Here is a 144179-nt window from a genome sequence, read left to right as displayed (position 1 = left end):
ATATTTGAATTTCATTTTCTCGGTCATATTTATCTCCCTATTTTGCTTTTCCAGAGACTCATTTAAATCATTATCTGTCACTATTTTTATTAGACCCTCGAAAACAACTAAAGGACTTTTCGTTTTTGGTTCTTCCATTTTGAAATTAGTTTCCCTCCCTATTCCCAATTCCTTTCTATCATCTTCTTAACAACAGTATATCTGAAGTTCGTCGTTTCTCAGTTTTCTTGCAGTCACAACACGAATACGTTTAATAACCATATTACAACAGAGATGAAGAACATTTAAGAGAAGGTAATATATTAGTCTAGGCATCTACAGGGCTTATGTCCTGTCAATGGCTGGTTTAAGTGGCCACTTTACACACTGTGTAACATTCACCATTCTGCCCACATTTGAACATCTATATTTCTTCAATTCATTCATCTGTTGATGTTTGTGAAGTTAAAGAGCTGAAACCTTTATTTATGCGGGTGAGATTCATCCGATTGAATTATTATATACCATATTATCTTTTACAGAATATTTAATTTTTTCTTTCTTATGTTATAAAAAAATATTATAACTGTCCATTATTTATTATAGGAGCTAAAATTTTATTAACATTTTCTTGTATACCCACGAACAGGCCATGCCTTTGTGAGATTTTTTTGTTTACTATTTTTCTATTAATATGTATTTCATTGATATGTAATTATGCTTTATTTTTATAATACTCTGTTTTATTTAATTTAATTTTAATTTTTTAATTTTTAAAATTTTATTTTTGCACCACAACAGGCTAGGAGGCCCAATTACAGTGGTGAATTACATCACAGAACACCCAGGCTTGAGAAAATTCACATTATTTTTTTGTGTTCTCACCGGGAATCGAACCCGGAACCTTCCGTATGTGAGTCAAGCGTCTTGACCACTACACCACGGAGGCCGCCAATTATTATTATGTTTATTGTAAAAAACAAAAATAAAAAAATAAAATTAAAATTAAAATTCACCTACATACTAAGCAACGCCTAAAAATGTTATTTTTTCCATTTCTATACTTGTAAAGCGGCCACTTAAACCAGCCACTGAGAGGTCATAAGTCCTATAGATGCCTAGACTTTTATATTACCTTCTCTTAAATGTTATTTATCTCTTTTGTAATATGTTAATAAAAACAGCTCCCCTGGGAGTTGAATCCAGTTCTTGTCAACAAAAATTTGGACAAACTCAAAACATTGTTGACGAGTAAGTTTGCTTCTTACGTTGACTTTTCGCTTTGGAATTCACTCTAATTCATCTCCTTTTTTATCTTATCTCACAACTATAGAATGAAAATTATTTTCTTGAAGTTTCTCGCTGCCATACTGGCGTATTTATGTTAAATTGTTGTCCGAGATAGCGGTTAATGTACTCCTATTTTGTTCCTCACTTCTCTCTTTAATTAAACGTAAATTTGTATCGATCTCTTTCGAAGCTTTTATTACATGGTTGTTTGATTGCTTTTTTTTTGAGACCTCTTATTTTTGTATAGTATAAAACCCACTGAAGCAATTGTTTTGTTTTACAGAGAATTTCATTTTTTTTTTTTTTGCTTTGACAGTAACTATTTCCTCAACCTTCACAGGAGTGTTTGGACCAGGTGTGTCGGCATATCATACCTGTATAGGTCAGGGGCGAATCGTCAAAGTAAGCGATTATGCACAGCTTACCATTATATTTGACTTTAAATAATAATAAATTATAGTAACCATGTTTATGGGAAAAAAAAAAGTAATAATTATTTATTAAAAATCACCGTTTATATCTTTCTAAAAAAAAACATCTATGAAGCGCGCCCAGCCCATTCTTACTGAACGATGAAACTAGCCGATTACCTCAGTTTATTCTTCCATACAAAAAAGTACACTGTATTTTTCGTCTTTAACCCAAGTCGGCTTTTTTCGTACTAAAAAAAACTTGCAGATTACAAATATTTTTAGAAGATTCTCTATTCGGAAACTAGTATTTCGAACATTTTTTCTGAAGGACTATTTTTCTTTGATGGGATAACGTTGACATATTATGTATCACATAGGACAGGTGGCGTTCGCAGTGGCCGTTTTAGGCATTATTCATTTAAAAAGAAATCGGTCAGTGCAGAGATAATGTAGAACTATTACTAGTTCAGATCTGCCACTTAGTACTACGGCGCCGTAACAACTAATTGACGTTTAGGTATAATAACACATTCCTATTGGTCAAATTTTGTATTTGCGCTATTTCACGTTGGCGCTTATATCCATCGAAAAAAAAATCCGCGGGAAATTCAAAACTTTCCCTAAAAGTTTTTACAGCTCATAGCTTGATCATGAGTAATAGTTAAAAATCAGAAGTATTCACTTTTTTTCCAAATTGTTACTTTTACCACGGATTTTTAATTATTACTACTGATCAAACTACAAGTTTATATTATGAAGGAATTAAAGCTTCTCTATCATTAATGATTCTGCATTTCGAAAATAATGAGTTTTGGGAATTGATTGCCAACCCATAAAATTTAATAAAAAATCTTAGTTTCCTTTTTTGTGATTTAAAAGTGAATTCACCACATTTAACAACAAACTTTTATAAAGCAAACTTGCCCTAACACTGATCATTAATGGTAAAGAGGCTTTGAAGACAGAGGAGATGAAAAAAAAGACACTTTATATGGAACATGATTTTTTTAATAATTTAGTTTACGTTGTTAACTTTGATTCAGTGTTAAGTTGGATAAAAAAACGCCAACATGGAACACATAATTAAACATGACAATTTTTATTTTAAGTTCTGGAAAGAAAAACATGCCAATTGAACGCTTCAATACATATATGGATATATTTAAGTTGATATAATACAGATTTATGCAACAAAAAAAGATAACATTGGAATACAATACTTTCTGAAGAGCTAAACTTATTTGAATTCTATATATATATATACTTATATAACATGTTTATAGTTTTAATGTATATATTTTAGTCTTTATTCAGAATAAAACATTACATTTAAATTAAATTTGATACAACTTTAAAACGCATAAAAGAAAAATAATGTGTCGTGGTTCAGATTAGGGCTTCCAACCCTGCAGCTGATTTTCAATCTAGGTTTTTGCAGAATGAAAAAAATTCAATCCAGTGAAATCCTCGTATTAGCGGGATCCTGCATGTTTAAATGCATAGCTTAAAGTTCCATTTACAGGAGTACAATATAAAAGATATGAAAATATTGTCTAATAAACAGCATCAACCACAAAAGACAATATTCTGGGACAATACAATAATTCCACTTGGATCCTGGGAAAGAACAGTGTTGTATTGTTCACTTGTAAACGGTTGTTATATTTTGTATTTAGTGTATTGTATTATCGAGACATAATCGCAAAAATTGTAACCAATAAAAACAATATTTTTAAGGAGAACACTAGACTTATTCCTATCAATGAACAAGGAATACACTTTGAGAATCAATCTCTGGACTATTTATTTTATTGATACCATAATGATATCTTGTTAAAAGATATATGACTGTTGACAGATGTGGATAAAAATCCATATCAACCAATACCGTGGGATCTTGCTCCAAGTGGGATCAGAAAATCACTAGGGATCCTAGTATAACGGAATGTGCACATACTCCCAGTTCAGAATACATCAACTTTATATAATACAAAAAATTTCAAAATAATTAGCCCCTTTTCACATCAAAATTTCTTTCTGGAAGTTATGATTACAGAAAAATTTAAAAATGCTAGAATAGCTCTTATCTCAGAATATAATTGCAACAGCTTAATGCTACTTATTAAAATAATACCTACTTATTGCACATTAAAAGCAAAAATGTCATATTTTGTGTACTGAACAAATAAAGTGAAGTCCATATTTAAAAGAAATACTGTATGTTAGCTAAAAAAAGACATAACATATTTAATTTGCAATAATGATGTGAACAATAAAGGTCCATATTTAAAAGAAATACTGTATTTTAGCTATACAAATACATAACATATTCATTTTGCAACAATAAATAAATAAATAGGTCAATAAGAATTGTTTATTTAAAAATATGTGATAAAAACCATCTGTATTTATATGCAAGAGTAAATAAATAACAGTTACTTAAATACAAATTAATGATTTTAAAATACAAATTAATGATTAATATTTTTTGCTTTTTACAACAGCCAATTTTTGTAAAACATTTAGATTATAATCAAGTAAAATTACTTCTAAAATTACTTACATTCTAAATAGAATCATATTTTCCTGACAATATTTTATTTATTTCCTGTGTCTAATTGAATAGTTGTAATTTAAAAATCAGCTTTACAAATTTTACTTTTATTACATTTATAACCACTCAAAATTTAAATTTTCCTCTATTATATACTGCAAGTTTTTATGGATATTTGATTGAATAAGATTATTTGGATTATTTAAATACCCATTAATAATTTCAATCCACCTTGTAAATAAATTCAGAAGGCTATTATATGCTAATTTTAAATAATAACCAGTTCTCTCTCTCAACAATACATATTTGTGATGAATTGAAGCTTCTGACTGAGTAAGGGATTGTTTGCAGGCCTCACAAATATTGTCACTTAACAATCTACGACAAATCCAACCAGCAGAATATCCATGGGCTCCAACTTTACTTCTCTCCTGTTGAGAGCGTAAAATAGATACATCATGCACAGTAATGCTATTGCATTCTGCTATTAACAAACTAGATAATGACATCCTAGATTCATTATTGAGCTCAGGTTCTGAAAGTAATGTGGGACCATCACGAGAGAAACTTAAAAACTCTTTCAGGTTTAGTATCATGCGCCCTCTATCGTCTTCACAGTTAAGTGTCGGAGAGTGTGACGACAAAAAATTACTAATAAGTGCAGACTTAAAAGTGTTGACAAAGTCTCTGCATGTTGGATTCACATTCTTTCCATTGTACATTCTTATTGTACCAAAAAAGTTTTCCAATGGATCTTGGTTGAGACGTCGCAGAACTAGTTTTTTATTACCAGCCTGATGCAAGTCTGCCCAGAGCCCTTGAAAACCTTTGATGGTCAAAATATAGTTTTTTAGAGATGGTACAATCGTCTCTCTTCCTGAATTCAAATTTCATTTTCTTCAATTTGTTAATAGCATCAATCCAAAATGCATGGTGTGTAGACTGCGGTGTAGCAATGTATCTCATTTTACCCTTGGAAAAGTTGGTAGCACCATTTGTACTGTCGGAGAGTTTGTCGAAGAATAAGACGACATCACTGGTGGCTAACAAACTTAATTTTTTGGGTGATGACTCTGAAATAGAAAAAAACAAGTATTTATTAAAGACTAAATATTTTTAATTCATATTTTGATCTCATCCGGCACATTTAGATACATACCAAATTCTGCAGCAAAACGAAGAGCAGCAACCGTCCTTTCATTCAACACTCAGTTGCTTACTTTCATTTTTCGGATTTTATCAGGTATAATGTGTGCATCGTGTATTGATTTCAATAACCTCACATCTCCAATCCTTGCGTCCCGTTCATACACAAAAATTAAATCATTACAACTTGAAATTTTAGCCTCAGTTGATGTATTTTTATTTAGAAAATTATTTTTTAACCCCTTTATCAAATGGGGGAGGTCATAAATTATAAAAACCTTATGACTACATATTTCAAAAAATGTTTCATCTGCAAACAAATTTCAATAAAACATTAAACATAATATAAAACTGAAGTAGTATTATTTAAAATATTTGTAAAGAAAATCTGAATGTAATTTTGCATTTATAAACTAAGGAAATAAAAATAATTCTATCTACCGTTTTAGAAATTAATTTGTAGAATTAATTTTAAATAAAAAACACTTTGTATTTATACACCACATACGAGTTTAATATTAGTTAGTACACAAGTCTTGGGTATTCAGAATTCATCACCCATCATTAGGTGTAAATACAAACCTTTGCAAGTTTATGTTAACATTTGATGATGGGTAATTTTGAATACCAGAACCTTGTTTTCTAACTAATATTAATTTCATGATTGACGTATAAATGCAAAGTTTTTTATTAATAAAATATTAAAAATAATTATTACCATAATCTTTCCCATTAATCAAATACATTCTTCGTGTTTCTTCTCTTAAATATTTAAGTGCTCCAACATTCGTTGCACCTTGGTCACATATACTGGCCTTAATAATAAAACCAGTGTCTGAAACAGCAGCGTACACTTCCCGAATACATTTAACTGAATGGCAGGAGTTGTCCCTTCACAGAAATAGTAAGCAATATCATAAAAAATCTCCCTTATCATAAAAACCAAGGCATGGTCCGCAAATCTGAAATAAGAAAAAAATATATATTCTCAAAATTATGACATTACAAATGGAACTAAATAATTTGTTTGCAATACTAAATTTTTTTTTAAAAACAAACCTGGCTTTTTCTCAATTCCAAAATCGAGAAGCCTTTGGAGTCCTTCATTTTTCACACCAAAAGATAGTTATGGTGACAGCGAAATTATTAAATATTAATTAATATTTTTTTAAAATGCTCTTGTGTTTGCATTTATTCCTGTTCGGAAACTCAATCCTCCAAGAAGTCTATATAAGGTTCGTCTTGAAGGCGATGCAAAAATTTTCTGCACGAGTATGTAACCCTTGGGAGAGTTTTTCAACAAAGCAAGGGACAAAATTAGCGCAGTTTTGTGGTATATTATTTTTTTATTTTTGCTTCCTTGGCTATATGTTCTTCAGTAAATAAAGCCGGTGCTGCTTCAGGAAGTAGCCTACAGTTTCCCTCAATGAACTTTGCCTGAAAATGTCTTTGACATACGCGAAATGCATAGCGAATTCTACTATGTGATGTGTCTAATTTTGGCAAAGCGATATAGTTTGACGATGTCCCCGGATACATGGCAAGAAAGCATACAACACTTTTTTGACATTGTTATAATTATCACAGGCGAGAAAAATAGAAGAGAAAAGGTGAGAAGACACACGCACGACGTAGATTTAAGGTTAACACACGTTTTAAATTTAAACCATTTTTCACACGCGCTTTTTGCTTTTAATAGAAGAGAAAAGGTGAGAAGACTGACACAAACCGAAAAAATAACGAAAACAGGACACGCACGCCGTAGATTTAAGATTAACACAGGTTTTAAATTTAAACCGTTTTTCACACATGCGCCATTTGCTTTTTCTAACTGTGTGACGTCATGATGCGACATCAGCGCTCGTACGTAGCAAGTGCGTAGCGCTTACTCGAAATAGCGATGCGATACTACCAATTCCATTACTACCAACACAAGGGGGGTAAAACTCCATGACTACCAACACAAGGGGGGTAAAACACTTCGCAATAGGGACTGTCACCCCAGTGGGTCAGTGCTCAAGTCTTGACAGTACTGTCAATGACAGATCATAATGAAAATATCTGCGGAATGTCATTGTGGTATTTGTTAATAAACTTTTGTGCAAGTATTGTATTAAAATAGTGTAGAATAAAGCTACGTTTATCACGTGGTTAATAATAATTGTTGTTTGAGTTGATTTTCACAGAATTACAGTCATTTATAATTACATTACTTACATGTTATGTAAGTACTTATATGTAGTACAAATTAATGAACATTTTTAATAGATTACCTATAAAATAAATCACCCACAGCGCCACTGGTATATGTATATTTGCAGGAGAAGAATCTCTTGAATGTGGGTTTGATTTAGTACCATACCTGTTGGCTACAATTTGCTTCTTTATTTATTTATTTACTTTTACATAAACGGCATAAATTGCCTTTAACATATTGAACATAAATATGAAAAAAAAAACGTACACATAAAAAAAATATAAAATTGCTTGACTATCCAGTAACCCAGCTACGTGTACACGTAGCTGGGTTACTCTTTTACCCTCATATGTTGATAAAATTATCTTTCGATTGATATATCACACAATCACACAATCACACACGTTCACAATAAATAATTTTTTTTAAACTGAACATAACACACACGTAGACGTATTTTAACAGTTCGCTTAAGTGCACTGTCAAAATACTATAAAAATAATATAAAACATTCGAATCGAATCGAAATTCTGAAACATTCGAATTGTAAATCCTTTTAGCCGTTTTTTCGCCGTCCATTCGCTCTACATGTCCAAACCAGCGCAGCATTCCTTTCTTGATTTTGACGATAATGCTTCAGCCTTTCGTAATGCACAGATCTCGACGTGTGCACCCATCACACATACATCATACACCACACGTTCGTCTGAAAGATTTCATTTCGACAGCATTAGCATTCAGCCTACTTTCATCATTGTTTTTTCCAATTCCATACTTCGCTCCCATATATAAGGGTCATCACCAGAACTCCACTGTGAACTGCTAGTTTTGCCTCCTGCGACAAACATTTGATTGCCAAGGTAAACTTAAGTGCACCGTTCAGACAGTTCCCGGCACTCACCCTCTTTTCAATATCTTTCTCAGTCTTTCCATCGCTGGTAAACATACTTCTCAGATACAAAAACTCTTATATATATTTATATTTATAGTTGGATAATTTATATAGCGCCATTTTTGTGAAAATCACCTCAAGGGCGCTGATTCTACCTGATTCAGTATATCTCCGTTCACAGTGTATACATCTAAACTGTTAAAAAAAACAGTAGCATTCGAAAAATTAAAATATTTTTTTAAATAAAAAATTCATTAGTCAATATCAAAAACAAATAAAATACCTTTTAAGTTAATAATTGGATAAAAAACTTTGTTTTGGGGGCTGTATTTGTATTTGGATACTACATTTGCTTCTCAATAACGAATTTTTAAGAAACCTCAAATATTGTTTCCGAAGGCGGGTCAGAATGTTAAATCGGTTTTATAAGATGGATTTTTTTTATGTTTCAAGTTGAAACCATCAAAAACAATTTACATCGATCTTTCCCGGAATCAAACCTGGAACCTCGGGCATGTTGGATATACATACACCATACACACTAACCAGTACACTACGAGGCGAACTTGTCTTAATTTTCTTGTTCAGGATTTTTACCTGAGAGTAGCCATCAAGTAAAAAATGTTTGTCCAGGATTCTAATCCTATTTAACACTCAGAATTGCAGTATGTGTGTTAAACAAAACCAGAAATACATGTTCCTCTTTATTTTCTTTTTGAGGATTTTCATTAGTTTATTACATATACAGGATTCATATTAATCGAAAACACTCGTCCAGGATTCGCGTTGTTTCAGAGACCGAACTATACTCCTCGTCGTCTCAGATTCAGACAGTAAAAAAACTAATATTTTATTTTATGAAATAACAATATTCTTGAAATTCGCTTAAGCAAACTTCAAGCTGGCAGAATGGTCCGCATTATAGTCGCCTCCCACTTCACAAAAATCCTCGAGATATATGACAATAAGTAATAATTCACGGAAGAAATGATAGATGACCCTCGACTTAAAATCCACATGGAGTCAAGGTGACCCCGAGCAGCCGAGAGCATCACTCATTACCATAATAACATTATTTATCTCCCCACAAAATTTTACAGCCAATATGCTAATTCTCGCCCGCCATATAATGCGCCTATCTGAAGCCACTTTATTCTCCGTTTTATTAACGTTAATTGTCCATTTTTGAGGTTAATCTTCTGGTTGTCAATAACAAAAACATAATAACACACCATTTAATAAAAATGTACGTAGACGCAGGTAATAATTATTAAAATACATTATTTACTTTCAGGGCTCGAAGGATATGTATATCACTGATATATTATATACGAGTATCATGACATGTTTCATGTTATTATTGGCTGATATACCCTGTAGCTTTATCACAAATAACTATCGACGTGCTTATAAGCGACGTGATAAAAATTTCGCACCATGGTTGTTTATCGTATTCGCGATCACAAAGGAACACCTAATATTAAATGTTAAAATATTTACATTTAGCGACGTAAAATCCTGCTGCGCAATCACATATTTGAATTTCACAGGTGTAAATATGGAAAATGTTCCAAAACTGCTATTTTTATTTATTTATTTACCATGCTATTTATTGCATTTCGCCGGCACGCTGCGATTGACAAGCCAAATGTCAAGAAAAGCAGTCGCCATAGTAATTGTAATTTATTTTTCACTTTTTAGTATTAGATACTCCTTACTATTTTGCAAATGCAATTATTTTTTATAGTAAACGCCGATTTTTTGCCAGTGAACTGTATTTATTTACGAGGAAAACAAAAAACAAACCGACACGAGCATCGACTTAGAGATTGCACACGCGTTGACTTATAACCGCGATAACTTAAGCATGTTCATTGTTGTTCATTGTGATCCCTCAAATGCTTAGCATGTTTTTAAGCACGTCAATAATTATTTGTGATTGCGCCGCTGGTGTAAAACAGTGACAATGTATTTTTCCGAACGTTGGTATAATTAAAAACACACAATTACATAAACATTTAGTGTCGACTCTTTGTCTATAACGACAACAAGTTGTAAAGCAGAAATGGCACATTAGCCATTAAACTGAATGATTGCAAATGATGGCATTAATGTAAACTTGGCGGAGGTAATATTGCTGTTGACGGTGCACGACCTTAACTCCAAGGTCCTCGCCTCAACTCCTTACTGGATGTTTACTTTTATACGCTAATTATATCGAACTAGAATCCAATGCACCAGAAGCGGTTTGAGTCAAGTCGCAGTTGAAGTCATTGTCCATTGTAAAGAATAAATAATATAATACAACGAAATTTTGGCTCAGTCGAAACCTGCGGTCGGGATGTGTCAGAATACGTTCGGCTGCACTCGGGTTGAAAATCAGCACAATGAGGAATTCTTTTTTAGTGCTATGATTTTTTAAGATTTGTATTTCTGAAATAACTCCGCGTGTGACGTCAGAGGTTCTTCTCTGTCAGTTCTCCGATTGGTTCGTTTACGGTAAGCACACAGGATATCCTTCACAGCTCTCATATCATTGGTTGGTTCATATGAACCAGTGACGTCGTTCAAAGTAGTACGTTTTTATTTAAATATTTTTTATAATTTTTTCGTACATTTTCTAGAAATTTTGCAGCACAATTAAATGCTGTTATTTTATCGCGCGCAAGAAAACATTTTTGATTGATTTGGTGTTTATTTATATTTAAACTTAAAATATTAGAAATCAAACACTGATTTGAGTCTACTGAACACTTTATTTTATTTTTACTAATATAAAAACAAAAATTTCGTGACAATTGTTTCGCCTTGTTAGGGCATTTTCAAACGAATGCGAAGAATTTTTGAGATTAAAAAAAATACGACTTCATCATTTTAAAAAATAAGAAAGATGTATCGTCCTGTATCCTATGTCGACTAGTGTGACATCACAGCCACACAAGAGTTAATAAGTGAAAGTTCCTATAGCGTACATTAAAGAACTGTTACATGTAAAACAGAACAAAGAACTAAAGAGCGCTAAAAATTAACAAATTTATGCCTTTTTTTTTTCTTCGTTTATTTTATTTAATACTTATTTGAATGAGCTCGTAAGAACAATAAAAACGTCTAATTTTGGACGTTTTAAAGTAACTTCTAACTTATTTAAATATGTTTCAGTTTCGGTCGAAACTAGAACAGAAGCCGAAATCCGTTTTCTGTTCCGGTTTCGGCTGTAAATCTTATCTCGGTCGGTCATTTGGTCCAGTAGGCGCAAAACAAAAACATAAATATTAAACAAAATATGAAGTTTATATTTGAAGCACTAACTTCGTGGTTATTTATTATAATAAAATAAATAAAACAACTTTGTTTTTAACCACTAATTTATTTATTTTTTCCACCGACCGGTTTCAAAGAAAACAAGCTTCTTCGTCAAGGTTTACATAACTGATGAATTGATTCCTATTTTATTTTTATCATATTTACTAAATACTACACGTGGACCCAATATATCGGGTCTTTTTTTACTTACAAGGGTGGTAATTTGATTTCAATATTTTCGAAGCTAGACAGGAGAGGACTAAAAGAAATATTGTTTTTTTGGTTATTATTTTTTTCATTTTCAACGTGAAGTACTTTTAATCTTATTGGGTCCACGTGTAGTATTTGGTGAACATGATACAACACGGACTATCTCTTCGTTCTAGTAACAAGAGAACCCTTTTAATACCCTGTCATCGCTCTAATTTTCTTGCCTCCTTTTTAACAGTAGTAGCCGCTCGATTGTGGAATAATCTACCCACTAATCTTAGAGACGCCCCTTCTTTATTTACATTTAAGTCAAGATTTAAATGTCACTATCTATAAATTTAAATTGTTCCTTTATCCTTCTTCTTTCCTTCCCATCCCCTCTCCTCTCTTCATATTATAGTGTTATTTTTATATTTATTTTTGTTAATCTTTGCTTTTAATTTTTGTATAAAATTGTAAGATTCAATATGCCCATGTATTTATAATTTTCTTAAACTGAACGGTATGGGTAGGTTGGAAGAAATTGCCTTAAGGCAATATGCCCGCCCTTATATGTATATTTATTGTATATGTATATAAAGTGTCAAATAAATATATATATAAAAAAAAAATAGGAATTAATTCATTAATTACGTAACGTAAACCTTGACGAAGAAGCTTGTTTGCTTTGAAGCCGGTCGGTGGAAAAAAAAATTAGTGGTTTAAAAAAGTTGTTTTATTTATTTTATAAAACATAATGTTTTGAGGTGGTTCTGATTCAACTCTGCTAATGCAGTAATTTAATGAATGGGAATAACAGTAAAATGATCTTATTGTTCGAAGAAAAACCTTGGCGAGTAAGGAAGTTTGTATTTCAAATTGGAATGAATTATTCTAATTGCAAATTATAGAATAAAAACAACCACACAAATGAAGTAAACTCTAGATTACAATTTTAATTATGCTTTTTAGATACCATTGCGATATTTTTATAGATTCCAAACTGCTGCGAATGTATTTATTTATTTGACGGACTTATGCGGTCCATTCTAAAAACGGTAAATACAATTTCTTATAATAAATACAGGCACTAATAAAATAAAATTCAATTAAATTAAATTAAGCTAGGACAAAAAAAATAAAATTACTACCTCAAGACAAGATCCGGTCTATCTTCGTGATGTTTTAAATCTATTAAGACTTACACCAAAAAAGTCCAGATCTTGTCTCGAGTTTACAATACGACACAATCGGGACATTGGTGCATGCAAGCCATGGTTTGAGTTCCTCCGAGGTATGCTCGGTTATAACAGTTTAAAGACCAGAAGGAATGCGTATTTAACTCCGCACTTCTTTCGATTGTTGCGCGGTATTATTTACAACCCTGAAATTATGCGGAGCATTAGCTTTTATGTTCCGGATACTTACCTTCTACCAATATACAGGACCAACCTACTAATGGTTATGCCTGTCGGAATGGCTATCTCTATGTTGAACAATATTACTTTGGACATTGACATTTTTCACGTCTCTGGGGGAGTTTTTCGTTGCAAGATTCTCTTACTTTTTTAACATATTATTCTCAAGATATTATGTATACTTATGTGTTATACCTAATTTTACCCTATTATTTTAACTATTTCTATATGTATGAATTGAGATATTTCATTTTGTAATGTACATATACATAAATAAATAAATAAATAAAATTGAAGTAATAAGATAACGCAGCAAACTCCGGTGACAACTGTCGTCAAGCGGAGGCGATACGGTTAGCCAGGCCATACTTTGAACATGCCTCCCGAGAGCCTAAATCTAATTTACAGGGCATTAATAATATTATTTGTGAATTTGCTTCTTACACATGAAATGTGACTCCACCGTATTTCCTTTTAATCCCAGCAGTATTTTGACACGGCATAATTGAATTTAAAGAATAGCCAAAACGTGAAACTACTATTTTACGAGAAGTTTAGTCGGCTTCAGTTTGATGCGCGTACGCGGTTTTTGGGCCTCGATTATGATGGGAAGATAAAATTTATCTTCAATTTTTTCTACAAAGTAAAACTAAGTTTTCTGTATGAAAAATGGAATATGTTTACAATTTTTTTTTCTAAACATGTTCAATTACTGGTTACCGACGAAAATTTTTTGAATTTTCATACAAACTTACACACCTTCGTACATAAATATCGATATTAGTTTATACCGTCCAGATAAATACCGATGAAGATAGCCGTTCATAATCGCGGCCCAGGACTATTAAAATTATATGGTTTGTAAACATATTGAAGGGGGAAAAATCAGGAAATTAAACCTCAGTAGAATCATAAATCAACTTTTGAATTCCTTTGTTAATTTTAATAATTAATTACAACATATTAAGTAAATATCACATCCAATTAACATCCTTGTGTTCAAAATGTTGAATAATTTAATGGCAGATATAAATGTTATCGGAAGTATGTTGTTGAATGATTATCTTAGTTTTTTATATAAATTTTCGTATTTTTATTGGACCTCCCGCTGATGGTAATTACAGACTTAAGATTAATTATTCAAAAAAACTTTTAACGAAACAATAAATCTATTAGTAAGGTGTTATGAATGTAGTAATAATTATTTTTATACTTGATAGTAGGTACCTACCTGCCTGCTACTCATGGTAAACTCTGTTGGTAGGTGGTACATATTTTAGAATAGATAAGTAGGTTAATAATTAACCTACGATATTCGAAATTGTATTTATATTAAAACAACCCTATTTTGTTTATTTAAACTAAACTAAAAATACATATTTAAACTAAAGGCGCCTTCAAGTTTTCAAAATAACAGGTTGTATCAAAACCAGTCGACTTTATTAAAGTTATTAGATATTTAATAAGAATTTCATGTTTCACCAATGGTGTAAAATCAATAGATTAGAACTAAATAGTAAAAAATGCAAAATAATGTCCATTTCATAGAACAAAACAACCGATTTGCTTCGAGTACCTAATAGAAAACTCCAAAATTGATGTAGTGTTAGTCCACCAGAGATTTTGGAGTTTTTCTGGACTATAAACTGACATAGAACAAGCATATACATACATAGAACGTTATATAGTAAATAAATCACTGAAATTACTTGGCTTCGTTAACAGAATATCCTCTGATTTTACTAATGTCCGCTCTATCAAAACTTTTTATTGCTCGACTGCTCGCCCTTTTCTAGAATATGCCTCCGTGGTCTGGTCTCCATTCTATATGAATCGCATAAATCTCATTGAATCAGTCCAACATCACTTTCTTCGAAAAGTAGCCTAGATGCTTGAACTAGAGAGAGGTAACTATTCATATGCTGATACTAGTATAGTCAATGTTAAATATTTCTAGTTTACATAAACGAACTAATACAAATATATACATATATTATTTTTTTATTGATTTCAATGAAATTATAATTTAGTTTTTTTTTCAATACTACTATATTTTACTATTATTGTATTGATTTTAATGATACTATTATTTTGTATATTTGATAATGTATGAATCTAAATTTGTATAATTTATATTTAAATATTTTTATCTAAATATCTTTTTTACATTGTATTCTTTGGAATTTAATTATGCCTTGTTTTTCTGGACTATTATTATATTGCATGTCACATGTCATTATAATAAAATCAAATTAATTTTAGTATGTATTTTTACTATTAATTATTATGGCTTGACACGGGCATAGCCTAAAAATCTTTATAAGTTCATTAATATTTAAACAAGTGTAATTTTGAATGAATAAATAAATATCGTTTCAGAATTCTACTTCAAAAACTAAAGTTTCTATTTTTTATCTTTGCCCTTCATAAATTGATTTGAATTGCGTATAAAAAAAGAGGCAGGTAATGGCTTAAACATTACTTATAAATTGTTCTTAAAATAACGATTGAGTGGTCATGTTTGTTTCTTGTATTTTATTTTTATTCTGACAACGTGTTATTATTTTAAACACAACAATAATACCTACATAACTACTAATAATAAGCACGTTTCATTACTGAGCTATTTTCCACACATGACTCATATTTTACAATAAGTTTACTTGTGTTGTAGTTGATAATCAGCACTTTATTTACATAAATTGTAGCCATAAACAATAAAAAACCTCTTCAAACCAAACGTAAAAATATGTTTATAAAAGATAATCATAATCATTCTTTTAACTAGTGTAAAAACGTGATTTTTAAAACTATTTTCTGTATTTTTAGAAGAAAATTTAGCAATTTTTTAAAGTGGGTACTTATTATTTTTTATGTAAACGTTAGCCTTTTTTATAGCTTGTTAACGGTACGATTTTTCTTGAATGTTAATGGGGTCATTTCACAAAGCGAAAAACTTTCACAAACAAACTTATATCTACTAGCTTCGTATACCCATGTATATAATATGTCATATTTTATTTTTACCAAACATATTAAACAACTTTACTGTTCTTTTATCGTGAGTAGCATGTTGTAGGTATAGAAATTTGGTTTGGACAGAAGCGACTTTTCTCTCCTCCGTCGTAATACGCACATGTTTTAAAAATACTTAATATTTATTGAAATTATGACAGAAGAATTTTTTTCAATAATTTATTTCATTGTTTTTGCAATGCACGAAGGTTCTTTGTTTCAAGTCCCGATTAGCTAATAATTAATTTAATTAATTAATGAATTAATTACTTTGTCGCTGCTTTTGCGCGTTATTGTTAAAAGTAAAATTGCAAATAGGTCCATACACAAATATCGTTTTATGCTTGTCACTACGTGAGTCTTGTCCAAAACTTCTTGGGAACATCATATTAAATTTTGTAAAGTATTTTTCCAAAATAAATATTATAAATAAAACTAAAATCGAGAAGGTTTACTTATTTGGAGTTTCTGTTCTGTGGGTACGTTTTTTTCTCGTATAGAAAAACAGATTAGTAATTATAATAATATAAAAAATAAAATACAAAAATCGAGTGAAACGGGTTTTAAAAGGTAAAAACAATCAAACGATTCTCCGTGTTTTGCGTGGGTGTCTAATGTTTTGTAAACATATAAATTTTTGTAAGATATTCAATGATAAGTCACCGTGGCAAATTGAGATAAAAAACGATAAAATTACTGGTTCCTTCATTCTCCATAATCTTTACTTCCTCATTCTGCCATTCTCTACATCGCGTACCTACTGCTAAACGAAAACTGCTAACCTCTATAAATTCTCAAACGTCCTATTTGCATTCCGCCATTTTAGAAATCGGAATATTTATCGGAAACTTGGTGATTAGAAAAACGTTTTTGCAATAAAAATTTGTTTACAGCATACATTATGGGTGAATAAATCTCGACGGTCCTTAATTGATTTTCCAGGAAATAATTGGTGGAGAACATTTACACAGGGTTAATGAGTATTCAGATATATTTTTATAATATTAATTGCACTCTTTTTGTATTTTTATTTTAGAAGCGCATCGATTTAATTTTATAGCGGGTGTAGAAAAGCTACGTTTTTACTAAATGTGTTTCATTTAAGAGATTTATTTTTATTATAAGTGTACATAAATAGGTATTAAACAATGTAGATATTAAATTTTCTTTAAATTAAACAAAATAATAATATTACGCCTACCGATTTCGAAAACAAAAGTGTTCCTTTATACTATACAACGTTATATACATATACTATACATATTATACTATAGAAAGTGCAACGTAAATGTGTAAAATCGTTAATATTTAGAATTGGATCAAATTCTTTCATAATTAACTATTATGATCGTCTAGAGTACTTTCATATCTTCTGTTTAGAATTTAGAAGGATTATGGCTGGTTTGATATTCTTGCACAAATTAATATGCGTATGACAATGCTGTCTTTGCTGTGAGAAATTATAAAACCAACATTGGATTATTTTCCCATCTGCCAAGGATCCTCAGAACCATGAACAAAATCTCATTAAACCGTACTGTCGATGTGTTCCAACTGCAAAGGCAAGCATTCAAGAAGCAAGCGGTGTCGTCACTCCTGACTCGCGATGATACACTTGTCATGTCCGCCTAGATTATGCCATAATTATACCTTTGTAAATTTATATAGAGTTTAAAATTGTTTAGATTAAGTGTTATTATATAAAATACTAACAACAGACGTTGCTCTGCCGACCGTTGCCAAAAGACTTTTCATTGATAAGTAATAAGATAAGAAATAAAATAAAAACAATAATAAAATTTAACCAACAATGTCATACATATGAAACAAGGGATTTAAACCGATTTCCTTCGAGTATCTAATAGAAAACTCCAAAATTGATGTAGTTAAGCCCATCAGAGATTTAGGAGTTGTTTTGGACTATAAACTAACATTCAACGAGCATATAGATAAAACAGTAAATAAATCACTGAAATTACTTGGCTTCATTAACAGAATATCCTCTGATTTTACCAATTTCCGTACAGTCAAAACTCTTTATTGCTCAACTGTTCGCCCTCTTCTAGAACATGCCTCCGTGGTCTGATCTCCATTCTATGTCAATCGCATAAATCAAATTGAATCAGTCCAACATCGCTTGCTTCGAAAAGTAGCGTGGATGCTTGGACCTAGTCCAAGCATCCAAGTCCAAGCATGGAGTCAATGTGAAATATTTCTAGTCTACTAAAACGTAGAACTAATATTGATTCCATATATTAATTCGATATACTAAATGGTATAATCGATGTTCCATCATTACTGGGACAAGTAAAATTCAATATTCCGACTCGTAGGTTGAGAAACAATGAAGTACTGTTCATCAATCAGCATAGAACAAACAATGGCCTTAATTCTCTAATGACCCATCTTTGTCGTATTGTTAACTCAAGGTAAGATCTGGACTTTTTTAATTTAAGTTTACAGCGATTTAAACGAGCACTAAATAAATAGTCCAGATCTTGTCTTGATGCCCCTTATGTTTGTCAATGCTTTTTTTCTTCTTTTTATTAAATGTTTTGAACTATTCAAAAGAATAAAATAAAATACAATAAAAATTGTAATATTAAAACCCTATAAATTGTATACATGGACAATGTCCGTTAATAAATAAATAAATAAATACACTGCAATATAATATAAAAAGGCAGGTGCGAAAGTTTTCACGGTCACTGTTATTAATATGTTTCTTTTTTGGGTGATACCGTGTGTGTTGGATTTGTTCCGACGTTTCGGCTACCATTGCAGGAGTCCAACACACACGGTATCACCTAAAAAAGAAACATATCAAAAAAAGACATGTTGTAAATGTCGAATCAATGGAATTATTATTAATTTTACCTACATTATTTAGTAAATTTAATATGAGAAAACAAAAAGGTTAAAGTAATTATATCTAGTATATTATATATTATGTAGTCTTCTTAACCTATTTTCTGTAATCAATAAATGTTTGTAATAATAATAATATTTGGCTGATTTATATAGCGCCATTTTTGTAAAAAATCACCTCAAGGGCGCTTTACAATTGTATATCTAAACCTACATTCTAACTAAACTTAAGTGACATTTCCAGATTAATTAATTAATGTAATACTTTAAATGGCACAAATATGTTCATTGAAAGATGTAAACGATATATTTATACGTAATGCAGGGTGCAGAGTGCAGGTATACTTTATACTCACTTCATTAAGTTGGAATCGAAATAATAATAATACCTGTGATAAACTTATGTTTATATACCTTATGGTACCTAACCACCCTCTTCATTCAAGAAATGCGAGTAAGGAATTTCAGGCTTCATTTACCTTTGGGACGCGAGCATAGTAGTGCAATGAAGTATTAAACAAAAATTAAAAAGCCGAGAAAGTCTACGAATTTGAAAACAGCTCTCTATTTTTTTCGATTACTATTTGTAATGTTGACTAGACCATTCTTTGAAATATAGGTACGTTTGAGGTCTAAACGAAGCTGAGGTATGTTCAATGTGCCCACAGGATTCAGAAAAGGGTTGTTCCTTTGTCAAGGTTTAAAAATCAACTCAATAATTTAGTGATTTTACGCTAATTTTATGCGTAGATATTTAATTTATTTTTTGCTTTATTATCCATAAGATCTTAAGAACTAATATAAACTTTTAATAACATTACATTTTTTTTATCAAAATTTCTCAATAACATATTTTTTCAAATTAATTTTAGATATTTCGATCTGTTCTATCTCCTTTATTTCTTCAGGTAACTCATTGTACAGCTTCAATCCCTTGTACAATGAGTTTTGAGATTCTGTTTTTCTCCTCATTGGTAATCTTATCTTTTTTCTATCCCTTATTTATTTATTTATTTATTAACGGACATTGTCCATTACCCGTATGCAGAGACAAAACTTCAAGTGAAGAAAGTACATTCTAATTTCAAATGCAGAGAATAACCCGAAGGTGAAGACAATAGAATGTACTCTCCTCACCTTAAGGTTTGTCCCTGCATACGGGTATCAGTATACAATTAATAGGGTTTAAATATTACAACAAAATAATAGTTTATAACATTAAACAAAGAAGAAAAGATGCTTGACAAACATAAGGGACATCATCGGGGTATTGTGCTGTTATTATTAGGAAGTAATTAAGTTTTTTTTCCTGTATATACCTTCATTTATTTATTTATTCACTTCAATTAGTTTGTAGGAAACTCCTTGATAATTTTCCGAATGTTTGAGTTTACTATTCACCATATTGATGTGCCATATACGTTTTTTTTTAAGAATTATTTTTTTATGTTTCTGATCCTATATTTGTGGTGATATACTCATGTGTCTGTGTCAACTAATTGCTGATCCCATCTCAACACAGGACTTTTAGTCCCATGGAATTGGGACTTATGTCTCAAATAATGTACAACAAACTTATGTATGTAAATAAATAACTTAGAAAAATACCTGCTTGTATGGTTTTGCAAATTGAGATTTGAGAGAGAGCTGAGGGCTCTTTAGATAAAATCCATTTTACTTATAAACGTTAACATACCTGAAATACTTAGAGCCCAATATGCATTGTCTATTTTTCATAAATCCTATGTTAATCCCAATGAAGCTAAAATACTCGTAGTCATTTATACTGAATGTGTTCTCCTGATTTAAATGGTGAGTAAACAAAGTTCAGCCCTACGGGGATTTGGATATAAAAAAATATTCTTACGCGCGGTAAAAATTATTACATTAAATTGTAACGCGAAGTTTCTTGAAAATGTATGAAAAAAAATTTTTTTAATAAGATCAAACTACTTTGAATGACGTTCCCCGAATTAACCAATGATAAGAGAGTTGTGATAGATTTTCAGCATACGGTAAGCCAACTGACCAATTAGCAGAACTCATCGAGAATAAGGGGAAGAGAACTTGAGACGTAATTTCAAAAATACAAAACTTTAAAAAATCATAGCGCTGATCGTGCTATTTTTTTTAAATGGCTTAGTTTAATGGTCTATTAACAAATAAAAAAAAAAACATACTTCCTTATTGTCGACCCCTGAAAGGATATATTATATTTTTCTTCCAGAAGCAGATGACTCACGCTGCGGAATCCCAGTTATATTTTGAACCAATTTTTCACTCACACTACCTGCCACTACCCGCGACCCGCTACCAACCCCACAATGCAACATTATCAGGGTTGCCAAATAAGGAAAACGCAAAAAAATAATATTTTACAACTGGCACTGAAATTCATTATTCACACTTTGTTGGCAGATACCCTGAACAAGGACTAAGTTCTGCAATGGAACCAGTCAGGCAAGTTCTTTAGCCAAGAGATGCGTCTTCTACCTGCACTGCGTCTTCCTTCAATCCTTCCCTGTAGAATGATTTGTAAATCTTTATATTCTAACAATTAAACTTGAAAAACGAAATAATTTTCTGGCAATTGGCGTAATAACAAAAGAAAACCGAAAACCAAGCAATTGGTCTCGGGTTTGAATCCCGACGTGGTTGACATTAAATATTAGTTTGAATGTTTTATTTTGTTTTACAGTTCGTGGATCGGCGTACAGCGTAGGACTGATCACCACATCTTCATGTAAAAAAATTTATCAAGATACGCTGCTGATGGACAATCATAGTACCTTATGCACTATAGTGATCTATTAGGTTCTGATAAGAGATTGATGATGACAATGAAGGCAGGTAACATAATACATGTCAAAAATAACTGTTTTACTAAAAAGTCTTGCTTAAATTATACATTTTAAGTCAAGTGATGTTAAGTCAATATGCACTGTGATTTCGTTCATAGTACCCTTAAGGTACTATTTTAAATGATAACATAAGGTTTGTCCATTGTTTTCCAAATTTAAATTTTTGTTTTTTAAAATGATCACCAAAAGTAAAAATAATGATAAATGTTATACGTCATTCGAAAGGAATTTTTTTTTTCTACAAGAAATTGTATTTGCTTTTATGTTACATATATTATTTATTTGATTACAAGCCTTCAAAATGGAATATCAAGTAGACGAATGTGATCATTTTCAACACCCCCTTCCGTTCGCGTTCAATCGATGTAATAAAGCTGCCAAAGCTGCTTGCGATATTTGCGCAGTGTACGGTGAAGATGCTATGAAGTATTGACTAACTTGTTGTAAAATAATGGAATTACGTTAGCACCCAATATTACAAAAATGGCTCTATATAAGTCATCCATAATAGTTTATTCATTACAAAAAGTCACGCATAAATAGTCAAATGTAAGCATTATTATTTTTAAGTTAAAATAATATTTTGAGATTTGGTTAAGCTCGCTGAATTTTATTTAATTTGTTTTATTTTTTTCTTTGCATTTTACAAATAGGTTTACATAAGTTACAAATATAAAAAAAATCCCACAAAGGCATGGCCTGTGGTTGGGTTTATATTTTATTCTCAATTGAAATAAAGTCTACTGGAAGAATTTGATAGATATCAAAAAGTTAAAATATGAGTGCAAATATTAGAACACATTTTTTTTGTCGCTAAAAATGAGAAAATCATAATAAAAGTATATTCTATTCATTAAAAAAAAGAAGCTATTTTAATCTGCTTTTTTTATCCATAATTTCAACAAAAGTTAAAGGAATATTTTTCATAATGCCATATATAATTTTTATTATACTATTAATAACAAAGTTAGGCAACGCCCATGCCAAAATGGATGTTCCTACCTGGAGGCCTGACGCCTGACTCGATGTAAACAGAGTGAGTCACCGTTCACACAGCACAGAACAATATATCAGGTTCCTAGCCGTATAATATACAGCCAACTTGTAGATTGTGGAAATTATAATATTCAGTCTTCTTGCGTCATATCATTATAGGTTCAGGTAGTGACTTATGTGCCGATTATAGTAATGTCAGATGCCCTCAAGGGCTTTGGCACCAAAATCTTAGTGTACTAATTCACAATCAAGGAAGTTTAGTATTTTTTTATTTGTTATTAGACTATCAAAAGTAATCACCAATTTAAAAAAAATGTTTTCATATATCGTATTATCATCGCTATGATTTATTTAAGTTTTGTAATTATGAAATTACTCCGCTTAGGGATGGCATGGCTGAGAAAGATATTGAAAGGAGAGTGGGTGTCGGGAACAGAGTGAACCGTGCACATAAATCAAACTTGGCAAATAAATGTTTGTCGCAAGAGGCAAAATTAACAGTTCACAATAGAGTCCTGGTCCCGACCTTAATGTATGGGAGCGAAGTATGCGATATCTCAGGCGAATGTGTGGTAAAACTATGTACGATAGATGCACAAATGCTGAGATCTATACATTATACAAGTCTGAGATAGGCATTATCGACAAAATCAAGAAACGAGCTCTGCATTGGTTTGGACATGTAGAGCGAATGGACAGCGAAAGAACGAGTAAAAATATTTACGATGCAAATTTTAATGAATGCAGAAATAGAGGAAGACCGAGAAAGACATGGCATGACCAAATCCAACAAATACTTATAGATGGACATGTTAATGTGTTAGAGCGAATGGAAGCGAGATCTGTATGCAAAGATAGAGTGATGTGGCTTTCTATCCTTACGGGGAACGGCGTGATGGTTTGTTTGTTTGTTTGTGAAATTACTCCGCCTGTAACGTTACAAGTTCTCGTCGGGGAGTTCTGCTGACATTTCAAAGTAGACCCCCGTAGCGTCAAATACGCTAATTATTATTCTTTGATTGTGCTATGAACTGCATTTATCACCCTCAACCTCCGGTTACCTGTTTTTTATCTAACCTTGAAGGCGGAAGGAAAAAAACACCAAGGAATCTACCTAAAAATTAAGATTTAAAAATTAAATGTTGCTGTAGGAAAGATTTACCCCAGCAGTGGAGCACAAAGTGGAACAAATCATTAAAAAAATAATAAGACTATAACGTTTTTCAAACGCAAAATGTGACAAAAAACGTATTAATTTTCTATTATTTTTTCTCAAAATTATCGGGTCTGGTTTTGATGCCCCTTTGCACAGAAGTGTGATTAAGGTCAGATAATACAAATATCAAAACCGTATCTCTATTGGTTCATATACCACTTTCCATTAAAATTTGCCCAGTTTCCTGATTACTGTAGATTATTGCAGGATCATGTAACATACGTGTGACAAAAATGGACAGAAGTTATATAAAAATATATTTGAAAGCCGATGTTGATAAAATTGATTCGGACATCTAGAATACACATTGATTTAGTATTAAAAATCAGACATCTTGTCAACCAATAAAAGGCCGGCATTGTAGTATCGTTACGAATTAATCTGTCATGGCGGATTGTGACATAAAAACACCAAATGAGCTCAAATTAGTTATGTAAAAGAATTATTTTGCGCACAAGTAAAAATTTACCAACGGACTCTCACTACAAAAAAGTAAAGCTAGCTAAAAATTATCTACATGACAGATGTCTCAGATGTAGAATGACCAACATGTGCTTATTTTACAGGACAAGAAATTCAGGGTAAAAATAAGGGACACCACGTTTTTTTACATCATCATTTACTTTCCGCACCTAATAGTGCATAGGGCACTGCATTGGTAACCGATCGCAGCGTATCTTGACATTTTTTGTTGCATGAAGGTAAGATGATCAGTTTTATGATTCAGATACCAGTCCAGGGACTATGAAATATTCTAGTGTGAAAACACTCTTTTTAATAAATATTTCAAATCAATTATGTCGGGAATCGAACCCGAGACTTCTTGCATGGTAGGCAAACGCGCTGACCATTACACCACGAGGTCGACCGTTTTACATGTTTTTTTTTTAATTTTCAAAAACACACAAATAAATTGTTTATTTTTTTTTACATAAAAAAATCATATAACGCTTTGGAACGAGAATGGTAACATTGTATAATATGGCAGTATTCTTCAAGTTCTGCTGAATTTTGATTTACCAACCAATAGTGTGATTTCTTATGGCAAAATGTCGACATCAATAGTTCATTTAAAGACCGCCATTAGATCATGAAAAAATACGCATACATTATGTATTCTGCCCTTATATGCAAAAGGCTGCTATTTGCAAATGTCACATTTTGACGACACTACATATGTTCATAAAATGTTGCGCTTTTTGAATTAGGTACCTGTGTAAAGTTGATGGATAATTAAATCATATTCACATTTAAAAGTACAAATTGATTGATATTTCGATCTATGAAAGACCAAAGACGCTCCGGTCAAATATTTGTCAAGGATATCTGAAATAATTTAATTATTGAGTGTTAATAAAGGTTCTGTTAGATTTTTTCCAAATTTTAAATGATGACTAAAAGTAAAAAAAGATGGTAAAGGTTATACGTCATTCGAATGAAAATTGTCTTGTCTGCAAGATAAAAAATCTCTTAAAATCACCTCGATTTTTTTGAAATTACCTTGAATGTCTAGTAGACGAAAATAAACATTTTCGACCACTATTTTTGTTTGCGTTCAATTGAGAGAATAAAACTGCCATAGCTGTTCGCGGTATTTGCGCAGTGTACGGTGAAGATGTTATAATTGATTATCTAATTTATTGTTAAATAATGAAGGAGGATACATTACAGACTAATTTGTCGGAGTTAACATAAGTTGTGCCCGTTTTTTTCCAAATAAAAAGAACAAGAAGGACACAACAACAAAATATTAAAACAAATTGTCTAATAAAGTTGTCCTATTTTTAAAAAGACAGATTTGTTGGAGAAAATCCAGAGGAGAGCAACTAAAATTGTAGTTTCTCTAAGAAATAAATCATACGAGGAGCTCGGGTTAATTTCGCTGGAAGAGCGGAGGCAGCATGGTGACTTGATTGAAACGTTCAAAATCTTAACTGAGAAATATAATGTGCCAAAGTTGAAATCAATGTTCACTATGAATGAAAACCGCCATCTCAGAGGGCATGCATTGAAACTCAACACTACCTCCTTCTCATCCAGCTCCAGGAAGGACTTCCTGACAAACCGAGTTGTGGAGAAATGGAATGGCCTTCCCGAGAAAGTGATTGGTGCAAGTTTGGTTAATGTGTTCAAAAATCGCCTAGACGCACACATCACTTTATAATGTACACTTGATATACACGCATCAGCTTAGTAGCTGCTAGTGTATTTTTATTATTATTAATAAGAATAATAATAATAATAAAGTATTTTCCTTATTATATGCGAGTATGGGGGGTTTACATGCAAAACCGCCCTGTGCATGATCACTATTTATTGGAAGATCAATAAAACTAGTAGTCAAATGACTGTTTCTTTCATATTCAATGTGTAACTTAAAATGAATAGTATTTTCGCTACCTGGAGCGGTATTCTGGATCTTCTCTGAGTGATTAATATGAAAATATATATTTTTTTGCGACTACACTTTGCTTCATATAATGGCCACACTAATGATTAAACGCCAAATTGTGTATGAAACTGCCTCAAAAACGGAAATAAAACGGTTTGGTCAATTCAAACTAATTAAGTGTTTTGGGTGATGCTTAATGTCGCAATAATGTTCTAAATTAAAATCATCATGTTTGATTTCACGTGTTCAATCATCAGTGTGGCCATATATGAAGCAAAAATTAGCAGCATGGAAAAAAAAATATCCCCAAATTAACTACTCTCTGAGGGATAGAAAAGATTCATAATTGAACTTAAAGAAATAGTCTTTTTGCTGCAGGATTAGTTGGTCTTCCCAAAAATATTGATCATGTAGTGGTGATTTTGCTTTTAACCCTCTCATATGTACATAGAATTAAGAATAGTCCAGAAACCGCATACACACATCAAACAGAAGGCGACTAAACTACTCATAAATGAGTAGGTTTACGCTTTGACCCATTAGTTTCTTTTTTAGACGTCGCTCAGTACGCAACTCCTGATTTAAATTCAACTATGCCGTGTTGTGTCCTTTTAAAGTGTAGAAATACTGCTAGGATCTTAAAGAAACAGGATGCAATCACATTTCATGTGTAATTAGCAAATAAATGTGTATGTAACAAATGCATTACTTAAAAATTGAATTATTTTTCCATCTCTCAGATTGTCGAAGAAACAAAATGAACATTTCGTTAGTGTTGCCAAGGTAGTATTTTTTTTTATCCTACTTTGCTCATTTAATGAGAAAACTAAAGAAAATTGGATCTCGGATTAAACAACTTTATCGTGGACATTAATTAGATCGAAATTATCTTGAAAACATCAAATATTATTTAACGTGATATATAAATATCCGTTTTATGTCAAATAAAATTTGTTTTATGTTTTAAGTTTAAAGTTCATTAATTCAATTACTCTTATTAAATGACCCTTTACTTATCTGCTCTGTGGTGTCAATCAATATTTCCACGTGCACATTAAAATTTTAGAGAAATTAACAGATTGCTTTTTTTACCTGAGATTTGTGTTATAATTATATTTTTCCCATCGTGTAACATTACGCTGCGGCATCACTAATGCGTGCGGCAAAATCGAGGCATGGTGTGGGAATTATTGGACACAGTCCGATTTGTTGAAATACGATTCCACGCCCTTCTGGACTATTTTTAATTCTATGCATATGTATATGTACTCGTATTATAAACTGCTCACTTTCGTCTACTTGACATTCCATTTTGAAGTCTTGTAATCAAATAAAATAACAAATATAACGTAAAATCGAATACAATATCTTGTAGAGCAGAAAATTGTCTTTCTAAAGACGTATAACGTTTTCTATTTGAGTTTATTTTCGATGCTTATTTTTAAATTAGGAAAAAAAACGGTCAACATTTATGATAACATACATTTTTTATAATCGCGGTTTCAAGTAGCTTTATAAATGCGGGACCATTTATGGTTTCGTATTCTAATTATTAAAATATTTAACACCCTACTAAATAACAGAACAGCTGGTCACCCTAGATGTCCGTCTTTGATATTATAACACTACTTATTCGTTCTTTGCTACTGTCACCGCGACGACAACTTTACTTTAGTGCTTTATTTACATCATAAACGAAAACAAATTTTCGAACGCGTCGGCCATATTTTACGTTAAGTTCGGTTCGATCATTTCTTCGAATCGTCCAATTAGCGGACGCGAAATTTGAATAATATTCGTTGTGCGAATGAAACGGAAACTCGCGAAAATGAATACATTGGGCGAGCTAGCAACATGTTCAATGTGTGCGAGAGAGAAAATAGATTTTCCGCGATTCCTCTCGTAAAGCGCGTGACCTTGATCTGCGTTGGCGATAAACACTAGCGACGCGCATGCGCGCTTTGTGTTTATATTTTATCTGGCAACCATGCTCACTGCTTACAAAATCCTAACGTTTAGTTAAGATGATATATCGAGTTTTATTGACATGTTTATACGGCATAATTTAAAAATAATGCGCTTAAGAGATAAGCAGATAACGTTTATATCGATAAAACACATTTCACGCATTTCGAAACTACGCGATGCGCCCATAGACATATTAATACATAGACATGCCCAGCCCTCAAAAAGCCGACCGGTTGTGATACAACCTGTTATTTTGAAAATTGAAGGCGCCTTTAGTTTGAACATTGGCATATTAAATACACATAGACATGCCGCGAGCCCTAAAAAATGATGACACTTAACTCATGCTCAAACGCTCAGTCATGCCCAACGCGTATTTAGTCATTCTTCAACCGGCAGCTAGGCGTGACGTTTAGAATCGAAAAAAAACGCCTAGTTGTGTCTTGAAAACCAATTGTGCGTGAAAACCTTTAGGATAAACATTGTAAAAATTATCGTGTATTTTTTCATCGGTAAATATTTGTAAAGCTTAAAACATTAAATTCATATTCAAATATAAATACTATTTTTCGTAAACCTTAAACTTCGCCTAACGGCGTAATTGCGAATCTTTTCTTAATTACAGTGCTGCACTGATAGGAATACGTTTTCAAAATAATAATAAAAAATATACAAAATAATAAAAAAAACATGTATAGTAAACGTGAGTTAATATTACATTTTCTTCAAAATTTGTTGCGACAGATAGGGAAAATATTTTGAGAAGGGAAAATGAAAGTCTAGGCATTAACATAGCTGTCATCGGCTAGTTTAATTGGCCACTTTACACACTGTGTAACATTCACCTTTCTTCATATCTTTAAACATCCAACATCCACATTTCCTCAACTCTTCCATCTGCTGACGATTAATCTTTTCCACATCATAAAGGTTTTAGCTCTTTTTCTTTTCAAAAGTCGGCAGATGGAAGTGTTGAGGAAACGTGGGTGTTTGAAGATAGGCAGAATATTGAATATTACACAGTGTGTAAAGTGACTGCTTAAACCAGCCGAGGATAGGTCATAAGCCCTGTAGATGTCTAGACTTCCATATTCCTACATCAAAAATGTTTTCCTTCTCTGTAACAACAAATTTAGATAAAATAAACGCCCTAGGGAGGAAATCCAGCCTGTCTGCAAACATTTGGACATACTCAAAACATTGTTCAAAAATACTTCTATTTAAATATACTTAATAGGTTTTAATAGTATTTAGGTAGGTATATAGTATATACGACTGATAAATAATTCATTTATATCTACCTTCCTACCAACTACGTTAGTCACCATTCCCAGTTCTAAGAAATTCCCAAGTTTTCTTCTCGGAAACGTTCATGACTCATGACTTGTGTTTTTTAAATAATTTTATAAATTACAGTATTTAGCATTTCTATTAATGTACATATATAATTATTTTATTTTATTTATTTATTTTTGAAACCAACAAAGTCATAATGATAAACAATACATAAAGAATAACAACAAATAACAAGACCAATCATGTGTTTCATATAGGAACAAAAATATAAAAAAACAAAACGTACAGTTCGCTAAGGGTGAAAGGAGGTGGAATGGGAAAATAGGGAAGGGAGAGAGAAGAAGAAATAGTAAGTAAATATAAAAAAATGAAAAAAAAGTACATAAATGTACACATACAATATATATACATACACACACACATCCATATATATATATAAATACACATATATATACGTATATATATATATATACATACATATACATATATACACATTCATATATACATATACGCACATGAACATACATATTATTTGCGTATTTCATGATGCCCTGTGAGCGTTTATAAATAAATAAGCGTTAGAAAACATTTCTTCAAACATTTTTTTTGTTTTTAATAAGACAGATCAGAATGCTGAACCATGAAGCATAAGCAGAAAATTCGTACTGCAGAAATGAAGATACTAAGATGTTTCGCGGATGTTACCAGGATTGACAAGATAAAAAATGAAAACGTTCGTGGTAGTTTTGGGGTGGCGCCTATTCCGGAGAAACTAAAAGAGACTAGACTCCGATGGTACGGACACGATGACGATCATGTCGTCAGATTTGCGCTAAATATCCCCACACAAGCGAGAGCTCGAGGCTGTCAAGCCAAGCCACCTGGTGGACCAATATTTAGAGGCACCTGAGGAAGGAACAGCTGACTAGTGAGATGACACTAGACAGGAAGCCTTGGAGACTGCGTACCAGAAAGGCCGACCCTAGATGAACTGGGAAGAGGCGAGGAAGAAGAAGAAGAAATAAGACCGATTGTACACTGTACATTATGGGTACCTAGTACCTACCATACGCGGTCCGTCCACATATTGGATGGAAGCAACGCTTCCCCAAAAATTTCACCTCTTACCAATCAGCATCCATTTTTTCTATTTAATAAAATCATCTATAAGTAAACTATTCTTTTAAATAACTACAAGAAATATTTTGTTATTTGTTTGTTGTTTTAATCGTAGCGATCTGAGATAGGTTCGATGTTCATTCATTAATAACATCTAAAATATTGCGACAACCCCCACACACAAAGGCCCTTTTCACACATGCCACGCAAATCCACCCGGCCCGGTAACTTTACCGTGTACATCCTACAAACGCACTCAAAATGTGTCACCTTTTGTAGGGTGAACCCGGTAAAATTACCGGGCCGGGTGGATTGGCGTAGCATGTATGAAAAGGGCCATAACCCTCCGGCTGCGCAGACGTATCAAATACACTGCACTCTGTCTGATTCTGGAATATGGAGGTGAGTAAGTGTTTTAGTTCTTTTAAGGCGGAACCTTAGTATACAATTTCACTAGTCCGCGCATGCGCAAATAGAGATCTTTAGTGTCTATGGAACCAATTCTAACAAACACGTCCAGGTTTATTTTCCAGTATTGTGACGGTTTTACAACAAATTTAGCACTTAAATCGGGTGTCAATGGCGTCATAATATTAAACTATGAATTATAATTATTTTATGGTGAAATTATGGCACAAAATTGCTTTTTAGTTTATTTCAAAGCACTTAATTTGATATTCTATGTTAGAAGTAGGCACAAATTTTACCGATATAAATACCTAGTAGCTAGTAGGTACCAAGTGACTACTTCTCTAATCGAAAATCACACCGTACGCTTCTGGTACTTACCTAACCTAACCTACGCAGCTACCTACTACTCGAATACGAAATGTTCTTTTTTTTTTAAATAAAAATTCGGAACCGATCGAAAACAAAATGCCTTCGATATGGTGTTTTCGTATTTTGCAATGCAGTATCCATTCGGTATCAGATGGTTTTATTTATTCTCAATTTATAACTTAATATTATATTTAAATATGTGAGTTCCTTATAGTTTAATTTAGTTTCTCTCCGTTGGAATAGGGATAATAGAAATTTACAACAACAACGCATCAAAAAGTATGAGGTATAAATATTTTTTTATTTCTAACCCATAGAATTAAGAATAGTCCAGAAACCGCATACACACATCAAACAGAATGCGACGAAACTACTCCTAAATGAGTAGGTTTACGTTTTGACCCATTAGTTTTTTTGTAGACGTCGCTCAGTACGCAACTCCTGATTTTAATTCAACAATGCCGTGTTGTGTCCTTTTAAAGTGTAGAAAAACACTGCTAGGATCTTAAAGAAACAGGATGGTATCACATTATTTCATGTGTAATTAGCGAACAAATGTTCAAGTAGCAAATGCACTACTTAAAAATTTAATTATTTTTCCACCTGTCAGATTGTCGAAGAAACAAAATGGAAATTTCGTTAGTGTTGCCAGGGTAGCAATTTTTTTAACTCTACTTTGCTCATCTAATGCAAGAAGTAATAAAAATTAGACCTCGGATTAAACAACGCCGTGGGGGACATTTTAACGACATTATCTTTAAAACATAAAATATTATTCAACATGATATAAAAATATCCGTTTTATGTAAAATAAAATTTGTTTTATATTTTAAGTTTAAAGTTCATAAATTCAATTACCCTTATTAAACGACCCTTTACTTATCTACTATGTTGTGTCAATCAATGTTTCCGCGTGCACAATAAAATTTTAGAGAAATTAAAAACTTGCTTTTTTTATGTTACATTAGTGTTATGATTTTTTATCCCATACAGCAACATTACGCGGCGACATCACGAATATAGTGGGGGGATTATTGGACACAGTCCGATGTATTCCAATATGATTCTACGCTTCTTCTGGACTATTCTTAATTCTATGTTCTAACCACTGAGGCATAGAATTAAGAATCTTAACTCAAGAACATAAAATAATATAATTAAGATAAGAATAAATAATATAATTAATACACATAACGTAATTAAGTTTCTTAATTCTATGCACTGAGGTATAATTAAATAGGGATGATTCTTCATAGAGCGATAGCTTCAAATTATGTTCTAAAAATGAGCGTTGTCGCGTCATGCCGCATCAACATTGCCGTGCAAAACGCGTTGCAGAGTAAAAAATACTAACTACTGTTTATTGTCTATGCCGGTTCACTGTGAATTCAAAGCGCCCCTTTACGTTGCTTCACATTTACTGGCGTAGAGCACTATTTCCCACCAAATACAAGATAAGTTCCGGAACCTAAGTTGAATGGAACACAAGACGGGTGCTTAGTGCCGAATCTAGTGTGTGCATATATTATAACAATGTTTCTTACACGTTATTCTTAATTCGCAAAAGTAGGTCGACAATTTGTTTACTGCTAATACCTGCGTCAAATTCGGCCAATGAACTTCTGAACAATAGTAACTTTGTCACAATAAAGTTATTAAAATACGTAAATGTTTTTGTTATTGCACTTTTTATCTGTTATTTAAATTCATATAAATGTCTTTTGACACCGTTATGTTAGTACGGTCGTCATTTAAAAATACGTGTTATGATCGCCACCGCAAAGCGTTTCAAAAATTTAAATACCTACATTATAGTGATTCATAAAATTCCAGTTATTGTGCTGGTAGGTTACATTTATGCAGACTGTTTTTACACATGGTTGGATTTTTTATTTCTTATGACTAACTTACTACGAACGTTTGGCTGAAAGGAATTTTACTATTTCCGATTGGAAATATAATTTATTCTAATTGTGTTAAAACCGTAGCACATTTATTTTCCAAATAAAAAACCAGATGAAACATAATTTTATAAAATTACACAATTTTGAAGTTCAGTGGATTTTTTAATCGACTATTATTATTAGCTTGTATTATGCACATATATGTCATTTTTAAAGTGATAAGGTATGTAAGTAATTGTAGTGTTAAAGTCCATTGTATAGTATTTATGACAGTCCTACGTTTGTATTTGCTTTTTTAATGCGGTAGTGTTGTTGTTGTTCCATTTCATCAAACTCATCTAAAGAGAAAAAAATTGCATAATATAGCTCGATAATCTAAAATTTGCTATAAGCCCATTTTAGCCATTAGTATCCGCTCGGTCGCTATGTAAAATATATAAATATTGGGCCTTACTTTTAAATCGTTCTATTTTTTTTTTCTATCCTTACAAATTCATTATTTTTATTCATTTTTTTTTTCTACTTTAGTTTAAATTTTTTAGGAAATTTTTATCTTTCAAAATTTTTATCAATATATTTTAAGTACACGTTATGGAAGTTATAGTGATAACCCGTAACATTGTTATATTAAATTAAATATGTTTTTTTTTTACATGATAGAATTATTATTATTGTATACCTACCTGGTATAAAATTACGCCTAGGCATAGTAGTAGAATACGGATGGTATTAGCCATATTAGCCAGGTATTCCTATCCTTATTCTACCACTATGCCTAGGCGTTACTTTATATCAGATTCATAAGTAAAGCCTATTATTGAATAAGTGGATATATTTGAAAGTAAACATTGTAATGTTAAAATAGGTGTTGGCAATATACTTTTGTATGTTAGGTACTATATTTATTTTATCGTGTGTAATGATAATTAATCGATAAATATGCCTAGCCCTTTTGATTAATATTCCCTGATGTTCCACGCCTCTTGCAATGATGGATAGGAAATTATAATATCGAGGCTTTACTGACATATTTAAACAAGTTCTGGGATAATCGCTTTTAAATCTTTTTTATTCTTTCAACGCATTATTTCTACCACAATTTTCTTTTATTTTTATTATTTTGAAGCTTTAAAAGGGTAATCTTTGTTCTCGACAAAGCATACAATTTGAAATCAACATCTTACCGCTGACTTAATGCACTCTGTCAGTATAACCTCGATATATTTCAAATATTTTTAAATATCGGTGTAAGATGTTGATTTCAAATTTTATGCTATGCCTAGAATAAAGACTACTATTTTAAAGTTTTAAAAAATTGTGGGAGAAATGTGTTGAAATAATAAAAATGCTTTAAATGCGATTATCCCGGAACTTGTTTTAATGACTTAATGCATTCTGTCAGTAAACCTTCGATATATAGGTAGGTATTATTATCTACTTAAATTGTGTGCATACCTAATTAAATTTTATTTGTGTTGGATAAATATTAAGTATCGTATTTTTGGCATATTTATTTACACATCAAAGGTTCAAATAACCTTTTACAAAAAATGTTTACAGAAATAATCACAGCAGTGAACAATAATTATGTAGTACATAATATGAAATATAATGGAATTAAAATCTAAACAATTAAGTCAACATAAAATAAAAAAAAAACAACAAAATTTAAAAAAACATAACATCTCTAAATAAAGGATAAAAATTAACATGATAAAATCTTGCGTTCTAGATATAAATATAACAAAGTAAAGCTGAGAATAATTTAAGATAAAAAATAATGTGGTTATTATTCAACTAGGTAATAATAATAAAAAAATTGCAACATTAGTACTATATAAAAAATAAGTTTTTTAGGGCAATAAGAAAACTTAAAAGTATCTAAATAACACCTTATTTTATCAGTTGTCAAGAAGTTGCCATTTAGCAATATTCCTCCTGATTACGCGTTATGTGCTAGTAGATTTTAGCTTTCATAAAATTTATTAATTTACTCTTTCTCCTACGTTAAGCTAATGGTGCATATGGCACTGCATTGGTGAGAAAAAAACTTGGCTGGATTTTTCATTGCAACTGGCGGGAATCGGACCCGCGACGCCAGTTTCACGGTTGGCCGTCTAAACTGCGCCACGGCGCCTGCCTTTTGAAAAGAGATGATTAGTCTTTCGCTTCAAATGTCAGTCTAGTTCAATGAATAGGTAGGTATGTGATGTTGATTTTCTCGGGAACCGAATACAGAAACGTTTTTCGATTGCATAATATCTTGCTGATTAATGTAATTTAAAACCATAAAATATAAGGATGTATTCGATATTATTTACGAACTTATATTGGTAAAAAAAATATATCAATATTTATGAACGAAAAGAAATTTGTTTTAATAATATTGAAAGTAATCTAACAACCATTTTCATATGAATAAAAGTATACTTAATATAATATTATGGGTATTGTCGACGAGCTGGTTTTTAAAAATAAAACGTTATATCTGTTCAAAACTCAACATAATTTTAAAGTTTCATGTTCATATTGTTGCAGTTACCGACATCTATCGGCTAAAAAGCATTTACATTTGTAAAATGTTTGGCGAATGTATTGTTTTGGTTTACAAAATTTTATTACCAAAATTTTAAGTAAAGATTTCATTTTGTCAACAGATGTCGCAAAATACAGTTTTTCCAAATAAAAAATCTTAAAATATATATTTCTGACCGATGAGGAAGTTCACTGATTTTTTTATTTTATTATTTAGACTATCAAACTAAGCAAAAAAGTTTTTTTAAGCCATTTTCATGTATCGTATTATCAGCGCTATGACTTTTTAAAGTTTTGTAATTTCTCCGCGTGTGACATCACAAACGTTCTCTTCGGTTCTGCTGAATGGTGAGTTGACTTCCCGTGATCCGGAAATCCATCGCAACACTCTTATCATTGGTCGATTCGGAAGAACTAGTGACGTCGTTCAAAGTACCTCGTTTTTTTGTACATTAAAAAAACAAACCATCACGCCATTTTTCCGTAGGGGTGGGCAGAGATGATAGAACGCCATATCACTCTGTCTTTGCATAAAGACCTCGCTTCCTGTACATTCATACATCTTCTCGTGGACGCACGCCGATTATTCCTACTCAAGACATGTCCATCTTTAAGTATTTGATGGACTTGATCGCGCCATGTCTTTCTCGGTCTTGATCGTTTTCTGCATCCATCAACATATTTGCATCGTAGATCCTTTTAACAGTTCTTTCGCTGTCCATTCGCGCTACATGTCCTAACCAACGCAGCACCCCTTTCTTGATTCTGTCGATAATGCTTTCAAGAACATTTCAAGAAACTTTGAATGCACAATTTAGTGCTTTTACTTCACAAAAGAAAATAATTCTGCATTCAATTCCCTTAGCACTGAACTTCCTAGTTGCTTTTATTTTCTCATAGCTGAACCTACTACAGGTGCAGTTGGCACTAAGAGCCAGACACAAGGGAGGGAAGAATAGTATATACCATATACTATTCTTGCTCGTATTAATTTACTAATGTGTATATTCCTGTCTCTTTTCATTATGTGACAGGGCGCTAGCGCCCCTTTTATCTGACACTTAAATTTTCAGTGTTGGTTATTAAATTACATTCCAATAATATTCCCTGAGGGTTTGACTCCAGACTTTTCCAGATATGTGCCATTTTGTATCACCTCAAGGGTATACTGCCTTTAATTACTAACAGTAATGAGCAGCGCACTATCTGACGGGATTTAGTGTCCCATCACTTACTGAAAAGGGACGGGAATATACTTATTCTTCATCAACTTTCTGCAGGCTATTATTGTTACAGGATCATCCTCTTGCTATGCCAAACTCCGACTATTTCTCAAACATTTTGAGGGTCTCCCTGGTGAACACTGACCATATGGTATTCCATGCAGATTTATGTATGGAATTCTTGTGGAATACATTCCCTGCACATGTTGGTACCATAGTATCGTCAACGCTGTCGCATCCATCTGAGAACATTTTGGACCTCACAGACCTCTCGGATTGTGGTGTTCTCAGCAATAGCACACATAGATCTCATTTCTGATGACTGTAGCATACTTTTGGTCTTGACAGTGTCCGCCCTTGCTTCAATGCCATATGTGAGGATAGGTCGGGCACAGGTCATACAAATACATACCATGCTATCGGTTCTCATATATTTATTCCTCCATATAAGTTTTTGAATTTTTAACCGGATGACATTGATGAAGCAAAAAACGTAATGTCACTTGCAATTGAGCATATTTATCTATTCATGGACAAAAAATAATTGACCTCTCATAAATCCAACAAAAATCCAAAGTATACATGTTGGTAGTAAAAAAATGTATTCAATAGTGGATCTTCCCACACTCTCTCTGTTCAAAATAAATGGTACAGAAACTCCATTCACAACTTCAGTCAAAAACTTAAATACTGTCATACATAAATAAGCATTCAGTTGGTTGTAAATTTTAAAGCATTTTGCGCTCACTTATAAGATTGGGGAATTTCTTGCTAATAAATGTTAAACAAACATTTAAGTATTTATATAAATATCTTTTATGTATTTGAATCCAGTGATTATATTCAATTTACTTACCAAGTCTTTTTAGAAATATAATATTATTTTGTATACTGTTAGTTGGAAGCTAACTCGAATAGCTATGCATTACTTAGCACATTTCTTCAAAGTAGGAAAAAATTGATAATTTTATTTAATTTCAAATTTCTTCAATTTGTAGTTTCCATCTCATGAACTCGTCTATACTTGTTCTAATACCCTTCGCCATTTACAGCCAGGTGACACAGTTAGGAAGAAGAAGACAAAATTTCTATTGTAATGTAAATGTACATATTAACCTTTTCCTTACTAAGCATCCAACAATTACACATGATCCGAACGGGGGGACCAAACGACCCCAGTACCTGCTTGTATATAGAGTCACGAGAATAAAAAGTTGGAAGTGTTTATGATCGTGCAATAATTTATTTATGTTTTAACCTACACATATTTTACTCTTTCGTGTATTTTATTCAATTTTGTTAGTTTGCCGAATGCTAATGTACATAAAGTAAGATCGACTCTTGTATTATTTACGTCTTTTTTTTGTTTTAATATTAAACGATTTGAAAGTTTAAAAACAAAAACGGGAAAATGCTTCTTTCTGTTATTTTCACGATTACAAAAAATATAGTGCAAATAGCTTTAATAATACTCGAGTTATCGAATTGAAATCGGTCTATGGGGGATTCGAATCCCCTCTCTCAGTCCGGCTAAGTTAAAAAAATATTTCAAAGATGGTATTCTCAATAGAATTCCGCGAACAGATCGCTCTGTTAACGTGTATTTATTACATAAAAACGCGTTAAAAATGCGTTTTTTACGTGAGTTTCTGGGTTCAGAATACGACCCCTGAAAGATAAACAATGAAATTATATTATATTTATGCTTCCACATTCATAACAATATATTATTAATGTTAATGTGAAGATTTAAAAATAATTTAATTAAAAATATTTTTCAGCCTATTGGACGGTTGAAATTTCATTATAATACATAATTTATTTTACTAATCCTCGCACATTATGTTTTAAGTATATGGTGTATAACCCCGTATTCCTCTTTGTGTAAGTAAATACTTTCGCACTATTTTTTCTTAAAAGTTCTTACTAGTTACGAAATAAGATGCGTTTTTGCGTTGGCAGCAGTGCCAACCGGAATAGCAAGGTGGCAACGTCGCATCGCTCACTCGCTTGACTCGTTCATTTCCATCGTGTTAACGTTACCGAAAAGACACTATTCGAAATGGGTGGTGGTCTCGCTGATCCCGTTGCGTTCGCCAAGGATTTCATCGCCGGCGGAGTGTCTGCAGCAGTTTCCAAAACTGTAGTGGCACCTATTGAACGAGTTAAGTTGCTGTTACAAGTGCAGCATGTCTCCAAACAAATCAGCGCGGATCAGCGGTACAAAGGTATCGTCGACGCCTTTGTACGCATTCCCAAAGAGCAAGGATTCATGTCATTCTGGAGAGGTAACCTGGCCAACGTAATCAGGTACTTCCCGACTCAGGCTCTCAACTTTGCCTTCAAAGACAAGTACAAGCAAGTGTTCCTCGGAGGAGTCGACAAGCACACGCAGTTCTGGCGCTACTTCGCCGGAAATCTGGCGTCAGGCGGTGCTGCCGGAGCCACTTCCCTGTGCTTCGTGTACCCGCTGGACTTCGCCCGTACGCGCCTGGCCGCTGACGTCGGCAAGGGAGCCGGCCAGCGCGAGTTCTCCGGACTCGGCAACTGTCTCACCAAGATCTTCAAGTCCGACGGCCTCAATGGACTGTACCAGGGCTTCGGCGTCTCCGTCCAGGGTATCATCATCTACAGGGCCGCTTACTTCGGCTTCTACGACACCGCCAGGGGCATGCTGCCGGATCCCAAGAACACCCCCCTCGTCGTCAGCTGGGCCATCGCTCAGTGCGTGACCACAGTGGCTGGTATCGTGTCATATCCATTCGACACCGTGCGCAGGCGCATGATGATGCAGTCTGGCCGCGCCAAGGCGGATTTGCTGTACAAGGGAACAATCCACTGCTGGACCACCATCGCCAAGACCGAAGGCTCCGGAGCCTTCTTCAAGGGCGCGCTCTCCAACGTCATCAGGGGTACCGGCGGCGCCTTCGTGCTCGTGCTGTACGACGAAATCAAGAAGTTGTTGTAAATTATACCACCTTTAATAGATTGAATTGTTAACAAAAATCCTTCCTAGCTTGTAATTCTTGTTCCGGTCTCAGAGCCCGCACTCGCCAGTTCGGTTTAAGTTCGATGTAGCCTATTTAGCAGCATTTTACTCGGGTAGTGCCGAGCGGAGTATTATATTTATGATTTTGTCGTAGTGTTATGTAATGTTTCAGGCTGTTAGGTTTCGAACTCTCGAGGCTAGAATGTTCCGCTCCCGTTGGAGCCACTTACGAGATGACGACAATTTGTTGTGTCCGAAAACTACATTTCTATTGTGAGCATTTTTCCTTTTTAAACGAACTTTTATTTTTGTATCAGTTTTTTTCGCACATAGTTTTGGTAATTTTATTTTTAAGCTAAGATTATTTTTGTTGACTTCTATTAAGTTACGATGTATAATAGTGATCTACATATTTTAAATATAATATGTAAAATATTTAATTGTCTTTGAATGTATGCGAGAATCTGAAAAGATACAATAAATGCCCTAGGAATGCAAATTTTCTCGTCATTTATAACTGTCCCTAGTCCCCTCCCCCTTTTATATAGTCTGTAAGTTGGTGTGGACACATGTCCTTCACCTAACACTTGCGAGAGATCAAGTTCCTCACAAGGAAGAACTAAATAAATTAAAGGCGACCTATTTGCACGTGGCCCAATTTCCCGGAAAAGTTCCAAGGTCAATAGGCTCGGCTTCTGGCATGGACGATCGATGCATTCAGGGTTAGTTTTGGATCATGTGTACTTAATTATGCAGTGTGACATAAAAAAATGTCTAGATACTATTTTATCAATTGAATTTCTATAAGAACTACTGGATACATAATGTATACCGCAAGCCTTACATAACATAATGCGCCCATTGAGGTTATGATGCCCCAGTTTCCAGCTAAATCTTGTTACGCAAGCTTTTATTAAAATAAAAAGGCCTTCATACGTGTTCTAGCATTATTGTTAGTGCATGGTTAGAGTAAAGGGATACTAATAATCAAATTTGTTGTCAAAATATTTTAAGGGACGTGAATTTGACACCTGATCAAGTCACGAGATGGATACCAATACATGTGTTTTTTTGTGTACAATAGTAATACACCACATAGGTACGTAATTAATGCGACTTGCGTCTTGATTTACGTCAAGGCTTGAAAATTATTATCAAAAATAATCTTTTCATTTAACTTAACCCTTCGCATCTTCTTGGTTCCGGGAAAGTCTAAACCTTAAGTGAATATTTTTATTTCAAAATAATCAATATGATGTCAGACTCGTGACCCGCAAAAACGAAGCAAATGCGGCGGTGAAAGTATGAACTGGTATTAAATATCGGTTTTTGTATGCAGAAAGTAAGTGCTGACGAATATGAATAATTGAAATACGTCAGTATTATTAGTTGCTAATAATGATTAGCAACTAATAATACTGACGTATGTTCATCGTTCATCATTATGAAGAGGTAAATATTTCAAAGCATATTTGTGTTATGTGACAACGTGAATAACTTTTGGACATGGGTACCCAATAAATAGCATAATTATTATTCATCAATATGCTTCCGATTGCATTTATTATGCCTAACATTTAACTTTTGATACTTATAGGTATTTTACACAATAGGAATAGTTAAAAACTTTATATCCGGATCAAATAAAAAAAAAAGATTTTTTTCTTTAATTTATACAATAGGTAATTATTTTATTTAATAAACAATAAAAATTAATAGCTACCCAGCAACATGGTCCCCTAGTTACATATAATAAATGCTCATTGCCCAACGCTGCCGCCAATGTATATTAAATTAGGGTATTACTTGCAAACCCGGCAAAATCCAAAATCTTAAAAAAATGAGAAATGAATTGAAACTTATTCAGAATACAATAATTATAACATTGTTAGTTCGAAATGTGGCTTTGTTCGTGAGAATTTGACTTTCAAATTATTGGGTTTGTTCAAATTACAATGAAGAGGGGCAATAAATCAGATTGCTCTTTTCTGGATGATCACTTTTTTTATTTCTTGAACCTTTGAAAGATGACAGTATAATTTATCATGTATTATTAACCATTGAGTATTAACGACTGAGATACAGACTTTGCAAGAAGACGAAAAAAAATATTTAAATAAACTTCGCATGAACTCAAAAACTCGCTTGAATGCTTGTAACTTTTTACGATATTTTTACAAAATTGCCCTTACTGCAGCACACTCCTCAATAGGGAGTGTGCAACCTACCCAGAATTTGGTTTTAATGGCTGAATTATAATTAATTATGTTTGCTTATGTAGAATATCACAGTTAAATCCAATTTGAATCAGATTTATATGGTCGAATTGCATTTAAAGTTGTATGAAATACATTAAAAAAACAATACAAGACGTATGACGTCACAAGCCGCATAATTGTGCGCCCAAAATAAAAAAAAAATGTTTTTTTAAATTTTGCTCATTTTTTTTTCATGGTCATATGGACTGTGGGGGCTAAGTGCTCCTTGCCCAGAGCGCTGTTAACAGTTAATCCGCCTCTGGGTTTGTTGCAAACATGGCAACTTCTACCTGAGTGTTGCGAAGTAGGAAATCACCAAAATTAAATTAATTATTTCACTATTGTTTCTTGACATAATCATGATTATTTTATTACTAGTTACATATAAAATATTGACTGGTTATAATAAAGAAAATAGAAGCTGTTGTTGAACCAGTTTTTTGTAATTTGGCAAAAATAAAGAAAAATGTATTTTGACAGGTTTATAAATACTACCCTTAAATAATAGATTTCAAAGACTAATGAATTTCAAAAAATAAAAGAAAATTAAGTGGAAATGTTTCACTTTTTTGTAGTGACATCTAAAACAAAAAGGAAAATACTTTGAATAATAAAAGATTCACCCCACCCATCATCAAGGGTTAGTAATAATAATAATAATAAAAATCTTTATTAACCATAATACACACAATGTGATAAATACAAAAATAAATAAATATAAACCTTATATTAATTATGAATGTATGTTACCTCCTCTAAATCCAGTACAATACCTTTTTTTTCCTCAGTTTCTGTAATAAATTACAGATTGATGTATTTTGAGAGGATTACCCCCACCCCCTCCCCCCCCCCCATTCACTCATAATACGAGACGTATTATGTCACCATTTTCTAGCTAATGTCTCTACTTCCAACTGCTTCTCTTGTGTTTAAATAAAAAAATGAAAAACATTTATTTTTGTTTATTATTATGAAACTGATTTAAACTTGAACAATATTGAAATATGCCTCCCATAAAACAAATTTCCAGCAATAAAATTGTTTGATGAACGTTAAAGTGAATTTATATAGCTACCCCATACATACTGCAGGATAAATCTTAAGTTTATAATTCATTAAAAATATATATTATTTATACAGAATCCTCAGTCTGTAGTCTGGTTCATATACTCATAGTGTTGAGGAGTTCTTATTACAACAGATTTATTTAATACTGAAAGTATTATTATTTAAATTATTTGCAACATTAAACTTATTTTAATTACATACTCTTTAATAGGTACAAATGTTTTCCCCCTTACTTATAAAATGGGTTATTTAGATGTTTTTTTTTTTTAAATGATTTTTTAACTAAATTTTTTTAAGAAAATTATATTTTCAAAAACTTGAATAAGAGTTGTACAGTAGTTTGCTAAATGAATCCATAAAATGGTATCAGTATTCTAAAAATATATTTATTTTAATTTAAGAAGGCCAAAGTGTAGGTATTTGTGTTTGACGTAACTCAGGATCTGGATTGGTGCCAGACTTGCCATTTTTCAAGAAAATTACTGAAAACGAAATTTGCTCACCACTTACATAACAATAAATTAACATTTACATTTAAATACAATAAGCAAATATCATTTCTGATGTCAAGTTTAAAGGCTGATTTAACCTTACCCATAGTGTCATTGTTGTTCTATTAATGGAAGTGAATTTGATTTCATTACAGAGATTCGGAAAAAAAGGTATGAAAAACTAAGCTAGGTATCTTAAATAATTCAATTAGATTCGAAAAAATAATAATAATAAAATACTCATGTAATTAACAATATAAAATGAACCAACGGACAAAAAACAATAGTGATTGTGTAAGATGTGTGATATAATCGAAGCAATATTTAGTTCTATAAAAACTTACATAATATATAATATTTTTTAAAGGTACAGATAATTTTTTATTCAAAGTTACGCATGGCCGTGAAAATTTTGCCAATCGTGTGTTTTTTCCTAATTATATAACACAAGTCATGAGAATTAGTTGCTAAGTGCTGTATTTGCTGAACAGTTTAAATTCTGTGAATTTTGCAACATGTCTCACTAGCATTTATAAACTGTGGGTCAGGTATAAACTTCCCAAATGGCCACCCTTAAATAAAGCAAAAAATATGGTTTTAGGGGTTCAGGTATAAGAAAAAAGGTTTCCAATGTCATTCTAACAGGGGGTAAAATAATTTGTGAATGAAAATGACAAATTGAAACTGATGAATCTGTAGGTACCTAAATGTTAAAACATATTATTACATTATCTTAAAATATGTTAATAGTATCAAAATCTCAAGGTTATCTTTTTTTTCATATCACTAAAATCAATGGAAATATTAATTTTATAAAAATCTGCAGATAATAAAGTTCCACTGATAATATCTTATCTGTTGTGTAGTACAATATTATGTAAAATAGGCAGCATAGTAAAGGCAGTATTAATTTTATCTGGCCAAAAGTCACCTCCGAATATCTGAACACTGAATAATAAATGCGCAGGTAGCAAAAGGCAGACAAAACCATCAGTCAAATGTATAAGTACCTATATCATTGTGTTCACATAAGGTAGATAACTGAATAAACAATTATTTTATTTTAATAAAGATAACAAAAGTTTGCATTTATATATGAAACAGTAAAAGAATGTATGGTTGTATATTCAGAATCAACAAATTTTTAAGAAGAAAATGAGTACCATTTCCTTTTTAAAAATGAACAATAGAAATTGGTGAGTTTTGCTTGATAAACCAAATAGCTCTTCTAATTCGACGTATTCTTGTCTAAATAAGAAAGTTCAGTGGTTTTTATAAATTTTTTATTTGTTGATAAACTATCAAACTAATCCAAAATTTAAAAAAAGTATTTTGTATTATCAGCGCTATGATTTTTTGAAAAAAGGCATTACTCTGCATGTGACGTCATAAGTTCTCTTCGGTGAGTTTTTCCGATTGGTGAGTTGGCTTCCCATAAATCGAAAAACTATCACAACACTCGATCATTGGTTGATTCAGAAGAACTAGTGAATCATTTTTTTTTTATTGTTCATACATTTTCAAGAAACTTCTCTGTACAATGTAATGCTTTAATTTTTATCGCTCTTAAGAAAACATTTTTATATCCGATTTCCCGAGCACTGAACTTCCTCATTAAGGTATTATTATTATTATTATTATGGGTAACTTATACAGCGCCATTTTTGTAATATAATACCTCAAGGGCTCTTTACAAAGTGATTATATAAATATATAAATTTAATTTTTAATTTAAGAAAAACAATGTACTTTGTCACCCCATGCTAAGGATTTAGAGAATAAGTGGGTTTTAAGTTTTTTCCGAAACATCAATTCACTCTCACAGTTTCGCACCTCTGCTGAGAGAGCATCCCATGCTGTAGGGCCTGCGACCGCAAATGCGTGTTCGCCGAATTTAGTGCGCTGTTTGCGTAGAGGTATAATAACTTTTCCTTTCGACATAGATGTAGCTGATCTAAGCGTAAGACGTCTGTCAGCTAGTTCATCTGGAATGCAAAGTTCCCTTAGATATTCTGGAGCAGAGTTGTGCAGTGACTTATACATAAGCTAACAGAGTTTGTATTCCACCCTCTGCGGAAAACGAAGCCAGTGTAATTACCGAAGTAGTGGAGTGATATGACTGAACTTAGAGATTCCAAATTCAAGTCTCGCTGCGGCATTCAATACAGACTGTAGGCAATTCATTGGTAGACCTGCGTAGATACCATTACAATAATCGACTCTAGACACTACAAATGCATTTATTAATTGACAGGCGGCATCATCTGGCATATTTTTGCATATGCATTTAATCTGTCTCAGCTGGTAAAAGCATGAACTTATCGTTCTACTAATTTAAGCATCAAGAGAAAGGTCAGAATTAAGGAAGACTCCCAGTAGTTTAGCGGTGGGTAAAACAGTACTCCCTACATCAGGTATTAAAGTAATATTCCAATAATATAAAGTATTGAATTCAATCTGAATAAATTAGGTAGGTAGATAGAGTAATCAATTCTATCTATTATTTCCTTGGCGATACAAATATTAGATTCTTCTTCAAATGGTAGTTTAAAGTAAGATAAAAAAATAGACATATTGTCATTGTGCTGGCAATATCTGTTAAGTAATATTCTAAAAAAATTTAAGGAGATAATTTAAACAATGTATCTTTTGATGATGGATTTTCTTTTACATATTTTTTTATTGATAAGAATAGTTTAAAAAAATATTTGTATCATGCTCGGAAGGTCGGCCATGCAAAAATAGCGCATAAAGATGCGTGCATTTGTATGCGCTTTACACACCGAGGTCCTGAATTCAGAACGATTCTAGATTACGTACACTCGGAGATATTTGTTATTTTGGGAGTTGCCTTTAACATTGCGTATTATTTTTTTGTCAAACTTTGTTTGTTGCAATATCTGACACTTCTTTTTTATTATTTCGCAGCGGTTTTCTTGTTTATTTATTTTCTTTGAGTAATAAAACTATTAATATTTATTCATAAATTAGCCACTGATGTAATTGTAGATGAAGAACTAAACCTTGAGAAAAATTGTAGTAAACACGGACACAATACGAGAAAATTAGATTAATATCATATACAAAATTCTAAAAGGCCAGTCAAGTGACTAATAAACCAGGGACTGAAATTATACAAAAAACTACCAGACAAAACTAAAGAAAAGACTCAGACAACCTTTACAAAAGATGTTAAATATATTATCACTAACAATAAAATATTAATTTTAAAAAAAAAAATATTTTGTTAAATTAATGTAATCCGTAACGGTTTATAAATAAATAAATTTCAAATATTTTTATTTATTTAAATTGTGGAAAGAAAAAAGTGCATTTTTTATTACTTCTACAGAGTCTACGTTTGTTTACTATTATGTTTTTATTATCGGGACCTAAATACGATGTGTTAATGATTTATTTTGAGTTTTTAAAAATACTTTTGTCTATTTCAATAATAATTATTGTTTTTATGGCTAAATATTGCTTAAATTTAACTGAGTGAAAAAATCTTGTTTTCTTCTACTGACTCAAAATGGAAGGAGAATATGAATGTATTAAGTATACAATGTAGGAAATATATTTTAATGGTATAGGATATGAATGTATGTGGCAAGTGACAACCCTGACATTTTGTGAAAATTTCAATTGTTTTTCCGACTTTTTATTGACAATATGTTTTTAAAATAATTATTTTAGGTTTTATCTCTTCTAAAAAATGCCTAAAATTTTGCGGCCTGCTGAGTAACTGCCATAGCAATACCTAGCGGCATGTAAAAGGTTAAATATATTTAGCTGAAACAAAATTGTGTAATCTTAATGAGATATTGAAAATACTTTTAAAATCAAAAAATCACTTAACAGATATTGCAGGCCCAATGACGGTATACATATTTTACAAAAATTTTACGAAGATTAAAAAAGCATCACCATTAAATGTATTGGACACCTTAAATAATAAAATAGAATTGAAATAATCACAAAAGTAAATTACCTACTGTATGGAGTTTTTATATTTGAAATAACGTAACATCTGTGTTAGGTCTTGACGTGTTAGGTCATAATCTATGTCATGACATAATAATAATATTTTGCCATTTTTGTGAAAAGTCACCTCAAGGGCGCTTTACAATTGTATACTTAAACGTACATTCTAACTAAGCTGAAATGACATATTATATTTTCTGATTTAAAATTGAGGGTATGATAAACTAAAGAAGTGAGATTTTAGTTGGGATCTAAACTGACTGGGACTGTAAGATGATCGATGATTCGTAAGTTTGAAGGCAATTGGTTCCAGGCAGAGGAGCCGGCAGCGGCAAAAGCACGATCTCCGAATCTAGTGTTTGGGGAGTGTTGGATTTTGACGAGTTTTCCTCTGCCTGATACTCATGGATCTCTCCCTGTATTAAAAACCCTAACTATTCAAGATGCAGTCTGTACAATATCTGAAGGCAATTTTATTTTTTTAAATTCAAATAAAGGTCTATCTATAGAATCTGTAAATAATTTGTAGATCTAAAAAAAAAATATCTGAAAAAATCCTTCCTCGCTAACTAAACTATGAGGAACTTCAGCCCTATGGGAAATTGGATACAAAAAATGTTTTTCCGTAAGGCAAAGTTTCTTGAAAATGTACAAAAAAAAAAATTTTGATTGTACTTAGAACCACGTCACTGGTTCATATAAATCAACCAATGATAAGAGAACTGTGAAAGATATCCGGTTTACTATCTGTAAACGGACCAATCGGCAGAACTGACAGAGAGTAAGAGGAAGAGAACCTCTGAAGTCACATGCGGTGTAATTTCAGAAACACAAAACTTAATAAATTCATAGTGCTGATAAGACGATATATTAAAAAAAAATCGGCTTAGTAAGTCTCTTAACAAATTTTTTAAAAACCACTGAACTTCTTCATTCATATTTTGAAAATTCAAACATGAGTTTGTATCCCTAGTCATGAAATGTTATAAGATTATTTGAAATGTGAAAATAGAACTGGCAAGTTTGCAATATTATGATAATCGATGGCTCAGTTCCATACACAGATAACTAGAAATTACTAGTTTTGAGAAGTGGGTGACCAAAGTTTTGACAGATCTAAATTGATTTCAAACAAATAATTATTTAGATCACCTTAAGTGAAGTATGTATATGTGAACAAATTATTACGAAAATAAAACGTTGTTATCAGTGTTACACAATTTTATTATTTTACAAGAACACTACTACAGTTTCGGCAGAGCACGCCTCGCATCGACGGAAGATATAAAACTAAAAGTGCATCCAGAATCATTAAATCATTTTCCGGTTTCGGTGGAGATTTCTGAGTTTGCTTCTAATACCTTCAAATATCTTATGTGCTCTAGAGGCCATATTTAATTCCTTTTTTCAAACATTTTTTTATGAAATTCTGGATGTGATTATAGAGTTACGAAAAATATTATTTAACGGAGAATGGATAACAAATAACAATGTATTTTATTAGTAATTTATTATATTATATAAAATTAAATAATACAGTATGTATAAATAATACAAATGTATCACCAGATGCATACTTACAGTCTTAAAGCAGTTGTTCTCTGAGAGTGTGAATTATTAACTACAAGGCTAACTTTCAACAAATAAATGGCTAGGGAATAGTTGACTCCTGTAATATGTATTTGTCTGTTTTTCACTTGCATCGGAAGTGCTGCAAAATAAAACAGCTTTAAAATATGTTTTTAAAATACTATTTCAACATTTAGGAGGCGTCATGACGAGTAATGTTTTGCTGAGAATTTTAAATAAAGTAATATTAACCTCTTGATGAGTAAGTATTTATGAACAAGTTGTGGTTTGCAGAGTTATTTTTAATAGAAAAACATATGTACATATTAAAAATATTACCATAATAAATTATGTAATTATTCGATCCAATACCTTTTATTTGGGATTATGTGCGGAGCTGTAATATTTAAGCCTGATATAGTGATCTCTACGGGTCTAACTGATCCGAAAAAATCAGTAACGGGAACTTTATTGGGATCCCTTGCAAAAAGATCCTTCCTGACACCTACTGTTGACTTGCAGACACTTTTAGGGCAAACTTTCAGCTGAAACAAAGTAATAAACTTATAAAAAACATATTATTACTGTCAACACATAACGCCGGACCTCAAATGCCTAAAAACAATTCATCAAGAAATTATTTTTCACCTAATCATCATCATCATTTTCTTATTTGAACATTGAACAGTGCATAGGACACTGCATTGGTATCAGCAATCACTTGTAATATACATAAAGTCAAGTTGATCAGTCTTTTGCTTTAAGCTCCAGTCCAGGGTCTGTTAAATATTTCAGTGACAAACCACCTTTTAAAAAATCACATTGACCATCCAGAAATTGAAACAGGACCTCAGATATGGCAAGCAAACATATCAACTAGTGTATGGCGAGGGGAAATCATATCCACTAAATTACAGGATTTCAAATCAAGAGTAGCCATCGAACCATTTGTCAAATATTCTGATTCTATTTCACACAGAGAATTATACCCTTCATTCTACTCGGACACGAGAATGAGACATGTTAGGGTCGCTGACTCATGATCAGAGATCCGAGGATTGAACCCCGCTCTATTACAATTTGTTTTCTATTTTCTAGTATGGTTATTTACGACTAAAATAAAATGACCCTCACATTTTTATATTTGGGTAAATCGCGAAAAGAACGCAAATATACACAAATAAAACATAACAACGCTGGGAAGGAAAAGTTACTAAGCAACATTACAGAAAAACTAATTTAAAAAAACTTTTTTTTTATTAATAAAAAAATCTCATAAATACTTTGGCGTGATTCCTACATAATTTAAATAACAAATTAAAATATGAGATTCTTTATTAATTAAAATATAAATAAATCTTTTATTGGCTCTTCTGTAAAGTTGCTATATGTCGTATAATAACTATTTTCTTTCCAGCATCGATATTACTACTAGAACTACATCCTCAATTTTTTTTTCCAAGTAATTCTCCATTCATTAAAGCTTAAAATTTTATTTTGCAATGTGCAGATCTGAAAAGAGGCCACACGACCTCTAGATCGGATCCAGGTTAGTGGAAGGGGCTTTCAATCCTTACATTATTTCTCCATAAGGGTTGACAGATATATGTACAAAGGCTATTCCACTTGTACTATGTATACACACAGGGTGGGTGCTATAGTAATTAGACATCCTAAATCTAATAGTTAAAAAAAATGTGAAGGTAAGAAACTATCTCCACCATAAAATAGATACTTTTTTGAGTTTTTTTTTATTTTTAATTAACGCATTGTATTAATTTATTTTTGACCATTAGATTTAGAATGTCTAATTACTGTAGCATGTCCAATTACTATAGCACCTGTCCTACTACATATTTTAAAATAAGAAATAACTTACGAATTCTCCCATGGTCTTTTTACTATCCGGTTGAACTATTTCTAAGAACTCCAAAGCGAAAAATGTGTATCTGTCTATGATGTATACTCCAATGACAGAGTCGATGTGATGCTAAAAATTAAAAAGAGTTATCAAAACTAAAAGCCTTGTTAGTTTACATGTCAATTCTAAATACAATACATGTAGACATAATACATACATACTATGATATATCAAATTAAAATATTGACTTCATTTAAGGAGGGCTATGACACTGACATATAAAAAATAGACACGTTATTGCCTTACCAACCACATCTCATGTTCAGCAAAAATTAAATTGCCCTTGACAATTTCAAATAAAGAGACGGCAAATCACAATACACATAAAAACATTTCATCGGGATCGTAGAACAACGATGGATGTGTAAAAAATGAAACATTGACCATTTTTTATATTTAATATTTAATAAAAGCATATTATTATATTCCAGGTTTAAAAAAAATAAAATACATGACAAACTCAAGTATCAAGGGATATACATATGTGCTTATTGAGTTATGACAGTGTCAAAAAAAAAAAAAACACTCACCCAAAGTTGGAGAAAATCACATGCATCGTTGTACTACGATCATGACGATTTGTGTGAGAAAGAGATATACATATTTAATTTATGCATATTTTTATGTAACTCGGCTGTTAGTGATTATTTATTAATTTATTTATTTTAAATCTTCGAGTTCAAAGGATATCTTCAAGTACTTTTGTGGACTTATTGCTAAAAGTCATATCTTCCAGCCACCCAAATTATATTATATATATAAATTATAATTATAATATATTCTGTATGTATGTTAAAATGTAAAAAAATGTACCAAAACAACATTACTAATTATCTACTTATTTAATAAATTTTAATGTGTAATTAAAGCATTTTCTTTCATCCACGATGACATTTTTTACCATAGAGTAACATCTCACCATAATAAAGGTCAGCTAGAGAAAGAAGGCAAAAAAAGCAATTACCAACTTGAAATGCTATATATTACGCGCTTGTAATGTGTATTTAATTATTCATTGGGCTAGAAACTATAATTTTTAAAAACCCACGTAATTGGTTAACACTTTAAAAACAAATTTTCGATATTGCGGTACAAGGCTTTTGTCCTGGATACAGGCAATATATTTTTAGTGTTTAAGAAAATAACTGCTCACCGATAATGAATCTTCACCAACGAGACTACTAGCCACAGCCAATATATTTGGTGAGTAGAATTTTTCATACATAGACGCTGCTTGGCACGTGTCTATCATAAAGAATATTTCATTATACCTGAAACGTCACAAAAATATATTGACATATTTAGAGTCTTAAGTAAAAATATAATTTATTGACAAATGCAGGGAAATTTACTGATATAGAATTATAATGGGTAATGAGAAAATGTCCAAATACCTTCTGGGATAAAATTTGATAAACCATTTAAGGATTTATATATGTTATGTCTATTAAAATACACAGTACATACATTTTTATAAATGTAACTGCATGAAAGAACTGAAAGGCTTAAGAATGGGAGAAAAAATGGTTGATTTAAATGTCAATTGTCTTTTGTATGCTGATGATGCCGTGCTTCTTGCTAAAAACAAAGAGGAACTGCAATTCTTGGTAACAAAGGTCTACAATGTATGCAAGGGAAGCGATTTGCTGATGAATGTCGATAAATCGAATGTGATGGTTTTTGAAAGAAATTAAAGTATGACTAAATTTGAAATCACTATGATGGAGTTATACTAAAACAAGTAAAAGAATTTGTGTGTCTGGGAAGTATGTTTACTGGAATGAAATGACTGAGAGGGAAAAGGAGGGTGAGTGCCGGGAACAGAGTGAATGGTGCACTTAAATCAACCTTGGCAAATAAATGTTTGTCGCAAGAGGCAAAATCAGCAGTTCACAGTGGAGTCCTGGACCCAACCTTGATGTATGGGAGCGAAGTATGGACTTGGAAAAACAGGGATGAAAGTAGGCTGAATGCTGTCAAAATGCGATCTCTCAGGCGAATGTGTGCTAAAACTATGTACGATAGATGCACAAATGTTGAGATCTGTACATTATGTGAGGCTGAGATAAGCATTATCGACAAAATCAAGAAAGGATCTATGCATTGGTTTGCACATGTAGAGCGAATGGACAGCGAAAGAACGGCTGAAAACATTTACGATGCGAATGTTGATGGATGCAGAAAAAAAAAGGGAAGACCGATTAAGACATGGCATGACCAAATCCAACAAATACTTGAAGATAGGCATGTTAAAAGTCAGAATAATCAGCGCGCGTACATGTGAAGATGTATGAATGTAGAGGAAGCGAGATCTGTATGCAAAGATAGTGATGTGGCGTTATATCCTCTCTGGGTACGCTTACGGGGAAACGGCGTGATGGTTTGTTGTTGTTGTTGTTGACATATTCATAATACCGGTATAAAAATATTTTATGTATTAATGCAACAAAAAAACACAAATCAAATATGTAGTTCATAAGAGCAAGTTTTCATCCTCAGAAAAATAAAAGCTATGTCATCATTAATTGTTTGTAACTGTAATGCATTGGACTACATAGGGCTCACAAAAGATAGTTAAGATTTTCATTTTTAAAAATGCTTATTTTTATATTACAAGCCCCTTGTTTTGTATTCTATTCAGGTAAAACCCTGATGGTTTTCTCTATATCATTTAGATCGATTTTTAGCACACAATAATAAAATACATAGTTAAATTTTGATAATGCATAAAATCACTTATAAATCTTGAGGTATTAATATCATAAAAATGGCGCTGTATAAGTTTTCCATAATAATAATAGTATTGACTAAGATATTTGTTTCACACAGAGGTTTCAGGTTCAATTCCAAGTGAAATTAAAATTAATGGGAGAATTTCCTCAGGTTGGGTAATTTGAGCTGTAATTTACCACTGTAATTGGATTTCATGGCTTGCTGTGGTATAAATACAAGAACTGATAGATCCTTATAAAATTACATATTCAGCTTTGACTATTTTTACTTATTCTTAGTGCATAAGTAGATTATTTTTCAATTGTGTTTTTGTAATGTATAAATACATGATTACATGGTCAATATACTCTAAAGCTCAAAATTAGTAAAAAAAATAATAATGACAAATAAAAACCGTCTTTTCTGCCACATCTGCTCGAGAGCGTCTGCCATTTCCTGACTGGTCACCTCCTCCGAGTCTTGGAACTTGAGAAAACCATCGCCCCCGTGTCCCGTGAGATAGATGAGGACATTACTGCCCTCGTCAGTGAGGAGTTGCTTGGAGCGCGGAGTGCCCGGGGGGAGTCGTCCGGTGAGTAAACGGACAAAATTTTCTACTGTTACCTACAACCACGGAGAATTCAGAAACTCAATATTTACTTCCTCATTTCATGAAGGTAAAAAGAATTAGGTAAGTTATTCTGGCAATGGTCAGAGATTTTAATAATTATCGCCATAAACATAGGTTTTGAGCTCATGTAATCTTTCTTAAATATTGTAACTAGGTGTGAATATGTAGAATTGTTGGTTTTTCAAATAAAATAAAGAAAATTAATAATGTTGACTAAATAAAACAATGTTTTGCATTCTACCTTCAATTCTAAGTTTCAAAACACAATATGGTTATTTATTAGATAGGTTGTAAGATGCAACATCGTCAACAAATCCTAATCCACACCTGATGGTCCACGAGGCACCGCATTGGTAAAGTAAGGTGCTCAGTCTTACATTTCAGGTGCCAGTCCAGAAAAAGTGAAATATCGCAGTGTAAAACCACCTTACAAACAAATATTTCATATTGACCCTCCCAGGAATTAAACCCAGGACCTCAAGCATGACAGGCGACCACGCCAATTACTACACTACGAGGCAAACTTTTCTCCACTCGTTTTCCTTTTTCAGGATTTTTACCCGAGTAGCCATCGAGTTGAAAACACACATCCAGGACTCTGGTTCTATTTCATACACAGAATTGTATTCTTCATCCGCCCAGACACAGACAAAAAAAATATATGAAAAGTGCTTACTAAAAATGAGTGTTTTGGAAATTATCGCAATATTCGTGGAAATGTAAAATTCTATCAATTGAAAAGAAAATCTGTGGCGGAAATAATTTGCAAATTACAACAGAGATGGAGAACTTTAGAGAAGGAAATAATTTTTAAATCTTAATAACTTTTGATGTGTTGATGATGCCTGTGGGGAGGATAATTGGTCTGTTAAATAGCCTACCGAGAGAGTTGGATCTTTTCCATGCTGGGATTACCAGTTTTAGACTCTTCCTCTCTAACTGTGTATCATAATGTGTATTAATGACTTATTCTTTGTTTCTATTGTTTTTATAGACTATATGTTGGATCTTAATAATCTATTGTGCACTTTTTTATAACACATGTTTTTGTAAATACCTAATCATATATGAACATAATAATTGGCAGTCGTGCTGTACATTTAAATAAAATAAATCCAGTCTTTTGTCTACAAGCATTTGGACAAACTTTTAGTACTAAAATCATTTGAATTAAAAATTTTCATATTTCAATAAAAAATACACCCAGGCCTTAGTAGTTTGAAACCATTAGATTTCCCTGGCAGAAATTATTTGGTTAACCTTCTATTCATACACAATAACAAAAACAATTGTGGTTTTTATTATTTCACAGTTTCATACAATTCGCTAAATAATAATGGGATGAATCAACCATTTTGGACATGCTCGAGACCCTGATAGTACAAAATACCTCGTAGCCTCGGTAATCCACTTCCACATCATCGCCATAAACATTGATCTGCTGGTCATCGTTGTTAAAGACGGTGGCAGGTCGAGGATTGCGCGGGTTGCATGCCATGTCGTCAGCCACCATGAGAATAATCTGGCTGTCCGGAATGCCCAGCCGCTTCACACTCCGGTAGATGGAGAGAACGTTGGCCACATGGCGATAGTTAAACCAGAAGCGAGAAGTGTCTACGAGGACTGCCCAGTTGTTGGAATGACCAGATTTGTTGATATCTGTTATCAGCTGAAAATATTTTAGAAACATGAATCACCGTCATTTTCCTACTCGATACATTGATGCATAAGGCACTGCATTGGTATTCCAACGCAACATATCTCATCATCATCATTTCTCTTTCAGCACTCAGTGGTGCATAGTATATACTACATGCAGCGTATTTCAACAATCTGTTACATGAAAGAAAGAAGATCTGTCTTGCAGTTACTGAAATATTGCAATTAATTATAATAATAAACATCATTCATTATATACCACTTTTATTTTAAAAATTTACCAGTGACCGGATTTTGTTGTGACCGAAATCGTCACTACACAAGTCGGTGGTAAGATGTGTCTGTCAAGATGAAACCCGGTCACTGGTAAAAAATATAAATAAAAGTGGAATGAAACTATATATTACGTATTCTCATTATTATAATTAAAATGCAGTTTCACCAAGAAATGTCAGTAGAAAAACGTAATCTTTGACATATTGCAGTTTTAACAACCTTCAAAATAAATATTTTGCATCTATCCTGTGATGAATTGAAGGACCTAATACAAAGATATACTCATGAGTTTGGAAAAATATTATACTACAATCTTTTGGATACCTCTACCATTCAATAACTAAATGTATCCATAACAGGTTTAACAAATAACATTAATATTTACTATTATTACTATGTAACACTGGTATTTTTTATAGAAATAGGTATTTGTCCTGATATTTTTACTTAAACAATAACAAATGAACGGGAGTTTTTACACATAAAAAATAATGTTGAATGACGGTAGTTATTATTATTTTTAAAAAATAAAATCGACAGTAATAATGTAATAAAATAAACATTTCACAGTAAACCTACCTCATTTGGTAAAACATAAATAAAACAATTCACAAGAAAAAGGAGTATAAATGCTTTCCTCGTGGCGATTTTCATAGCTAAATAATTACGGGTATCTGTTCTCTGAAATACTTATTAATTACGTATAACTTAATATGTTTTTATTTGCAATTATACAAAAACATGACACCGGCAAATAATATAAATTGCCCAATTGACTTTGACAATTTGACGATTGACGTTTGTAACACAATGTTGCCTTTCGTAATTTAAATAAAATGATACCATTGTAAAAAATAGTTTTAAACAAAATGCATTAGGTAAGATTTTTAATAAAAAAATAAAAAATGAATACTCATCCCTACTCTGTGTCCGGGTGGATAAAGAATACTGTTATGTCTGTGAAATAGAACTAGAATCCTGGTCAAGTTATTTTGACTTGGTGTCTACTCTTACCTAAAAACCCTGACAAAATAAATTTGTGGAGATAAGTCCGCCTCGTAATATAGTGGTGTGTTAGTTTGCCAACCATATTTAAGGTCTCAGATTCGATTTCTAAGAAGGTAATTTTATTGTTCCTGGATAGCCCCTTAAGCGTAGGACTGATCATTTAATATTCATGCAACAGATTCGGTATTTGGTGCACCAATACAGTGCCTTGTGCATCGTTAGATGCAATTAGAAGTGTGACGGTGATCTATACTACGTTTTCCCTTTTTTTACGACAGCAAACCATTACACGGTTTCCTCCGTAGGAATAGGCAGAAAGTATGGAACAATGTCACTTTGTCTTCATATACATACCTCGCTTCCTGCATATTCATACATCTTGTTATGCACGCGCACCGTTTATTTTGCTATATATAATCACGTAACTGTATACTAATTATTATTAAAAATTGTTGTTAGCCCCGTGTCTAGGTTTCCCCGCGATACTCATTTTTATACTTTTTATGTTACTTAAACTGTAAAATGACAACTCTCTTCTGCTTTAGAAAATTAAAAATGGCCGAACAATAACAGTAGTGATTTTAATTGACAGATGACAAAATAAATATTTTTAAAAATGTCTAGTCGAAATCCGACGACTTTAATGAGTGTATCAAATGATGAACATTTTGACTTTTTATTCAAAATAGTTTTGATTGGTGATTGTGGCACTGGTAAAACATGTATAGTTCAAAGATTGAAATCGGGAAATTTCATCGAACGACATGGAAATACAATAGGCGTAGATTTTTCTATGAAAACAGTTATTGTCGACGGGAAAAAAGTTAAGGTAATAATAAAGGTTCAACCAGATTTATCATTTATTATTTATCAACAACATTCATTGTCAGTAAGGTTATTTTTAGATCACGCTAACCTTGTATGTTGAAAAATTTAGTTATTTTAGTAAACAAAATAATCCAACAGTTGTAAATATATTCAACAAACCATCTGGATATCATCAACACATATTCATTAAGAAATAATACACAGTAATATATTTGAGATGGAATGAAGATTTTTTTTAATCATTACATTTCACAAAATCACCCTAAACTGGTATTAGAAATATAAAACCATCTTATGTTTATGTAATTGAGCAGTGCGTTAGTAACGAAAAATGTATTTTAATGCTGCATCATTGATAGAAAGACTTGGATTCAAACATAAGATGAGAACTTATATAAACTTTCCTTGAAAGCAGCCATGACTCATGTCTAGAACTGGGTGTTGTGATCATTATATAATTAATAATAATAATAGTAATTTTTAACAGACCTTAATTACAATTCAGGACTTAAGAATCGTATCTGAATAGCATAATTTCGATAAATATATGGGTGTATGAATTTTAAATCAACTGGTCATTCTCAAAACATAATAATTTGATGTATCACTTTGGAATTATTTTATTAAAATTTATGGACATTTTATATCTGTAAATATAATTACAGGAATTATGAAAGTTTTTCCATTTACATGCTTTTTATTCCCACAAAATGATCAGAACATTTTGTTTTTATGGAATAGAAGTGAAATACATGTAAACACGAAAATAATAATAATAAATCAATAATGTGTTTGGAACGGGACACCCCAGTGAAGACACATTCATTTTTATTGATGTAATGTTCAAAGTTTGAACACTGCCTAGTTCGTATTTGCCAACATTGAGTTCTTTACTACTTGACGATGACCTCAAAATTAAAATATTTGTAAATATCGGTTAAAGACTGGGTTTCATGGGACCGTCGCAAACTCGCGGATCAGAAGTCCAAGGTTTGAATCTTGCTCTATAATAAATTATTTTCCATTTTCTAACACAGTTAGGTTATTACAACCATGTTAGGTTATTAAGACGAAAATGCCTTCAAAATTTAAAAACTCCAAATATATTTTTCCTTTTAAAAATAACAATCTGTACCTTAAAGGATAAAACTAGAGAAAAAATATCTGATGTTCACTTTGTTATAATGCAAAAAACATCAGTAGTCCTAAATACGCTATTTTAATATTTACTTTTATCATCAAAATAATGATTATTTTGATTGGTTCAAAAGTTATCATGTTTTGGAGATCGCACAATCACAATATCGTGTTTCCTGAACATTTCAATTAATGTGACTCCCGCGGTTTATCCTTTGAGGTACATATATTGTCTATCAATTAGTAAGGTATCCAAAATAAAATATCACTGGTTTCGATTCTACATTTATTTATTGATAAACAAGAGTGTAAATGTCCACATTATGTTGATTTCATTGTCCCCTTTTGCGCCCTTAGTTATGCCAACCACAAATAAGTCAATGTTATCTAAGATGTTATTTATTTAACTCTGATTATTGCTAAAAGTATTTTTTGTTTATTTTTAGTTGCAAATTTGGGACACAGCGGGACAGGAAAGATTTCGAACAATCACACAAAGTTATTATAGATCTGCCAATGGAGTTATTATAGGTATTACATTGATTAAAAACATTTGTATTTACTTTCTCATTAGCAATACATTGCCATACCTATTTTTTTTTATTCATGAGCCTCAATAACAGTATTGAATTACAGCGTGTTACCGTGTGTAACACTTCGTGCCTTGATGCTATAAATCCCCCGACTCTGTCAAACCAAATCATCGAAAGGGTGGTGAGTTTCAAATATCTGGAAGTATATGTTACAGAAAATGGCAGCTTTGAGTAGCTGGCTAGGAGTAGCAGGCACCACATTCAACAGTGTGAAGGCTGTCTGGTGATTGAATATTTACTGTGAAATAGTGAAAACCAAATGCCACCTATATTATCATCATAGAGTACTGCATTGGTACACCAATTGCAGCATATCTTGATCATTTTTGTTACATGAAGGTATATAACGCCTGCATAACACCTATTCTCCTCTACGGAGGCGAATTGTGGCACCTCACTAGGGCCCAAAACAGCAAATAACTGAGTTTTGAGAATAGGTTTCTCAGAAAAATCTCGGGTGTGCGGTGGTTTGACTTTGTCAGGAATAAAGTAATAAGAGAATGGACGCAGAAAACTCTGGTGACAAATGTCATCAAGCAGAGGCGATACAGTTGGCTCGGCCATTTACTGCGGATGCTTCCTGAGAGCCTTGACCACGCTTGCCTACTTTACAAGGCATCAGGTTCTCGATGTCCTGGACATTCACTGCTGGCTGTTCGTCGGCAGTTTATATCAGAACTACGATATTCAAACCTGATTTGGAAGGACGCACAAGAGCTAGCAGCCGATAGAGATGCATTGAGGCTCTTTATGGACACCATATGCTCCAACTAAGGAGCGGACATGGAATGATGATGAATTACAGCGTAGAATATCCAAGGTTAATAAAAATGCCATTTCATTATTGCGATATTCCGTGCTTGAGGCAAACGTCTAAGTCATTACAGCACGGACCACTTTATGTGTATTTATATAAAAAATTTACACCTGAATTAAAAATGTTAGGTAAATAATCATCCCTATGATTCCTACATTTTATTTTTTCATTCAATATCCATAGATCTTAAATTCTTCCATTTATTGATTTTTGTAAAGTGAAAGAGCTGAAACCTATATTGATGTGGGTGAGGGTCATCTGAATCATTCACCTACTATGCAAAACTTGAAAATACTTAATGTTACTTCTTCTTTAGACCGGTTGATGATATTTTCTTCTCAAAATGTTCTCTATCTCTTTTATAATATTTTTAAAAATTAATGTGATTTGTGCCCTTGTTTATTTAATTTTATTATTTACTTATAATTTTAGCTAGGTTTCAAAGATAACATCTCAAAATAATATAGTGGCAATCGAAAGTTGGCTTTATTTTCCACTTGTTTTATTTACTCAAATAAATTAAATGAAAATTTAAACTATGTACACTGTTACATCAGTCACTTTCACATGCTTTGATATATTTTATAATTATCTTGCACAAAAAGTAATCAATTAATTATATTATCGTTGTTGCGGATTGCTTATTGACCCTTGGGTCATTGATTGCTTTTGCCTGATATCAATCATCGTATGTGGTTAAAATCTCCAATTTCATTTTCGTAATATCGGTGACACTCTGGATAAATATTTATCTACGACATGTTTGCAAATGGTTGACTACAATTTAGTACCTTTAGTATTTATTCATTATTTAGTAAAAAATCACAGGCAGTTAGCCTAGTAAGTATCAACTCGCAAACTTTTATAATAATTTTTTTTTTTAATTATTGGCTACAAATGACAAATGTATTTATCTGGTCTACAAACAATATTTTTTTAAATTTAATATACAGAAATATTCTAATAAAAAAAAACACTACTTATTTTTCTTCAATCATACGTAAAGACTAATATAATAAATATTGTGTTAAGTGGAGTGTTAACCTCGCTCTTTCTTGAAATTGGTCGTAGAGAATCAGAGAAGTAGATGCATGCCGCGGATTGGAGATTCTTCCTGGATGTTGAAAATGAAAAAAAGAAATAATGAAAAAATACAAAAGGCAATCATGAAGTTTCAATTTTATATATTTAATGTGTATGCGCATGGGTATATGTATGTGTGTATGTATATGTATCAATATGTGTATAATAGTAAGTTTATATTTTATTAGTCTGTTCTTTCTTTTAATTTTAAATAATTATTATGTATTAAAATGTATACAGGGTGTTCTTTAAACCCTGTCACATCCGAAACCACAATGATCAGTATGAGCAACAAGGCATATTGGCACATAAAAATATTTTTTTTGAATGAATAAAATTTTTAAAAAAATATATCAAAAAAAGCAAATGGTTGCTTACTTCTGCAGGGGTAAAACAGGGAGGGAGAAGGGGGAGTCTGACACTGCGCCGCGCTCCCCTCACTTCTCCCCTGCAGAAGTAAGCAACCATTTGTTTTTTTGAATATTTTTCTTTGTTCTAAATATTTTTTTAAATATGCTAATATGTCTTCTTGCCCATACTCATCATCGTGGCTTCGGATGCGGCAGGGTTTAAAGAACACCCTGTATAAATTTATTTCAACAGAGAGAGAAAACATTTATGAGAAGCGAATATGGAAGTCTATGCATTTACAGGGCTTATGACCTGTCATTGGCTGGTTTAAGTGGCCACTTTACACACTGTGTAACATTCACCATTCTGCCCATGTTTGAATATCCACATTTCCTTAACTCTTAAATTGTTAAGTAAATTTAAATATGAATAACTCCCTAGGGAGGAAATCCAGCCAGTCTGCAAGCATTTGGACATACTCAAACATTATTGTATTAAAATGTAATTGCCTAGCTTGGAACGGAGTATTTTCCTTTGTTAACTGGGCAAAGTGTACGAAAAATATATGTAATTAAAAAATAAATTTAAATGAAATGAACAGTATAAATGATGAAAATTAAATTATTGTGAAAAATTAATTAATTAATATAAAACTAATAAAAACAATAAATAAAATACCAATAAAATATGCATCTAAATAAAACTTGCAATGTAAATTATCAAAATTAAATTATTCTAAAAATTAATTTATTAGTATAAAAACGCATCAACATCAGCTGTATTTATGAGATTTGTATTTTCCAATGAAATTAAGGATATTTTTTCTTCCATTGATTTACCTGCCTAAGACAAATCATCGTATTCAGCCTGCATACTTTTCTACAAGTATGTTTTTTTTGTGTGAAATTATTGAATGCATTATAAATGAGGAGCCGGTGATGAAAATGGCATAATTACACCATTTGCTATCAAAATAGTGCAATTCAAACTGTCAACTCCCAATATTTTCATTACTTTTAACAAAAAGTTTCTAGAAACCACTTGACCTATATAAACACTTAATGTAACAAAACTCCTTAAAAAAAACACATCAATTTGCATAGAAGTATGTGTTTTAGTTTTCTGGCTGTCCTGTAAAATTGAGTTTGTCCCAATTATCCCGTTTTTTTCGCCGATTCCTCAAATATTACATGGGTAACTATGCATATGTAACATTCAATATGTTAAATGAAAGCTGTTCTGCAACATTGAAACTGAAGCAGCCAAACAAAATTGGAAAATGATTATTGTTAAGCCCAAATTTTCAAAGAAATACTGGCTTATTGTCACCAGTACTTCACATAACATGTTTTTCTTTTTGTGAAATTCTCCTGTGTGTAGATAAACTGTGGCGATTGAGGAACGTTTTGTGAATTACTGTTCATTTTAAAACCTAACTAATTCGTTTTTTTTTTCTTTCAGTATATGATATAACAAAACGGACCTCATTCCTATCTCTCCAGCGGTGGATAGATGAAGTCAGAAGGTACACATCGACTACAGCTCTCCTTCTATTAGTTGGTAACAAGTGTGATCTCGCTACTCTGAGAGAAGTAGAATTTGCTGAGGCGGAAGCCATGTGTCGGTACATTCCCGAGATTATGTTCGTGATGGAAACGTCCGCCAAGGATAATACTAATGTAGAGGATGCCTTTATGTGCCTGGCCACTGAACTTAAGGTATTCAATTACTCGTTCTTTTTAACCTGTTAACCGAGTACGAAGAAATATTCCATCAAGATTTTTTTTATAATTGGCTATGGCTTATTTTGTTTCTTTTTTTAAATTTTTATTTTATTTTATTTATTGGGGATATCAACAGTAATACATGTAACAAAAATACAACAAATAAAATATACAGAGAATAAAACCAATGACAGATATCCACAGAAATACATTGAATACACGTACAATACATACTAGTGTGTTTGTGTGAGTGTAAGTGAGTGAGAGGGTGGGTGAGTGGGTGTTATATTGGAATGAGGGTGGACATGTGTGTAAATATTGCACAAGTGTCAAGTGTCGAAAATACAAATATATTTAAAATATTAAGAATTAGAGGTAAAATATAATAAAATAAAATAAGATAAGATAAAATAAGACTTTATTATTGAAACTAAGTATAAGACAAAAAAGTATGTTTTAAGACGCGCATTTTAAATGTTATTTTTTTTACAATCAAAGAATTGAACAATTGAATTGACAATCGAAGAATTCTCTGTTGCTATATGTATATTTTGACCCGGTAGTTATTTTAAATACATTTTTTATTCCTTGTTAGATATTTGAAAAGGAAAGTACAAATATACATACACATTAAAAAAAATTCTTCCATCTATCTGTTTTTGTTGCTCTCATTTTTGACTTTTTTTGAGCATATTTCAGGTAAAGTAAACTAACCGACATTTTAAAGGTGAAGGAAACTCATTGCTCATGTAACATTTCTGTAATCGGTATAATCCGAAAACCTTTTTGCCTGGTTCCTTTATATACAAAACATTCATAATAATTCAAAATATCAATTTAGTAAAAAAAAAGATGACAAAAAGCTCGTAGAGTTAAGACTTGGAATACAAAAGTTTGACCATTTTGTCAGTTGGCTCACTTCATCTGCAATGGACTCATCTATATGGGTGAGATATTTGGATGTTCAAACAGGCAAAATAGTAAATAGTGCATTGTATGCAGTGTGTAAGCACTTAAACTAGCCAATGACAGGTCATAAGCCTTGTGAATGTAGACTTTCTTATTCCCTACTCGAAAAGTTCTCCATCTCTGTTTTATATTTTTCAACGTCATCCAATTTTTTTTATATCCCTATTTTGTTCTCATTTGTTTATTCTGTTTTACCAGAGACGCCACGAAAGCAGCGAAGTACAGAATGGAGAGGACGGTTCTGTAATCCTAGGGAGCGGGAGTGCCATAAGTAAGTGTAGTCCGTGCGGTGGCGGAAGTAGGAATACTTGAACACGTCACCGACCACTATTGGCCAAACTCTCTAATCCACAACATTCTCGGGTGATAGATCTGTTAAACGCATGTGAGACTCGAACTGGTGACTTTTATATATGTAATTATTCCCACCGAAATATCAAAATACCTAATTGAGGCTAAATATACCCACTAATATTTTTTATCACTTTATTTAAAGACGAATACTTTATTACATTGTGGGCAGCTCTTTTTTTGTGAGAAAAATGTGCCGGAACTCGCACCTGTTAATCTTCAATTCTAAATAATAAAATATTTGGTTAAATGTAAATTTCATTTATTACATTTAAGGCAAAAGTTATTAAGAAATTCCTTCGTTTTGTTTATTTTTAGATAAATCATCTGTTTTGATGGGTTTTGAAATGCTGTGCTCAATATTATGATATTTAATCTATTAATATTTCATTTGGTGAAATTTGAAATGCTGTAAGAGACAAAGTGTAAATCGTTTTTGAGATATTTTTTTTTTTTTGCACCACAACAGGCACGGAAGCCCAATTACAGTGGTGAATTACAGCACAGAACGCCCAGACTTAACAAAAATCACATTAATTTTTTGTGTTCTCACTAGGAATCGAGCCCGGAACCGCCCGTGTGTTAGTTAAGTGTCTTGGCCATTATACCACAAAGTAACATATGCATAAATAATGCATTTTTCTTGCCCAATATCTACTTCAATACATTAACATCAGTGTATGAACAAAAATAATAAACACAATTCATTTTTACTTTTACTTTTCCTCTCTTAAACATTTATTCTTTTGTCCCCTACAGCATTGCAAATTTCTACAGATAATATTATATTTTAAACTATGAACCAAATATTATACCAATTTTATCACACAATTGTTTGGTCTGATTTGTATGAATCTCTATCAATAAATATTTATTACATTAATTTAACATTTTTATCTTTACTGTTGAAATCATTAGAAGCAACAAAATTAATATTTATTAGATTATATGCAGTGGTTATGAATGTAATAAAATCGGTAATACTGTCTGTTATGAATCTATATTGACATTAAAAAATATTCTCTATAAATTTAAGAAAAATTCTCATTGATAATTTCAAGTCCGTACTCCCTAGATTGTAAATACAAGTCTTTCCAAAAAATCTGTGACAGCTCAAGATGTCAACCTTTTATCATAGAAATGAAATTTACTAGTGAATATTTGTACATTTTCAAATGTTAAATAAATCCTACTTGTAAAAATATGAAAATCTGTAATAATACTTTTCCACACAAATGACTGATTAACCTTTTTTACATAGAATTAAGAATAGTCCAGAAACCGCATACGCACATCAAACAGAAGGCAAATAAACTACTCATAAATGAATAGGTTTATGTTTTGACCCATTAGTTTCTTTGTAGACGTCGCTCAGTACGCAACTCCTGATTTGAATTCAACTATGCCGTGTTGTGTCCTTTTAAAGTGTAGAAATACTGCTAGGATCTTAAAGAAACAGGATGGTATCACATTTCATGTGTAATTAGCAAACAAATGTTTAAGTAGCAAATGCTTTACTTAAAAATTGAATTATTTTTCCATCTGTCAGACTGTGGAAGAAACAAATGGAAATTTCGTTAGTGTTGCCAGGGTAGTAATTTTTTTTACCCTACTTTGCTCATCTAATAAGAGAAATAATGAAAATCGGACCTCGAATTAAACAACTCTGTCGTGGACATTTGACCGACATTATCTTCAAAATATCAAATATAATTTAACATGATATAAAAATATCCGTTTTATGTAAAATAAAATTTGTTTTACATTTTGAGTTTAAAGTTCATTAATTCAATTACTCTTATCAAATGACCCTTTACTTATCTACTCTGTTGTGTCAATCAATATTTCCGCGTGCTCAATAAAATTTTAGAGAAACTAACAGATTGCTCTTTTTACGTTACATTTGTGTTATAATTATATTTTTTCCCATCGTGCAACATTTCACGACGGCATCACGAATGCGCGCGGCCAAAGTGAGGGAATTATTGGACACAGTCCGATGTATTCAAATATGATTCTACGCTCCTGGATTATTCTTAATTCTATGCTTTTTTAACTAATGTCAAAAGCACTGGTGAGGTAGGAAAATTGACAACTTTTATTTAAGGCTTGTGTTTACGAATCAAGGAACAAGATGGCGCTAGACTCAAAACAAAACTTTATGGAAAATAATGTAATTTATTCCATAATTGAAGTTTGTAATATTAGTTCTGTCCAACCTCGTGCAATTAAAACATGTTATTTACAATTAAATTATAATTAACAATAATTACATGCATGCTAGTAAATAGGTACAAAGAGTGCCATTTAGGGAAGTTTTACACTGAACAAATATTATACAATAGTACTAATCGAACGGCATTTACTTTGTAACACTTCATTATAAATTATTATGAAAATAAAGCTTTGTTATTAGTGTTACACAATTTTATTATTTTTACAAGAATACTACTATAGTTTCGGGAGAGCACTCCTCCCATCGACGGGTGATATAAAACTAATTATATGTAAAAGATATAACAAGCTTTATATCACCCGTCCACTGGAGGAGTGTTCTTGTAAAATGATAAAATTGTATAACACTAATAACAAAGTATTTTTTCATAATAATTTTAATATTATACATTTTACGATTGAAAGGTACTCGGCTAAAACGGATTCTTTGCATTTTTTAAGATGTTAATGCCATTTTTTACTCTTGAATGAGTTCAATAAAATGAAATTTTGACAGCTAACAAAAGGTGGCTCCCTGTCTTATAAACGGCTGGAAAAAAAACAATCAAAATGTAACAATTGCTGCGACAAGCTTGTTTTTGTCCGTTCAAGAAAGGATTTTTTTTTTAAAATATAAAGTAAACTTTTCTGTTTGTTCTTTCCTGTGATTGATGTAAAAATACATATTACATTAATTGAAAACCTAGTTTTTATTCTTATTTTTGCTCTTTTGTAAAATGGGCTATTTTTCAATGAACCTGTTCTTGCCGTGTACCCTTCAATTGACATTAGGTAGGTACATAATGGATGTGTGTATTCATATTTTTGTTATTCAAATTACATGGAAAATTTCAATAATTTGTTTGAAAATTATACACATCCTCTCAACCATGTTTGAATGAACATGAACATTCTCCAAGAAATATTTCAATGTCTTAAAATACTCTTCCATATTATTTTTAAAATAATTTTACTGTCAGCATTATTTAAAAAATTCTCAGTGATAGTATAAAATTTAAAATTATTAATCTTAATTAACACTAAAAATTGTTTGGTAATTCTATGTGATTTTTATATTTTTGACAGCTGTATTTCTTTGTTTGTTGATGTATGAAAAATGATTAGAACTAAAGTAATGCTATATTAAGTCTTCAATAAAATTAATTATTTAAAAACATTGACATATTAATACATAGACACGCCTTATAAAGTCAAATATTTTTTAGTGCCCGAAAACATACCCATAGTTACTTATTGTTTGTTTTTTTTATACTAGGGCTGCATTCAATGATCGTGTATATGCTACCAAAAATTGAAGGATACTCATTTTTTGGATATAAAAAAGTTTGTATTTCAACGTCAACAATCATAATTCGTTTTTGGAGGATCCCAATCAGATTTTTTCCTTAAATTCCTCATAACTTCGATCCATTAATTTATTTTCACTGGATTTTGGGGAATGCAAAAATAATATTACTGACTCACATTTATTATATTTCCGTCCCTGTAAGTAAGTAGAGATTCGCAATTGTGCCGCTCGGCGTAGTTCAACGTTTACAAAAAAATATTTGTATTAGAACATTAATTGTTTTAAGCTTTGTTGATCACATATTTCATGAACATATATTTATCAATGAAAAGTTACACAGTCCTTTTTACAATGTTTATCCGAAAGGTTTTTACACGTTTTTATGACACAAGCAGGCATTTTGGTTTTGATTCTAAATGTCACAGCTGACTGGCGGTCGAAAAACAACTCAATACCCTTTGGGCACGACTGAGCGTTTGGGCATGAGTAAAGTGTCATCATTTTCGAGGGCTCAGGGCGTGTCTATGTATTAATATGCCAATGTTTAAAAACCTAATAAAGTCAAAGTCAAAAACAATTTTTTTAGAATACTCAAACACATTAATTTTCTAATATGTTTGTACATATTCATAAATCATCTTAAATACAACTGTGTGATCAGATAATTTCAAAAACATGTATTTTTCAATATCTATCCATGCCAACATAGTGATTATAAAATGATATCTTGTGTAACTAAAATCATATTTAGTTCCAAACAGCTTCAGCAGTTGGCCATTTTTATTAATATGGTAATTATGTACAAATACATATGTGTAATTACGATGGACTAAGTACATTCCTATGTTTCTTACACATAATTATGTTTACATTAGTTAAATGTACTCCCCAAAAAAAAACAACTCGCTTTAATTATTCTTTGGCATATGTTTTTGTTTTATTTTATACCATAGATCTTATTCATGCTTGTCATAGTGGTCAGTATGAGAATGGAGATTTAATAAAACTCTACCTTAACACGTTTGCGGTTATGCTGGTCATAGCCGTCAAAATCATGTCTCTCATTTAGGAAAATGGCACCTATAGTGGTCAGTCTAAAAGACATTGGTAGTGAAAAGACGGATATAGCCTATGTGAAACTTAAGTAATTAAATGGTAGGGGAAGATATTGTGTTCCTTTAAAACTATAAAAAATAGTTAGCAACAAAAGTGTCCCAGTATGTTAGTCACTTCAAACCGTAAACTATGATCCAATCGTTGGTGGTTTATTTGAAAAAAAAAACAGAAAGTTATGATATGTGTCCGTATAAGTGGATCCTATGAGAAAAGTTTCCGCGAACGTGTTAATGTGTGGCTCCTTTCAACGTTCCATTTTTGGTATGCATAATTTCTTTTCAAAATTGAGACAAATATTACATTTTGAGAATTTTACTGTACAAATAATATTCTCAATGACCATATAAATGCATTGGCAGTTCGGTGTTACAATTACGAATTTAATTAAAATGTTAATTGCATAATATGCGTGTACAAACTATCAGGATAATATTCTGAAACACATAAGCAATATGAGCCAAATTGATTGTCTCCAAGCTAAACATTATTCATTTTAATAATTTATAAGATGACACACATGTGGATAATTTTTTTATTTTTATATGATAAATTATAGATGATTTTTTAAATGATTTCTTCCTTAATCTGTAAAATTATTATCTGTGTTTTTTCATAGTTTAAAAATGGTCATTTAAAAAACTTCTTTTGTTTCTGTAGCTATGAACTACACCTTAATAATTAAGGCATATATTTTAAGAATGCTCAAATTCTCATTAAACTAATAATTACCATAATCAATTTATATTAATAATAACAAAAATGCCTATTGTTTATAATTGACAAGTCCATGTATATTTTCAACACACAAGAATTGGATATATTTAAGAAGGATAAAAATATAACTTCGCCTATGACGCCCATTATCACAATAATTAAATGTGATTTTTTCAAGCCCTGTGTTGGGCTTAATTTTTAAATAAAAAAACAAACTAAATGTAACATACAACCATTTATTTGAATAAAACAGAAGTGGTTGTAGCTATTTTCCTATTTGGACTAGAAATCTTAGAAATCTTTTAAACATGTAATATTTAGAATGTCTTCTGTCTAGATTGCAATTTTGTATTAGTAAATTTATTATTTAGATATCAAAATTATGGGTCTTTTTTATTATAACTTTACATGTTTATCATTAGTTTGACTAGTCTCTGTACTAGAAGTTGAATATTTCTAATTTTGTACATATTTAGTATCCTATAGGGCCTTACTTGTAAACTTGGCATAAAGTTACGCCTAGGTATAGTGGTAGAATTAGCATAGTGGTAAAATAAGAATGAGAATACCATCCTTATTATATTGGTAGAATAATGATAGTATTCTCATCCTTATTTTATCGCTATGCCTAAGCGTAACTCTGTACCAAGTTTATAAGGCCCCGCATCACCTTGGGAACAAGATATCTTCGTATAAAATAAAAATACAGGTATCATAAATTATACTATGTAGAATTAGGTATTCATAAGCCTGGTTAAATATTTATTTTTTTCCATAGTTTTAAATTTTATACAAAAATATGCATTGTCCATAATTTACGTATCACTCATAAGTTAGAAGATAAATCTTCTACATTGAATCTCATTTTTACTATTTTACTGAGTGGGTTTTTCTTCTTAACAAGTTTATGATATGAAATATAAGTCTCATTCGTGTATTATGCATACACTATCTTATTCCGACACAGTTTATTTAGCTTGTCTCAATAATTAACATCAATTCCCCGAAACAACAGCTGTCGTTAAACAAATCAGTTTTATATTTTAAAATTGTGTATTTGAAAATAATTCCATTTGATTTTTAAAATAATATTTTTTTATTGAAATATGTATGTAAGTACAGAAGTAAAAAATAGTGGTACATAAAAATAAATATTACTAGTAAATACAAAAATCCCACAAAGCCACTTTTTGTGGCTGGTTGGTCGAGATTTACCTCTATAAAATTAATACTACTTAAAAATAAATGTCTTCATCTACACAACTACATCCAAAGTAAAAAACAGAATGATGGTGTCATTTTATCTCATTTTACATTTCAATATAGGCTATATATACTTTTAACTAGCCAGCCACGCGGTGTTACGTTTGCCTCACGCACAGAGGGTTCTGGGTTCGATTCCCGGTGAGATCACACAAATTAAACATTATTTTTCTCAAGCCTGGGCGATCTGTGCTGTAATTTGGCTTCCTGGCCTAGTATGATGGTGCAAATCAATAAATGGATGTTTATTTTGCTAGTGTCTTCGAGATTATTAAATGGTCTTATAAAAACTAGCCAATATTATTATATAATAATTATTATCTGCAAGTCTTCTTACATTATTATGTTAATTCAGTAACAAATTAATCATTTGTGTATTTTCAAAATGAATAGTCTGGATTTTATATTTCTTTTCAAACAGTGAAATTTGTGATTCCCGCCGCTGATAAAATTAAACAAAATATGTTTTGACAAAAAGTCAAATGAAACCATATCTTTCTACTTAAATCAAGATTTATTTTTGGGTGTGACTTGATTATTTTAATTATAATTTTTCCTTATTGTTTTTATCTATGAAATAAAAACAATTTTTTAAATTATCAAACATTCATAGTATGTGATTAGACTTATCAAATAATTCATTTACTTACTACACAAGCATTACGTAATAGTAACTATGTCATTTAAAATTATTACATTAAAAAATATATATACATATTATAATAAATATTTCAAAATAATGATTATAAATGTATGTATCTACACACTGAAGTATGGAATTGGAAAAATAATTATGAAAGTAGGTTGAATGCTGTCGAAATGCGACGTGTGGTAAAGCGATGTATAATAGGTGCACAAATGTCGAGATCAAGGCTGAGACAAGCACCATCGGAAAAATTATGAAAGGGATGCTGCTTTGGTTTGGACATGCAGAGCGAATTGGCTGTGAAAGAATCACTAAAAGGATCTACGATGCGAATGTTGATGGATGCAGAAAACGAGGAAGACCGAGAAAGACATGGCATGATCAAATCCAACAAATACTTGAAGATGGACACATCAAGACTAGGAATAATCGGCGTGCGTGCATGAGAAGATGGATGAATGTAGAGGAAGTGAGGTCTGTATGCAAAGACAGAGTGATATGGTGTTCTGTCCTCTCTGCCTACCCCCTTTTGTTTGTATTTTAAACCATAGAACCAAATTTTATACTATTGCTCTTCGTGCCTTAGAAATATAATCAGTAGTACTTTTCTCACTCAATAAATACTTATGGTAAAAACTTAAACCTGGTGTGTTTTTTATTTTATTCATTATTTTTATAAACTGCAATTTCTTAGTGTTATTCATCACAAATTATTTTTACTCACATTTCACAATGTACCTACTAGTGCCAAACGTGCAAATCATTTTATTATATATTAATTTAATTCAGTATAATACTAATTTGTAGGTTATTGAGATTGTCATATTTTAAAATACGCATTTATGAATTATCAATATTGTCAATGACACAATATTCATTAGAGATACGAACCGTAGATAAAAATGTGCGTTGCTGTAAGATTTGACATCTTTAGCGCGTATCTTATAGTTTTAAAGAGAAATGTATCATTTAAGTGAAAATATTTTTTTAAACCGAAAATATTGACAATGATGTATATTTGCTGACAGCTTATTCTGTATTTTCATAAGGATTCACAAAAATAAGTCTAAATAACTGATTCGCCATAAAATGAATATTGTTAAAAAATCAATGAAAATTGTTTTTCTTGAAAAATTTAACATAACTTTTTTTTTAGTCAGTTGCAAAACAATGTAAATAAGACAAGTGTTAAATTGTTGGGGCTATTAAGGATAAATACCAAACACAGATTTTAATTCAGAGGAGCTTGGGTTACAGTGGATCGCTTTTTTTAAACCTCCGTAGCTCTAAAGTTTATCACTAAATTTTGGTATCTCCGATAAAATCGAAAGAGGCATTCATAGCCTTTAAAGTAATGGTTTCAGTTTGCCATTTTATAACTTATTTATATACAATAGATAGTATATTTTTATTAGTTATCACAATCACTGTCAGCCTAAAGTACTTATCTCAAATATAAATTTGAATATGTTTTATTGTCATATTGGCTCAGAGATCAAATAATAACGAATGCATAATGAAGCAAAAATATATATCTGTTTTTGTGGAAATCGGGAGCTGGTATATGGATTGAAAAATTATTAATTATCTCTTCCAATGAGGAACTTCAGCCCTATGGGAAATCTTATTGAAAATGTACAAAAAAAAATATTTTAATAAAAACAAACTACTTTGAACGACGTCACTAGTTCATATGAATCGACCAATTATAAGAGAGTTGTGAAAGATTTCCGGTTAAAGTAACTCAACGAACCAATCGGCAGAACTGACCGAGAAGAAGCGGAAGAGAACTTGAGACGTCACACAAAGTAATTTCAGAAATAAAAATCATAACGCTGATAATACGATACATAAAAATTTAACAAATAGTCTATTAACAAATATTTTTTTTTCAAAAGCACTGAACTTCCTCATTGAAGTGAAGTAAAGTTCACAAAAGTCAACAGATGGAAGAGTTGAGGAAATGTGGATGTCCAAACATAGGCAGAGTGGTAAATGTTACACAGTGTGTAAAGTGGCCACTTAAACTAGCCAATGACAGGTCATGAACCCGGTAAATCCCTAGAGTCCCATATTCTCTTCTCAAAAATGTTTTCTCTCTCTGTTGCAACAAATTTAAATTTAAGGGATTTATAATGGTCGCTTACTGCCAATACTGAAATGACAGCCAAATTGTTTAAATACCTTCCGCTTTTAAGATAGTTGCGGTAACGCTGTTTTTCCTATAACTCTGACAGGGTTATTTTTTGGTGGCGAGCTAGCATAACCACCTGCATTGTCGTCGGTTACGTTGTTTTGCTTAGCTTAAAAATAATATGTTAGCAAGGTTAAATAAGCCACATATTTTTTTTTTAAGAGTGGAATGATGCGGAGTAATATATAGAAAACTGTAATTGGCCTATAATTTTGGTTTATTTGTAAAAATAGTTTTTTTTTATAATGGCTGTTGTTTTCTTTTAATAAATAAAAATAAATATCCTTAAATGTGGCAGGTGAATTTTATAGAGCTATGATGTTTTAAGGGGTAATAAGGAACACTTTTCCTCACAAAAACGCAATTCGCTAAAAGTGTCACTTACGTTGTTTTGCTGATTATGGCTCGATATATTACATCATTCAAATATTTTTTTCAGTACAGTTTAAACCTTAGAGTAATAATATGTCACTGGCTAAAAGAGACCCGCATGGACAAAACCATTCTATGATTATCAACCGCGTTTACAGCAATACAACTGGCCATAGGTACTCAGGTTGAGAATTACTGAAACCGTCCGTCACACGTTTCCAAACCAATAATTTGGAACTCCTTTGTTCTATGAGCTAAAGGGCTTTTCTAATCCGAGGTTTAAACTAATGTTTTTATTCAGTAATTGAGAGAGAAAAAATAAAAAACAAAAACTAATTTTGCCCCACTATTTAATTCATATACACATGATACTCCTTCGTGATACAAGTTTAAAAATAATATGTTTGTAGATTTAGTCTAAACAGAGCCATCTTTTCATACTAAAATGAATATTCAATAAATGTACAAAAATGTATCAAAATAATATAACATAATTAATTAATTACAATTACATATTATATTGCAGATATAAATATTTATAAATAATATTTTAATGTTTATTTCTAAGTGTAAATTAGATTATCTAATACTGAATCTCAATATTGTTTTTTGTATGTATTATGTATTTGGTTCATTAAATCTGATTTAGTTTCTACTTAGTTTCAAATGTTTTAAATGCTATTTTTAGCAACTATAATTCTAGTGGTTTTAGTTAAATCCTGTAAAAGATAATATTATTTCTGAGAAAAGGTAACGCAATATACTTTAGCATAATATATGTAGATCACATTCTTTTGAAGAAAGTGTCATTTTTAATCTTACTTAACTATTATGTATCACTCTCTTAAACATAATAGAATATGAAAATAATTTTTGTTTAAAATATAAAGCTACATTATTATTTATAAATTTTATTTCGATATTCTGATATCAAAGAGTGCAACTTGAAAATGCTTATTAGTTGTGTATCATTGTTTGCTGAAGTTTCTTAATATTGTCTATCTACTGCTGATTGCGTAAAGGTGTTGTAAAAGTGATCGATTATCTGAATTTTTCATTTCACTATCAGCCGTTGTTCTAAATATACCTTTAACATGAAAATGATCATCTTTCAAGTGCCTATCCATCTACACATTTCGATTTCTCTTGTCAAAGATAATCTTACAGCTGTCGACAATAATAATCAAATTAATTATAAAAATACAACACTGATTGTTTTATAATTGTGGTATACTTATATAATTTTTAATTCACAAAACTGCCAAACTTTTTCCACAATAATGATGTTGCAAAAACATGAATTTTTTATTACATATTCATAATTGTTTTTTTTTAATGTAACATTATGAAATTTTGCCTTTAGATCTGACAAGATTAATCTCATTTCAAACATTTAATTAGTTTAATTATATATTTTACTCCTTCATTTTTTTTCTGTAATTGACTGTTTTACATTTATTACTGAATCTTAATGTGTATTATTTAAATAAAATGATATTAAATATTTGTTATTTAAAAATAAAATGGTTTTATTTGTAGTATAAGATGAAATAAATCGGTCATTTTTGACTCCATGTGAACATTGATCTGCCCTTGAAGATCTAGTTCCTTTTAGCTGGCATTATCTGGCAGATTACATCACCTAAACTTAATTATTATCTGGTCTCATTTAGCTCCATGAATCTACCCCCATCTCTTGACGGAAATTTACACGCTTTGATCTAATTTACCAGATAATACTTTCCTCGCTGGTCTCAATTTCGATCACCTCCTTGTCCTGACTCCTGACTCAAGGTTTACTTAGTTGTTTCAATACACAATTACAGTGCTGATTAATTTACCTACTTCCGCAGAAAATCTGAAGTTGTGGAACAAGGATAATAAAAACTTGCAAAAGTTATTTTCAGATCTCTTAAATAAATGTAGGTGTGATTTACCTTCTTATCTCCTAATAGATACTTATATCACACATTTCATTAAAAAAATACTTTTAAAATCTGAAAATCACTTTTGAGGAAGTTCAGTGCTATGGTTAATTGAATGCATAAAATGTTTTCTAATGCATGGTAAAAATTAGAGCTTTTAATTGTAGGGTGAAGTTTCTCAAAAATGTATGAAAAAATTTACAACTTTGAATGACGGTCACTAGTTTTTTATAATTTTTTTTATATTTAATTTTTTTGTTTTTTTATAATATACATAAGAGGTAAAACAGAATATACAAAAAATAAAAGAATATTAAATAGCAATGAAATACATATTAACAGAAAAAAAAATAAACAAAAAATCCCACAAAGGCATGACCTGTTCGTGGGTATACAAGAAATGTTTATGAATTTTCGCTCCTATAATCAATAGACAGGTGTAATTTTTTTGCATAATATAAGAAAGAGAAAAGAAAATATTCTGTAAAAGATTATAAGGTACTTTTTTATTTTATAATAATTAAAAAAGAAAAGAAAAAAACATAAAAATATTCCTTATTATTAAAGGACAACAAAATATATAATAGAAAAAAAGGAGGAAATTTTTGAAAGTTTGGGATCAATGAAATATTATCAGTAAAAAAAAGAATTAAAAATTTTAGGCCTATAAAATATGCATGTCTCTGTGCTAGCCTCGTTTTAAAATATGGTATTTCTAACACACAATTCCTTCTTTGACTTGATCTATTTTAATTACTTGTAAATACATTTTGGTTCTTAAATACCTATATATTTTAAACATTAAAAACAATATATTTGTCTTATATCTAAAAGTTTAGCTTCTTGGAACATGAAATCGTTCTCCGAAATCAACCAATGTTGCGATAGGTTTCCAGTTACCGGGAAGCCAACTCACTAATCAGGACAACTCACCGAAGAGAACTTGTGACGTCACAGGCGGAGTAATTTCAAAAACACAAAACTTTACAAAATCATAGCACGATACATAAAAATAAAAAATATTTTCTTTTAGCTTACTTTGGTTGCCTATTAACTAACAAAAAATAAATAAAAACGCGCTGAACTTCCCTAATATACTCTTACGTCTTACGAGGATATTAAAATAGGGGATATTGAAATAGAGCAATCTCTTAATCTGTCTTCATTGGAGAGACGTAGAACTGAGATGGACCTTATATGCATTTTCAAAATACTTAATGCTATAAGTGATGTCCCATCTCTGTTGTAATCAATTTATTTTCATGTTGCAACCATGTCACCAGAAGTCAATTTCGCTATTTATAAAATCTTCTAATAGCAACTTTTGTTTTTATATCCGAATGTCCAGAATATGTAGATTAGTCAATTCATCACACGACTTGGAATTCTTTGGGATAGATCTTCCGGCTTTTCGTAGATCTCTAGATGGCAATTTCTTCCAACCAACCACATATAACCACAATGATACGGGTTTGTCTCGACAGTAGACACTCGATAGTCGGTATGTAGTTACACTAATATTTAATAACATTAGTTGAAAATAATAATAGTTTTAAAATTAATTAACAAAGTGATTACCTGTTTATTGTATGTTTATGATTTTATTTGACTAAGTAAACACCGAATAAATTCATTTTACTTTCTCAAATAGTATCTTCGTTCCTCGTGGTGTAATGGTCAGCGCGTTTAGCTACCATGCGAGAGGTCTCGGCTTCGATTCCTGATATGGTTGCTATAAAATATTTATTTAAAGGGTGTTTTCACACCAGAATATTTCATAGTCCCTGGACTAGTACCTAAAGCGTAAGACTGATCATCTTACCTTCATGCAACAAAAATTATCAAGATACGCTGCGATTGGTGTACCAATGCAGTGCCCTATGCACCATTGGGCGCGGAAAGGGAATGATGACGACGATGATGATGATTAACACTATCTTAGGGATTAGTTTTTCAAAGTAATTTGAAAATCACTATAATAATAAAATAAATTTTAATCCACACTGAAATCTATACGCGAAAATTTTAAAACATTAATTACAGTCTTTTTGGTAAGTTTTAATAAGGCTGTAGTCTGATAAAACGCGCGCAAAATGAAGAAATCATACGATTTTGCCATTTTAAAACGAATGTTTTTTTAATCGCGCAATAATAAAAAAATATACTTAAAAGTTTTATGTAACTAAAATATAATTACTTTTAGACCGGCAGATTACGCCATTTTAAATTTAGACTAAACTTCAATCAAATTCAATAAATCCAGTCAAAAGAAGTTAATGGATACAAATTATGAGTAATTTAAGGAAATAATCTGATTGGGATCCATAAAAAAAAAAGAATTTTGGGAGTAAACATTCAAATGCAAACTTTTTTATTTACCTAAAAATAACATCTTCCATTTTTTTTAGTATATGCATTCTCGTCGAATGCAACCCTGGTCGATCGACTTTATAACATTTGCTCTCCTAATTTTTTCGACTTATTAAATTAAGATATAAAGAACTGTAAAAATGCTCAGGGCAAAGGTCATTATTTTTCAAAAAACTGCACGTACATCGGTCCGGTAGTTTTTTAGTCTATTGCGGACACACATAACATTGCCTTTTATATATATAGATTTAAATATATTATAATATAGTTCCTATTACACCATATTTAAATATACCCACGATTTATAAAAGAGAAGAGTAAAGTTATTATTATTTATCTGTTCTGTGGTAACTTATCTTTGAAAAGTGTTTTTACTATTTGCGGTCTCACTCCAAATTTAGAATTTTTAAAACATCAAAATCTAAAAAAACAAACAATAACAAACAAGCCATCGCGCTGTTTTTCCCTAGGGGTAGACAGAGAGGATAGAACGCCACATCACTGTCTTTGCATGCAGACCTCGCTTCCTCTACATTTGTACATATTCTCATGCATGCACGCCGATTATTCCTATTCTTGATATGTCCATCTTCAAGTATTTGATGGACTCGGTCATGCCATGTCTTTCTCGGTCTTCCTCTATTTCTGCATCCATCAACATTCGCATCGTAAATCTTTTTGGCCGTCATTTCGCGGTCCATTCGCTCTACATGTTCAAACCAATGCAGCACCCCTTTCTTGATGCTGTCGTTAATGCTTGTCTCAGCCTTACATAGTTCACGGATCTCGACATTAATTTGTGCAGCTTTCATACATAGTTTTACCACACATTCGCCCGAGAAATTGCATTTAGACAGTATTCAACCTACTTTCATCGTTGTTTTTTCTAACTCCAGGGTTGGTAAAAATATTTAAGACGTTTGCTAAAGTTACGTACTGACTCTTTTATTTTGTTATGAGTTCTGATAAAAAAATATTTTGTTAGTTGACTTCAGATTACCTTAATTAAAAAAATAATAATGATTTTCAATCGATTTCATTAAATCCACTATTTCACAAAATACTGAGAACTTGATATTTTATTATTATTCACGGATCGTTTTATCATATCATCGTGTAATTAAAATTCAAGATAACAATGCAAATGCGATTCGATTCCGGTGCCCTATGCCCTATTGAACAGAAATAAAATATACGCGGAGAAAAAAAACAATTTCACGATATTTTCTTATATACCGGCACACCTATTTACATCTTATTGCACTTTATTCCAATATTATTTCCTTTTTACGTGGTCAAATTTATTGTTTTTTTTCTGTACAATTTGCTTTAAGCGTATATGTAAATTTTGGACTTAACTACGCACCCACCCAATGAGAAAATTTCAGTGGTTAAAAAAATAAAAATATTTGTCAATATTTTTATTTTTATGTGTCGTATTATCAGCGCTATGATTTTTTTAAAGTTTTGTATTTTTGAAATTACTACGCGTGTGACGTCTCAAGTTCTCTTCCGCTTCTTCTCGGCCAGTTGTGCCGATTGGTCCGTTGACGGTAAGTAAACCGGAAGTCTTCCACAACTCTCTTATCATTGGTTGATTCATATCAACTAGTGACGTCGTTTAAAGAAACTTAGAGAAACTTTAAGAAACTTTACCGTATAAATGATCTAATTTTTACCGCGCGTGAGAAAATATTTTTTGTATCATAGAATTAAGAATAGTCCAGAAGGAGAGTAGAATCATATTTGAATACATCGGACTGTGTCCAATAATTCCCCCACTCCGGCTTACTTTCGCCGCGCGTATTCGTGAAGTCACCGGGTAATGTTGCTTGATGGGGAAAAAAAATCATAACACAATGTAAGGTAAAAAAAAAGTAATCTGTTAATTTCTCTCAAATTTTATTGTGCACGCGGAAATATTGATTGACACAACAGAGTAGATAATAAAGGGTCATTTAATAAGAGTAATTGAATTAATGAACTTTGAACTCAAAATATAAAACAAATTTTATTTGACATAAAACGGATATTTTTATATCATGTTAAATAATATTTGATGTTTTAAAGATAATGTCGTTCAAATGTCCCCCGCGGCGTTGTTTAATCCGAGGTCTAATTTTCATTAGTTCTTTTATTAGATGAGCAAAGTAGGGTAAAAAAAATCTAGCCTGGCAAAACTAAAGAAATTTCCATTTTGTTTCATCGACAATCTGACAAATGGAAAAATAATTCAATTTTTAAGTAATGCTTTTGTTATAAACACATTTATTTGCAAATTACAGATGAAATGTGATACCACCCTGTTTCTTTTAGATCCTAGCAGTATTTCTACACTTTAAAAGGACACAACACGGCATAGTTGAATTCAAATCAGGGTTGCGTACTGAGCGACGTCTACAATGAAACTAATTGGTCAAAACGTAAACCTACTCATTTATGAGTAGTTAATTCGCCTTCTGTTTGATGTGCGTGTGCGGTTTCTGGACTATTCTTAATTCTATGTTTTGTATCCAATTTTCCGTAGAGCTGTAGTTCCTCATTCTACGTTGCATCTGATTGCGTAAAAAATAAATTACGGGTCAGATGTTCTCATACAAATTTTTGTATTTCAATAAAATAAATGTATTATTTAATATCTGCATTAAATCATCTACAATATTATCATAAAATATTTTGAACGCATGCATTGACCCCCTCAGAAATGATTGTTTAATATAAATTAAAAATAAATACTATCGGTTGGGTGACACATTCGTCAGTCAATTTAATTGATTCAGTAGTCGCGTTGCTTCCTCGCGAGCGATACTGTTACACAGTTGTATTCATTTTAATTTAACATTTAAATACTATCTGGTTTATTGACAGTTTATTGATCAACATACAGGTAAAAAAATACAATAATTACTAGTTCAATAACTTATCCAAATAATATCTAATTGCTATAATATTGACGGAAATAATTTTATACCGGGCAGTTTCTTTGTCAGATCTTTCAAATTTAAAAAATAGTCAAATAGTTCTTTTTGTTTTTTTGTTAAAATATTAAGTGGGTAGTTTTTTATTGTAGTTTAAATAATTGATTTGTCTAATATAGAATATGTTTTTTTACCGTTGGAGAAATGTTTCGAATTATGACAATGTATAAAATCGCGGAATAGTTTTGTATTTTTAAATATTAGCGCCCCGGAAATCAAACACCGTTGAATGAACGGTAACTCTTACATGCATGTTTAGTATTTTAAATTATAATGATCATTTAACGGTTTATGCTACACAATAATTATTATTTTATTTTATTTAACATCCACGACTTAAAGGCATTTAACAAAATTAACACTGTATAAATAAAACAGTGTATACAAAAAATAAAATAAACAAGATTAGTGGAAAAAATATAAGAATTATTGTGTCTAAATAAGCAAAACCCAGAGAAATATACAGAAAGAATAAGTAAATCTGGTCAAACAAATAATAATATGCGTATTGTCGATAATAATGCAAAACCGCGTATCCGATTTTTTTACGAAAATGTTTTACTGCAATAAATTCGTTAGTAGTCATTTTTAAATTGTTGCTATTTTTACACTAAATAATGAAAGTTTTTCTTATACTCAAGCGGTATTTTTGGGAACATTTTTTAAGTTCCTTTGCGAAAAAAAAAACAATTGATAGTTACGCGGATATTTTTATTATAATCTCAATAATAAATATAAATACCCATATCCTATGAGTAAATAATATGAAACAAAAATCAGAGAAAGAAAAATGATAAAATTATTATTGTAGGTACCCAAAAACGTGACATATTCGGAGTAAAACGTTAAATTAAAACGAATTCTAGATGTTCGTTATTAGGTAGGTATAGTTTATAAAACATTGCGTTGTTCATATTATAAGCATAATAAACAATGCAAACTGCTCTGTATTTTTACAATTTTTAGTAACTTGGTAAAAAGCTAATCCAGGAAAATTCATTTACCGATTTACTAAAATATTTAAATTTCGGTACCATTTTGTACTTGTCCAGAAAACGGAAATTAAGTTGTGATCAAGAATGCGGATTCTGTGACATTACTATTGGACCATTATTTGACTTTCATGAACTAAACATTATTTCAATAGTTACATAGTTGTTGGATTACAAAATGATGATACAATGTTCACTTTAAAAATAAATCTGGTTCTAAATATAAATAATAATAGATCTATAAAATATTAAATTTCTCATAAGTATATTCAACAGTTTTTCTGATCGAAATTCAAAACTTCAACCGAAAAATCAATTGGACATGAAAAATAAAATGATTTTTTACGTAAAATCGATTTTTCGCATTACAAAGTGTTTCTATGTGTATAAATATATAGGTAATATTATCAAATGCGGGTACTTTATCGTTTTATGATATCGATACTGTACTTTTTATAGTACTTGGGTATGTGTATCTATTTGTATTTTTCGCACCACACAGTAGTGAACACAAAATATCCCACCTTGAGAAAAAACACATGTATTTTTTTTTGCTTTTATCGGGAATTAAACCCGGAACTTCCATGCGCGGATGAGCGTTGCGTCGAAGCTTTTACACCACGGGGGCTGCTATTGTCCGTTATGAAAATTCGAACCTGCTTTTCTCATTTAAAAAGCTTTTTTTTATCGATACCTACTAAATAAAGTTTTTTTTCCCACCTACCATTTTAATTTATTTCAAAATTACCCGCTTTTTAACCGGAAACCTCGTTTTTTATAGATCATGGCGGGAATTTTAAGTCCTTCGCTGGTATGTTTGACAGTTCTTTTGACAGTGTTTTGTGGAGAATCCTTCGGCTACATCGAATACCCGGGTCCCCGGTATGTGCCCACTAAAGGCGAAATCTGGCCCAAGCCGCAGAAACAAGCTTATCATAAAGACGTGCTCTCTTTTTCCATGGAGAACTTCAAAATCGAGGTATGTTTTTTCGTCATAATTGAGCAATATTTTTTATGGTTTGAATTTATTTATTTATTTGCGGTTCCATGGACCTTTTACATAATTACAATAAAACCAGTGAAAAAAAATACAACAAAAAATGGCTTACTATTAAAAAAAGAACAAGAACATCGAGAAAAGTATACAATGGTAAACTACCTATTTACATATAAAAAAGAAATATTACATCTGTAACAAATATAAATGTTTACCTATAAAGGTTTTTTTATAAAAAAAGAAAGCTAAATAAAAGCAAATCGCAGTTTTTAAAAAGAGGAGGAGGAGAAAAAAAAGAAAGTGCTTTAAAAGGAAAGTTAAAAAGTTTACTTCGTGGTTTATGTAAATATTAATATTAAACAATAATAAATTGAAAAAATAATTATACACACAAGAGTTAAGATTTAAAACAAAAGTAAAGAACTAATCATTTTTTCAATTTTTAATTGTTAATTCTTTCTCAAAACACAGGACTTGATCATCAGCGGCGTGGTATAAAATAAATCTAAATCATCCCTGTATTGATTTGCAAGTCGCTGTATGAGAATAATTGGTGAATTCAATGAATAATTAGTACCATGATGATGACTGTAAAACAAAAAATTAAGACTTGTTGGTCTATGTGAAATATGAAAGTTTATTAAAGTTAATAGTTCGGGGCAATCTATTTTATTATTGAATAATTTATAAATAAACATGAGGTCATTTATTGTCCTCCTGCTTGACAATAATGGTAAATTTAAAGCAGTCATCGGGGATTTATAATTAATTTATTTATAATTAATGTATAACTAATTTAAATTAATTCATTTGACCTTTAACAATGTTTTAAGTTATATTAACAGTAAAAAAATGTGTAAGACAGTAACAAAATGAATAGTCTATTCTAAAACTTTTTGTTTGTGTGTTAAAAATAAATGAATCACACCAAAATAAACTTTTCTCAACATGAGTTTTCCCAGTGAAGAATATATTGTTAATTAAACCATGTAATGTGTTCTAGTGAAAGATTTAATTTAATAAATAGATATTTGTAAATTTGAGATTTAAAAATAAATATAAATATTTTTTAAATATATATTTGTAAACACACATATTTTTTTTCTGGATGATCTAATCACCTTTCAGGTTGCCGGAAATAACACCTGCCCTGTGCTGAACGCGGCCATCTTGCGCTACTACGAGTTGATCATGGAACAGTGGCCCCAACTCCGGAGGGCTCGCCGCCCAACTGCGGAGCGCAGGGAGCGTGGCAGGCCCCGCGAGGCCCCCCTCACAGCTCTCTATGTGTTCCTCACAGAGCCATGCCAGCAATGGCCCTCTTTGGAGATGAAGGAAGACTGTGAGTAATGAAATCGATTTCTTATTTTTTCACCCAAAATATTTTGAGTTTGTCAGTGAGAGTCTGAGGAACTAAATTGATCCATAAGTATTTAAATTTGACCTGTGTATCTAAGCTTTTAGATTTTGGTTTATTGTTTCCATTTGTTACTATATGTATTAATTTATAAGTATTAACGAGTATAATATATAAGTATTTACATAATATGCTAAATTACGAGTATCTCACCAAAAAATAAACCAGAATTATTTTAGGATATTTGCATACCTATTAAGCTCAATGGATTTAAAAATGCGATTTTCTATATTTTTTTATGATCTGTTTGCTTTTACCTTTTATAAAGCATCATTTTTTTTTCAATTTTATTTATTAAAAGAATATTCACATATGAATATTCCAATTAAACTGCAGTATAAAAGTACAAAAATATATTACATGGGTTACAAAATTACATAGGTTTGTATGCACAAAAGTGTTCAACGAATCATCAAATACTTTTGTAGAGCTGAAATACAGTAGTTATTGTTTATTTTTTATAAAAATGTCTGCCTTAAAACAGGCTGTATCTAGTTAGGCAGACTAGACATAATCCAGAGAAATGTATTACCTTAAACATGTAGTAGATAAAGAAATTATATTTTTTTGTTAATAAAGCGTGATTATTATTATTATTATTAATTAAATTGATCAAGTTCACATTGCTATAATTTATACACAATTAGTAAACATATAGAAACAATAATTATTATTATTTATTAGTCTTATCCTTGTTTCACATATATAGTATTCTCTTAGGTACCTACCCATCATATATAGATAATATATCACATAATGGATTGATATTTTCAAAAAAACTTTAAACTTTGGTAACCAAATGTCTTTACAAATATTTCCTCTGCAGATGTATTGCATGTCGGATCACCATCAGTACCGGAAGGAAGTGGCCATCTTGTTAGCGCCTCTTTATGGGGCGTCCTGCGTGGTTTGGAGTCGTTTTCACAGATGCTTTATGCAAATAACAACGAAATGGTACATATCAGTCCTTACGTTATTACGAAATTGATGATATTAAAATTATCTGGGTTGTGGTCCCGTGACTAATGTCGCGGACTCATGGATCAGTGGTCCGAGGTTCGAACCTCACTCTAGAAAAATATCTCTTTATATTTTTTTATGATTTATTTTAGTTTTAATTTATTTTAATTTTTTAAACTTGCAACTTGCACGCTGTGAATAGTTATAAAGTATTTGTAAATGTCTTGCTGATGATATAAGTAATTATTTATTATAAAATTAAAACCTGGGAAATCCTTCTTAGCACATAAATTCACGAAATGTGTATTTTGAAGAAATATTTTTTACCAGTAAAAATTTAGCTTTATCTGCATATGAATATTGACTAGTTTATCAACAAATAATGATATAAATTAAAACTTGTTGTGTAAGATTTTCCCTTTTCTTAAAAAAAAACATTTTGTATGGCATGACCTACTTTCAGTATAAACAATATTTCTCATTATAGAATACGTATAGGTAGACAGTAGATAGTCACCGTTCTGTAAATGTCTTGTTGATACATAATGATTTTAAATTATAATATATTATCTTAAGTGATAATAGTACTATAGACAATAACATTAATTTATTATATGCTTCAAATACTATAAGGTACAGACTTGTTAGAAAGGAATGTTACTTACACATAAAAAATTAAAATACAAAAGAAGAAATTAAAAAATAAAATAAAAAAGAGAGAATGGAGAAAGTTTGTCAAGATGAACAAAAACACTTTCTTCTCAAAAATATTGTCTATCCCTTTTGTAATGTCTGTAAATGATTAAATTAGACACATAAAAACAGAAAATAAAAATAAATGTACAGTATTGTAAACCCATAAAAATATTTACGATGATTCCGACAATTGTATTCCACAGAGAATAATGTACTGTATTGTATAATGTATTGTATTCCACAGAGAATAATGTACATTTAATATGAACTGTTTCATAGAAAAAATGTTTTAAAATTATTAATAAAATGACAAACTTTAAAAATCCAATAGGCATTAGAAATACAGTAAAACCTCGTTTTTACGTTCCTCAATTTTACATTTTCCCGCTTTTTACGCCGAAATATGTAGGTCCTATTTTCTTCCACGCATTCTCATTCAAATATTTCCCCCAATTGTTTTTCTTCTTTTTTCGGCTTTTTTCACCCCTAACTTGGGGTGTTCTAGCCATCCGGTTTTACGTTGAAAAATTTTCAAAACTCGTTCGATCTGTCAAAAGATAACGAGCTGCGCGTCGTCGCGTGAATGGAGAATGAAATCGAGGTATATAAAAAAATATGAAAAATTATTGTCTCATACTGAATTCAAAGTAGGTGCAGAGTAATTGACCATTTTGTTTAAGTGTCTTATTTTGACATTTTACTATGGAGTTGACGCTTGTTTGGAAGAATAAAGTATTTACATCAATAAATAAGGATGCAAAAAGTTTAAAAATGTGGTAATAGAAATATTACTTGAAGTTGAAGTTAAACATAATGTGAAAAAAAGATAGTTTAAACAGTTATCATGAAAGTATGTAAATTTTTGCAGCGACGTAGAAGACGGCTGAAATTCTGTAATGCCATACTAAAAAATGTGATATCATATAAATAAAATTTCCCAATATTTAGGAAAAAAATCATTGTGTGCATTTTATGGAAATTAAACATTTTATTTTCGTCTTTTTAAGGTTAAGTACCTACATAAAATTATTTATACATGTTTTTTTTAATCAAATAAAAAAAAACATATTAAAGATAGTATTGATTGAAAAAATACAAAATATTTTTCCTTAAATCAGGTGAATATTCATAATCCCCAATATGACAGAGTTTACAATTTTTCTAGTGTATATTTTTAGTAAAGTCTAGCACAATAATTATATTTTTATGTAATTAAATTTTTTTCATACATTTTTCATTTCCTCACTTTAGCGTTTTCCTCAGTTTTACACTTTTTTTATTGCTCCCTTAAAAAACGCGAAACAGGGGTTTTACTGTATATTTTTAAAAATCTCATCTAAAGATTTATTAGTTGGTGAGATTTCCTTGAAGGTGGTGATTATTAAATTCAATTTAATATAATGTTATGTAGAAACATTGTAAGTGACCTTTGCATTTGGTTTCAGGGCTTAAAGATTAATAGTACTTCTATTGAAGACTTCCCACGTTTTCCTCACAGAGGTTTACTACTGGACACCAGCAGACATTTCATTTCAATGAGAGTAATTCGTGCCATACTCGACGGTATGGTTTACAATAAACTCAATGTGTTCCATTGGCATATTGTGGACGATCATAGTTTCCCATATGAAAGTAAAGTGTATCCAACTTTGAGGTAATTGAAAATTAGTTTTATCATTGTGGTAAGAGCATTTTAGCATAATATGTAGATGAAGATTTTCTGTGGGTGAAATAGGGACAGAATCCTGGATGAGCATTTTTAATTCGTCATCGAAGTCGTAATCATCTACTCTCGGGTAAAAATCGCATGGATATAAGTCAGCCTCGTGGTGTAGTTGGCACATTTTCCTACCGTGCTTGTTTTAAATTTGGTTTTATACTGCAACATTCTGCTGTCCTTGGACTGGCATTATCTTTATAAAACAGACGATCGAGATATGCCGCATCTGGTCATACAATGCAGTGCCTTATGCTCCATCAGGTATTGATAGGGGGGTATGAGGATTAAATACCACTGGACCACAAATCGATTCATACTTTACAGCACATTTATCCGGATAACACAGAAAAACTCGAATTATCCGGATTAATGAGTGCCAGGCGTTATCCGAATATGCAGAAATCCTGATAATCGGATTAACCTTAATTAATTATCAAGGAATATTTTGAAAAACACAACACAAAATTTGCTCTAAGATCACTTTTTATTGCTTTTGAAGTAATACAGCGAATTGGAATCACTTAACTTTGAGGAAGAACTCGTCTACGAGCAGCGAGGTCCCGCACACGCTTGACTATTTGTTAGTATAACTTCACCTTTATTTTTTATTTCCTGATAACGATCCGGATATTTGGCAATCCGGATGTCTGGAGCTCAGTTAAATAGTTCAACTGTACTTACAGTACATTAAAATAAATTAAATGCTTGCATTCTTACGATTTACCCAGATATTATCTGCGGCTAATGGAAATCAGGAGAAAAATGAAAATGATATTAAAAATCCTGGAGATCTAAAAGAAACTGGGAGAAGAAACTATGACCACTGCTAAGCGTTCGGCATTTATTTATTTTTTGTAATTGTTTTTCATTCGTCGTTCTTTTGTGTGTATTTTTTTTTTTGTTTCTTATGTGCTTTGGGGTATATTATGCTATACTTCATGTATAAACTTTTAACATTTTAGTCAAAAGGGTGCTTACCATCCACGTCTCGTCTACTCCCAGGCAAATGTGGCAGAAATAGTGGAATATGCCAGAGTGAGAGGAATCCGAGTAATGCCAGAATATGATACTCCAGGTGAAACTTTTACATATAATTTGCTATTGTTCTTTTTAAGAAGCTTTTACATCCTTGGTTAGTGTTATGTAGATTATGGTAAGCCTTGCATGAGATCTCTGAAGGAAATCTTCCTGGTAAATTTGTTTTAAAAAAATAGTTTTTAAAATTTATTTTGCAAAACTAACACTCTGTAACTGACTGATGTATATTTTATATTAATATGTGTGTGTATTTTTTTTATATAATGCATAACACGATACACATATATTTCAACATTCCAAAAACGCAAATGTGATCTCAGTGAAATCACATTTGCGTTTTTGGAATGGGAATCAAACCCAGAACTCTCATGCTTGAGCTAATATACTTGGCAATTGCACCGCAAAAGCCAAGAGAAATATGCCATACATAGTTTAAACAGTTATTATAAAAGTGTGAAACAGTTTTGCCGCGATGTAAATGACAGTTGAAATTTTGTGGTGCCACACCTAAAAAAGTGATACCATATAAATAAATTTTCCAATAGTTAGGGAATAAATCGTTGTATGCATTTTATGCTAATTCAAATTTTTATTTTCGTGTTTTTAAAGTTGAATACCTACATAAAATAATTTTAAAAGGTTTTTTTTTATTCAATAAAAAACAACACATTGTAGTATTGCTTGAAAAAATACAAAATATTTTTAACTAAATCATTGGTAAATATAAACAATCCCCAATTATGACAGTTCTTATAATTTTTCTGCAGTATATTTAGTATAGTCTTACAATACTTAGTATTTTTTCCATACATTTTTAATTTCTCCACTTTAGAGTTTTCCTCAGTTTTACATTTTTTTGTTGCTCCCTTGAAAAACGTAAAACAGGGGTTTTACTGTATTTGCAAAGTAAAATCATATTATGTAAGAAATGTGTACAGAATAAGGGTTTTGTGATATGATGCTTGTGGTCAAGGGCATATTTTTTATTGTCATGTATCATCATATGAGCTTGCAGGTAAAAAGTAACAATTCTCATAGTATTACTTCCTTAGTGAATCCATGTGGGGCAAATGATTTCCACAAAATCTCTCCAGGTCTTTCTGTCCGCTACCATCTCCCGTGTTTCCTCCCAAGTCAGGTCCACGTCCCATATATATCAAATGTGAACTGCCGATAAAATGTCTGCTGTGGATGTACAGGACTGTAAGAACCTGGCGCCTTGTAAAATAGGCAAGCGAGATTAATATTAAAATTCCAATTATTTAGGTCACACTAGATCATGGGGAGAAGCTTTCCCAGAAATCCTGACTGCTTGCTACGGGCCCAATGGAAAACCCAATGGGGATTTGGGACCAATCAACCCGACAGAACCTTCAGTTTACACCTTCATTAAAAACCTCTTCACAGAAGTAACAAATGTATTTCCCGATAGATTCCTTCATCTCGGTGGTGATGAAGTTGGCTTTGAGTGCTGGTAAGCAATGAAAACCAAAGTTGAAAAAAAATATAAATATATTTTTTGTAATGAAATTCATTTACCAACAATTAAAGAATTTTAACCACCATTAAAACTCCTCTTATGTACATAGTGCTGTCAAATCCAAAATATGTTTATGTGGGAGACCATCTTCATTCTGGTCGGTGTTACCCAGTTTCTACCTGTTATCTAAATCTGCCATTTTCTATGGCAGCCCATTTAGTATCCTATGTTGATTAAACTTATATGTTTGCAGAAATAAAATAAAATAAAATAACAGAAAATATGTTTAATATATGTACATTCAGATGTTGTTTGTATAATAAAATTAGAGGTTTTAATTTTTTGTAATGTAAAATTTTATCTGTTGATCGGACTACACACGTTGAGGTGAATATCTAATGGTTGTGTATCTATGATATTATCTTAAGCCCAGTTATTGGTGAATTCGAATCCCATTCTACCCCAACTTGATTTCCATTTTCTAATAGTGAGTTATTTACAACTCGTTGAAAATGGTCACCAAAATTTAAATATTTGGGTAAATTAAAAGAACACTAATATTTATTTTCCTTGGAGGAAATCATTCTTTCAACAAAATATTTTTGCATTATTGGCTAGTAAATCTCAAAATATGGAATACGTTTTAGTAGTTTAGTTTTTTGTTAATTTTATTTGACCTAATATTACTTTTCCAGGCAAAGCAACCCTTCCATAAAAGAATATATGTCAAACAACAGTATAGCTACCTTTTCAGAACTAGAGGAAGTTTATATCCAGAAGATAGTGGATATTGCTGATGAATTGCAGTCACAGTCCGTAGTATGGCAAGAAGTCTATCTCAACGGAGTGCGTCTTCCTAATGGAACTGTTGTCCATGTGTGGACAGGAAACCAAAGAGAACTTTTACAAAATGTAAGATCTTTTAAGACTTTTCAAATTAGCTATGAACAGTAACTTCAATGTAGATGTTAGTGCTTTACACTTGGAATTTGATCATGAATCTACAACAAAGCATTAAAAAATATTTTCAACAAATTTTGTAGATCACGGGTGCCGGGTATCCTGCCCTACTCAGCACTTGCTGGTACCTAGACCACTTGGCTAATGGAGGAGATTGGGAGAAGTATTACAAATGCGATCCTCGGGACTTTATTGGAACGGAAACTCAGAAAAATCTGGTGATGGGAGGTGAGGCGTGCATGTGGTCAGAAGTAGTCGATGACAATAATGTATTAACAAGGTGAGGAACATACTAATTTATTTAGGGTATAAAATAACTTATTTGTGGCATAATACCTATTTTAAGTTAAACTTAAATGTGTGTATTATTTGAGACTGAGACAAGTATTATCAACAAAATATAGAAAGCTTGAGAAAACTGCGTTGGTTTGGATATTAAGAGTGATTAAACAGGGAAAGAATGACTACAAAGATTTACATTGTGAATGTTGATGGATGCAGAAAATGAAGAACACCGAGAAGGACAAGCTATATCTCAAAATCCAACAACTACATGAAGATGGACATATCAAAAGGGGAAATAATGCGCGCTTGCATGAGAAGATGTTTGAATGTAGAGAAAGCAAGGTCTGTATGCAAAGACAGAGTAAAGGAGCGTTCTATTCTCTTCGCCTACCCTTATGGGAAAATGACGTGATGGCTAAAACAGTTAAATTGTGTTTTTTTACAGAATATTTCCAAGAGTAAGTGCCGCGGCTGAAAAACTGTGGTCTTCAGAAGATGTTACAGATGTGGCTGATGCCAAACATAGAATAGAAGAGCACACATGCCGTATGATTGCTAGAGATATTCCCGCTCAGCCTCCAAGTGCTCCAGGGTTCTGTCTTGCCGTGTTTGACTGAACAATTCATTTAATTATGCCTCCAAATATGGAGAACACTGTCTTACTACTTTTACAATGTAAAATAAACTGTTTCCTCTGACAACTTCTATTATTCTTTAATATTTAAAAGCAGTATTTATTGTTTAATTTTTAATACCAACAAAATAATATAAGATATAAGAAATTGTGTATTTTTATTGAACTTGTTTCCATAAGTATAAAAAAATATTTTATAAATTACAATAATCAAGAAAGTTCACTAATCTGGATCCACATTTACAAATATTTTCAGAAGAGCAATTTAAAATTTAAATACCATCATCATCATTCCCTCTTCTACACCCAGTGGTGCTAGGGTACTGTATTTGTAACCAAATTACGAGTTATTTCATTAATTTGTTACATGTTTGTAATGGTGATAAGTCCTGCACTTCAGATGCTGGTCCACAAACAATGAAATATTGCCATTTAAACGACCTTTTAAAATCAATATTTCACTTCCACTCTGTCAGGTATCAAACCTGAGGTACTATTTTGAACCGATCTCGCGGCACTATAAACAGTTTTTCTCGTGTATTTACATTCAAACACACGATTAAAAACTGTTTATATTGCCCGAGGAGTGGTTTAGAATAGCACCCCAGGGCCTCAAAAATCATGTACAAACTTGCTAAAAATGTTGTATAAAAAGTTTAATATGAAAAAATTTTAACAGAACTTTTAAGTATTTTATTTATTTAAAATTTATTTGGGAAACCAACAGTTCTACATACATATTTATAGTAAACAAACAGATATAGTGTATAAACTCGGAACCAATAACAGATTTCCACAACGTACACAAAGTTAGTAAAGAAAATATATTACATATTATATAAATACATATAAGTATGTGTGTATAAAAATGTTATTTTCATGTACTCGTAAATATTTTTCAATAATCGAAGAATTTTTTTTTTAAAAAAGAACAGTAAGTTAATGTAAATTGGGTGGGATTAGGACAAGGATGCTTGAAGAGAGGATAAGGAGGGGAAGGGAGATGTACATATTTATTATTATAATGTCTACTAAGTTACATAATGCATTTTTAGTGTAAATTTAAAATCTGGCGGAGTGATGTTTGTGTAGTCTATGTCTTTAAATTTTGTATTGTACACTGAAAAAGGCCTACGAATATGTGTATGTCTGTAGTTATATGTATCATAATGTGTATACAAATAAGTTTATATCTTGTTTGTCTGTGCTCTATATTAATTTGTTAACTATTATAATATATTAAAATGTAATTGCCTAGCTTGGAACGGGGTATGTACCCTTGTTAGCTGGGCAAAGTGAACATGGCATTGTATTTTGATAAAGAGTGTGAATAAATAAATAAATAACATGCTCAATGCTTTGGAGGTAATTTTTATGATATGCTATTCAAAAAGTAGTTTTGAGTCTAAAACAGTCCCAAGATCTTTAATTTCGTATGAATGCTCATTAAATCCATATAGAGACAAATAAGTAGTGTGATCAAGGTTATAAATCTTGTACTAATTAAATAATATTTGTTTACTAAATAAATATTTCAATATTTCACCATAACAGATTAAATAAAAAATTGTAGACGAAGAACTAATACTTTTAAAAAAGGTAGTAAACATGAACACAATACGAGAATATCCAAACAATTCAACAATAGTCTAAAACGAGACAAGGACAAGCGAGACTAATAAACCATCAAGGACTGAAATTATACAATAAACCACCGGAAAAATATATTTTGTTGATGGAATGTAATTTGTAAGGGTTTATAAATAAATTTCAAATAAAATTTTTAAAAAAATACAGAACTATAATAGAAGTATTTTTTCTCATTTTTTGACATGTTTTAAATCAGTATTTTAAAGGGGGGGTCCATGACTGTGATCCTCCCCCTCGAGCAAGGCAAAGGGAGGGGGGGGGTTGGAATCGCCAGACATTTTTCTACTCGTAAGGAGGTCGCATATTAAAAAAAGTTGAAAAATAGTGTTTTCAATGAAGTTCCATTTATTTGCGGTAGCCATAATCAATTTTTAAAATTATAATGGGCGCAGCGCGCGCATTTTATTTTAGGTGAGGTGAACCACAACCCCCTCTTTTTGGGTGAACGGTGAACTACGACGAACTACGTATCTATGGCTACAGTATAAACAATAAACAAGATTATATCACTATGATCTAGGACTGAATTGTATCGAAGGCAAGAAAAACAAACGTCAAGCGCATGTCAAATACTTGTACTATTAATCTGTGATGTCAAATGTCAAAAATACGAGAGTATTTTTTGAGAGACGCTTTTGAATATATCGTATATTTGTGTTAAAACAACTGATTTAATATTAAAATAATTTAAACATGTCTGAAAATCTTATCGAAATAGACGGCAGCCTTCTCGAAGGGGTAGATATTTTATAACCTTAAAATAACGCGATCCGCCGGTTCAAATAATTTATTACATTCGCAAAGTATTTCTTTACATTGTTTACATAATTTAATACGCAGATATTGGATATATTTTTTAACCAATTTCAGGGAGGACAAATTCTTAGAATGTCCTTAGCGTTAAGCGCTCTATGTGGATTTGGGATTAAAATTTTTAAAATTAGAGCTGGACGCAGCAAACCAGGGTTAGCAGCTCAGCATCTTACAGGTTTGTTATTATTCATGTAAATATACTTTATCGTCATCATCATCATGGCGGCGCGTAGGTCACTACATTTGCACTCCAATTACAGTGTGTCTGGATCTGTTTTGTTACTTGGAACGTCGAGCGATCAGTATTACGTTTCAGGTGCCAGTCCAAGAACAATGAAATATTTGCAGTAAATATTTTTAATTACAATTATTATTAACATAAAAAATGCAAAATATCAAACAATATTAAAATAATCATCGTAAAAATAACGACCTACTATAGCTCAGCCGAAATCAAGTGAGGTTTATCACTCCCTTACAGAGCACTACAGATTCAACAAACATCCCGCTAGACTGAACCTTTCTGAAACTTCTAGATGTAGGTTCTGCAGTGCAGATGAGGAACACTTATTCACATTATCTGTGAATGCAAAGCTTTATATCATAAAAGAAGACGCATCCTCGGGGGACTGCTAGTTAAACTTAAGGATGCTAAAGAGCTCGCCCCCTATCAAATACTTTGAGGATCTGGGCTTGGAGGGGGGATTTAGCAAAATGAGAACACTCGCCTTCCACACAGTAGCCAGGCTCTTTATAGACCTGGGCTTAGAGGACAGAACTAATTCACGGGGACCCGTCACAATAGATCTTCTCAGGTTGCAGTGATGTCCCGAACAAATATAGCACTGACCCCCACTTCAAAGAATAAGAATCATAAAAATAATTTTAAATTGCAATAATTTTTGCTTAAATAGGGAAATATCAGTTTTTTTTTTACAATTTTAAAGTAATAAAGATCTATGAAATACTGTCCAGTAAAAAATATTTTTTGTTTATTATTAGTGGCATAAATAATATTTTTAATTTGGTATTTTGAATTCCCGCAAAAACAACCATTCCATTGACCACGCCCCTAATACGTCACGATTCATGTTTAATTGTTCCTTACCATTCAAATTTCTTTGGAAAATTGTCACGAATCTTGATGTCACAAGTCACAACTATCAAGGCCAAACACGTCGCGTTTTTCTAGCGACCTATTTAAAAAAAAAAAACTTAAATTTATGTATGAAAACATTTCTCCACTGTATCCATATTGATTTTTAAAATACAATTAATTATTCTAAATCCATTTCATATATTTTTATCGGTATTCGTAGTATGTGATATTTCCTTATTAAAAATGGAATATTTTTGTGTTTGTAGGTATCGAATTAATTAGAGATATATGCCAGGCTCGAGTACGCGGAGCGAGGATTGGTTCTACAGAAATAGAATTTATTCCCAATAAAATTAAAGGAGGAGAATACATAGCAACAATTGGAACAGCTGGGTAATAATTATTTTAATGTTAGGTGTTAACATAAGTTGTGCGCGTTTAATTTTTTCAAAATTAAAAAATGTGCACCAAAAGTAAAACAAATTGGTAAAAGTTGTACATCATTCAAAATAAATTTTTTTGCTCTACAAGATATTGTGTTTGCTTTTATGTTGCATATATTTTTTGATTTGATTATAAGCCTTCAAAATGGAATGTCGAGAAGATGAATGTGAGCATTTTCGACATCTGTTATATATGTTATATATCATACATTATTGACAATTTTTTTTTGTTGTGTTCTTCTGTTCTCTTCATTTGGACAAAATCGGACACAACATATGTTAACTCACAATGTATTTTTACTATGAATCGCAACAAAATAAAAGATGCTCAATATACTTTCTTTCCCACCTGACACCTGATTTTAGAGTTGTTCTGGACTATAAACTGACATACAACAAGCATATGGATACGTAATATAGTAAATAAATCATTGAAGTTACTTGGCTTTGTTAACAGAATATCCTCTGATTTTTCTAATGTCCGCACTATCAAAACTCTTTATTGCTCAACTGTTCGCCGTCTTCTAGAATATGCCTCCGTGGTCTGGTCTCCATTCTATGTGAATCGCATAAATCTCATTGAATCAGTTCAACATAGCTTGCTTCGAAAAGTAGCGTGGATGCTTGGATTTGAGAGAGGTAATTATTCTTTTGCTGATATAGAGTTAATGTTAAATATCTCTAGTCTACAAAAACGTAGAACTAATATTGATTCCATATATATGTTCGGCATACATATTTAAACAAGCACTAAATAAATAGTCCAGATCTTGTCTTGATGTCCCTTATGTTTGTCAATGCTTCTTTTCTTTCTTGAAAATGTTTTTAACTATTCTTTTATTGTAATATTTAAACTCTACAAATTGTATAAATGGACAATGTCCATTAATAAATAAATAAATGAGTTCAGTGTCATAATTTAAGTGATGCTTAAATCAACGGAATAACAAGTAGTTGATAAAAAAGAACCAGAACAATATATGTATTTTAACTCATTAAGATAACATCAAATAAAGTCATGCCCAGTAACATTTTGTAAAAAGATCCTTCAGAAAAAAAAAATCAGTTACTATTTTTTTAATGTATGATTCTTCCTTGCTGATTTTGTATAAATATATTTAATTTTATCGCAAAGATACCAGTCTTAAAGACGTCGCGAAAGCATGTAACTAGTCACTGGTTATTATTTTACTTTTTTTAAATATCAAAAACATTTTTGGCTTTGTAGTATATGACATTTAGTCACCGGTTCATATCCACAACATAAGCTTTATTCTAGAGGAGAACAAAGAACTAAATAGTTCCTTGGCTAAGTGCTACGTATATCACGAAAAAGAGTTTGATACTCCGCGCAGACCCACACTCTGGGAAATACTAGAATCATATGGGGTGCCTATAAAACTAGTCAAACTCATCAAGGCCCTTCACACAAATACTAAATTCCGAATCAGAATCAACGATGTTGTCAAAGATTGCTTTGAGGTCACCACTGGAGTTTGTCAAGGTTGCGTTCTTGAACCGTTCCATTTTGTAATCCTCATGGATTTTATCTTAAGAAAGTCAATTCCACTAGATCAAGGAATATCCATCTCCTCCTCCCAAAAACTCTGCGACCTTGAGTATGCTGATGATGCGGTTATATTCGACGATTCAGTCAGGCGTCTTCAGGCCACTGTAGATAGCCTAAATAGGTACTCCGCATGCATGGGTTTAAAAATCAATATTGCAAAAACCCATGTGCTGTGTAAGACTTCATGCCTTGATGCCCAAAATACCCTGACTCTGTCAAACCATGTCATCGAAAGGGTTGAGAGTTTCAAACACCACAATATCCATATTATTGTTTATAAATTATGTAAATATTTATTTCTAGGTCTATTAGTCTTCTCATGCAAGTTGCGATACCTTGCGCTCTGTTTGCTGATCAAAATGTCACCCTTCAACTTAGAGGCGGAACTAATGCTGATATGGCTCCTCAAGTAAATTATTCTTGTATTTATTTTATTTACAACTACTAAAACAACACACATTTAAAGAAACACAGCGTAACGTATAAAAAAAAATATTTAATTAAAAAACATATAGAAAGAAAGAAACACAGAAGACCATACAAATTTCGCAATATTATCTATAAAAAATGATTTTACAAAAATGAATACATCATAATATTGTCATGCCACATGTAAAAATTATTTATCATCATTATTTTCCTTTCCCCCACCAGTGGTGCATAGGGCACTGCATTGGTAAACCAACTACAATGTATTTCGATCATCTGTTACATGAAGGTAAGTTGTTCAGTTTCAGTTTTTACCCAAGTCCCAACTCCATGGTACTAGAAGTCCTGTGTTGAGATAGGACTGTCAATGCTGTCACTCATCGAATTACGAAAGTCGCATACAATTCTAAAGACGAATGAGTCCAGCAAAAGGCCCCAGGATAGACGTGTGTGGCAGTCCATCTTCTCTGCCTACACCTACAGAGAAATGGCGTGAAGGTAGTAGTAGTAAAAATATCTAATATCTAATACAGCATCCTTCTCTTGTCAGGTTGACTACAGTTCAGAAGTATTCCGTCCCAATTTGGAGAAGTTTGGTGGAGCCACGTTTGACGTTGAGCTATACAAACGAGGATATTTTCCCAGAGGGGGGGGGCATGTTACAGTCAACATATCACCCGTTAGGTCACTTTCCCCCATCACCATGGTCGATCCGGGTAAACCTGAGAAGATCACAGGATTTAGTTTTGTCGCCGGAGTGCTCCCATTAAAGGTACATATTTCATTATTATTATTATACAGTTGCACTTGGTTATTACGATCACGGAAATAGTGAAATTTCGGATGTAACAAGGAAACATTAGTTGAGATACTCCCTTTTTGCAACTCACCACCATGTGGCACTGGGTCGACCTCTACCTTTTCGGCCCTCGTGAAGTTTAAGCGCCGTATTCACTGCATTTCCCTCATGCCTCGCTAAATGACCATACCATGTCAGTCTGTATTGTTATTACTTACTCTTTCCAGCCTTGTCGCACCTCCGACTACCTGGGGCCTTATGCTGGAAAGATATGTCATTTTTTCACCAATATTGTCAATGGTCATCTCGATTGCTTTGTCAAATTACTATTCTTAAAACACCTGCGACAATTTAATTACGTAGGCGAATGAAAAAGCGACAACACTAACAAATGCATATTTATCTATAGCTCCTGCCACATTTAAGCTTTTATTATTTCTAGTCAAACCTCTTGACTGTTGTAAAATGTTTTTTTTGAGACACTGCAACATTCATAATTATCATTTGCCTTTGACATAACACTCATCTACGTGTTATCAAAATATTATATCAACAATGTTTGATTATGTCCAAATGCTTGCAGACTGGCTGGATTTCCTCCCTAGGGAGTTGTTCATATTTAAATTTATTTCAATAGAGAGGGAAAAATTTTTGAGAAGGGAATATGGAAGTCTAGGCATTTGCAGGGCTTATGACCTGTCATTGGCTGGTTTAAGTGGCCACTTTACACACTGTGTAACATTCACCATTCTGCCCAAGTTTGAACATCCACATTTCCTCAACTCTTCCATCTGTTGACTTTTATGAAGTATTTTCCCTCTCTATTGAAATAAATTTAAATATGAACAACTCCCTAGGGAGGAAATCCAGCCAGTCTGCAAGCATTTGGACATAATCAAACATTGTTGAATTACTACCTGGTAAAAGAAGAAGTATAAAAATTGAAAACTTGTTTTCAGGCGTTGCCTAGTAGGTGATTTGGTTCAGCCGGATGAATCTCACCCACGTGATAAAGGTTTCAGCTCTTTTACTTCATAAAAGTCAACAGATGGAAGAGTTGAGGAAATGTGGATGTTCAAACTTGGGCAGAATGGTGAATGTTACACAGTGTGTAAAGTGGCCACTTAAACCAGCCAATGACAGGTCATAAGCCCTGCAAATGCCTAGACTTCCATATTCCCTTCTCAAAAATTTTTCCCTCTCTATTGAAATAAAATTAAAATATTATATATTCATTTAATGGATTTTAAAAGCATATTATATGATATATCTCTCAAATATGCTTGGATTTGTATTGAGACCAGCAAAAGATTTTAAATCAATGCTATCAATAAAAAAATATTGTTAATTAATTAAGTGCCGGGTAGAATAAAATTCTTCAAGGTTGGCTACCCATTGTAACAAAATTGGAAAAATCCAGCATCAATTTCACCGATTCATAAATTTTAAACTGCATTTACCGCGAGCAAATATAAACTATAATCTTCTCTTGTATACATTGAATTGACTTAAAATTGATAGAAGAATAATACCTGATCTGGTTTTTTTGTATAATGTTGTAAATAATCTTTTTGATGTTCCTGATTTGGTCAAATGTATATATTTTAATGCGCGTAATAGGCCAATGAGGCATCATATTTATTTTAGATATATTAATATATCTAATCGGTCGAATTCGCGGATTAATTTTCTGTTCCCGAGAATTCACTCTCTCGGGAACAAACACACTAATAACCAAAAAATAGATGTATTTGCTGTAACTTTATCAAACCTCAAGAACCAATTATTCTTAAAATTTTTGAATAATAATTTAGTTTCTATTGTATAGGCACTGAACTTCCTCATTGTAAAGATAATTAACAGTATGTTTTTCAGGTTTCAAATGATATGGGTGAGGCAGCAAAAGAAAGGCTTCGCGGTGATCTTGGAATCTCCAATCCTAATATAGAATGCTACAAAGAGTCACGTGAAATGGCTCCTGATAACGCCAGCGGTATAATGTTAGTTATTTTTAATATTAATTTAAAATATCCGGTCATTGTGCTGTTTTAAATCATTCAAAAACTAATCTAAAATATTCAGCTAAAGTATTAAAATTTTAGATTACTAAAATTTAGATGTGTTTGATCTTTGATAAAACAATACTTTTTACAAATAATAATTATTATTATTATATTAATTTTAAGTGAGAAGCTTAAAGCTGATATGCCTGAATCCATTTTAACGAATGTTATTTGTTGGCGCATTTTAACTTTTCCGAAACAAATCTAGTCCATTTTTTAACCTATTGAGACTACATATTGAGATCAGCTCTTGTGGCAGCTTATTCCAACCATCAACAACCCTATTGCTCAGGAAATGCTTCTGTGGATTAAGATTGAATCTCGTTTTCTCCAACCTGAGACTGTGGCCTCAAAGACGAGCATCTCGTTTAAACTTGAACATGGGATCCAAATTTTGACAGCTATAGTGATTGTTGAATATCTTTTTTTAAAATTCAATTAAATTTATTTATATAAAATTAACATATACATTACAAACTGAAATTCAAGAAAAAAATACATGAAAGAGACTCTTGTCGAAGTAGTAGGAGAATCCTGCTCCGGAAAACCCCTTCAGATACATAGAACAGATCAACATCCAGAGCGATGTTGTTCAGCATAGCGGTAGCCTATCCAACAGGCGCAACCTGTTGCAACCGCAATTGGTCCTGTATATCGGAATATGAAAATCTATGCTGACACTGTCTTAAGTAATTATCAGGAACCAATGCTCATTATTATTATCATTATGGATAACTTATATAGCGCTATTTTCGTAATATAATACATCAAGGGCGCTTTACAAAGTGATTATATATATATATAAATTTAATTTTAACTTTTTAATTTAAGAAAAATAATTACTTTGTCACCACATGCTAAGAATTTATTCAAATGATTTAGAGAATAAGTGGGTTTTAAGTTTCTTCCGAAACATCACTTCACTCTCACAGTTTCGGACCTCTGCTGGGAGAGCATTCCATGCCATAAGGCCTGCGACCGCAAATGCGCGTTCGCCGAATTTAGTGCGCTGTTTGCGTAGAGGTATAATAACTTTTCCTTTCGACGTAGATGTAGCTGATCTAAGCGTAAGACGTCTGTCAGCTAATCCATCTGGAATGCAGAGTTCCCTTAGATATTCTGGAGCAGAGTTGTGCGGTGACTTATACATAAGCCAACAGAGTTTGTTTCCACCCTCTGTGGAAAACGTAGCCAGTGTAATTCCCGAAGTAGTGGAGTGATATGACTAAACTTAGAGATTCCAAAAATAAGTCTCGCTACGGCATTCAATACAGACTGTAGGCTAGTCATTTTATTCATTGGTAGGCACTGAACTTCCTCATCGGTTTGCTTATGAAGATTTGGTCATAATCAAAATATCATTGATTAAATAATACAAATCATCAACAAAAAATTGGAAATGTCAAAACGACAAAACACAGTCTGCACATCACCTTACCTTCGTGTAACAGATGATTAAGATGCACTAAATTTGTATTTTGGTGTACAAATGCAGTGTCCTGTGCACAATTACTATGATTGTAGTTACAACAATAGGAATCCACTGATACCTATGTGAGTATATGATTAATGGAATCTACAATATAATTTTTTGACAAAACTGTCTTAGTAAATGACTATGTGGCACCAAACTGAACATACAATCAAACAATTGTGTCATTGCATCGATACAAATTAGAGGCCGAAGAAAATATTAGGTTAAGAAATTAGACTATTTTGCTCATGCCAAAGGTTGGAAAATGCTTTCAATATGTTGTTTCATTACAGTTTAATTTGTGAGACCTCGAGTGGTTGCATTATTGGTGGTTCAGGTCTCGGGAATCGAGAGACTCCACCTCCATCTGTGGGCAGGAAGGCGACCCAACAGATTGTGGACACTGTGCGTGCTGGCGCATGTCTAGACTCCTATTGCCAGGTCAGTTTCTACATATTGTCAGGTTTCTGGCACAAGTTGGTTACCAACATTTCGCTAGTTGCGAGATATGGCACTTTTAAAGTTAAAAGCTCATCACAAATATTAAAATAAAACCACAAGTGGAATATTACCAACTTTTTCCTGAAACTCGACGATATTTTCCTGCCTTACTTTACTTCTATGCTGCAACTTCCTGTCATCAACTCTCATCAAGCGAATGCCGAAACAAATAACTTTCTAAAGCTATGGTTTCCTAAAAGAAGAGTGCAGTGCCATCATCTAGCCGTGGATGACGTCTTTAAAACACTGTATAAACCAGATGGCGCAGGTTTCTTAGAGAGCGTTAACTTTGACCAGAATGTCAAACAGCGGTGCAAATTTTTGTGTCAGAAAATGAGAGCAAACCCAACTATTAAAAAAGTCAAAATTTTTATTTATTTTGTAAGAACATCATGAAAATTTTAAAATTTGCACTGATGCCCTGAAATGCACACGCTGTAGCACGATTAAATATTTCACCCTCCTCTAAATGATATTTTTCGACTTCCGATGACTCCTTATATTCCAAATATATCTACTCGTAATGCTAAATTTGTCCATATTTTCCATTTTCCGCCACAGTACTTATCAATTTTATAAAAATAAGGTTAAAAAAATAATGGATTGAGTTTTTCTACTGACATTTCTTGGTGGAACTGCATTTTAATTATAATAATAAAATATGTTGTATGCTGATGATGCAGTTCTGTTAGCAAGCAGCAAAGATGGTTTGCAACAAATAGTCTCTAGAATGTATGGTGTTTGATATATGCCTGGAGAGCGAATTGGCGATAAGCGAAAGTAAGTCAAAGGGATAGTGAGGTTACTGACTGCATAATAAATCTAAACAACGAATGTCTCAAACAAGTATAAGAATTTGTGTATCTGGGAAGCATGTTTTCAAGAGATGGAAGAGTAGAAAACGATGTTGAAAGGAGAGTGAATGCGGGCAACAAAATGAACAGAGCACTAAGCACAGTAATTGCTAATAAGAATATGTCCATCGAAGCTAAACTGGCAGTGCATAGTGGAGTTTTAGTCCCAACACTTATGTATGGAAGTGAAACATGGAACTGGCAGAGGAAGGATGAAAGCCGAGTGAACGCGGCTGAAATGCGATCTCTTAGACAAATGTGCGGGAAATCAATGTATGACAGGGTTACGAATGATAAAATCAGGCGAGAGTGCAAATCTGAGTCAAGTATAATTGATAAGATTAAGAAAGGGTCTCTGAGATGGTTTGGTCACGTAGAACGAATGGACGACGAAAGAATGGTAAAACATGTATATATGGCAAAAATGAATGGTAACGTGAGACGAGGACGACCAAAGAAGATGTGGCATGATCAGATAAACCAAAATCTTAAGTCTGGTCATGTCAAAAGCTGACAGAACCGAAGGGCATGTATGACAAGATGTATGAATGTGGAAGAAGCTAGGAATGTATGCCAGGATAGATGTGTGTGGCGGTCTATTATCTCTGCCTACCTCTACGGGGAAATGGCATGATGGTATATATATATATATATATATATATTTGGATAATTTATATAGCTCTGTTTTTGTGAAAATCACCTCAAGGGCGCTGTACAATAAATAAATAGCCCACCATGTCTTGCCGCTACAGAGCGCATGGACGGTTGGGATTCTTGTTCCTCGTCTCCAATTATGATATACAGGAGCTAGATTACAGCACGTCTTGCAGCTACAGAGCGCATAGACAATAAGAAATCTAGCCCCTATTTACATTTTTTATTTGGCAATAAAGTTTAGAGATTTAGTGATATTTAAAAAAATTATATATAAAACAAATTTATAAAAATAGAAGTTAGATAACAACATGTCTTGCAGCTACTGAGCGCATGGACGGTTGGAATTCTAGACCTCATTTACTCATTGGTAGTAGTAGTAGTAATAAAATACGAATATAGTTTATTTCACTTTTATTGATAACCCTCCCCACTAGTCTGACAAAACCCGGTCACTGGTAAAAATTGATATAATTAGGTGATCATGGCCGCTAGATGACAGCATTGCTGCTCTTAAGTTGACATCTCTGGTCACCGTTAAGGCAGCCATCTTGTTACATCCACCACATCACAGCATATTATGGCTACTAGATAATGGAATCGCTTTCTTAGCAAAATTGTCACAAAATTTTTGTGTCCAATTTAATATTCCTAAAGTATTCTCATTTATCCAGGACCAAGTAATTCTGTTCATGGCATTGGCTACGGGCTCATCTTCAGTAAGAGTAGGAGAAGTGACGATGCACACCAAGACTGCTATTTATATTGCCGAGAAGTTGACTCAGGTTAGAATAATTAATTCTACATTATATTTTCTTAATTGTTTTTAGAATTTATTTTCAAGCGAAATTCTGCACTCTATGAAATATCTTTGTGGTTAAAGTCCTGATAATGAGGTAGTAACCTCGAAACAAGTCAATTTATAACTAAAAATTAAGTGGTTTATACGAAAGCGTAGTCTCACGAAATGAAAGATGAAAACATTAAGGACCAAAATGTTCCATCTGAGGAATTATACCTCCAAAATGCTGCCAATCACTTCAACGTTGAAGCATCACTATCTTAATCTTGGTTTTCAACAAATTTGTGTGAAATGTAGTACAAAGTTATAAATGTTTTTGAAATTAAAAATATATTCAATTCAAATATAACAACTTTGTTTTTAACCACTTATTTTTAACTGATCGGTTTCGAAACTACACAAGTTTCTTTATCAAGGTTTAATTTACTAATAATTCTCATCCTATTATATTTTAAAATTGTCTACTAAATATTAAATCTAAACCATATGGAGCCTAAAGTCAAGTCTTTTTGTCATTTTGTTCTTGTTGCAAGTTTTGTTCTTGATAAAGAAAGCTTTGGTTCCTTAAATGGTTAAAAACAACAATGTATTGAGATTGAGAAATATGTGAGGCTTAGGGAGAAAATCTAGTCAGTCTGCAAGCATTTGGACATACTTAAAACATTGTTGAATTAATTACCTGGTAAAAGAAGAAGTATAAAAAATTGGAAAATTGTTTTCAGGCGTTGCCTAGTAGGTAAATTGGTTCAGCAGGATGAATCTCACCCACATGATAAAAGTTTCAGCTCTTTTACTTCACAAAAGTCAACAGATGGAAGAGTTGAGGAAATGTGGATGTTCAAACATAGGCAGAATGGTGAATGTTACACAGTGTGTAAAGTGGCCACTTAAACCAGCCAATGACAGGTCATAAGCCTAGACTCCCATATTCCCAACTCAAAAATGTTTTCCCTCTCTGTTGCAACAAATTTAATGGTTAAAAACAAAGTTATTTAATTTTTATTTTAATAATTAACCACAAAGATAGTGCTTTAAATAAATGTTTTTTTATTTTTTATTTTACAGCTTTACTAATATTTATCTTTTTTTCTTCAGTTTATTTCACTATTTATAATAATGTTGCCCTTTTTTCCATTTTAGGCTAAATTTAATATCAGCAAAGACGGAAACTCCAACATCATCTCATGTGAAGGGATTGGTTTCCTAAATGAAAATTTAAGATGAAAATAAGTTATTTACCATATTTTTTTAAAGTTTGTGTTATTATTATTATGTAATATTAATGTAAAAAAATAATATCCATGAAATTTATCCAACCCTTACACATAACCTTTCTTGTGTCTTGTGTCTCGTTTCATCCCCTTGACACAATTTGATGCATATTGTTATTCTTCCTGAAGAAGGCCCAAATGACATTATGGGTATTTTAAGACAAATTGTGAATAAAATGAAGTGATTCAAATACTACCATTGTTTTGTTTTTGGTTAATTACTCACGTCCAATCACCATTGTTGCAATGTCTAAGAACAATGGCGCATGATAACTACTTTTAATGACAATGTGAACCGTTGTTAGGGATATTCCATCTTTCCTCCAAAGGATTTAAGTATCACTGGGCTTTTATTTCTATAATAATACTGGAATTTAACCCTCTTTAAGATTTCATACTAAGAGACCGATATCTCAACAACTTTGTTATTTCCTTCATCTCTTGAGATACCAATCACATTTTGCACAATCACAACTAGAGAAATTTTCAGTGAAAGATTTTACATCAAAGTTAACTAACTGTGAGATGTGGAATTGCAGTAAAGGTAAACCAGCTATTGGAGATACCTACTACAATCTGCAACTGTCGACCCAAACGGAACATTGGGAAACTAAAGAAATATTTCATAGCGTATACAGTCTGACAAGCGTGGTTCTACAGACATCGATCGTGCGCTGGCTTACCTCTGCAAAACAAAACATTATGTTTGGTATTATTCCAAATGCATGGATTTGATCCTTTAAACTAGTGATTCGCAAAGTGGTCTATATCGACCCCCTGGGGTCTACGACAACCTGCAAGGGGTCTATGTCAACGGAAAAAAAAAATTAGGGGTCCATGAAATGAAAGTGGGGGTCCACGATAGTGGATCTCAACATACACTGATAGTACAGAAGTACTTCTGGCTGAAAAAAAACATACCCGTTAGTTATCCTGTATTATGGAATATAGCGGGCAAATTTTTAATTTCCTTTCCATCGTCATACCTAGTAGAAAGGGGGTTCAGCGCTGTTACCAATCTCCTAACGAAAAAAAGAAACAGACTGCACATTATTGGCCGAGGAGATTTAAGGTTAAACCTGACAAAATTGACGCCAAATGTTGATAATTTATTATTAAAGCATCAGGTTCATCCTTCCAGATACAAAATTTTATTTTTAGTAGTTTTAATTTAAATTCAATTAATATATGTACAAAACTGAACATTTGTTTTAACTTTAAGTTTTTAACACTAAACTTCACTACAGTTAGAAATTTATGAAAAATCAATATCAGGTAAGTAAGGGGTCTACCAAAAACCGAAAAACATGGCAAGGGGTCTATGACACAAAAAAGTTTTGGAACCTCTGGTTTAAACAATGAATAAACGAACCATGAAGCTTGTCTGCCTTATGATATAGAGGTTGGCGCATTTGGCTACCATGCATTATGTCCAAGGTCAATTCCAAGATAGACTTGAAATAAGAGTATTTTTCACGGCAATCATTTCAAATTCTCAACTGGCATCCAGAGCGTAAGATTCACCTTGCGTTCATGTAACAAAAATTTGAGATACTGAACAATGCAGTAACTATCAGGATAAGAGGAAACCTATCAGCTTAGTTAAGTTACATACCAGAAAACGGTTTTTCAACCCTGGGCACCTAATGTTCGCACGAACCCCATTAAACCTAACCATTCGTCGATTCGACAAACAATTTTAGAGGTGGATATTTCTAATTAAAAACATATGATTTTTGTATGTATATTAGACACATATATGAAGCAAAGGTTATATTGATAAAAAATATATACAATATATAAACTTTGTTAAAAACATAAATTAATTATATTTAGAATTTGGAGAACATAACTTTATGTCATATACTTATAAAAAAATTCATTAACGAACTAAAATTATAAGATTTTCGTCAGTCAAAAAAAATGTTAAAACTCATTTTTAGAAGCTCGAGGTGCGCAAAATTCAACTTTATGCTCACCACAAATTGCGGGGTTACTTCTATAGGAACAAAGACCAAAATTTTATTATTATTGGTGCCTTTGTAGTTTGAGGATCATTGCTGGAGTTGACTGGCCCTCGCTTTGACTTTTATATTTCTTTGCAGCAAGTAAATCTTGAATTTTATTATTTATGGGTGTTGGCATTGTGCGAATTTCTAATCGGATTTTGAGCCATAGTTCTACAAGTTGCGAATGCAACATCTTCGTAAAATAACGACGACTCATATTTTTCCCCGTGTAGAACCATTTGGGCAGTAAATAATGTAGCTGTCGATACATGATATATTTATCGTGCCATAGAAAATGCATGTCGGCCAATAACTGATTTTTCTGCTGTATGACATTACAGAGCATATTATTTGGTCAAATGTAACATAGGTGTCTACACCACCTCCTTTTGAACAATTATAAAATTCAATAATATACGGTTTCTCTGTTACATGGTTCACTGTGCCCTCCTCATCACAAGAAGCTAATATTGATAAACCACTTAATGGTTTAGGCTTGTAGTTTTGTTGTTTTGTTTTTTGCAATCTCCAAATTTGTCCATTTCACAATTTCTTCTCATATCTGATTGGTCATGAATCGGTCAAATTATAATAATGAATCTATCATACTCTTTACAGCACGAGCTGGTCCTCTGGCAACTCGTAAAATATTTATTGCACCTGCTCTCCCTGAAGCACGCCCTTTACGGTTCCGACTGGATATTACATTACTGTGATAATGTCAACATACTTGAATTATCGGAGATGTCTTCCGATAGAATAGGCTGTGATTGTTGTTCCAACACAAAATCCAGTAACCAGATGAGAATCGCCCTCGAGAATTCAGTTTGTTATTCTTATTGTCGGACGGGTCGCATTCGTTTTAAATATCACTTTCCACATCATCAACCTCTTCTTGTTCGCTATCAGATGATACTCTAATTCACTGATGTCATCCTCTTCTAATTATAAACGCGTGATATCACCATCAGGCACCAATCGATTTGAGGCCATTGCTAAAAACTGCAAAAGTACTACGACTCGTATTTCAATTGCAATTGTCTTTTTCGAACAGTATCGGGGAGGCATCTGCAAGATAGAGAGAGGAAAAATCTTCGAATACCTATTTATCAAAATTCTCTGTCCTCACAATTTTCCACCATTGTCCATGAACACTGTTTTTGGGAAGACCAACAAAACCTGCATCAAAAAGACTATTTCCTTTTAGTTCAATACGTAATTTGTGCGTGGTATAACAAATAATAGTGAAAAGACTATTAATTTTCAAAAGAAATGTTTTTTTTGCTACTGATTTTGTCTCCCCAAAAACAGTGATCGTGGACAGTGGCGGTTTTGCTTTTGAATCCCTTAAATCAAACAAGTGGTAAAACTAAAACATTTTTATTTTAATTATGATACATTTTAATGATAGATCGGAACTAGATTACAAGGTTAGAATTCAAACCGAATTTTCATTTAAAAAATTACATATTTTTATAAATGCATAAACATCAGTTCTACCATTTTTGAAAAATAGTATGTATGGATAAGTTAAGTATACCTACTTATTTTTTAATTAATCTATTGATGTATTAATTGGAAGATGTATGAATGTGGAGGAAGCGAGGTCTGTATGCAACGACAAAGTGATATGACATTCTATACTCCCCGCCACCCCTATGGAGGAAGGGCATATTTGCTTGTTTGTTTAATGTTAAAAAAATGTGTTTATTTTTTCAAAAGTTAAAAAATTCCGCATTTGCAATTTTCAAATTTTTTTTCAAAATGTTTATGACATTAGGGTCTGTATTACAATCGAAAATTAACAATTATCTTCAACTTTATCTACAAAGTAAAATAAAGTATTCTGTGTGAAAAATAGAATATGCATTTGGTTTTTTTCCTAAACATGTTCAATTACATACTAACGATGAAGGTATTAAAATTTTTCGAAAAAATATATACAATTTTTTTCATAAATTTTTTATTTTACTTTACAGACAGTCGCAGATAACTCTGTTAACTTCCCGTTGTAATCGGAGCCCAGCTCAACTTAATGTTTTATGAATTTTCCTAAATATATTTAATACTTACGTGCTGGGAACGGTTAATACTTCTATTATTTAAACTCCTAGTCCCGCATTTTTATTTTTATCAACCTCGGAGAGAAAACATATTTCACAGTAAATAATTCAAAAATAAAATTAGGTAAATGATGCAAACTAAAATGAAGAACATTCTGTTTACAATAAGAGCAAATCGCATCCATTCTTTGCTGGCACTACTCTCCATTTCCTCTTTTGATAAATTTTCTGCGTCTTCGGCTACCATTGCACTAGTTGCCTGAAAAAACAAACATTTAATTTACATTATTTAATCCACCATTATGGTTTTCACAACAGAAACAAATAAACAATGATTATGGAATGCAAAAAATATGTAAAACATGGTTAGAATCTTATATTCATAATTAAGAGGATATGCGATGTGACAATTTTGATGAATAGGTATTTGAACATTTTTTTTCTGTCAATGATTTTCTAGAAGTAAATGACTCTTGAGAATTCTAAAATAGTTTAATGCATATAATTTAGTACTACATGCAAAAAAAAACAAAATGTATTAAATTTGCTTTACCGTGTAAGAACCAATGTAAGAAATGTTGACATACATATAATTCTAGATAACAACAGGCTAGATTTTGATAAAAGCACAGTTTTTCTAGGCCTAACGATAGATTCAACCCTACAGTTGGCCCCTCATATAAAAGCTTTAGCGGCAAGACTTAGTGCAGCAGCATACGCTGTCAGGAAGATCCGACTAATAACGGATGTAGCTACAGCTAGAATAGTCTATTTTAGCTACTTTCACACCATTATGGCTTATGGCATTTTAGTGTGGGGTCGGGTTGCCGATATTTTTGCAGTTTTTGTTTTGCAACTTACATTTTTGCGATTCTTTAAGATGCCTTTTTAAAGAAATAAACATTATGACGGTAAATAGTCAGTATATTAATGAGAATAATATTTTGTATGTGCGCAAAAATACATCTCTCTTTCAAAAAAAAAGTGACAAACATAATTACAATACTAAAAGAAAAGACAAATTAGTAACCCCGAAATTAAAGCTTAGTAAGGTAAGCACATCGTTTGTGGGGCACTGCGTACGCTTTTACAATAGAATACCTGACAATGTCCTAAATATGACGGACAATCAATTCAAAAATTTTATAAAAGGCGTACTTCTAAAAAAGGCCTATTTTGGACTAAATGAATACATGGAAGATAGCAGTATACGGAACTGACAGTACTGTTTTATTTGTGTTAATTTATTTGATTATTTTTAGAATGTGTAGTTATTTATTGGAACCTGACTATCTCATTGTGTTTTTTGGGTTTTTGGAAGGTCCTAGCTCCTATAAGGAACAATTTATCATAAAAACAAAACAATAGAGACATATCAATGGTAAATATCTGTAGTGTGTAAAATTTCATTGCAAATCCAGGGTAAAAATACGGAAATACATTTGGAAAATAAAACAGATATACCTCTTAATGAAAAGGCTGATATATTTGGTTCTACCCTTGCCTGTTATGTTATAAATCAAGTCTGATTGAACAATGTTTTGAGTATATTCAAATGTTTGCAGACAGGATGGATTTATAGAGTTTTCACTCTTCGTGTATCCTTACATAGTTTGAAGGGCAATTAATGCCGTTTGTGTAAAATAAAAATAAAGTATGTATTTACTTTTATAAAACGATGAATGCTACTCTGTGTAAAGTGATTACTTAAACCAGCTTATGACAGGTTGAAATAATATTTGTTAATGCTTTAGATGATTCATATTACACCATTTTCATAAAAATCATCCCAAGGCCGCTGTACAATCCCAATCACAATGTACAGCTCCAATACGCAGCTACTATCTCTCAGCTACAGAGCATATAGGCAATTGTAAATATTACAGTAGTTCATGAAAAAATAAATAAACAATATCTATCAAATAAATGTAATAATTATTATCCATATTGTTTTCAGTGCAGTTATTCCAAAAGTAACAATTACATATATTTTTTTAAAAATTATTAATTATTTTACTCTTAAGTACAGCAATAATAAATATGGATCAATCGTTGACATTTTCAATTGCTTCAGTTAGATTTCTTAGATTATCATGGCTGTTCAGATGCACAACGAGATTTTCTGGGCTATTATGCCATGTGTCGTTCGTACTTTTTTCCGACTTTTCGGATCACATTACAGCATCAGCATCAGATCAACCGATGATTGACAAACATCACCTATCAACCCTAATTATGGATGCTGTAATGCGATCTGAAACATCTGAAAAGAGTATTAAGAACGACACATAATAACCCAGAAAAACTCATTGTCCAGCTACAGTACAGTTAGGTTTAGAAAAAAATGTTACTTACTTCATACCTTTTTTTTTAACGGCAAAAATAAATTATTGTTATTTATATTTTTTTTAATTAAAAAAATATTTAAAAGTCTGCACCTAAAAAACTTACGTTAAATAATAATGAATAAGTTAAACAATATTATTGCATTTTCATCAAAGTGGAAAAATCAAATCGCATTAAAAAATAATAAAACACAGAATTATAATAGTCAACAATTCTACTATAAAACAATTCGTTTTTGGTCCTAATTTTTGATTTTAATTCATTCTGCATTGATTTTATTATTTAGTAAAAGATTTTGTTGTAAATATTATATTATGAATAGATATTTCTTTGGTTTTATTGTTAATTTCTTGAATACGCGACATTACTGCCATCTGTAAATAAATAGGTCAACTTAATACATTGTATCCTTTGTCTATGAAGTAAATTGACGGGAACGAGTGGGCCATGGCATTGGGCGAATGGCGAATGCGAAATATTTCACTCGCATAAAAAGTATCACAAGATAAATTATTTTAAAAAACCAAAAGTATCATACTTAATATTTAACTTACGGGGTCAAATTCGTGAAACATAATGATTTTTCCTGCGCCGGTATTCATAAATCCAGTTACGACGGTAATCCAACGGGGAGCTACGGATTTTTTTTTCGTGATTGTTCTCATCGCGATACCTTCAAGCAATACGGCGCACGAAAGAAGCATCGAGTCTCTAAAGTAAATAACTGTAAAAAAAAACAAACTCAAAAATAAATTTGGAGGAGCTGGGATTTGAACCCAGGACTTTCAGCATGCGAAGCAGACACTCTACCACTGAGTTACACCCCCGGATGGTAGTGAGGACAAAATAACTTAATAAAGGTCCGTAATAAAATTATGTATATATATTTTATATTATGTATGTGCTCAGTGCTTCCTAAAAAATTATATGTGCTATAGACACTCTACCACTGAGTTACACCCCCGGATGGTGATGAGGACAAAATAACTTAATAAAGGTCCGTAATAAAATTATGTATATATATTTTATATTATGTATGTGCTCAGTGCTTCCTAAAAAAATTATATTTTCTATTATAAGTATTATGGATAAAAAAAAAACAAATAATTAATTATTCAGATTTTGATTTGGAAAATATTATGTCGTATTGTACAAAAATTGGTTGAAATATTTTATTAGACCATAAGTAGAATATTTTGTTACTTTAAGGTGATTCTAAACAAAAATATAAAATTAATTATTTTATCATTTTTTTATTGAAAAATGTAATTTCTACGTTTATTTTCAATGGAAAATTTTCAAAACTTGGTTTGCGGAAACTTTACACCATATTGATTGTAACAAATAGGTACCATAACAATTTAATTTCGGTCCTTTTTACAAAATGGTGTACAAAACAAAAAAAAAGATAAGTTATTTTCGGTTTTGTACACCATTTTGTGAAAAGGACCTAAATTATATTGTTATGCTATTTGTTACAATCAAAATCGTGCAAAGTTTCCGATTACCAAATTTTGTAAATTTTCCATTGAAAATAAACGTAAAAATGGCATTTTCAATAAAAGAAATTATAAAAGCGCTATCTATAAATAATTAGTTTAATATTTTCATTTAGAATCACTTTAATAAATAAATCAGTTAGCCTCATTAATCAAACTGTACCAAAAATAACATAAACTTTAAAATACACATGTCTCCACTCTTCATACATTTTCTAAGGTATTTCATCAGTACCTGAATTGGACAGAACGTCTCCATTTGAAGGAACAAGTTGAGCTATCTCTTGTATATAAAGAATGTGCAAATATAGATTCAACATCATCAACATTATACGTTCAACAGAATTCAAATCCAACCATAGGGAAGATAGCGTTATTGCAATCATTACTGAAAGAAAACATAAATAACTTAGTAAAAGCCGCATTACTAACAAACTATAAAAAGTATAACATCATGAAAAGATGAATATGGATATAATAATAACCGATTGCTGGCGTAAGAAGAAAGGCGACTGCGGAAGCCGTATGTCTTTGGATTACAACCCAAAAACTTACTGTTGGATAAGTAGTATTAGGACAGCAAGCGAATGCTCCTAAATGGCGATCTGCTCCAAATTTCAACACTTCCCAGTATTTGTTGGGCTCTAAGGTAGTTATGTCCATCTATTAAAAAGGAAATCAAATTCATTGTATGTATATTTTAAAAAAAACATATTTTAGTAGGTAGGCATTTAAATTTTTAAAATATTTTTACCCGGTATAGAGAACACCTTAACTAAGGATAATATGTAGTTTTTAATCCTCAAAAATAAATCCCTAAACAGGGTGCATGCTAAACCTTGTCACATTTGAAACTTAGATGATCGGTATGAGCGAGACATATTGGCAAATTAAAAAAAAAATAGATGCGTTTCAAAACTTTAAAATAAAAAACCCATCGATTGCTTACTTCTGCAGGGGAGAAAACAGAAGTGTATAGGGGGTAGCTAGATGCGCCGCCCACCACGCGTCCTCCTTCCACCCCCTCGCCCTGCTCCATAAATCCAGCAGAAGTTAGTAAGCATTTGGTTTTCAATTTGATTTTGAAACCCATCTATTTTTTATACGCCAATTTGTCGTCTTGCTCTTACCGATCATCATGGTTTCAGATGTGACAGGGTTTACCACATACCCTGTATAAGTTAATATAGTTAACTACTTACAATCTATGCACATTAATTTATTTTGCTTTTTATGAAACGTAAATTGTTTATATTCATAAATACAACAAAACTTTAATTAGACATCGGGGCTACATATTTGTATTATTATGAAATCTGGCAAAAATAAAAGTCTGTCAATTCGATAGTGAAAGAATAACTTGATTAACTTGTTATCATATATAGTATGATTATAACAATTTCTGGGATCACTAAGATGGTTTGGTGATGTGGAACAAATATAATATATGACAAAATATACACACACATGTCCACCTTCATTCCATTACAGCACCCACTCACCCACCCTCTCATACACTTACACTCACACAAACACACTAACCTTAACAACTAATTTCTAAAACATATTTTACACACGCAAAGAAACCGATTTATGTATATTTCATGTATTTCTGTGAGTATCTGTTATTAGTTTTACTATGTGTAGATTTGTGCACATTTTCATATTAAAAAAGAATTTGATTTTTAAAATCATATGTCAGACATATAAGTGGAGAGAACATATGATGAAAACGGCAAAAAAACTTAGCATTGTTAGATAAACCGAAATCTCAAGTCTGTACCAACAAAAGCAGACACAATCAAGGAGCATGAATGACAATATGTATGAATGTGGAATAAGCTAGGGATGTATGTTCATTAATAGACGCATATAGCGTTCCGCCATCTCAGCCTGCCCCTCCAGGAAATAACATAATGGTAGACATTATATTTTTTTAGCAAGATTATAAAATACAACTGATTTTGAGGTACTTTGGGAGTTTGAGACTTAATATGAGTAATTGCAGCACAATATAAATACCGGTTTTTTCTTCGAGATGTCATATCTAACTTCTTCACCTTTCTGCATCCAAGTACCAAATGTTAGAGTACAATTTTGCTGATCACGGGGCCATCGTTTATAATTTGATGTACAAATTGCTCTAAACATCATGTGTGGAATGCAGGTTACAATGCCACTCGCGCTAACCAGGCACGGCGTATTAAGTTCAGCTTGAGGGGTTTCAGGCCTGTCAAAAGCATTTATTTATTATATTTTAGTGTTTGCCCAAAAATTTGAGTTACAAGCCAAGTTATTCTCATCTTCAGACTTCCTTTAGAAAAATCGTGTTAAATTAGGAACAGTAAAATTATTATTAAAAATGTTTATAAAAGCCCGATCATTGTAAAAAGATGTTTGGAAGGGTGGTCTTATCTCTTATCTGACTACATGGTTCCGCGCATATCTTATCGAAATATACTCGAGTATAGTCCCAACTTGGCATTTTTTTTTCTCTCGCAAGTTAAGACATGTAATTAATGATTTTGTTTTGTATTAAAAACATAAATAAATACTACCTACTATCTATATTTAAAAAAAAATATTGAGGTTATGTACATACACACTCTAATGAGAATAATGATTATCATTTTGGATAGTTTAATATTTGCAACACCGTGTCAACGTATCATCAACTAGTAATGTTTTATGCACACTTTTGTAAGCAGCTAAAATAATATTATTATTATTCATAAATTATTTAAAGGTTTGAGATGCGCTGTATGAACCATTATGAAGGTACACCTAGCGGTATCTTTGGAAACCTAAATAAATATTTTTTTATTGAATCTTAAAAGACTTTCAATACTCCAGTAAATTGCGATGTTTTGTCTTATTTTAATTAATAATAATTGAAAATATTATTCTCAATGTTTTTATATAAATTCTAAATGAATTTGCGTTTGAAATTTGAATATAATTATTTTGACAGAAACGGTCGCTGTCAGGTTGGCCGAGCGGTCTAAGGCGCCAGATTTAAGCTCTGGTTCCCAATTGGGAGCGTGGGTTCGAACCCCACACCTGACAAAATGTCTTGGATGCATTTTTTTCTTACGAAATTACTTGTGAAACGTTAACTCTTTTAGAAAACAAATTTTCCTTATTAGCCATGTATAGAGGAAAATTAATTATTTTTAATATTATACCATATTTATGACGTAATCTAATGCATAAAATGTAAGGATTCCCTGGTGAAGAAAAGGCAATTTTAAAACTTTCTACAAACTACAATTGAATAAATATTTTTTATTTTATTTGTGGCTTTTTGGGATGGAAAGATGTTTCAAAATAAAATAATGCCTCATTCTCTAGGTCTTCAATGCCCCCTTAAAGGCCTTCAGCGCCTATAATGAGGCGTAATTGTCTACTTTGGGAAATACTGATTTAAGGTAATGACTTTATAAAAACAATACCAATAAATTGATACTTCAGCAGGAAATTTGTGCCCAACACTATCCTTATAAATATGAACTCCTACTAAATTTAATGATGATAAAAACTTAAAGGGAAATATGAAGAATCCTTTAAACAAGGCAATAATAGGTCATAACTTCTGCAATTGCCTACACTTCCATAAATATTTGTCAAAAACAGATGTAATAAAAATACTTACGAATTGTACAAAGACAAATTTGGGGTCCAAATTTTTGAACTATGTATTACCGTTTCCAGCAACCCTCCATATTTTTCAGGTTTCCAATTTAAATAATCATCTTTCCATATCTATTGAAAACATAAAATCATTTCTTAAATATTTATATACCTGTCATGTATAATTTGAAACTGTTATTTTAATTAGTCTACTCACCAACACCATCCAACTTCCAACATTCAAAATTCCGATGGATGCAAACTGAAAAAGATGGCAACTTTATTATGACAGATTCTTGTTTTATCACAGTTTTTGTAATGTTTAGGTATAAAAGATGTGCCAATTGGATCAGACACATTTTTACGCCACGAAAACATCTCATATACTATTATATTTTTGAAGGAATGGCAGAGAACAACCCCATCGAAAATACCCCGATCAAATTAAATTAGAATGAAAGGAGAAGGTAATGGGAATGTTTGCTGCAAACTAATTCCTGGTATTAAATAAAACCAGAAGAAGAAGAAATATAAACTTTAGTAGAATAAATGAATAAAGTATAAATAAATAAATATAAATACAATTTTAAAATCTGCCCAGAAATAAGTAGGTGCTACAATACTGTTTGAAACATTTACAAGAAATGCCATTCACCGAAGAACCAAGAAAAACATTATATGCATGAAGCTTATAACAATAATAAAGTTAGCACAAACCTCATATGAATATGAAAGTGTTTTCATGACCATTCTGATAGTAACATTGACTGACTCCTGGGAATTTTCTCGAGGTCTCATATCTCTCATATAATCACATAGTAAATCTTTATGAAGCTGCTTTTCTACATTTGAATGCTTGATGGCGCATTCTTGGCTATCTTTAATAAATAAAATAAGACAAAAAACTTTAAAAAGTTACAAAACAAGACATTAGTTTATTTTAACAATGCATTAAAGTTCTTGTGATACAATTAATATTTAGAATAGGTATCTAAGAAAAAAGGATAAATATTATAAGGTGTTTTTTAGTATATAAGGAAAATAATTTGAAATAATTTTGCCTACATTAACAAAAGTTTCAGCTGTTTTACATAACGAAAATGAACTTATCGAAGATTTAAAAAAATATTTATGTTAAATGTTGGAAAACTGGTATATAAGAAGATATTACAGTGTGTAAGAGTTATAAGTTATAAGTTTGTAAAATAGTATCTATTTAAAAAGATTTTTCATCATCCGTTGAAATTTTTATCAAGACTGTTACGGTTCATTTAATTACTAAAAATATAAGCCCAAGAGCTTGCCTTTTTTTTGGAGAAGCACAGCGTATCTACATTATATTGTAAAATAAAACAAAAAATTGCACTTCAAGGCGTTGCCTAGTAGGTGATTTGGTTCAGCCGGATGAATCTCACCCACGTGATAAAGGTTTCAGCTCTTTTACTTCACAAAAGTCAACAGATGGAAGAGTTGAGGAAATGTGGATGTTCAAACATAGGCAGAATGGTGAATGTTACACCGTGTGTAAAGTGGCCACTTAAACCAGCCAATGACAGGTCATAAGCCCTGTAAATGCCTAGACTTCCATATTCCCTTCTCAAAAAATTTTCCCTCTCTGTTGAAATAAATTTAAATACAAAAAATTGTAGCTTATATTTCCTAGATAACTAAATAAAATGAAATGGAAAGAACTTATTTATCATCATCAGCTGTTCTGATTTTTTTTTCTTTTATTTTATGACATCGACCTAGTACTCATATTAATAGGACACCTTTACCATCCTGTGGTAATATTAGCCAGAAACAAATCATGTAATATTTACAAATGTTAAGAAGGAGAAAAGCGATATTATGGGAAATAAAACAGAGAAACCTTATGCAAAATTAAAATATATAGAATGCGAAAATATTAGTTAGGTGTATATTATACTATTATCAGGTTTTTTCTGATAGTACTTATTTTAATTTGTATTCAAATTGTGTAAGTCTAGTTATGTGTAGGTATAATCAACTATTTTACATTATTCTTGTATTTTACACTATTTTTATATTTGTGTAAATATTGTCTTTTTTCAATTCGGTTTTTCTATTGGTAACCGTGTAACTTGTGTTTAGCTGATATTATCATACTTTAGTAGAAGTAGAGTATAATCATCTCAATAGAGGGGAAAAAATAGGTATATATTATGAAAATTTTACATTTATAATCCTCTTTTGCAAAATAAATTAATTTAGATACCTACTTACTTGCATATAATACAAAAAAAAATATTAAAATTGTAAACACTAAATAAATAGACATGTTAACTTAAATAATGAACACTTCACACTGACATAAAATGGATTGGTTCTGATAGTAAAGAAACAATGACACCCCTGTAATTTGATTCAATGAAACGCCCATATTTTTTTCTCAATAAATATATACATATATATATAAATATTATATATTGATAAAAAATGAAACTGAGCATATTTTTTCTCTTTGTTGTTTTCACATGGTTAGCTTGTTAAAAAAATATAAATATACATTTTATTTTATCAGTCATACAGTTTATATGTCAGCCAAAAAAAACCCGTTTTAATTTACATATGTAGTTTAACGTAAAATTATACTTTGTATCCAATTCACCATTTAGATAAATGCTAGCAAAAAAACTTGAAAAATTGTTTTCAGGCGTTGCCTAGTATGTGAAATAATTCAGTCAGATGAATCTCTTCACAACAATAAAGGTTTCAACTCTTTAACTTCATTAAAATCAACAAATAGAAGAATTAAGGAAATGTGGATGTTCAAATATAGGCAAAGTGGTGAATGTTACACAGTGTATATAGTGGCCACTTAAACCAGCCAATGACAGGTCATAAGCCCTGTAAATGCCTAGACTTCCATATTCCCTTATTTAAGGTATTCTCCATCCCTGTTGTTATTTGTTAATACTAGAACACTTACACAGAATTAAATTAACGATATTTTGCGTATGTCCAAATGTTTGTAGACAAGGCTGGATTCATGAATGTTCCACAGTGTGTAAAATGACTAATAAAACCAGCCTGTGACAGATCAAAAGCTTTGTAAATCCCTAGAATTCCCTATTCTCTTCACAAAAATGTTTTCTCTCTCTGTTGTAATAAATTTCAGATTTAATTAGCTTTATTGCTTTGGCCATTTCAAAAACATTATGATTGTCCTACTGATTAATCAAACGTTTTGCCCATGTACCCAATCACTCAACACAATATCTGGTAATAAAATTTGTAAAATTCAGGCACTAATAGATTTATTCTCTCTTTACCTCTAAACTTGTATTTTGATAATGTCTGACTAATGAGAGCCGACATTTACATTATTTATTTTGTTTAATGTAATTATATTTAAGACGAAAAAAAAACTGTTCTAACAAAAACGTAAAAAAAATAAAATAATATTATAGGTACTACCTACATCTTTTTACATTTTTCTACAGCTTACGGTGCACAGGGTGGTATATATTATTGTTCATCGACAATAAAAAGTAAATCATTATTGTATAAAAATATACATAGGTATACATACATATATGATCGTAATATAAATAAAAATACTGCTTGAATTGAAAGAATGAATGCCAAAAGTTAGTTAGATTTTCCACCACTATTTTATTAAACAATTTCAAAGATTCTTTGGAAATTGCATAAATGTGTATTTAAAATTAATTATATTTTTAATTTTTTTATCTAAAACAAATTTATTGCACACTTGATAATTGTTTTAAAATATATTACATTTTCTTAGGTACCATTACACTTTTTAAATTCACTAAATTCATAAAATAATAATCAGTGTTATTTTTTAAAAATTTATAAAAAAACACTTGGATGTGGAAGAATCGTTAGAGTAAAAAAATTAGCAATTCGTATTAGTATTAGGACGTTCCATACTCTCTAATTTCTAAATATTCAACATCATTCCCTTTCCACACATAAGGGTGCATAAGACACTGCGTTGGTACACCAATCGCAGCGTATCTTGATCATTTTTGGTTACATCAAGGTTAGATGATCAGTATTACGCTTCAGGTCCAATGACAATAAAATATTCTGGTGTGAAAACGCTCTTCAAATAAATATTTCAAATCAACCATGTCGGGAATCGAACCTGAGACCTCTCGCATGGTAGGTAAACGCGCTGACCACTACACCACGAGGCCGGCCTAAATATTTTGAATGTGAAAAGATGTGATGATAAGTTGGATTGTAGATTTTTTTATAAACTTGTATGTTTTTATTTCTCGTTATTTTATTTTAGTTTGTATCTAAAAAAAAATAATGAACCACGTAAGTACTTTTTTTGTCAAGGTCATTAAAAAAAATGTGGTAACATTAGTCAGAGGTACCACACGAACCTAGCAAATTTCTTCAGTTTATCGAAAATTATCATCGGCGATGGAGTCAAATTTTTATTCAACGCAATTCGGGAAATATGTCGTTGGAATCTTGCCAGTGAGATGTCTTACTAATTCTTTGTCGCATTATTTTAGAAATTTCAATAAAAGTTCGATCGTTTGACACTTTTTTGCAAGCACTATCAATCGAAATCTTTATACTCGAGAGACCTCTCGCGACATTTTTCTCCGATTCGCAATTTGAAAAGGAGCCTCGTAATCAAAAGTTCACGTGTTGCGCGAAGTCGTCACATTCAATATGGGAGACGAATGGGGTGAGTGTTTCTCGTGATACCATTTCGCATCGAGTTTAGAGGAGTTGTGGATTATCGATTTATGACGTGCTGTTTTTAGATGCGGAGGACTTCGAACCCGCCGTGGTTCCTGCGACAATTGCCGCTGTCAGCCATAGGTGGGAAGGCGAAGACGAAGACGACGATGTCAAGGTCTCTAATCTTTACATTGGTCTAATTTTGGATTGCACGACACGGGGCAAATTAAGGCGCTTATCTTTCTGATTTTATTTTTTAACCAGCCTTCCTGACGTGTCAATCTGTCGCGCCCAATTTCAGGTTATCTACCATACTTAAAACTTTAGCCCGATTTCACCTGCGCCAAATATTCCGACAGCGCCAAATTATAAATGTTCGCATTCCATCTAAATATTCCATTCCATTCTAACTGCCCTTTTTATGAATCAATTACTTTATTGATGTAACATAGCTAAGTTAACTAACACATCACCAAAAAAATGAAAGCAGTTAATCTTTTAATAAACTGGTTCTATTGAATTAAATTAGGCAATAGATTTTTCATTGAATAATTTAGTAATGTGTTAATTCGAGTACTAAACTTTATCTCAGTGCAATGTTCAAGATTTTGCCATGACTAAAAATTTTATTCAGTTAGTTACCTTTGTACATTGTCTAAGATCAACTCGATATTACTGCCGAAACTCTTTGTTTACACAATCAAATCAAAATAACTTATTTCTAAAATCATTATTTTTCAATATTTGCATGTTTATTGTATATTATCATAAATATTAATACAAGATACATCATTGACAGAAAACCATAACCAACGAGCACAGCGGCTGTCAAGTTTAACTAGATGACAAAATGTTCTCTTTAAAAAAAACAAATCGAGAATATTTAAAATGGTTAACCCTGCAATTCCCAATGTAGGCGATCTGCTACATACCGATAATCGGTGTATAAAAGAAATTTCAAACATGTTTATCACTCGGGGAATAGTTCATTAAATTGTATACATACTAGCCATTATAATTTATTTTAAAAAGTCGCCACCAGGATAAAAAAAAATGATAAAATTTAAACAAAAGTCAGTTGCACGTATTCTGTCAAAAGTGTAATTTATATAAAGTTCAAAAGGTGATTTCTTTGTTTTTTTTAAGAGTTGAAGTTATAATTGTTTCTGCAACCTTCATTATTATATAAAAAGATGTTCATAAGAATATATAATTATTTCTTGTTTTCCTTACATTCTTGTGTTTTTCAACCTTTTAATGCCCGATGTAGCATATTGTCCACATAAACTAAAATATGAAATTAAAACTGAATAAAAAACTTTTTTTAAATTATTTTTCCCAGTATTTGCATAAAAAAACATAATTAAATATTTTTTTTTAGTTACAATTAGAAAAATTGGGCATTGAAGGGTTAAGCTGCATTGCAAATAATGTTATCCATTTTTTAAATTAGTAAAGCAATGATTTTTACAAATCAATAATCATATTTCTTTTGTTTTATGTTTTCTTTGTGTATTTTAATTTTTCTCTTTTTGTTTCCGACATTGACTAAAATAGAATGCTCAAGTCCAGTGTTTTTTTTGTTAGTTCCTAATATATTTTCAAACAAAGACAGTTATTTTAATGTACCTATCGTATTATCATTACTATGATTTTTTAATGTTTTGTAATTTTGAAACTACCCGACCCGCAATGTCACGGTTTCACAGGAAGTCAAAAAGATAAGTCCTCACCCTTCAAAACACACTAAACATGGCTATCAGAAAATCTATCACCGCTCATGATTGAACGGCTACTCTAAACGCATGTTCGCCAGAATCTGTGACATTTCAAAGTACTTAATTAAAAAATAAATATACAGAAGGAGTAACCCGCTAAGCCTCTATTTAGAGGCTTGTCAGCAGGTGGGAAAGAGGGGATATGAAAGGAGGTTATGCAAAATACACAACACTTAAACCGATTGAGAAAAAAAATTCTTCTTGAATTTTTTTCTTGCAACTGGCGGGAATCGAACCCGCAACGCCAGTTCACAGTTGGCCACCTGACCGACTGCACCACCGCGTCTTTTGTACATATTTTTCGTTTGTTTTTGAGAAACTTGCCTTACAATCAAATGCTCTAATTTTTACTGCGTAAGAAAACATTTTTATATCCGATTGCCTGAACTTCCTCATTAGTACCCATATATTAAATCTTCTCTTCAGCGGAACGGTTGTAGATTGGAACAATTTGCTTATCAGTAAAGTCATCCAAATGTCCAATCCACTGCGGCCAAACCGCATTTACAATTTGAAAGAATTACACCGTATACAAATTATATAAGAGATAAGTATAGGTGCACCGGCAAGTAGTTTATTAATAATATATGGCGAGTCTATAATGAAAGTGTGCAAACAGGAATCCTGGGAAGATGAAGAGGAAGAGAAGAAAGATGAGGAGAAGAAGGAAGTAGTTTCATCCAGCAAACCGAGAGCCAAGAAACTCGCTGAGAAGATCGCTGAAAAGGAGGTCAGTACTTTGACACTTCACATCTTCACATTGACCTCGACTCGCTATAGTCATCATCATACCTCTATATGCACCCGATGATGCATAAGGCGGCTCATTTAAAAATCAACTGCAGTATACCTTGATCTTTCGTACTCTTGAAATATTGCAGATTAAACCATTTTTAAAATCAATTTTTCATATTATGTATGTTATAAGCATTCCCATCTCTTCGTCAGGGTATTCAATATGCAATATTTCACATTCATCCTTCCAGGAATCGAACCCGGGACCTCTAGAATCGTAGGCGACTACGCCAACCGCTTCGCAACGAGGCAGACTTATCTCCGTTTGATTTCCTTATTCAGGATTTTTATCGAACAGTAGACACTGACTAAAAGACACTCCATGTTTCTGGTTCAATTTCACATTCAGAATTGTATTCTTCATCTGCCTGGACACGGACAATTTTTAATTATTTTAATTAAAGTTTTTGTGTTTAAGTATACTCTTTTGTTCTGTGTTTAAATATTTAAGTCATCATGTCCTCGATCACTCCTATTATAGATGCATAGGCATTGCATTGTTATCACATCTGCGGCGTTTATCATTTATTACACAAAGACAAGACGATCAATCTTACGCTTCGAATATTGTTAACCTGTGTAAAATGGCGCTATATAAGTTATCCATAATAATAATATACCCATCATTGTCTGGTTTAAGTGTTCACTTTACACGACAATGGTGGATATCTAAAGTGTGTCACTAATGCCATAATTCAGGGAGAAAATACGGGAATGCGTTTGTATGAAGAAATAAAAAAATAGAACCAGAATCCTGGACGAGTGTTTTCGACTCGATGACTACTCCTCAGGGAAACCTCCTGAAAAAGTACATCGAATGGAGATAAGTTGGCCTTGTAGGGTAAAGTGATAGCCGCATTCGTTACCATGCGAACAATTTCTTTTAAAGCTAATTTTTTGCTCTGTAATATTTCATTTCTGGACTGGAACCTGGGCCCCGATTACATATTAACTGAGTTATCTTCGACTGTCCATCTATAAATCGATATTTGTGTACGAAAATTAGTATATTTGCATGAAAATTTTTGGTAACCTATAATTGAACACGTTTGAAAAAAAATAATGTACTCATATTCTGCTTTTCATACAGAAAACTTAATTTTACTTTCTAGATAAAATTGAAGATAAACGTTAACTTCCCATTGTAATCGGAGCCCTGGGGTGGTATTCTGAACGCAAAAGCGCGTGTAGACAACACATTTTTAACGCATATTTAAGTACTAAATACATGCTAACAGAGCAATCTCTTTGCGCGCAATTCAGTTAAATATACCAGCCCTGGTGCGTAAGACTGATCACCTTACCTTCATGTAACTAATGCGTTGCCCTATGCATCATCGGGTATGATGATGATTTTCATCAAGATAATAACAAGTTAACGATGATGTGTCACTGTATAAATTATAAAAACATTTTACATTTTAGATGGACATATTACAAACTTGACATTTTTGATGTATACATGTTCTTCATTTTATTTTGTTTTTAAATATGATTTTTCCTATGATTCTTTGCTGCTATTTTATCAGAATGCTTTTTTTGTCAGCGCCTTTATTATTAACTGTAGATATGCGCAGTTTGATTTAACAGCTGTTTTAATAGAACCAAATAATGTACAAATATTAAACATTTCTTTTTGTATAGCATAAAACAGTTTAAAACAATTTTGTCTTCACTAAATTTGGATCCACGGATTAGTCACGATTTGTCAAAATATTGAGAATGTTTATAATTGTTACTTTACAGAGACAGAGAATGGAAGAACTGGAGAAGAAGTTGGCGGAGGAAGAGGCTGCTATGACTCCTGAGGAGAGGATCGCCGAGAAGTTGAGGAGACAGAAGATGCAGGAGGAAGCTGACCTCCGTGTTGCCATGGATACATTCGGTAAGGAACACCATCTTCTATTCCGGCACTTTTGTATGTATTGTCATAATATGCACCATATTTGGACACGCTGATTCACATTATGTAATATATTTTCTGGGTGATCCCGTGTAGGTTGGATTCGTTTCGACTTTTCGGCTTCAGGTGTAGGAGCCATCTTCGGGGTAAACTATGTGTTGTGTAAAAAATCATGTGTTTATGTAATAGGAGTTTGTATTTATGACAAACAACAAAATTACACTTCATGTAGCCACTGCTGACTTCAACATGGTAACTACTAAACATCAACACAATTTTTCTGCACAACACATAGTTTGCCCTGAGATAGCTACTGCAACAGTAGCTGAAACGTCAAAGCTAATCCAAACTACGTGGGATCACCCAGAAATGAAAATACATATTGATAACAGTGAACGTAAAAATCTACGCACCTATTTGATTCAGATGTTCTCTGTTATGCCGTATTAAATTCTTTCATACTTGTGTCAGTATGAATCAAAAGTGTCAACTCCATTTTCCGGTATTCATTAGTAGTCATTTTTCGGTTTCAGACCTAAAGATATGATTCCAAACTATATTTTTAGTATTATTTTGGTAAATGGTAATAAGTTCGTGAATTTGTTCGAAGGAAATAGCATGCTTCTTTTAAAATTGGGTTGGATTTTGCTGGGCTTTGATTCATCAACAACCTAGAAAGTATAGTTCTAACCCTAACTTGAGTCAAAAAGTTCAAACCCGCACCGTGCTAACGGGTTTTCTGAAAGACCCCTCAGCATGTTAACTCTTGTTTTTTTTTTTTTTAAATATGTATATATAGCAAAACTATTATTTTGTTTTTAGGAATTGCAGAGAGGACTGGAAGTTCCCTGGACTCATTTAATCCCTCCACAAAAGAAGAATTTGACGAATTCTGTGAAGCCTTAACTGATAAAATTTCTTCTTATAAAACAAAGGAAGAATACCCCGCCTTTGTAGCAGATCTAGTCAAGAATATTTCCCTCCACTGTAAGTTCTCTTTATTAACATTTTCATAACTGTTTAAACTGATGTCGGTCTCGTGCTGTAATAGTCAGCGTGTTCGCCTACCATGCAAGAGGTCTCTGGTTCAATTCCCGACGTGGTTGGTATGAAATATTTATTTCAAAGGGTGGTTTTACACTAGAATATTTCATAGTCCTTGGACTTGTACCTGAACCGTAAGACTGATCATCAGACTGACCTTCATGTGACAATTTTTTTTATCAAGATATACTGCGATTGGTGTACCGATGCAGTGCCCTGTGCACCATTAGGTGCGGAAAGGGAAAGATTAAACCACTCGCATTTTACTTTTGTTTAATTAACAAGATGTGTTTTTTTTCAGTGAGCTCGTTTGACATGAAAAATTTAAAAAGCACATTAGAAAACTTATGTCTGGAGAAACAGAAAATAGAAAAAGGAGATAAATCTAAGAAACCCGGAAAAGGCAAAGGCAAAGCAAAACTTCACGTTGAAACTGACCACGTGAGTACAGATGATATTTTTATCCATTTAGAAACAATAACGTATTGTAACAGTTGGTATTCACTTGTCAAGAGTATTTTTTTCATTTAACACTTAAACTTCATGGAACTTCATTTTTATAAATGGTTTTTTTGTAATATAAAATAAATTGGGTATTTTCAGCAGAATTTTGTGTTGGAAACAAGAATTTTTATCTATCTATTTTTTTATAGATTCGTTGTTTGTGTGTATGCACAAAATAATGACACTTAAAGCTGAACTTCTTGAACCGGAAAGATGATGTATTATTTACCAATATAGTTAACTAATGAAAGTATTTATTTTTCAGTCTCGTCTGAACCAATATTCAGCTTACGGTGCCCTGGATTACGACTATGACAACTTCATGTAACAATCTCTACATAGTAATTATTATTAATATTATTATATTAACATTAATCCTCTCTTGTTTTATCGGCCATTGATCATTTGTAGTTGCGGACATTTACATACGCATGCATTATCAATGAACACATGTTATTTTATTATTATAATAAATTTAATACATCAAAAACTGTTTTGTCTATTTCCATCAACAAATATTTTTATGATATTCCTTCTTAGAGTGGTAGAAATCGACAGGTGACGTTATTGTTTCTTTCTTATTCCACAGTTCTAAATATGGCAGCAAACGGCTCAGGTTAAAAAAGCTCTCGACGCATTTGAAACACTTGCCCTGACAAGGTGAACGAACGGTTGCAACATTACTATGTATTTTCATTTTTAAAGTTGCTGCGTTAATTTTTTCACATTGTGTAACCACCTAATCTTCAATATTCTTCTCAAACATTTGCTCTAAAAATAAATATACTCGCAAATATAATAGTATACATTTAAGTAAATCCAAATATTTGTAACAAATAAATCATCAGATTTCTGGAACAAGTTGGTAATTACAAATTTTCGAGAAATGTGATGTCGTCATAACTGATATCAAAAAATCTTTATTTAAAAAGTACACATATTTTATATATATGAAAAATAATATTTTGTAATATTCAACTTGCCATTTTATTTAAATTGTTGATTTGGGGTGAGCTTTTAACTTTAAAATTGCGATTTCTCACAACTAGATGAAATGTTTTGGATTAAAAAGTATAGCTACATATTTATTTGCTTAGGCCCTATATATAATATCTAATCTTCGTTGACAAATATGTATCTTACATAATTTTGTAGCTTCTTCAAGTACTCTGATTCATGAAAATGTTTAAAAAGAAAACTACATTATGACCTTAAGAGTAATAATTCTCTAGAAAGGCCCTTAAGCTCTATTGCATAGAACATAAACGTTCCACATTTTAGGTTTGGTTCTAGTTTGGTTTTTAGTTTAACAACAAACGTGTAATGGGTGGTTTTGGTTTGCGCTCGCAATTCTCAACGCCAGAACCTGCGGCCCGTTGTATTGCTGTAATATGTAGCTAAGTTCATGGTCAATAATAATATAATGGTTTTTCTTATGTCATGAAATTCTTTATGGTTGTTAGCTTCAGTCTGGTTTGTCATGGTACATTTTTTCCATCGGTTTAGCGGTCTAGATTGTCCTATTTTTGTTTTTGCTGTCTATATGTGGTAATGGTGGTGAAGTTCTCGTGTCGTGATTGTGCATATCAGTTACTTTTGTTAGTATGATGTCGTCACAATAGATTTCAATTGAAATTGGAAAGAAAACGAAAATTCATGCTTTGTTTTTTATTCTTATAATATTAATAATGACAGTTTTCTTATCATACTCTTATTTTCTAGTATTATATAATACAATTTTAGTTTGAAAATTCTAAATTTAATTAATTGACCACTAAGCTCGGAGGCTAAATCGTAAATAAATGCCCCCCCTACTTTGGTGTACTATGGAACTTGGTTCAAAATGTAGTGGAAGTTTGGTTTTGTCACACAGTGAAATATCAAATTTCAGTAAGATCTTTGCAATTAGTAATTTTACCTGCAGCAATCCAAACCGTTTACCTGAAAATTAAGAGAGTTTTGCGGTCATTTTTTGCACCCGAGTGATAATAACGGCACAAGCGATGACTATAAATAAATAAACACGTTACGAACGCGTAATGGTGTTTCAATTCATGGGTAGTGTATATATAACCTTCCTACCATCTCTTTATCACATAAACATTTCCAGGTGCGCAAGTATTTCGTAATTTGCTCTCTCTTGTAAAAAAATTTCGAGGCAACGCTATATTTACTAAAGATGCATTTAGTAGGAAACTAACGTGTCTGTTTATTATATGTCAATGGGCGCATGTCCAAAATTGTCATTGAAGTATGCGGAAATGTTCCTGAATATATTTTCTGTATGCAAAATTAATGGCATAATTCTTCAAAATATTTATGTGGCCTTGCAAACAAAACTCAATGTTATTCTATGATTTTTTACTTAAATTTAAGGATCCTTAGCCATTATTATTTCTGGAAACATTTAAAACTAGATAAATAAGTGAGAAATTTTAAAGTTGTGCCTTTGTTTTCGCGATTCACGATTGTTGATTGGTCACAATAATGTTTTTTTTGTTTACACAATGAACATTTAAAAAAAAAGTGACTTCCTCAGGAATCAAACGCGGGATCCCAACTACTACCCAATGAGGCAGAGCTGTCTCCAATTGTTTTCCTTTTTCAGGATTTTCACCTGAGAGTAGCTATCGAGTCAATAGTCCCGAGTACCCAACACTAACCAGATTCTGGTTCTATTTCTCACAAAGAACTATAAAAGTCATTAAAACAATTGGAAAAATCTGCTAAATCACGAGACTGGCTTTTCAGCAGGCTTAAAAAATCAGATACATAACGTTATAAATCATTTTTAATATTCTAATTTATTTTTTTACAAATTTATGAAATATTTTTGTTCTCATGATTTACTTCAATTTTTGGGATAATTTTCAATGAGTTGTAAATAACTCACTAATAGTAAATGAGTATCGAGTTGTGGTAGAGTGGTGTTTGAACTTCGGACCTTCGATCCTTGAGTTAATGACACTAGCCACAGGACCGCAACCAGGTTATACAAAAATCACATATTTATGTGTAAGAATGATCATGCTTCCAGAGTATAAATGCAGTAGTGCCCTATGCACCACTGAGTGCAGATAGGGAAAAAATTATAATTATTTATTTATAAATGTCGAAATGAAACTTACCTATGCAAACCCTGGGTCCTTCGCCGAACGTCAAAAGTGAAAATTTATTTCTTTGCGATGAGTTTTCCAGACCGAATCTTTCAGGATTGAAGATATGAGGATCTGGATAAATGTCAGGATCGTGTTGGATCCCTAATATGGGAATAATGACCAGAGTGCCGTCCTCCACCACAGAGTTCGTTTCGGGAATTTTGTAGTCCTTTGAACAAAATCTAAACAAGAACGGTACGGGTGGGTACATTCTTGATGTTTCTAAAAACAAAATAAATTGCATGTTCTTTAACAAATATATCAAATACGCATATATCGTCGCCATTCAGGAAAAAGTCACTAACCCGAAACACATTATTTTGAGAAATCACAATAGGGAAATATCACATACTATAAATCCCGATAAACATATATGAAATGGATTTAGAATAATTAATTGTATTTTCAAAATCAATATGGATATTGTGGAGAAATGTTTCCGTGCGTAAATGTAAAAAAGACATTTAATAAAAATACGTTGCTAAAAAAATTCAATCATATAATGTATTCTTGTGAAGTTATAAATAAATAATAAAATTCATTTGTGTCATTTTAATAGATTAGTTTGGTAACTTTCTCCTTCTGATACATCAAAACATATCTGAAAATGAGGCAAGGTGGCTAAAATTGGGCTAAGTGACTCGCTTGTTTATAATTTAGACAATGCAAGTTATAAGAGTTATTATTATTATATTTGGATAATCTAAAAAGCGCCATTTTTGTGAAAACCACTTCAAGGGTGCTGTACAATAAATAAATATCGCATGGACGAATGAAATTCTAGCAACCTAAAATTGCCAATAATTTTACAAATATAAACATTGAGTAGAATAGTTAATTTGTCGAGTGTTCGTGCTTAAAAGTAAACAGGGAAAGCACCATTTCAACACTTTGGATAACAAAACAAATAAAAATATCCAAAGAGTAGCTTTTGTAAATTTTGGGTAGTTGCTGTCGCACGTGTGGCTAACAGGCTTCTTGCTAATTCCTGGAAGATGGTTGATGCTCATGTGTAGTTACAGAAGGAAGGGATGATGCCTTTTGCTCCAATGACATTGCATCCATTTTGGTCTAAATTATTTCGTCTTATAATGGGTATGCAAAATTCCCGCTAAATTTTATTTTTTTTACATTCATTTTAGACAAACGTGTGTATGAGAGTGGTTTGAGGATTGACGTATCATTTAAATGTTATTAGAAAGAAGATTTTTAATATATCATGTATTTATCAATAAGTTCACTTTTAATAGCACTTGTGTGGGGCAGTGTTCCAGATAGTTAAATCTTGGTACATTTGCGTTACAAATTAATGCATGATTTTAAAGTACCAGGCGCATCGTTTGAAAGTTTCCGTTATTCTCTACTTGTCACGTATTTTGGTAAGAATAATGTGTAAAACGATGCTTTAAAATTAATAGGCTTCTTTTCCACTTTTTGCCTACCCATTGACCACTTATAAACACTTACACAATGTTTTTTCAACAGTCAACAAATTATTTTCGAATTTTAAGCCACGATTGGAGAGAGGAACTATATTTCACGCCCAGCAGGTACGGTGGCTGAGCTCAAAAAAAGAGTTTGTGAAAGAAAAGAAATATTAGAAATAACTATTATAATGTCGTGGTTAAAAATTAATTTTAGTTTAAAGAAATATTTTTTTATTAGTTTTATTTTTGTTTTTATGTATTATAATACTTCGGATTTACGTAACTTTTTTTTCTAACTAACTTACCTTTGTGACATTTGCCTCTTAAAGAACATAATTTTGTGCTTCAAATGGCATATTACTGGCACTCAAAACTGTCATTTTTCGGGTTAGTGACGTGCCCGAACAGCAATGAAACTGTACTTTTTTAAACTAGAGAATGAGTTTTGTCACAACTACTGAATAGACAGGTGTCAATAATACACATTACTACGCAAACTGCCATCGCCAGTTTACAAATGACCTTTTGGATGTAGAACGTAAATAACCAATTAAAACAGTCTGCCTTCCATATTTTCCCTCTTGCTCGTATCGCTGTACTGTGTTGATAGTGCTATTCCGAAGGAAGCGATATTTCAAGTTGTAAAATTGATCTGATCATTTTGCAATGGTGTATCGGTGGATATTTGTGGACAATGAATCTACCGATTTATTTTCCAGAATTCATTGATTTTCTTTTGATGGAGGTTTGCAACGCTGCTTATACCTGTGGTCATAAGCGCGGTATTACATTACAAAAATGGCACATTGTAAGTTATCCACAATAATAATGATAAATAACATTATCAAACTGTGTGACAATGCTCATAGCAATTTAATAATAATTGGCATGCTGTTTGTTGAAAACTAAGATAACGTTTAACAAAATGGTTAAATATTCTTACCGTCTATGACCTTGGCAAGATATGCCATCTCACTCACAGCATCATAAGTGATCTGGTTGTTATACTTCTGCAATACTGTGTGAATATCAGCTCTAAGGGAATCCTGAATCTCCGGGTGCTTGGCCAACTCTAGCAGAGCAAAACTTGTTATGCTGGACGATGTCTCAAAGCCCGCCAGGAAGAAGACAAACACTTGCGCTGTTATTTCTTCCATTGTAAGACCATCATCCCCTGTAAGAAAAAATATATATCGTTCGAAATCTATAATAGATATTTATTTTCTTCTACTAATCTTGAAATAAGTTTTACTCAATTTTACAGCCTCGCATCTTTCCTCTTTATGTAATTATCTAATGTTTTAATTATTTTATGCAGCCGCCATTTCATATTTTGGGTTAAATTTACTTTTTTCTAAAAAGTCTTCTAAATGCCCAAAATTAGGTGTTTTTATTGTTAAGCCTTATGAGTACGAAATATGCAATGAAATAAAAGGTATGAATTGAATGGTTCGTTGTTATTTCGGCCTTGTGGTGTAATGGTCAACGCGTTCGCCTGCTATGCAAGAGGTCTCGGGTTCGATTCCCGACATAGTTTACATGAAATAATTAATTGAAAGAGTGTTTTTCATACTAGAATATTTCATAGTTCCTGGACTGGTACCTGAAGCGTAAGACTGATCATATTTAAAAAATATGATCAAGATACGCTGCGATTGGTTTACCATGCAGTGCCCTATGCATCATTAGGTGTGGAAAGGAATCGACGATGATGATGATGTTATGTTATACATACAGCTTTTATGCAACAGTTCTTCAGTGCACGCTATAGGAACTTTAACCTATTAAATAAAAAGGAAATACAAAAATATGAATACGAAAGATCTTAGAGCTAACGGGAACTTAAGAGTCACAAGTCAAAAGATGCACCCTAATACAGCCGAACGTAATCCGACACATCCCGACCGCAGGTTTCGGGTGAACCAAAGTTTCAGCTAATTTTTGGTCGAAAGTGAAACCGCGGCTGAAACTCGGTTTATTGGCCGAAACTGGCCAAAACCGAAACTGAAACTACGGTTGGTCACTAAAGGTGTATTGTTATGTAAACATCAGTCAATGGATAATAGAAGTGGGTTGTGCATAAATTGTGGAATGGATTAAACCAAGTATGTACGCAAAAAATGTTGTATTTTTTAGTTTCAGTTTTAGTGCTGCAGAGCAGCGTTTATTTAATAATTTAAAATACATATAACTATTTGTTACCCACTTAGACTTTTCGGTGGGACACATTTTTTTTTAATGACGGGTTTATTTTACATTGTTATATTTATATTAATTTATTTATTAACTGGCACTATAAAGCATTTAGATTTTTGTACTTAAATTTTTTAGGAAGTTTTTGTCTTTTAAAAAAAAAAAATATTTTATATACATTATGCAAGTTTTTTCTGCATTGTTTTATTAAAATGAAATATGTTTTTGTTATATATGGTAGAATTGGCTCTGCACTATTTAGCCATTTTACAGGAATACAATTTATTATTATTATATAAATATTATTTCAAGAGATTCAAACCCCATTATACCACTACTTGGTTACTCTTTATTTATATCTGTTTTCAAATATGCAATCTATTTTTAAATCAATTATCTTAAGAAAAACAAAAAAAAAATTGTCTTTTTAACAGAGTATAATATGTAATGTATATCTATTATTTTAGCGCACTTTATTGTTGGTGCAAAAATGCTTACATATTTAATTTAACGCGTTAATAATAATTAATACATTTTTATTGTATTTCCTGAATTAATTATAAAAAATAATTTGACGTATTTACATACCTTCTAACTCATCTGTTTTCTTCATATCAATCATAAGCTGAAGGAAGTCTTTTCTTGTAATATTTTCCTTCTCTCTTTGCTTAATATTCTCAGGAACTAATTTAATGAAGAAATCGGACACATCACCTAAGGTGAATCCCAATCCGAGGTATTTTAAAACAGACGGAGCCACGAAGGACATTATTTCCCTGGTTGTCTTGATCTTCCCCGAACTGAAAAATTTCCTTCCCATTTTTCTGAACTCAGCATCCGGATACTTAAAACTGTTTGTCTCTATACCGAATGCGCATGATCCTATTACGTCTGTGGTGCACTTTGCCATAATTTCTTTTACTTCCAGAGTACCCTGGGAACCTATTTCACCCGAAATGTATTCTGTCATGACATCCATGCAGTTCGCCATGATCTCAAACATGTTCTTTATTTTGTTGGATGTAAATGATGGTGTCAGTTTAACTCGGATTCTTTTCCATTCCTCTCCGTCTAAGTTGAATAAATGTTGCGATAAAGGGTCGATTTTTTTATCGACTTTGAACCCATGTCCCTCGAAGTGGTCGAATTTTTTAAGAAGAATATCTTTTACTAAATCTAAGTCATTCGCCTGGAATATTTTGACCGAGCCTGCAAAAAGGCCAACATATGGTTCATTCTTAGTTTCTTCGTATATTTGCTTCACTCTTTCCCCGAAAGATGTATTCTGCAAGGCAACTGGACCCATATGACCGAACGGGAATGAAGCCGGAGGACTGTATACACCCCTTCTAGTCCAATAGGTAAATGTATATCTCATCCATATATAGAGTGCTGTAAATATTGTCCCCACGAAAAGTGATACATTTATCCAAGTCTCCATATTAAGGATAACTTTAATAATACCTCAAATACAAAATATGTGTCTGAATAGCTCAACGAACAGTAGTAAATAAGAACATTTTTGTTGTTCGGCTTAAATTATTAAGAGTATTTTGTCGTGTCATTGCTTTACGAGAACACTCCGATTCCAATTACCATTCATGATGACAACATTTTAAAAACTTGATTATTATCTTAAGCAAACAGGGTGACCTGGGCGTTACTATTTTTTTTTTATTATGTTTTTTGTGAGAATAAAAAGATAAACATAATGCTTTCTACATACTGGGATAGGTTGTAAAAATCTAAAAAAAACAAATTTCAGCGCCCAGTGGGGATATGTATTTAAACGCTTCAAAATCTTAGTCAACGGCCTTTTAATTTGTTTTCATTTAGCCCATGTTTTGACAATGCGTGCCTACAAGAGGAAGAGGATCGATGCATTCGAGATGTGGTGTTGGAGAGGGCTTCTGCGTGTGCCTTGGACAGCCAAAAGGACGAATGCATCGATACTCGTCTGTCAGTGAGGAAGATACTGTCTTTTTTGGACATATTGCTAGACGTGCGCCAGACAATCTAGAAAAGGCAATAATATCTGGCCGAGTTGAAGGTAGGAGAAGTCGGGGTAGAACCCCATTTAGATGGACTGACCAAATAAAGGAGGCTACGGGGTTAAAATGTTATGTGTCATCGGGCTGAGGACAGACTGGAGTGGAACAGACTAATCAGAAGTGTCCATGGCGGTCACGATCCTCAGCGTAGAGGGACCGACTCGGAAGAAAAAGAATAAGCCCACGTTTCAGGCTGCCTCGCAATGTCCACCATCTGGGCTAATGTATTAAAATAAACATAAAATCCAGAAAAACGTTACCAGTATAAAGCCTGTAAAAAACTTGAAAACATTTCTACAAATTTATTTTAAATATTATCACAATTATTCGGACAACACGGTATCTACATAAAAAGTTTTTTTTCTTATTATTCATAATATACAGCCAAACTTAACTAAGTAACTACTTAGAACAAAATTTGTTCTGTAAATAGAAATATACTAAAGTAATATTTCAGTTGAAATTATAGATGAATAAATTAACAGCCTAATTAGGCAGTAAAAAATATTATGAAATGGAAAAAAATATTCATGACGAAAAAAGTCATTCAAATAATTCAATCAACCTTGGCAAATAAATGTTTGTCGCAAAAGGCAAGATAGCAGTTCACAATGGAGTCCTGGTCTCGACCCTGATGTATGGGAGCGAAGTATGGAAAAACGGGGATGAAAATAGGCTGAATGCTGTCGAAATGCGATCTCTCAGGCGAATGTGTGGTAAAACTATGTACGATAGATGCACAAATGTTGAGATCTGTACATTATGTGAGACTGAGATAAGCATTATCGACAAAATCAAGAGAGGATCTCTGCGTTGGTTTGCACATGTAGAGCGAATGGACAGCTAAAGAACGGCTGAAAATATTTACGATGCGAATGTTGATGGATGCAGAAAAAAAGGAAGACCGATAAAGACATGGCATGACCAAATCCATCAAATACTTGAAGATGGACATGTCAAAAGTCGGAATAATCGACGCGCGTGCTTGAGAAGATGTATGAATGTAGAGGAAGCGAGATCTGTATACAAAGATGGAGTGATGTGGCGTTCTATCTTCTCTTCCTACCCTTATGGGGAAACGGCGTGATGGTTTGTTTATTTGTTTGAAATAATTAAAATTTACACTGAAATTTAATGTTTTTTCCCATATCATAATATTTTTTTACTGCCTTGTCTAAAATTGAATTTTGTGACTTCATTATTTAAAAATGGGAGTCTTTTTGGGAGAGATGGGAGAGATTTTTTCCTTCTCTCTGGTATAATGATCATGTTCTAGTTGGCTTTGATATTTTTTTTCCCCGAAATTCTGTTTTTTTAGAGTTAACAATTTTGTACACAAATGTCATGGTGTTGTAAAATATTATTCGTCTATATTTTAAATTGATTTAACATCGGTTTTACCCTCGTGTATCTTGTGTTCTGTAAGACGGTCAATTTGTTTTAATTTTTTTGGTTTCATAAAAATAATATCGTGAGGTAATTACTACAACTAGATAACTTCAAAATCAGCATTTGTGAGTTATCGACTAAGAACATATTTTTGATCTTCCTTCATGAATGCTTTAATAAGCGAGTCGTGATTTATAAGTTCATATGAAGACTGGACGGAAGAAACATGATTAGTCAATTACAGATTCTATTTCATTGTAAAAATGATTGTCACTTTTCATTGGTAAGTATTTGTTCACAAATAAACAAAGCTTAAAACAATTAATATTAAAATATAAAGTTTTTTTTTCGAAAAGTCAAACTACGACTAGCGACGCAATTGCAAAGCTCTTCTGTAAAGCTAGGGTTTCCTAGGACAGCGGTACCCGTATCTTGACGGCCGTAGTGAACGGTGATGCGGTAGACAGCCGTTGTAACAGCGACTAGAGAGTGGTTTCCTAGGAAAACTGTTTTGATAACATTTATTAGCACCGGGATACGGGCACCGTTGTCCTGGGAAACCCTAGCTTTACGGGGGTGCACTGATGGAAATATTATTTTTGTGTTCCCCAAAATCTAGTGAAAAGAAATAAATAAGTCGAAATTATAAGAAATTTAAGGAAATAATCTGATTGGGATCCACAAAAAACGAATGTTGACTATTAACGTTAAAATACAAACTTTTTTCTTACCAAAAATGAGTGTCCTCCAGTTTTTGTAGCAAGTCATAAGCCCTGTAAATTTGTAGACGAATAATTTGTATTATGTTCTCTGTTGCTCGTTATAACCGAATCCAACTGTACATACGTTGTTTATCTGTCAACAACATGATATAAAACATGATCAATAAACAATGACTTAATAAATTTTTTGCACATTCATTAGTTCAAAATAAACAATACATGTACTCACTTAAAATAATGTTTGTGAAAAGGATAAAAAATATAATTATTACTATGTCATTCTAGGGTCATTTACTTTGCTATAATAAAAACATTACAACAGAGATTGAGAACATTTGACATAAGGATATATAGAAGTCCTTTTTCAGAGCTTATGACCTTTCATTGGCTGGTTTAAGTGGCCACTTTACATACTGTGTAACAATTCACCATTCTGCCTATGTTCGAATTTTTTTCATTCTTCAATTCTTTCATCTGTTGATTTTCGTGAAGTTAAACGGACACAATCTTTATTGATTCGGGTGAGATTCATCTTACTAAATTATTGCACCTACATACTGAAAATATTTTTTAATTTTTATACTGCTTGGACAAGTGGTTTTGTCAACAATATTTTGCGGACGAAAGTTCTTCAAATCAACTACCATATTCCCTATTCTAAAATTTTCTACATCTCTGTTGCAATATCTGCTAAAATTAATTACTTTGATTTCGATCTCGCGTCAGCCTGTGGTGTAGTGGTCAGCGCATTAGCTTACCACGCAAGAGGTCTCGGGTTCGATTTCAGGCATGGTAGACATATATATATATATTTTTTTAATGTGTTTTCATACCAGAATATTTCATAGCCCCTGGACTGGTACCCGAGGCGTGAGACTGATCATCTTACCTTCACGTAACAAAAATTATCAAAATACATTTTGATTGGTGTACCAATGCAATGCCCTATTACGATGAACTCGAAGAGGAATTAACTAAAATAACTATACACTGGAAAAAACAAACCAAAATAAGAATTAGACTAAATTTGTTGCAACAGAGAGGGAAAACATTTTGAAAAGGGAATAGGGAAGTCTAGGCATTTACAGGGCTTATGACCTGGCATTGGCTGGTTTAAGTATAGCCACTGTGTAAAATTCGCCATTCTGCTTTTGTTTAAACATCCACATTTCTTCAATATTTTATTTTTTTATTTTATTTATTAATTTACACGCCCTACGGGCTTTTACATTTATTAGAAATACATTCAAGTGCAGCAGTGAAACATAAGTATGTACATTTAGGTAAAATTAAAAATAACATAAGAAAAACTAAAAGATACAATAATAAGTAAAATGAATAATAATAAAAATAATACATAAATAATTTATGTAGTGGATGATTGAATATATATATAAACTTATCTGGCTCAAAAGAAAGACGTCTTCTGAAAATCTGGCTTTTAGAATGCGGTTTTTTATGTGAATTTTTTTTTGTTTTTCTTTTTTGTTTGGACCATTTTTTTATTTTTGATGTACATAGGAATAAACATAATTTTTTCCAAAGTAATAAGAGTTTTTAAATGTTATAAAATTTAAGAGATAAGATTATAAATTTAAGAATTTAACTATAAGCACCTGCGGGCGAACTGCATTTTATGCAGTTCAGTAGGACTTGATAATTTATATTTTAATTTTTGTACGCTTTTGATAAATAAATAAACCAAATAAATTATATATATATTTATATGTGTATAATATACATTGTATATATATATATATATAAATATGTAAAACAAACTTCCCCTCTAAACACGAGTTTTCGCTCTATTAGAGAGGTAGAAACGTTATTAGTTATTATTAATCATGTATGTACAAAGCATTAATAATTTTATGCTCATTTTGTCAACATTTTTTTTCAACAAATAAAGAAATAATTCAAATGTAAAATAATCATACATAAAAAACAAATAAAAATGAAAAAATATTTTCCGGAGTTGCCTAGTGTGGAGGCGAAGTAATTCGGTCTGTTTGTAACCCGCATCAATAAAGGTTTCAGCGCTTAAACTTCACAAAAATCAATAGATGGAAAAATTCAAGGTATATAGATGTTCAAACATAGGCAGGATGGTGAATGTTACACAGTGTGTAAAGTGGCAATTTAAACCAGTTAATGATATACCATAAGCCTTGGCATTTGCCTAGACTTTTACAGAATGTTATGAGTATTATGGATAACTTATGTGGCGCCATTTTTGTAATATAATACCTCAAAGGGATTGTATAAAGAAATAAATTGAATATTGTTTTTTTTTTGTAA

General features: G+C 31.8%; 7 protein-coding genes, 2 long non-coding RNA genes, 2 other non-coding genes and 1 pseudogene across 14 annotated transcripts; 7 read left to right on the top strand and 5 right to left on the bottom strand.

Moving 5' to 3' along the window:
- Positions 1-4277: 4277 nt before the first annotated feature.
- LOC148284597 (uncharacterized) lies at positions 4278-7378 on the bottom strand. 2 transcript variants are annotated; one of them, XR_015824422.1, is made up of 4 exons: positions 6442-7378; positions 6101-6344; positions 5396-5692; positions 4278-5309 (listed from the first exon to the last, which is right to left on the bottom strand). It is a non-coding gene; the product is annotated as an uncharacterized LOC148284597 (long non-coding RNA). The 2 variants fall into 2 exon arrangements; XR_015824424.1 differs by having other exon boundaries at positions 5396-5529.
- A 24659-nt stretch (positions 7379-32037) lies between these two features.
- LOC148284595 (uncharacterized) lies at positions 32038-52707 on the top strand. Its single transcript, XR_015824420.1, has 3 exons — positions 32038-32178; positions 43609-44531; positions 52266-52707. It is a non-coding gene; the product is annotated as an uncharacterized LOC148284595 (long non-coding RNA).
- On the top strand, positions 38866-41042 carry LOC148284596 (ADP/ATP translocase pseudogene; annotated as a pseudogene). The gene has a single exon (XR_015824415.1). The product of XR_015824415.1 is annotated as an ADP/ATP translocase pseudogene (transcript).
- Positions 44651-57919, bottom strand: PIG-K (Phosphatidylinositol glycan anchor biosynthesis class K). 2 transcript variants are annotated; one of them, XM_088237873.1, is made up of 8 exons: positions 57692-57919; positions 56568-56846; positions 54962-55170; positions 52988-53105; positions 51793-51903; positions 50286-50458; positions 49926-50055; positions 44651-44932 (listed from the first exon to the last, which is right to left on the bottom strand). In XM_088237873.1, the coding sequence occupies exons 1-7, from the start codon at positions 57764-57766 to the stop codon at positions 49974-49976; spliced, it is 1047 nt and encodes a 348-aa protein (XP_088093999.1). In that variant the 5' UTR covers positions 57767-57919; the 3' UTR covers positions 44651-44932; positions 49926-49973. The 2 variants fall into 2 exon arrangements, with proteins under 2 accessions (XP_088093999.1, XP_088093989.1); XM_088237863.1 differs by lacking the exon at positions 44651-44932 and having other exon boundaries at positions 47764-50055.
- Positions 57920-58658: 739 nt separating this feature from the next.
- Positions 58659-66671, top strand: Rab19 (RAS oncogene family member Rab19). Its single transcript, XM_088237847.1, has 4 exons — positions 58659-58949; positions 60532-60616; positions 64391-64647; positions 65821-66671. The coding sequence occupies exons 1-4, from the start codon at positions 58737-58739 to the stop codon at positions 65932-65934; spliced, it is 669 nt and encodes a 222-aa protein (XP_088093973.1). The 5' UTR covers positions 58659-58736; the 3' UTR covers positions 65935-66671.
- Positions 66672-82849: 16178 nt separating this feature from the next.
- On the top strand, positions 82850-94317 carry LOC148284592 (beta-hexosaminidase subunit beta-like). The gene is made up of 10 exons (XM_088237831.1): positions 82850-82983; positions 84848-85045; positions 86192-86405; positions 87307-87434; positions 89582-89790; positions 90819-90931; positions 92161-92368; positions 93070-93286; positions 93418-93614; positions 94065-94317. The coding sequence occupies exons 2-10, from the start codon at positions 84851-84853 to the stop codon at positions 94234-94236; spliced, it is 1653 nt and encodes a 550-aa protein (XP_088093957.1). The 5' UTR covers positions 82850-82983; positions 84848-84850; the 3' UTR covers positions 94237-94317.
- A 2037-nt stretch (positions 94318-96354) lies between these two features.
- Positions 96355-108868, top strand: Rtca (RNA 3'-terminal phosphate cyclase). Its single transcript, XM_088237816.1, has 9 exons — positions 96355-96641; positions 96774-96891; positions 98082-98208; positions 100132-100237; positions 100808-101029; positions 102932-103056; positions 104887-105034; positions 107277-107387; positions 108545-108868. The coding sequence occupies exons 1-9, from the start codon at positions 96597-96599 to the stop codon at positions 108626-108628; spliced, it is 1086 nt and encodes a 361-aa protein (XP_088093942.1). The 5' UTR covers positions 96355-96596; the 3' UTR covers positions 108629-108868.
- Positions 108869-112048: 3180 nt separating this feature from the next.
- On the bottom strand, positions 112049-122553 carry LOC148284588 (acetylcholine receptor subunit alpha-like). Its single transcript, XM_088237791.1, has 9 exons — positions 122470-122553; positions 120940-121100; positions 120440-120484; positions 120245-120354; positions 118615-118822; positions 117078-117255; positions 116828-116980; positions 115648-115817; positions 112049-113006 (listed from the first exon to the last, which is right to left on the bottom strand). The coding sequence occupies exons 1-9, from the start codon at positions 122522-122524 to the stop codon at positions 112842-112844; spliced, it is 1245 nt and encodes a 414-aa protein (XP_088093917.1). The 5' UTR covers positions 122525-122553; the 3' UTR covers positions 112049-112841.
- On the bottom strand, positions 115849-115920 carry TRNAA-CGC (transfer RNA alanine (anticodon CGC)). Its single transcript has one exon. It is a non-coding gene; the product is annotated as a tRNA-Ala (tRNA).
- Positions 119575-119658, top strand: TRNAL-UAA (transfer RNA leucine (anticodon UAA)). Its single transcript has one exon. It is a non-coding gene; the product is annotated as a tRNA-Leu (tRNA).
- Positions 122554-124622: 2069 nt separating the features above from the next.
- eIF3j (eukaryotic translation initiation factor 3 subunit j) lies at positions 124623-131431 on the top strand. The gene is made up of 7 exons (XM_088237804.1): positions 124623-124921; positions 125001-125092; positions 127315-127425; positions 129237-129375; positions 130216-130380; positions 130739-130878; positions 131207-131431. The coding sequence occupies exons 1-7, from the start codon at positions 124906-124908 to the stop codon at positions 131267-131269; spliced, it is 726 nt and encodes a 241-aa protein (XP_088093930.1). The 5' UTR covers positions 124623-124905; the 3' UTR covers positions 131270-131431.
- Positions 131432-132602: 1171 nt separating this feature from the next.
- On the bottom strand, positions 132603-139244 carry LOC148284586 (putative cytochrome P450 6a13). The gene is made up of 4 exons (XM_088237785.1): positions 138308-139244; positions 136470-136700; positions 134070-134321; positions 132603-132882 (listed from the first exon to the last, which is right to left on the bottom strand). Exons 1-4 carry the CDS (start codon positions 139158-139160, stop codon positions 132716-132718), a joined length of 1503 nt encoding a protein of 500 aa, XP_088093911.1. The 5' UTR covers positions 139161-139244; the 3' UTR covers positions 132603-132715.
- Between the last annotated feature and the right edge of the window lie 4935 nt (positions 139245-144179).

Source organism: Micrasema longulum, unplaced genomic scaffold, assembly GCF_059751315.1.
Source record: "Micrasema longulum isolate JH-2025_06_02 unplaced genomic scaffold, ASM5975131v1 h1tg000108l, whole genome shotgun sequence".
In the NCBI taxonomy this organism is placed as follows: Eukaryota; Metazoa; Arthropoda; class Insecta; order Trichoptera; family Brachycentridae; genus Micrasema; species Micrasema longulum.
The sequence above is the reverse complement of the archived record's forward strand: the minus strand, read 5'-3'. Positions and strand labels throughout refer to the sequence as shown.

Excerpts from the sequence above, each read along its gene's own strand:
- PIG-K (XM_088237873.1), bottom strand. The coding sequence starts at position 57,766 with ATGAAAATCGCCACGAGGAAAGCATTTATACTCCTTTTTCTTGTGAAT. Across the intron at positions 56,847-57,691 it reads TTTATGTTTTACCAAATGAG|CTGATAACAGATATCAACAA; the intron begins GTAGGTTTACTG and ends AAATATTTTCAG. Across the intron at positions 50,056-50,285 it reads CACATAATCCCAAATAAAAG|CACTTCCGATGCAAGTGAAA; the intron begins GTATTGGATCGA and ends TTTATTTTGCAG.
- Rab19 (XM_088237847.1), top strand. The coding sequence starts at position 58,737 with ATGTCTAGTCGAAATCCGACGACTTTAATGAGTGTATCAAATGATGAA. Across the intron at positions 58,950-60,531 it reads TCGACGGGAAAAAAGTTAAG|TTGCAAATTTGGGACACAGC; the intron begins GTAATAATAAAG and ends GTTTATTTTTAG. Across the intron at positions 60,617-64,390 it reads TGCCAATGGAGTTATTATAG|TATATGATATAACAAAACGG; the intron begins GTATTACATTGA and ends TTTTTCTTTCAG.
- LOC148284592 (XM_088237831.1), top strand. The coding sequence starts at position 84,851 with ATGGCGGGAATTTTAAGTCCTTCGCTGGTATGTTTGACAGTTCTTTTG. Across the intron at positions 85,046-86,191 it reads TGGAGAACTTCAAAATCGAG|GTTGCCGGAAATAACACCTG; the intron begins GTATGTTTTTTC and ends ATCACCTTTCAG. Across the intron at positions 93,615-94,064 it reads GACAATAATGTATTAACAAG|AATATTTCCAAGAGTAAGTG; the intron begins GTGAGGAACATA and ends GTTTTTTTACAG.
- Rtca (XM_088237816.1), top strand. The coding sequence starts at position 96,597 with ATGTCTGAAAATCTTATCGAAATAGACGGCAGCCTTCTCGAAGGG. Across the intron at positions 100,238-100,807 it reads ATGCTGATATGGCTCCTCAA|GTTGACTACAGTTCAGAAGT; the intron begins GTAAATTATTCT and ends TTCTCTTGTCAG. Across the intron at positions 105,035-107,276 it reads GTCTAGACTCCTATTGCCAG|GACCAAGTAATTCTGTTCAT; the intron begins GTCAGTTTCTAC and ends TCATTTATCCAG.
- LOC148284588 (XM_088237791.1), bottom strand. The coding sequence starts at position 122,524 with ATGTCTATTTATTTAGTGTTTACAATTTTAATATTTTTTTTTGTATTA. Across the intron at positions 120,355-120,439 it reads TTGGAAGTTGGATGGTGTTG|ATATGGAAAGATGATTATTT; the intron begins GTGAGTAGACTA and ends TGTTTTCAATAG. Across the intron at positions 113,007-115,647 it reads TGTTTCACGAATTTGACCCC|GCAACTAGTGCAATGGTAGC; the intron begins GTAAGTTAAATA and ends TTGTTTTTTCAG.
- eIF3j (XM_088237804.1), top strand. Across the intron at positions 130,381-130,738 it reads CAAGAATATTTCCCTCCACT|TGAGCTCGTTTGACATGAAA; the intron begins GTAAGTTCTCTT and ends GTTTTTTTTCAG. Across the intron at positions 130,879-131,206 it reads TTCACGTTGAAACTGACCAC|TCTCGTCTGAACCAATATTC; the intron begins GTGAGTACAGAT and ends TTTATTTTTCAG.
- LOC148284586 (XM_088237785.1), bottom strand. The coding sequence starts at position 139,160 with ATGGAGACTTGGATAAATGTATCACTTTTCGTGGGGACAATATTTACA. Across the intron at positions 134,322-136,469 it reads TCTTGCCAAGGTCATAGACG|AAACATCAAGAATGTACCCA; the intron begins GTAAGAATATTT and ends TTTTGTTTTTAG. Across the intron at positions 132,883-134,069 it reads AGGACCCAGGGTTTGCATAG|GTAAACGGTTTGGATTGCTG; the intron begins GTAAGTTTCATT and ends CTTAATTTTCAG.